At 49.7% G+C, this 134,467-nt stretch overlaps 15 protein-coding genes, 1 long non-coding RNA gene, 1 other non-coding gene and 1 pseudogene across 43 annotated transcripts in view; 7 read left to right on the top strand and 11 right to left on the bottom strand.

Annotated features, from left to right (window-relative positions):
* The window catches only part of gmeb1 (glucocorticoid modulatory element binding protein 1), a 6,170-nt gene extending 866 nt beyond the window's left edge, over positions 1–5,304 (bottom strand). The window contains exons 1-11 of one of the 6 annotated variants that reach the window (XM_029844936.1): positions 5,115–5,304; positions 4,249–4,367; positions 2,659–2,845; positions 2,515–2,567; positions 2,331–2,446; positions 2,148–2,251; positions 1,795–1,943; positions 1,600–1,719; positions 1,390–1,527; positions 1,128–1,265; positions 1–1,053 (exon numbers count right to left, since the gene is read on the bottom strand). The exon at positions 1–1,053 is cut by the window's left edge and continues 866 nt beyond it. In XM_029844936.1, coding sequence (XP_029700796.1) covers positions 206–1,053; positions 1,128–1,265; positions 1,390–1,527; positions 1,600–1,719; positions 1,795–1,943; positions 2,148–2,251; positions 2,331–2,446; positions 2,515–2,567; positions 2,659–2,786 — 1,794 coding nt within the window. In that variant the 5' untranslated portion in view covers positions 2,787–2,845; positions 4,249–4,367; positions 5,115–5,304 and the 3' untranslated portion in view covers positions 1–205. The other 5 variants (XM_029844934.1, XM_029844935.1, XM_029844937.1 and 2 more) reach the window with 5 other exon arrangements.
* kdf1b (keratinocyte differentiation factor 1b) lies at positions 3,846–9,103 on the top strand. Its single transcript, XM_029844939.1, has 4 exons — positions 3,846–3,968; positions 5,974–6,923; positions 7,001–7,087; positions 7,738–9,103. Exons 2-4 carry the CDS (start codon positions 5,993–5,995, stop codon positions 7,830–7,832), a joined length of 1,113 nt encoding a protein of 370 aa, XP_029700799.1. The 5' UTR covers positions 3,846–3,968; positions 5,974–5,992; the 3' UTR covers positions 7,833–9,103.
* On the bottom strand, positions 4,581–4,714 carry LOC115251875 (U11 spliceosomal RNA). Its single transcript, XR_003890389.1, has one exon. It is a non-coding gene; the product is annotated as a U11 spliceosomal RNA (small nuclear RNA).
* Positions 9,104–10,112: 1,009 nt separating the features above from the next.
* LOC101061424 (nuclear receptor subfamily 0 group B member 2-like) lies at positions 10,113–11,283 on the bottom strand (annotated as a pseudogene).
* An 882-nt stretch (positions 11,284–12,165) lies between these two features.
* nudc (nudC nuclear distribution protein) lies at positions 12,166–15,250 on the top strand. Its single transcript, XM_003969075.3, has 9 exons — positions 12,166–12,324; positions 12,766–12,843; positions 12,920–13,129; positions 13,205–13,285; positions 13,353–13,466; positions 13,747–13,935; positions 14,008–14,091; positions 14,180–14,298; positions 15,084–15,250. Exons 1-9 carry the CDS (start codon positions 12,250–12,252, stop codon positions 15,133–15,135), a joined length of 1,002 nt encoding a protein of 333 aa, XP_003969124.1. The 5' UTR covers positions 12,166–12,249; the 3' UTR covers positions 15,136–15,250.
* A 3,531-nt stretch (positions 15,251–18,781) lies between these two features.
* Positions 18,782–21,257, bottom strand: tbxta (T-box transcription factor Ta). Its single transcript, XM_003969076.2, has 8 exons — positions 20,922–21,257; positions 20,517–20,781; positions 20,274–20,408; positions 20,142–20,203; positions 20,011–20,072; positions 19,761–19,934; positions 19,557–19,680; positions 18,782–19,480 (listed from the first exon to the last, which is right to left on the bottom strand). Exons 1-8 carry the CDS (start codon positions 21,104–21,106, stop codon positions 19,222–19,224), a joined length of 1,266 nt encoding a protein of 421 aa, XP_003969125.1. The 5' UTR covers positions 21,107–21,257; the 3' UTR covers positions 18,782–19,221.
* Positions 21,258–43,334: 22,077 nt separating this feature from the next.
* On the top strand, positions 43,335–76,243 carry arid1ab (AT-rich interactive domain 1Ab). Its single transcript, XM_029845341.1, has 20 exons — positions 43,335–44,655; positions 55,154–55,375; positions 56,536–57,177; positions 57,449–57,565; positions 66,339–66,579; positions 66,674–66,763; positions 66,888–67,067; positions 67,487–67,787; positions 68,281–68,426; positions 68,508–68,605; positions 68,683–68,892; positions 69,101–69,305; positions 70,635–70,767; positions 70,855–71,030; positions 71,107–71,236; positions 71,322–71,441; positions 71,526–71,622; positions 71,724–72,543; positions 72,635–72,765; positions 72,841–76,243. The coding sequence occupies exons 1-20, from the start codon at positions 43,756–43,758 to the stop codon at positions 74,737–74,739; spliced, it is 6,858 nt and encodes a 2,285-aa protein (XP_029701201.1). The 5' UTR covers positions 43,335–43,755; the 3' UTR covers positions 74,740–76,243.
* On the bottom strand, positions 52,361–53,279 carry LOC115251775 (uncharacterized). The gene is made up of 3 exons (XR_003890305.1): positions 53,163–53,279; positions 52,574–52,702; positions 52,361–52,471 (listed from the first exon to the last, which is right to left on the bottom strand). It is a non-coding gene; the product is annotated as an uncharacterized lncRNA (long non-coding RNA).
* A 653-nt stretch (positions 76,244–76,896) lies between the features above and the next one.
* On the bottom strand, positions 76,897–78,169 carry LOC101071895 (basic salivary proline-rich protein 2-like). The gene is made up of 4 exons (XM_003969077.3): positions 78,016–78,169; positions 77,892–77,950; positions 77,607–77,821; positions 76,897–77,536 (listed from the first exon to the last, which is right to left on the bottom strand). Exons 1-4 carry the CDS (start codon positions 78,036–78,038, stop codon positions 76,958–76,960), a joined length of 876 nt encoding a protein of 291 aa, XP_003969126.2. The 5' UTR covers positions 78,039–78,169; the 3' UTR covers positions 76,897–76,957.
* Positions 78,170–82,829: 4,660 nt separating this feature from the next.
* On the bottom strand, positions 82,830–85,997 carry tpbg1b (trophoblast glycoprotein 1b). The gene is made up of 2 exons (XM_003977194.2): positions 85,612–85,997; positions 82,830–85,534 (listed from the first exon to the last, which is right to left on the bottom strand). The coding sequence occupies exons 1-2, from the start codon at positions 85,851–85,853 to the stop codon at positions 84,688–84,690; spliced, it is 1,089 nt and encodes a 362-aa protein (XP_003977243.1). The 5' UTR covers positions 85,854–85,997; the 3' UTR covers positions 82,830–84,687.
* Positions 85,998–86,685: 688 nt separating this feature from the next.
* tmem222b (transmembrane protein 222b) lies at positions 86,686–90,466 on the bottom strand. Its single transcript, XM_011618333.2, has 6 exons — positions 90,288–90,466; positions 89,600–89,684; positions 89,065–89,096; positions 88,890–88,986; positions 88,686–88,816; positions 86,686–88,447 (listed from the first exon to the last, which is right to left on the bottom strand). Exons 1-6 carry the CDS (start codon positions 90,404–90,406, stop codon positions 88,360–88,362), a joined length of 552 nt encoding a protein of 183 aa, XP_011616635.1. The 5' UTR covers positions 90,407–90,466; the 3' UTR covers positions 86,686–88,359.
* Positions 90,467–92,430: 1,964 nt separating this feature from the next.
* LOC101061380 (membrane progestin receptor alpha-B-like) lies at positions 92,431–94,778 on the bottom strand. Of its 2 annotated transcripts, none has more exons than XM_029845342.1 (2): positions 94,046–94,778; positions 92,431–93,832 (listed from the first exon to the last, which is right to left on the bottom strand). In XM_029845342.1, the coding sequence occupies exon 2, from the start codon at positions 93,791–93,793 to the stop codon at positions 92,729–92,731; it is 1,065 nt and encodes a 354-aa protein (XP_029701202.1). In that variant the 5' UTR covers positions 93,794–93,832; positions 94,046–94,778; the 3' UTR covers positions 92,431–92,728. The 2 variants fall into 2 exon arrangements, with proteins under 2 accessions (XP_029701202.1, XP_003977245.2); XM_003977196.3 differs by having other exon boundaries at positions 92,431–93,819.
* Positions 93,719–97,519, top strand: LOC101061650 (membrane progestin receptor alpha-B-like). Of its 6 annotated transcripts, XM_029845349.1 has the most exons (4): positions 93,808–94,168; positions 95,670–95,814; positions 96,035–96,120; positions 96,211–97,519. In XM_029845349.1, the coding sequence occupies exon 4, from the start codon at positions 96,241–96,243 to the stop codon at positions 97,300–97,302; it is 1,062 nt and encodes a 353-aa protein (XP_029701209.1). In that variant the 5' UTR covers positions 93,808–94,168; positions 95,670–95,814; positions 96,035–96,120; positions 96,211–96,240; the 3' UTR covers positions 97,303–97,519. The 6 variants fall into 6 exon arrangements, with proteins under 6 accessions (XP_029701205.1, XP_029701209.1, XP_029701207.1 ...); XM_029845345.1 differs by having other exon boundaries at positions 93,719–93,812; positions 94,056–94,168; positions 95,670–97,519; XM_029845347.1 differs by lacking the exon at positions 96,035–96,120.
* A 2,941-nt stretch (positions 97,520–100,460) lies between these two features.
* LOC101072121 (homeobox-containing protein 1) lies at positions 100,461–108,152 on the bottom strand. Of its 13 annotated transcripts, none has more exons than XR_003890226.1 (11): positions 106,930–107,821; positions 105,544–105,970; positions 105,291–105,376; positions 105,009–105,119; positions 104,101–104,307; positions 103,753–103,909; positions 103,241–103,323; positions 103,034–103,132; positions 102,799–102,917; positions 101,665–102,342; positions 100,461–100,845 (listed from the first exon to the last, which is right to left on the bottom strand). XR_003890226.1 is itself a non-coding variant. In XM_011609180.2 (11 exons), the coding sequence occupies exons 2-11, from the start codon at positions 106,997–106,999 to the stop codon at positions 102,196–102,198; spliced, it is 1,506 nt and encodes a 501-aa protein (XP_011607482.2). In that variant the 5' UTR covers positions 107,000–107,036; positions 107,837–108,140; the 3' UTR covers positions 100,461–102,195. The 13 variants fall into 13 exon arrangements, 12 of the variants coding, with proteins under 12 accessions (XP_011607482.2, XP_011607480.2, XP_011607486.2 ...); XM_011609180.2 differs by adding an exon at positions 107,837–108,140 and having other exon boundaries at positions 100,461–102,342; positions 106,930–107,036; XM_011609178.2 differs by adding an exon at positions 107,837–108,137 and having other exon boundaries at positions 100,461–102,342; positions 106,930–107,067.
* Positions 108,153–108,704: 552 nt separating this feature from the next.
* Positions 108,705–109,863, top strand: LOC101061873 (gap junction beta-4 protein-like). The gene is made up of 2 exons (XM_003969116.3): positions 108,705–109,358; positions 109,445–109,863. The coding sequence occupies exons 1-2, from the start codon at positions 108,823–108,825 to the stop codon at positions 109,743–109,745; spliced, it is 837 nt and encodes a 278-aa protein (XP_003969165.2). The 5' UTR covers positions 108,705–108,822; the 3' UTR covers positions 109,746–109,863.
* Positions 109,864–110,917: 1,054 nt separating this feature from the next.
* On the top strand, positions 110,918–111,658 carry LOC101062102 (gap junction beta-3 protein-like). Its single transcript, XM_003969117.3, has one exon. The coding sequence runs from the start codon at positions 110,918–110,920 to the stop codon at positions 111,656–111,658; it is 741 nt and encodes a 246-aa protein (XP_003969166.1).
* Positions 111,659–112,369: 711 nt separating this feature from the next.
* Positions 112,370–116,028, top strand: LOC101062327 (keratinocyte-associated protein 3-like). Of its 3 annotated transcripts, none has more exons than XM_011609186.2 (6): positions 112,370–112,510; positions 112,863–113,059; positions 113,287–113,346; positions 113,901–114,092; positions 114,720–114,866; positions 114,948–116,028. In XM_011609186.2, the coding sequence occupies exons 1-6, from the start codon at positions 112,498–112,500 to the stop codon at positions 115,305–115,307; spliced, it is 969 nt and encodes a 322-aa protein (XP_011607488.2). In that variant the 5' UTR covers positions 112,370–112,497; the 3' UTR covers positions 115,308–116,028. The 3 variants fall into 3 exon arrangements, with proteins under 3 accessions (XP_011607488.2, XP_011607487.2, XP_011607489.2); XM_011609185.2 differs by having other exon boundaries at positions 114,720–114,875; XM_011609187.2 differs by having other exon boundaries at positions 114,720–114,875; positions 114,927–115,000.
* A 128-nt stretch (positions 116,029–116,156) lies between these two features.
* On the bottom strand, positions 116,157–134,195 carry LOC101072338 (hippocalcin-like protein 1). 2 transcript variants are annotated; one of them, XM_003969079.3, is made up of 5 exons: positions 133,898–134,195; positions 120,863–121,035; positions 120,134–120,415; positions 118,718–118,823; positions 116,157–118,636 (listed from the first exon to the last, which is right to left on the bottom strand). In XM_003969079.3, exons 2-5 carry the CDS (start codon positions 120,956–120,958, stop codon positions 118,539–118,541), a joined length of 582 nt encoding a protein of 193 aa, XP_003969128.1. In that variant the 5' UTR covers positions 120,959–121,035; positions 133,898–134,195; the 3' UTR covers positions 116,157–118,538. The 2 variants fall into 2 exon arrangements, with proteins under 2 accessions (XP_003969128.1, XP_029701266.1); XM_029845406.1 differs by lacking the exon at positions 133,898–134,195 and adding an exon at positions 122,059–122,168.
* Positions 134,196–134,467: the final 272 nt, after the last annotated feature.

Below are 134,467 nucleotides of genomic sequence, written 5' to 3'. Positions count from 1 at the left end.
CTGGGTTGAACTCCAGCCTGTTGTCACGAACTGCCATTATTATAGATGCGAAAAGAAGCAGGGGCCGCTGGCACTGTGTCGCCACGCCTCGTGGTTACCTTAAAAAGCCTTTGCACGTGCGCTCTCGTGCTCGGTGTTGGCCGAGGCCGTGTGTGTGTGGAGCCAGAGTCTGTGTGTATGTACAGTCAGAAGTGCCCGTGAGGCCTCACTGCGTCTCTTTTGCTCTGTTTTCTTCCTGAGAATTTTCTCCTAAAACAACAATCTGTACAGTGGACAGCTGTCCGCTGGCGTCCAGCTGCAGCCCCTGGACCTCCTCCGCTTGCCCCTGCATGTCCCCGCCCCCTGCCGCCACGGCCACCTCTACGCCGCCCTGGACCACCACGGCGGACTGTTCTGTGGCCGACTCCTCGTTCAGCCGCAGCTCCATCACGCCCACCCCCTGCTCCATCGGAGCCGGGTTGATCTCAATGACCGTGTGCTCCTGGCCGCCGTCCACCTCCGCCTGCATCACTTCCTGTTGCACCAGCATGGCGCCGTCGACCACCTGGCCTTCTATGGGCACCACCTCGGCCCCGCCGGCCTGCTGGCTCAGCTGCACCAGCTCCAGGGGGCTCACCATTGTGCTCAGGTGGCTTGAGTCCTGCACGGCGGCGGTACCGACCAGCGTCAGGCCCGAGGACGGGTGCAAGGTGAACGTGTCTGACTTCCCGTCTCCCGTGACCATGTAGCGTGTGAAGACCTGAGACCCGGCGGGGAGCAACGTGACGGCGTTGGGGGTCTGAGCCAGCGTGGCGATGGGCAGGCCGGCCACAGAGAAGGGCTGGCCGATGGAAGACAGAGAGATGGGGGAGAGGACGGTGAACTGCTGGGGCTGGAGAGAGGCCTGCTGGCCGACGGGGGAGGTCAGGAGGGTGGTGGTGGAGGCGGGTCTCTGGAGGCGGGGGCGCTTGGTCGGCCGCTTGGTGGGAGTTTTGCTTTTGGCGGGCTGGGGGCAGGACGGGGCGACCCGCACCTGTTGCTGCTTCTTCTGTTCTTCTAACTGCACCTCCAGATCTACAGAGAAGACAGAGACCAAGTTAGCGGCCGATTCCCCGGGTGGGGGGGGGGCTGTCTCCGTCTGTACCCACTGGTCAGCGTGCTCAGCATCTGCTGCTGGCTGGGGTCCGTCTGCTGCTTCCTCCTCTCCACGATCTTCTTCACCGAGTCCAGGAGGCCAAAAACCTGAGCGAGGTTACTGAGCACCGCCACCTCTACCAGACAGGAATCTGAGGTCAGTGCGACAATCACTCACAAGGTCATGGAGAGGTCACAGTTTCTGCCCCAGGCAGCAGCCTGGGAGGCACCTCACACACCAAGACATAGAAGTGGAGCGTCAGCCCTGCTGCCTACCTGTGTCCTGTAGGGCGGCGGTCTCCTGGCGCTGCTGCACGCCGTTCAGCATCTCCAGCAGCTCGCTGCTGATGTTGGTCACCACTTCGCCCAGCAGACCCACGTCGGCGATGCCCTTCCAGAAGGTGAGCGTGTCCTCTGCGGGCAGAGACAAATCATTTTCTACCGCGTTAGCGTGGCCTCAGAGGGTCGTCCGCGTCCCTCTCTAACCTGAGATCTCGCTGGACTCCTTCTTGTCCGCAGACTCCGGTGAGCTCCAGTCCAGCTTCCCACTCAGAATGTCTGCCTTGTCCTCCACCGCCGCGCCGCCGTTCCCCTGGACCACCTGAGCTGCGGGTCACAGAGATCACCGTTTCTAACGCCGCCGGCGGTCACACGACCCGCGCGTGCGTCCCCGGCACTCACCTTGAGACGATGTGGGCGTGGCCAGGCCCGTGCCGTCCGGAGGGAAGCGCGTGTTGTTGATGAGAAGGTCGAACTTGGTGCTGCGGCACGTGTTGGTGCAGAGCGTGCTGTGCTGGTAGAAGTCCAGCTGACCCGAATCCATCATTTTCCTGGAGGTCGGAGTTGAGAGGATGAGAGAAAATAACTGGGTTTAAACTGCTCTTCACATCTAGAAATCCACATTTCGGCCCATTTTCATTTCATTTAATAACGGTTTAAACTCAATTTAATGTTTTAATTTGGACACTGCGCTAACTTTGCTTGGAAGATCGTAGCAATGCTTCTCTTTTTTAGTGTTTTGATTGGCGGCTGACCTCAGCATGACTCCGCCCATCCGGATGGCTCTCTTCCAGTCCTTCAGAGTGGCTTTCCCAGAAATGTGAACAAACTGCTTTGGGCTGATCAGCTGGTCTTCGTACTGATGATTAGACAGTTAAAAAAACCTCATCGATACTTTGTCGTGGTATCGCGCCGCTGCTTTGGGGATCGCTACCGACCTTCACACATTTGACGTTGATTCCCGGACACACGAACTTCTTCATGAGCAGCAGAGCCTTGCAGTCGCCGCAGGTGATGGGGCAGCCGATCTCCACGTCGTCTCTGTCCGCCTGACCTGGAAGGTTCCAGAGGCGTCAGAGCACCGGGATGAACTTTGACCTTTGGCTTTTTCTGACCTCTTACCTGCGCTTTCTTCCACGGCAATGATGGCTGCGTCGGTCTCAGTAGATTCATCTCTGGGGAGAAAGGACTGCGTCACGTTTCTGTCGCCTCGTCGAAGGCCGAGGAACAAGTGACTTTTGAAGATCTGATCAGGCGATTACGAACCCAGTGGTGATCGGCTGGAGTTGGAGTATGACCTGCGTCTTACTGGGGTCGTCAGGGTCTCCTTCGCCTTCAGACTTCACCATCACCACCTCCCCCACAGGCACCGCGACCTCCTCGGTGGACGCCATGGGACTCAGAGCTGGAGGGGGGGCGCGTTTGGGTCACAGCCACGCAGGAGCCTGTTCATCTGGCCAAGCAACACTTCCTTTCAGGAATGAATCATGTTAACATTTGAGTTTAGTCACCTCATCAAATCTATCAGTTATCTGGGACTGAAAAAAGAGAAAAAATTGATTGTAATGTTCATTTTGCTTTAATGAGGTAACTCATATTTGACCTTTATCAGCTTTGCGTCATGATATATCAACATGTCTCTTTTTCAACTCAATTCTGATTCATTTAAGATCATTTTCTATTTCCAAAACAAGTAAAATCCGATATAAACATTGATCTGTGTTAAAAGGCTGCATTTGAGCATTACAACCTGTCATTTAATCCACATAACATTGTTCTTTTTATAGTTTATTAACAGGATTGTGCAGCTTTATGCTACATTTGTTAACACAAACATATATGAGAATGTGGCCTGAAAATATTGGGTTATTTAAACAGCCAGGCCAAAATATTTGTTCTAATCAAAGAATTATTCAGCCACTTTAAATGTATCAACTTAAATGATTAAAGCACCTTAAAAGTTTAGCATGCTGAAGTCATGCCACTACTACATTTATAAATATAGATACTTTCATTATTTGACCAATAGTAAAAGAATGCCATTCGTAATAACTAATCCAGACACAAATTAATGGGTTAAACTAGAGTCTCAGGGTAGTTTTGGTGGCTATTTCAACTTTGTGCACAGATGCTGCACTTTAGCATCAGGAAGCTTCATCTAAAGCAGCATCCCGATGAAGCCCCACTGAGCTAACAGGCTAACGTCCCGATGGTCTCTAGATCGAACACCTAAACGCAAAACTGGACGTTTATCGTGTAACTCCACGCAAAAGCAGAGTTAGCGTTAGCACGGCCGTTAGCTCCCACGGCGCGGGGCAAGAGCCCCCGCTCACGGGTGCGGGGACTAAACCCTGATTCTAAAGTATGCCGTTCTGCGGTGTGTTCGCGACCCGATTCGTGCAGCTCTCAACATTCGCAGCTCCGCACACTTGTGCTCGGCGGAAGCCATTACAGCTAACGCCAGGGCGTGCGGTTGACGCGGGGGCAACCTGGACAATATCGCCGACGACGCTGCCGGAGACGGCTGAAGCCTCGCGTTTACAGTGTGACGGCTGCGCGCCGCTTGTCTCTGAACCGTACGTCCTTTCGTAACTCTGCATTTTAACTCTCCGCTCCCCCTCAAAATGACGTCTCCCTGTGCGGCGGCACGTACGGCTAACAACGGCGCGGCGACGGCGTTGCCCCTCCATTCTGTGCGAATCGCTCGGCTGAACCCCCCCTCCTCCTCCTCCCTTTACCCGAGCCGCCCTGCCGGAACCACCGTCGTAGAAGCGGCACAAACTGGTGGTTCTAAATAAGAAGGTTTTTTTTTAAAATAAAAAAAAACACAAACCATAAAATACAGCGCGCACTTACCGTTTAATGGAGAGAAACGCGGCGCTAGCGCGCGAGCAGCTACAGCGCATGCGCACTTCCGTCCATATGGCCTGACTTCCTGCTGAGCGGCGCTCGCGGAGCCGCGGGCTGAAAATGGTCTGGATGTTGTTATAAAAACAGTTTTTTATTATACAGACGACATTATACTGCATTATTATACAGTCCGGTCACTTTTGGACTTTCAGACGGAGTGTAACTAGATTAAGTAACTGGAATAGGATGCGTACTGAAGCTCACGCACAGCGCTCCAGCACTATGAGGAGACCTTGAATTTTAAGGGTTTTAATGATGTTATATTGAACATGAAGGTTCGGGACGCCGGGACGTGTGATCACCGGCAGTCCCAGTTATAAAAATTGTGCTTCCGAAATCTCTTGATGGCGATTCCGCAGGCGGCGTGATAATCACCACTCCGCCTGTGCTAAGCACAGCAGAAGCCCTTTTTACTGAAGCACCTGAACCTCTCACGGTCTGGCCGAAAACAACATCCTCCTCAGTCAGGGTTTTAAATAATCGCGCTGAATTTCTTCAGCACTGCGATATGTTGCTATTTTCCGTTACAGGAGAGGCGATTATTGCTGATAACAATGGGCGCTACTGCGCGTTTGAACACATTTTATCGACTGTTTGAATAGAGAAGTGCCTGACGGGTAACTTGGGGGCGGAGTAAATGACGACTGTAACCAATCAAAGTCGAATTCCAAAACAGACACACAGTTGAACTTCGAATATTACAGATTTTATTGCCTGTCTATAAAGTGTCTTTGTGTTTATAGTATGCCGTCACCCCTGGTAACATTACCCGCTTTGAAAAAATAAAAGTAAAGATTACAATAGAGGCTCACTTTAATGTTGCTGTCGTGACCGGAAGTCCAACCTGTTGTCGCAGCCACCTGATGCATTTCCTCCACCTTGACGTCCAGGTAGACGGATTTGCTGTGAAACTTTAGTTCAACCAACTTGCAATGTTAAAATGGTTTAAAACGCTAAACCCTGTCGCGTCATTGAGAAAACGAGTGTGATTGAGGAGCCGCCTGGCAGCGTGAGTAGATATTTGTCGAGAAGTGTCTATTAATGGAGGGAAGAATCGCGATGACAAGCCATCAAATACACGTATCCACAAAGGATCAACGCGCATTGTTTGATAAACGTTAATGTTTCGTCGAAACGTTCGGAGGAGCGAACCTGCTGTTGTCCTGCCGTTTGTTTATTCATTAGCTAACTGGGTTATACCAAGTGACGTATTGTAAACACCTGCAAAACCGACACGCTTTTTCTTGGTTTGACTATTTAAAAGTTTATAAGGTTTTAGGTCGATGCTTTTCAGTGTTTGCCTAAGATTATTCGTCTGTTTTGTGTTGGGGGGAGGGTATTTTTGACGCGTGCAGGTTTGTTACCAACGCTGCTTTTTTGAAGCGGACGAAACCATTTCTGACTGAATTCGGAGTCTAATTGTGGTGTTTTGAGACATATTCGTCGCATCGAAATGGTTTTGCCTTGATTCTTCCTGGCGATGCACTTCAGCACCGCCGTGTTTCGTTTCCGATAGGTTTCTGTTCATCTTTTGACCTTTGAACTCTCCCTGTCCAGTAAACCTGTCCTCATATGTCTCGTCCGTGACTGTTTTACAATAATCCTGCTCACGTGTCATATTCCCATTTCCTCTCTCTTGTCCACGATGAATCTTGTCCAACGCCCCTGCAGACCTTGGAGAGAGAACGCCATGTCTGCTGGCAGCTCTGGCGCCCTGAGACGCAGCTCGGGATCCGGCGCCTACAGGCATGGACCCAGCGGGAGCAGCAGCGTGAGGTCGTCCTACGAGGAGCGCTGCGTGGACCCGGTAGAAGACCAGCGCCCAGCCCAGCAGCCCATAACGGTCCATAAACACAAAGCCCAGCTGAAGAACGCAAATGGAAAGGAGGCGGAGACAACTGGCTTCATTCCCGGTCCAAGCGAACCCACCTCGACGCAAACCTGCAACCCCTGCGCCTCGCGGAGGAGCTGCAGGACCTTCGTGTGCAGCGTGCTCACCTGTGGCCTCTATAAGGTCTGCCAAAATTCCATCCTCAGGCCGTGCTTGGCGCCGAACGAGAGTTCCCCGGACGAGCCGGAGAAGATAAGCCTCCAAGGAGTGAGTCCACACGACGACCAAGAGGAGGATGCAGCGGACTGGCTGGGGGACGTCTGCATCGCCGGGGTGAAAGTGGAGAGCCCCAGAGAGTACCTGGACGTAGAAACCCGGCCCCCATCACACGTGCGCCCTCTGAGCCACGCGGCACAGCCCAGCCACCCGTCTCTGCACGAGTCCCTGCAGTTCGAAGACTGGGAGGACAACGAGGAGAACGTGGACTCCCTGATCACCAAAAAGCTGCTGGAGCTCTACTCCGAGTACCAGATCGAGGAGCTGGCCCGGTGCACCTCGGACTCCGTGTTCCTCAACAAGAGCGAGGACATCAACCACCTCATCAACTCGCTGGTGGAGGAGCACAAAATGGGCGAGCAGGAGGCCGAGTGTCGGCTGGTGCGCGGCATCATCCGCATCAGCACGCGGAAGAGCACGAGGAAGAAGCCGGCCGTCAGGAGGGAGAGGACGCTGTCGGACAGCGGCAACGACACCATGAGGGACAGCGACATGGTGTCGTTCAGTAACAACAGTGAGTTTTACCCTTACGGCCATTTACACGTTTCTGTGTGACGATCTGGCATCTTTGCTTCTCTTTGTGTCTTTCAGACGACTCCAAATCAAACCCAAACATCCAAATATCTGAACTGACCTCCTTGGACAAGTGTGCCAGAGAGCTGTGGCGGAACAATGCAGGTATTGGCTCCTATTATCGCTAGTTGACCGATGCTTAATTGTTGGGCCGCGTGTTAGCGGTCGGTGCGCTGCATAATTCCCTGGCGTGGACGCGCAGTCATAACATTTTTGTATCTACAAAATGTTATGACTGCAACATTTGTCTGTTATTCATTGACTTTGAGTCTGGGAGGGACTGATTGAAACACCCGTGTCCTGTTTGCTGAGGTACCGAGAGCAGTTGGGTGTGTGTTCATCAGAAACAGGCTGGAAACACTGGTTTAGCCTTTAGCATACTTCTGCAGTTTGCTTGGAGGAAACAAATTTTCCTTGTTGAAATGTTCCTTTTTAAGCTGTTGGGCACACGACAACACCTGATCAGAGGTGGGACAGTCCAGGGTGGGGGTATGATAAACCTGAGCCCTGATATTCACCATCTCAGAAACAGGCCTATAACTGGGGTCCTTTGTGCGTCTTGCTGCAGTTTCTCTGTATCCCCTGGTGCTTTGCTGCCCCCTGCAGCACGGCGCAGGTACTTTATTAGCTCACCTGTGCACTTCTTCAGACGCCGTTAACAATTGACCTTCAAACTTCTGGAAATAATCAAAACTTCGACCTTTGATCTGCCTTTAATTGCCTTAAACCTTTACTCTTTTTGATTTTTCTTCCAGGCCGTACTTCCAGCTCCCCGACCTCCTACTCACCCTCTCACACAGAGACTAATTCCTCAGGTGTCCCACTGATCCGCAACTCTGTGCGGACATGATCGCCGCTGCACGGCGCCGAAAGGCCAATTCTGTGCAGGAATCTTCCTCTTTCTGCTTCTTTAAATGTGAAAATTCACATTGTCTGAAGGACTCGGGATCTCAGGGCTCTCTGTGTAATAAACAGATAAACGTGCACCTATTTGAAGAATTGATTATTGATAGCTCCCTCTCTGCCAGCAGATATAGCTGGCAGCTCTTAAGATATTTTATCACTAATAACCGTCCTTGAAGTAATTAGCTGCGCTTATGAAACCTGACCTGATCAGATTATTCTGCTCCTTTTATGTAATGGACCAAGCTTTAAATAATTGTGACTCGGTGGTATTTAGTGCTTTTATATATGTAGTTTTTACATGAATGATTCAAGCTTGACTATCCAAAACTGTTCTGATTTACTGTAAAGTTGTTTTCATAGTAGCAAAAAGTAGCATCTGTGCCTTTTAACTCATCTATAAGACTGCTAAATTAAATATTCAAGCTTGCCCAGACGTGGTTTGAGGTTTTTTTTTAAAAATGCTTTTTTGCCGCCCATTTGATTAGCCTAGCATGTGGAACCAGGAGAGACTCGCCCCGGTTCCATCCAAACGCAGTGAAGTGTGTTGGGCAACAGGAAATTGTAGAAATTGAAGAAATTGTAAGATTTTGTCCAGGCTTTTCAGAGGTTTGTGAGAAACCGAATTAGCGCGTAATTATCCAGCTTTAAAGCTTGTGTACTGCTTTGCTTTTAGCAGCTAACGGCCTCCAGATTTGGTGCTAAGCTAAGGGGATGTTAGCAGTAGCGTAATGAATAGGCTTGAAGGTGCAGAATGATTTATTTTAGAACGTTTGCAGGCGATGATGTTTTATTACTGCATTGTGAAATTAAGCTCTTCTGGCGACGAAGGTTGAACCTCTCGTTGGATGATTTGATGTGGCCTCGGATTTAAACGTGTTTCTCTGCAGCTACGATATTAGCTTCCTCATTCTTAATGAATCTAATTTATGAGCAACATTATCCTAAGCTGACTCGCTAAATTCAACACACATTTTAGGATGTTTCGGTGTCCCGGTTTATCTCGTATCACCTCTCTGCCACTTTAGCCACGACCTCAGGGCGCTGATAATGCTTCGGTTTTGATCAGAAAGATAAACTTGACGATTTTAGAAGTGATTAATGTTCTACATGACTTCTTTGTCCATCAGTTGTGTACATTTTGTTGATGAAACCGGTTAAATCGGTCTTGTTTTGTTATACTGATGCCTTAAAGGAGTAAAATAAAATAAATGAAGTGAAATTAAGGGCTTGGTTTTTTGTCTCTTTGCCACATGAGTGAAGCGATAATGAAAAGTTCTATTTGATACATCCAGACTAACCTAACCTGACGCACGCAGCTGTTAAACTTTTCCTCTCCACGTATGAAATGACGTTACTTTGTGGGTGAAAAGCTTGGACTGGTCGTTCTTTTTGAGCTGCAAATAGATCAAAGAGACGACATGAAGACAACAAAGCTGCTGGCTGCCATCAAAGCTGACGCTGCTAAAAGTACACAAAGAGCCGATACTAACGTTTATTCTCTTCTAACAAATTCTACAAAACCGTCATATTCGGTTTGGGGGTTCGGAGCTACAATCGTCAAACCAGCTGTGTCGGCTGAACAGATGCTCACGTCCCCACCTGTGCCGACGTGCGCGTGCACGTGCATCCTGATCAACTGCAACCCCGAGTAACCAGCCGTTGGAAAGTCTTCTAACCCCACATGTGTGGCGTCAGGAGGCCGTCATGTTAAACCTGAGGGACCCCGACAGCTGCAGCATCATGAGCTATTACCCTGCTTTCCAGGACATGGTGGGAAATTAGGGTTAGTTTGAGCAGAAACAGAATTTCACCATATTCCACCTGAAGGAGATCAGGCCGATGCTCCAGCCGGAACCTTTTTGATGTGTTAAACCCATTCCTCAGCATCCCCACCGCGTTCCTCTACCTGAAGACCTAAAGATGGATAATGTGACGTTGGTGAATCACAAGCAGCTGCCTGGTTATTGGTTTGGCCCTGGAGGTATCTCCATGATCTCAACAAGGTAAGCTTTCCAAAACCCATCTCCAGAGGACCCATCTCCAGAGGACCTGTCTCCAGAGGACCCGTCTCCAGAGGACCCGTCTCCAGAGAACCCGTCTCTGTCTCTACACGTGAGAACAGGCTGTCCTTTGTCCTCGCAGGCCCTGGTTGGTTCTTCTTTGCTTTGATCTTTTTCCCCCAACATTTACAGAACATAATTAAAGAGTTGAGTTCCTGTAATCCACTGTTGGCATTTTAGTTTATAGGTTCACAATTTAACAAAACATCCATAAATGGAAGGTTTCTCACTGTAGAAACATCTCTGTTAATAAATATAAAATGTGTCGTGAAGAACTGGCTTGAGGAGCAGCTGCGAAACCAGCTGGTGGCTGACGCTCTGGACGGACGAGGCTGCCAGGAGGACGCGGCTGAAGCGGGAGGCGTCTCCAGGGTGCAGAAGGTGCACCACCTCCCTGAGGGCCCCCTGAGCTTCCTTTTGGAGGCCTCTGATGACCGTTGATGCTCTCAGCCCTGGAACAGCTGGAACAGAGATGAGGTTCTCATGAACAGGAGGAGCGTTTTCATTCTAATCTCCAGTCTAAAACTTCCCCACCACATTTTTTGTGCAGTTCCAGGCATGACGTGCTAGCTATGTTTTGATTTTATGATGCCGTTCCAGATTCAAAAGAGATTAAATCAGATGTTGATAAGATCATTGAGTTGGTTTCAGCTACCTCGGGGGTCCATGGGCTTCACATTGATCCAGGATCTAGTATGAACTAATGCTTTCTTTTCACACTTTATACATCAGACAAGTAGCATTAATGTCTCCAGCCTGGTTCCAGGTCCTTTCTCACAGTACAAGGAGACTCTTACCGGGATTAAACAACAGAGCCCCCTTCAGGTAAGCGTATTCCTTAGGACCAAGCCCCAGGGTCCACAGGTGATTCATGACGGTCCTCAGTCTGTGGACTTCTGCCAGAGTCGGGCGGTGGTGATCCTGCTCCGTGAGTCCCGGACCGAGCAGGATCTGCCTGAGGATGCTTGAGTCAGGTGCTTCGGTCACCTCCAAAGCTATCCTTTGCTGGGCGAGTCCCAGAACAAATAAATGGACCCAGCAGTGTCGCAGCAGCAATGCCTGGTCTTCAGACGGAAGCTGACAGAAGGATGGTAAACCCTGGATGAAGCAGAAGGTCTGGACCATCAGGCTGGAGGCCACCTGGTAAGTGACCTTTGGGTCCTTGAGACCAACTGTCCTCGTCCCCTCACAGTGGCAGTTGTGCCGCCGTGAGCGGTCCGGTTTTCCGTCCAGGTATCCGCTGTTCCTCCCGCTCAGAATGCTGTATAGGATACTGTTGGGATGTCGTTCCCGGGAACCCGAGCCCACGTCGGCTGCGATCTCCAGAGACAACATTGCGATGCTGGAGAAGACTGAGCGAATAACCAAACAGTCCAGTCTTTATCAGGGCGTCACCTGCTCCACAGGGGTGCGGCCTTGACCCCTGGCGTTTCCCATTGGTGGTGGGAACCGGGGCCGTGGACTTCAGGTTCAGAGATAAAACCAGCTGAACGCAGCAGCCGCACAGGTGGGCGAATTACAGAAGCTGGCGGGGTGAATGACCTTTATGGAGATTACCGAAGCCATTAACCGTCTGCAGGGGTCACTGAAGGACTGCTGGGTTCAATGTTCTGGTTTCAGGATGACCCGTGTCCCAGTTACACCGTCCAACACAGGAAACATACTGATTTTTCTTTAAATCTCACTTTGGATTTGTAACTGAACAAGATTCGCTGCTATTGACATTTTTAGGTTTTTTTAATAAAATGTTTAAATCTGTCAGGACGGGAAATATGAGGTCATGTTTGATCTGGATCAACGACGGAGCTGTGAACTCTCCCCTGGTTAACACTCTCACAGTCGTAATGTTTTTGCTCGCAGACCGAATTAATCATCAGTGAAGACCTTTATCATATTAATACTTGAATCGTTATGCACTTTTATTTATTTGTGATGTGATATGTAAGATTACAACAGTAAGGGCTTTACGCCAACAACAAAAATGGATCTCAGAGAACACCAAGTAATTTAGTATTTAATTTAAGTGGGAAATACAATCATTCCATTAACTATCACTGTAGGAACTACAGTATGCTTATAATTAAATTTTATATTATGAATCTGAACTCTCCAGAATATTCTTCCACACTCTCTTCCGCTTCCGCTCTCGATTTAAATCCGCTCTTACAATTGGTCAAAGCAGCGGGGGCGGGGCCTGTTTCCAGGAAGTGAGCGACGGGCCACAACACACGGGAAGTGTAAAGATATTTCCTCTCATCTCGTCTTTTTTTGTGTTTATTCACGCGTCCGTAATCAGCCATAATGAGTGAGGACGAAGAGAAGTTTGACGGCATGTTGTTGGTTATGGCGCAACAGCACGAAGGAGGAGTTCAAGAGGTATGTTAATGTCAAGTAGCCATCGGCTACGTGCTAACGTGGCTAGCTCCTAAGCTAGTAGGGCCATGCTCACTGTATACATGTGAGTATTTAATAAAACAATTATAAGTAATTACATAACTGGACTGAAATCCGATCATTTCAATAGGAGGGAGCTTGGGCTGCAACCTCATATTTGAGGTTGATAGTTTGATCTGGTTCTTTTAGCAAAGAACTTCTAAAATTAGCTTCATATTGCCTAACGGTACTCGTTAACTGGATAGTATTAATAGTTTCTTATGAATCAAAATAGAAAAGCATAGTGATGCTATGCTATCACTGGTTTATAGTAATCTTGACACATTGGAATCTGTTAAATGATTCAAAATGATGTCCATTTGTTTAGTTTTGCTATCAGTTATGTACCTTTTGCTTAAATTCATCCTCACTTTGTCTCAACAGCTAGTCAACACATTTTTCAGTTTTCTTCGGCGCAAAACCGATTTCTTCGTCGGCGGAGACTCCGGTGCTGCAGACAAGGTGAAGAGAAGGCCAATGCGGTTCACCCCATCAGACTGTGACCCTCCCCGCTCAGTTTTCCTCATCTCTCTTTCAGCTTGTCAAAGACGCGTTCGATCACCACAATAAGCTGGCGCAAAAAGCTCACAGAGAAAAGCAGCTGAAACTGGAGCGGGAAAAGAAGGAGAAAACGGAAAGAGCGGCAAAGCTAGCAGAGGAAGAGAGGAAGAAGGAAAGCGATGACGGTCCCAGAATCCAGGAACTGACTGATGAAGAAGCAGAGAAGCTTCAGCTGGAACTTGACAAGGTAACCCTCGAATTAGGGATGGTCTGATCCCAAACCGCTTCATTACATCACTGTTGTTTATTCATTTACCCGCAGAAAAAGAATGAAGAGGATAAAACTGCTGATGCGCCAACAAACGCAGAAAAGCCATTAGATGATTCGGAGAAGGCGAAGGGGGTGAGTCAACCTGCCTGGAGCCGACGAGGAGTCTGGATCTGGGTTAAACTTCCTCCTTTTTTTTTAGTCTGACTCCGAAGGAGAGGACGACGAGAAGGACAAAGATAAACTGAAGCCCAATGCCGGAAATGGAGCCGACCTGCCAACTCACAAGTGGACACAGACTCTGTCTGAAGTAGATGTAAGTTTTTGTTCACCACTGAAGCTTTCAGAGACAAAAGTTTCTGTCTGTGATGGAGGTTCTCGAAGCTTCATCTGTGCAGTCTCCACCCTGACAGACAGGGGGCGCCTTTAGTGCCGTCATTGCTGCATTAATAGCTGCTTAGTCTTATTTTCGGGTCAAACAGCTCCACCGTGTGGCAGCGAAAGGGAATTAAACCTGCCGAGACTCATTTTTTTATTCTCTTACGAAATGACCCGTTGCCATGGAGACACCACCTCTGACTGACTTTCTTCTGCAGCTGTCTGTGCCTTTCAACATCCGCATTAAGGGGAGGGACGTGGTGGTGGACATCCAGCGGCGCTCAATCAAAGTGGGTCTGAAGGGTCACCCGCCGGTCGTCGAAGGTCAACTTTATGGAGAGATCAAAGTCGAGGAAAGTTCCTGGCTCATCGACGACGGCAAGGTCGTCACGGTCCACTTGGAGAAAGTAAGAAGCAGCGCCCCGATAAAACCACTGAAGGCTCAGAAGGCTGCTGCTAAAGCTGCTGTTTACTCTCAGATCAACAAGATGGAGTGGTGGAACAAGGTCGTCACCACAGATCCAGAAATCAACACCAAGAAGATCTGCCCCGAGAACTCCAAGGTAAAGTTTCACATGTTCTGAACGTGCACAGTCACGACCGCCAGCCTCCTCTTTGCCTCATTGGTGCCCCCCCCCCTCCCCCGAGCAGCTGTCGGACCTGGACGGAGAGACGCGCGGGATGGTGGAGAAGATGATGTACGACCAGAGGCAGAAGTCCATGGGCCTGCCCACGTCTGAGGAGCAGAAGAAACAAGACATCCTCAAGAAGTGAGTCTGAGTGGTGGAGCTGTCTCAGGCGGCGCGGCCTTTGATCTGCTTCTCCTCCTTTGATGTTTCCTCTGAACTACCGGCTGTTTCAATAAACAGTGAAGGTGCAGAAGACGTAGAACCATGTAGAAATTGTCCAGGTGTTCTAATTCTCTTAAACTGGGTGTGTCCAGCCCAGACACACCTGTCCAGGACACAAAACCCACGAGGACCAGGTGTGGACGCCTCGTCTGAAACCTTAATAATCGTCAAAATGGCCGAGTTGGTGCAATCAAGTTGTAAACATGAGCCAGAATGCTAAAGAACAGTAGCCTCCTCGGGGTTGGGGGTTAATTATTTCCCAGAAGCTCGTCTGATAAGACGTGTGAGGAGGGCTTGAAGGACGCCGCTGAGTAAAAGTCCACATTTGTTCCTGGAAACGTGTCTGGGTGACGTGCGCTGCATTTCCAACCACCGTCCGGTAGAGGGCGCTGTGGAGACCGACAACATCATGACACCTTAACGTAGCCTCAAAGTCCAGAAACATGAAGAATTTGTCCCCACGCGGATCGTTTACTCCAATATCTTAGAGGTAAAGCACCAAATCCACTAATGTGTGTTTTTATTCCACTGCTTTTACAAAAAAAAAGCAGTGTTCTGTCACATCAGCACAAGTTTAGCATTAAAAACACTAATAAAAAACTGTTTGTACGGGAAAGGTACGTTAAAAAGTCGTGGAAGTCACAAACACAAGATCTTTCCTTCGTACGAGCGAGTTGAAACATCTGATTTGTTCCACCACTCAGGTTCATGGCTCAGCACCCGGAGATGGACTTCTCTAAAGCCAAGTTCAGCTGAAGCTCTCCAGAAGAACACGGAGCCAAGCTGATGCAGATCCCGCTCCGCTCTGTGAGGTTCCTTCGTATTTAAGCCTGCATCTGAAATGTTTTCTAAATAAATGGTTGTAAAATCAGATGGTGACGTGCTTTTACTGGCAGCTCTGAGGCCTCTGACGTTCATTATAATCAGAATATTCCAGGAAGTGTGGGGGGAAAACATGGATGAAGCCACTGGAGGTGGTGCAGAGGGTCCCCAGAGCTGCTGTCCTTCATCGAAGCCGCTGAAAAAGGCCAAAATGAACCTTTATCGTGTCGTTTAATGCTGTTACGAGCGTGTTCACATGCCCCGCCACCAGGGGGCAGCGCTTCCCTTCACTGTCGGAACTTCCGCCCCTGTTTACTGCTTCTATGACACATTTGAGCCAATGAGGAGGCCAAAGTCTGACATTCTGGAAACTGTTAATAAATATTAAGATTTTTCCTGGTTTTTGTTTGGGATAATCACGAATTTCTGTTGTTTTATATTATTACCTTGACCTAAACCTGTTTTATAACGAGTTGAGCCTGATTAGAATCGTAAATGCATCCGTTCAGCTTTAAAGGGCTGTTCCTGATTTTACGCCTCCTACAGTCGGAAGGTTGCCGGTTCTATTCCCGACTCCGGATGCTCCCTTTGACCCCGACAGGTGGCAGACAACAGAACCTACGGATGGAAGCCGTCCTGCCCAGATTTAACACTCCTGCAGGTGTTATTACACGTGTTATAGACACAGAAACTCAAACTCTTCCTGAGGCGAGGGCACCGACCCCGGGGGGTTGATGAGTGAGGGACACGCGTTCTGGTGCACCTCTGTCAGCTGTGACTTGGGTCAGGACCAGTTTGCTGACAAGACTTTTCCTTTTCGCGTGACCGTCCACACCGACCGGACGGGCCTGTCAGGATGGTGAGAGGCTGTCGCCATTGCCGTGGCGACCGTGGGGAACATACAGTCGCTCCCGCTGGACGGCCAGTCCTTCTAATGTGTGAAATTGCTCACGAGGGCCCGTTTTAGCACCACACGCTAAAGTGTCCCGGACTGTGAGTCAGTGCCAAAATGCTAAAAACTCGTGTTTTGCAGGACGGCGCTTCAGTTTTACAGCAGCGTTTCTCACGGTGTTGCGACCGTGGTGCTCGGACTGTTAGCTGCGCAGGCTAATTAGCGCCGAAAGGTTTTAGGAAGCTGCTCTCTAGTCAATAATAATTGGATAAAACCCCTTTGAAGTCAACGGGACAGCGTTGGGAAGGGTTTCCAAAGGTCAGAGGAGCAAAGTCGTGCTTGTCCATGCTAGTGTCCAAACAATGCTAAACATTTCCATGCTGGAAACCAAGTCTGGTCCAAAACACATCACCCCCTCCTGTCACAGGCTAGCGCCTAGCAACAAGATGCTAGCTAAGCAACTGAGTCATTTTGTGCTGCAACCCTGTTTTCTATTTTAATCCTGTTTTTTGTGCAGTTTAAACTCACTTTGCTCTGGTGTTGCGTTCTTTTCTCACGCTGTTACGTCACTCTTCTTTTGTAGCGGCTAAGCTAGCATTAGCCACCCTGCTGGTATTCATGCTTCCACAGGAAATAAACCAGGTTTAATATCTAGCAGCAGTGAATGTAGCATCCGTGACAGCAGCAAATCGATTGCTTCACCTCTAATTTTAATGTTGATTTCAAAACTTTAAGGGTTTTCTGAGGCGTCTTGTGCTTTTTTACTGGTTCCAGTTAGCGGCCGCCAGAGGCCTGATGGGATCGCGTTTGGGTGGGGCGGCTGTTCGGGGTCTGAGGGCAGTGAGGAGGCAGAGTCTGCTCAGCTGAAAGCAATGTCTCACCCAGGTACCAGAATTTCTTCATTAACGAAGACACACAGACATCAGAGGGACGAGGTCGGGGTTTCTGGGTGGACGAGGGGGCGGTCTGCAAACACTCCTCCCCACCGCCGTGCTGAGTTGCCGCTCCAGACTTGACAGCTTGTTTTTTTGGCCTCATAAATCAGCCGGTGGGGCCGCGGCGACGTGACTCACCGTCACGATGGTGGAGCTCAGTGGCTCCTTCCAGGAAGAGAAACCGCTCGGTTTTGAGGCGTGTTGCCTTCAGGAACCATCAGAAAGCCCAGAAACGTCGTTGAGTGCTGCAGGGGTCCCTGGAGTCCCACCCAGATCCTTCTCGAGACCACTCTGGAGCTGCTGCCGCTCCGACCGAGGCCACATCAGCCCAACATCTGCCCGGGGCCGGGGCCTCGCTCCTCCACACCTGGGTGCTGGACACACTCTCTAAAGCGTATTTGGAACACACACTTCCGGGGGCGGGGACCAGGCCGCTGTGCAAAGTTAAACTCCGGCCGGCAATTAGCGAAGGCGAACACAGACCGCGGGCCTCGGCGTGCGGAGCGGATTAGCCGCTGCGGAGGACAAAAGACTTGTGTCAACTGTGGGCCTCAGATCAACACACAAAAACACACACGAGAAGGACGTGACGGCCCCCCCAGACTGAGCAAAGAGCATCGGCAAACATCCTGAGCTCTGCTCATAAACAGATGAAACACTCACAACTCCCCTAATTCCTGTTTCCTGACCGTCCGGCTCCATCCCAGCAGTCCTGTTGTGATGTGAGGCAACGCTGTTGTCGATCGCCCGGCGGGTCGCCTACGAAAATGCGACCGAGGCAACACGATCCACGGGCGAGATGTTCTACAGGCTATTCAGCTTGTGCTAATAATGAGCTAACAGCTCCCGCAGGCTCATGCCCTTTAGCATTAGCCTTTTCCTCAGCGTTCAACACGATCAGCAGAGCACCTGCTAACCAGCATCTTTGCTAGCAGGCTTGGGTCAAAGCATGGGCGCGGTAATGCTACAATCATCGGAACAACGTTTACTGGCTAATTGTTGGGCCCGTATCCAAGGAGACCAGCGAGCGGCGGCTTCACCTTTTGCTCCTGACGGCTGCAGGGTCACATTGCTGCTTCATTACTGTTTGCCCGTGGCCCCGTGACCCCTCCGGGCTTCATTTGCACCTCGGTGAGGACCCCTCCATCACCGCCGGGGGGGGCGGAGCCTCTGACCCCTCCATCACCGCCAGGGGGGGCGGAGCCTCTGACGCACACATCACACCTCTGACATCACGCTGCTCAAACCAGTTCATGTTTCCACAGCGCTTCGTTTTTAACCGTTCCTGCCGGACGCTAATTCACATCGGAAGCGCTAAAATTGATAAAAAAAATTTTATTAATGTGAACATTTTCTTTAGGTTTGACTTCAGAATTTTCTTTTGAAGTTGAATGTTTGCTCCGACATCAGTCAATATTTTAACAGTTAACATTTTAGGTATATTTGTTAAAAGGTATATTGAAGGGGATTTTTATATTTCTGAGCAGGTGACGCTTGAGTTTTAATATTAATATATATTTAATATAGTCTTTTAATATTCCTTTGATCTTCTTCCTTTTGCTCTGATGTTCGTTAGCTGTAGCAGTGAGAAGAAGCAGCAGATTCTGGATCACCAGTTAGAATTGGCCGTTTCCACGTGGATAACGATGCTACGCTAGCCAAACAAGCTGTGTTGCGTTAGCATGTTTAGCCCAGATTCTGATTCTCTAATCGGGATATCAAAGGCCAAGCAGGTCAAACATCCAAGAGACCATTTTTGAGAAAACAAACACCTTTAATTTATTATTAAATGACATAAATAAGGCTCAGCCTGAGCCGAAATACAAATTGATCTGTACAGAAGGCACGTGGCTCCGTCCTCCGGCCAGGGACAGTTTATTACTGCGACGGGGAAAAGGCACATTGGGAAAAACCATCAACGTTAATTTATTCTATTTACACACATGTACAATGTTAGCGTAGTCTTTTTTTGGGTTGAACAGAATTTAAAACACTGGAAAGTCGGCGTGTCTTCGCGGAGCTCCGGTTGTCCGGCGTGATATCGACGGTTGCGAAGAGCGAAGATCTGTGAGCAGGAAGCTAACCTACAGCTTCGGATTGTCCCAGATTCCGTCCGCGCCCGGATTATCTCCGGGACGATCCCAGAATCTCCTCCAGGGTCCGTTTTTAGTCCTTGTGAGCGGCTCCAGCTGCTCAGTAGCTCTGAGCGACAGGTGTCCAGGAAGCGGTCAGCCGGGCGATGGAGCTCTCGAACTGGGCGTCCCCGACGCCGACGTCGCCCAGGCTGGGGTCGTACATGGAGGACTGCGAGGACACCGGCAGCGAGGAGGTCAGGCCCGTGTAGGAGGAGCCCCTCAGGAACTGGGAAGTCAGACCTCCGGGGATGGACCCTGAGGCCGACCCCGAGGGGGTGAGGGTGGTGCCCGCCACCGACCACAGGTTGGGGTACTGACTGTGGGCGAGAGCGGCAGGCGGTTAGTGGCGTGAGGCGACCGCGGAGCCGCGTGGCGCCGGCGGGTCGTTCCTACCTGGAGTTGGAGGTGGAGTTGGTGCTGTGGGTCAGGGAGCCCATCCCGCTGGAGTTGGGGATCTGGAGCGCGGACCAGCCGTCGTGAGCTGGAAGAGTCCCCGAGCTGTTGTCCATGTAGTTACCTAGGGAACGATGGGAGCGTTAGCGCCAGTTCTCCCGGTCTGACCGGGTTCACGTGCACAGGAGGGGGGGGGGGTCTTACTGGTGCTGGAGGAGCGGTGGGGGTAGTGGCTGGGGTACGGGGACGCCCGGTGGCTCCTCAGGCCGGAGTAGCGCTCGCAGTAGGAGCCCGAGGAGTGGCCCCCGGTGCTGCTGAACTGGGGGGGGCTGTTGCTGGGGCAGACGGGGGTCTGACCCGGGAGGAACCAGCCGCCCACTGAGGAGAGCGGGAAAAAAACAGCGTTCAGAACAGAAAGGCTCCGGTTACCTGGCGGGGAAACGGCGAGACTCACGCTGGGAGTAGCCGGGCTGCTGGCTCTCGGCGCCGTGGTCGGGGACGTCCTTGTGGTCGCTCCTGTGGACAGAGACGCCGTCAGCGGCCGCGCTAGAGGTCAAAGTTCAGACGGCGAGAGAGGGCTCGTACCTTTCTTTAGCGTCCAGGAAGGCTTTGGCGAAGGGGTTGTGCTTGATCTTCAGGGCGGTGATCTGTGGGAAACAGCTGAGGTTAGCTGGGTTCATAAAAGCCCCTCGGACCAGGACCAGGACCAGGACCCACCTCCTCGTTCTGGTAGGCGGTGACGGCGATGAACTGGGTCTCCGGGAACGACTGGCTGGTGATCATTTTCTGGATGCCTCCGACCTTCACGATGTGTATCCTCGGCTCGTATTTGTGCAGAGAGTTCAGCATAATCTGCAAAATGAGGTGTTTTCATTCTATTCTGCTTTTAAAGACACTAACAGCGACCCAGGACGGACCCGTTAGGGACCCGAACCTTCCGGCTAATACCGGAACCCTCACCTGTCCGCCCCCGTTCAGCTTATTGGAAAGCTTCACTTTGCTGAAGGAGATCGGCGCCTTCATCCAGTGGGCCCCGAAGTTGGGGGAGTCCGGGTGGATGTAGACGCAGCTGGGGCTCTGGGGCTCCGGCTTCCCGCCCGGGACCCACTCCCCGTTCACGTACTTCCACCGGTTGTTGTCGGCGGCCACGAAGTCCAGCAGCACCGAGTACATGGCGTTCGGGTCGAGGCCGGTGACGCTGGTCCTCAGGACCGGAAACATCCTCCTGGGGAGAAAATCAAAGCTTGTTAAGGGCTTCTGGGAGCGCGTGCGTGCCTGTGCGTGCGACCTCTGGGAGAGAATCGCTGTTTAACCGGGATCGTGACGGCGGGTTGTGCGTAAAAGCGCAAGAGGCGCGCGACCTACCTCCCGGTTTTAGTGACGATCATCTCGTTGGTGAGCTCCTTAAACTTGATCCACAGGTCCACGTCCTCCAGGCTCAGTTTAATATTCCTCTCGGACGCGTCTCCCTTCTCGCTGCCCTTCTGGAACTCACTCTCCACGGCGCTGAGGAGGTGCTCCAGGCGCTGGTCGGGGGTGCTGGAAGTCATAGTTCCCGGCGGCGGATCGGAATTCCAGAGGATCTTTAAAGGGGGGCTCGTTGATCCCGATGGGAAGCCCGAATGATTCTGGTCCCGCAGCGCGCAGGGCTCGTCATTTAAGGGCCCGCGGGGACCTCATGGGGGCGCGGGGCGTGGCCTGCGCGCACAGGTCTCGCCTCCCGGCCCGGGATGTCCCGACGCCAACCCCCACCCACCCGGCACGCAGCTATAACCGCTTTAAAAGGTGACTTTTATACAAGTTTAGTCGTTTTAAAAGCCGAATTCAAAGCTCCTGAAAGCAGACGCGACGCGCGCCGGGTCCCAGCGGCGTCCCGACGCCCTCCGCGCGGCCCCGTCTCCGCGTTTCCTCCATCTGCGCCTCCAGACAAAAGAAGGGAAGCAGATTTGCCTTTGAACTCGCGTGTGTATTTGCAGATAGTGCTCATCTTTTGTTGGGCTCCTGGGAGAGGGCCCGTGTTTACCGAGCGCGGCCCCATTAGGACCGAGCGCATCCCTGCGGTTCCTAAAGTGTGGACGGCCCGCAAGTGAGGCCCGCATTTGCATAATGGGTCTGGGGGGGTCCTGTCAGGGGCCGCGGCGGGAGCAGGAGCACTTGTTGCACAAAACTCGATGATTTTAGAAGCGTCTCACCGTTTGAAATATGTGTTAAAAATCGGTACAAAACTACCTTCAGGGCTTTAAAACTAATTCTGCTCCTTTGGACCTCGGCTCTTCTGGGTATTTGGGGGCAGAAATCGCCCTTTTACTGACCTTTTTACTGATTTCTGTCGGGTGTCAGGTATGAAGAGATGAACGCTGATGTCTGAATGGGCCACTTGTTCGTTATTTATGCACTTAAATGTCAGGAAAAGCATTTTAAAAGGCTTTTTTTCTTCTTGGGCCTCATTTACGTCGCTAAACGTGTGTCAGATGTGTGTGGGTGCAGATTTAAAGCTTAGCTAGCTAACAACGTGGCATTTTGCACCTGTGGATCCCTCCTGTTTCACGCCGTTGCTCACCTGACTACAGTGACCCCCGTCTGTGTGTCCGTCTGTGTGTCCGTGTGTGTGTCTGTCTGTGTGTAGCGGACTTGATATTGAGCCGGTGCTGCAGAGCGTGACTTCACTTTACTGCTTCACTTCCTCCAGTTTCACAGAGGCCGTAAATGTAAAGGGGCTCTCACACCTTTCCCCTGTGTGTGTGTGTGTGCGTGTGTGTGTGTGTGTGAGAGAGAGAGAGAGAGACGAATCAACTATCTTTCTGATTACATCGCTTCATCTTAAACTAGGCTAACTCTGCACTTTTAGCAGTTTCCCCCTCTGCTAGGCTAACATTAGCATTTTGTTCCTCCCTCATCAACCTTCTCGGGCTAACATTAAGGCTATAATAGCTCTTCCAACATGCTAACAACAACATGTCCCCTTCCACAGGCTTCCACTAAAAACAGCCACAGCTTTGACGGGTTGACGTTAGCATTAGCTACTCTGCGGCTCTAATGTTGACATTAATTGTTCAACATTTAATCGACCACTGTTAGCTTCTACCAATAACTGGCTTTTTATTGCTTAACTAATACTGAATGTTAACTTTCTAATTCTTATTTGTGGTGATTAAACGGTGTTCAACGCAGGCTAACTTTGTTCCTAGCACACGCGATGCGACTTTGATCTCTTTCAGCTCTTTTTCTGTCTTCAGTTCATTTATTCCAGACTTTAAATCAGAGAATTTGCGGATTGGTGGGAAGAAAAATGCCAAAAACAAACGTGAGGATGGGCTGAGTTGGCCGCCCGGCCAGCCGAGGGTTAAACGCCCGCCGCGGCGTCAGCACACACACACCCAGGTGTGAAATATTGCAGAGGCCTGGTGCTTCACAAAGGGACGGTTATAAGCAGGTTATAACCACACATATTTTCCAGAAGAACTTTTCTGGGCTGGATCAGTAAACAGGGACGAGCTGGGACGAAGGAACCGAAACAATAACGAGGACAGATTTAACTTCTGGTTTCTGATCTGATCCACAGGTGAAACACACAGAAATGATGTTTCAGTCCAACAAACTGGAAGAAAAGACAATTTTCTGTTTAAATTAACATAAAAGTCCAATTATCTTAATGAGATACAATAAAAAAGTGTTTGTAAAGTTTTTTCTATCATAAATGTGTTTTTAAAGGCTCAAATTTGGCATTAAAGCAGTAAAGTTTGTAGGAATTTTAATAAAGTTTAATTTTCATTAAGCTTCACTCAGTTTAGTATCTGAAGATAAAGATGATTGAAACATTCAAATAAAAATAATTTTAAAATACAGCAAAACATTAAAATGAAACCATAAATATTCCAGACAAAATTTTTTTAACTGTGGAGTCACACACACACACACATACACACACACACACACCCTCAAACACCCTCACACACACTCACACACATACACACACCCTCACACACAGACACACACCCTCACCCAAACACACCCACACACACACACACACACACACCCTCACACACAGACACACACACACACACACACCCTCCCAGATGTGGATTCCTCGTCTGACACTGTTGTGTTTCCACTTCAAGTTCAGGAAATCTAAACTTTCCTCTTCTAATCACCGTCACTTTCAAAGGGATAAAAAGAATTAGTGGGGACGGTAATTGCCCCCCCACCCCCGCGGGGCCCATCTAGGTGCCCCACGGTGGACTTTGGGATGCTAATGAGGTCAGAAGCTTCTGAGGAGCTTTCTGAATTTAAGTTTGGGGTTTTTGGGCGATGATCTGATTTCTTTTGAGGCTAAAGGTGCTAAAATAAGCAGAGGTGGTCTGAACATGCTTCATCTTTATTTAATCATCTCGCTTTAACACTTTTACCCTTTTTATCTGTCTTTTACGCAAAATCCTGACTGAAACTCCAGAAAATTGATTTGCTTTTCTTTTGAGGCTGGTTTTTCAATTCCAACATTAACATTTTATTTGCTTATTTCCAAAATTTCTAAATTTGGAATCATTTATTCAAGGACCTTGTTTATTCGAACACCAGTGATTTCTGCTATTATTTCATTTTAAACACCTTTAAATTCAAACAAGTGTCAGCGTTTAATACATTTTACTCCATTTTAATAAAATTCTGAATTTTTAAAACCTACTTTTGGCCATCATGAGCTTCCGTACCACTTTTATTTGTGCTTTTTTTTCCATCCGTCCACTGTTAAAACAACCAAAAACTCCCTGAAACTGAAAATTAAAAGTAAAACACCGGCTCTAAAATGGGGCTCCAGCACAGTTTCACCAGCTTTATTTAGCGTTAGTTTGTGTAGCATCGTTAGTTTCACCAGCTTCATCGGCTCTTTTAGCGTTAGCTTGTGTAGCATCGTTAGCAGCAGCCACCAAAACACTAAAACTCCGACTGCTGGTATCTTTTTCACAGCGACGTTTTGGTTTGTTTTCTTCCCTAAAATGTTCCCTCCTGATGTAAATATGAGCAGCTGAGGTCAGCAGACACCAGTGTGTGAGAAAACACAGTTAACCACACACACACACACACACACACACACACACACACACACATAAATCTGACGTCACACCTCCAGGGTCCACCTCCGCTGATAGAATCATTAATATTAGCAGACGTGCTAACACCTTTTTTACCTTTATTTCCTCCTCTTCTTCCTCCATCCTGCCTGGATGACTCCATCCTTCTCTGGAGGGGGGCTGGAGGAGTGTGTGTGTGTGTGTGTGGGGGGGGGGGGGGTAGATCAAAAGGAGCGAGGCCAGTGTCCACAGACTAAAGTGTCAAAGGCCGGATTAATGATAGCGGCAGCCAGCGCCGTTGTTTACCCTGAGTGACGGACGTGTGACCCGTCAGCCTCTCCCTGCGGCGCCACTTCCTGTCTCTGTAAATGCACAATTAAAACGAGACGTTCGGGCAGCACGTGTGATCGATCAGACGCCAGCGTTCGCTCGCTCGCTCATCACCACGGCGACATGAAAAGCTAACGCTGGGCCGCGTCTTTGATGTCTTTGACCGGCCCCCGTTTGCTTCGGGATCCAGAAAAATGTCGAAACAGGAAGTTGAAGGGCTGCTAGCTCGGACGTCGCCGTGGTGGACAGAAGGGGGCAGCCTGCAGGGTTGGTGGGGGGGGGGGGGGGGGGGGGGGGGGTTACGATGAGAAGGGCGTCATCTATTGTGTTTTAATGAGCTCCTTTGATGTCCCCCCACTGTTTGCTGTTTGTACACCTGGGTCGCTGCTGCTGGCCTCTGATTGGCCGTCTGCCGCGGCTGCTGGTGGTACTGGTGGGGTTGGTGGTGGTGGTGGTCGGGGGAGGGGGGGTTAGCATATTCCAGGTAACACGTTCCAGTCAGCTGCTGCTGCCTGGCGTGGGAAGGCAGTAAAACAAGCGGAGCCCCCTTTGTTTACCCCCCCTGGTTTACGGTGCATCTCCGTCCTCCCTTCAGCCCCGCTGGGCCCCCCAGAACCCTCCAGGTGATGGCCGCCGCTCTGGGGCCTCGGATCACCTGCAGAGGTGTCGGCAGCGAGGTAGCGCGGCCGATAACCAAAGGTCGTCCTGGCGTTTGGAACGTAAACGCAAGAGGGTGTGTTTTAGTTCGTTTCAATGCTGCAGTCCGGCTAGATTAGGCCACGCCCCCACGCCGCGTCGGCAGTCATGACCGGTGGCTTGGTGTGTTATTTTGAAGGGAAACTCCGGGCCGCCAGACGCGAGCTGTCCTGGGAACAGCCGACCTGGACGGGCAGACAGCCGCAGCTTTGATGGCGAGGCCCCTTTGTAGTCGTCCTGGAGATGGCCTGTTAGTCAGTAAAAGTCGGGGCTAAATGGCTCCCTAACAGGAAGCAGTTTACACGGTGACGCTCAACCTGCCTCTGCCTCCCATTGTCCCCAGCCCCATGTCCCACTTCATTACCATTTCCATAAGAAAGGAGCAGTAATTGCCCCTTTTCTTCTGCTGCCCCTTCATCTTCAAGTGGCTCTTTTTTCTTCACCCCCTTCCTTCTCCTCCTGCTCGATCCCTCGTTCTCTGGAAAACCTGTCACACCTTCGAAACGGCCAATTTTTTAAAGTCTTCTTTCGCTTGTGAGGCGTCATCCGTCCTCTTTATCCGACGTTCGGAGAGAGGACGCGGCACTCTCGCGACCTTTGACCCCACCTGACACAGGCGATTCAGCAAGAAAAACAGGAAGTTAAAGGGGAAAAGCTCCATACGGTCAGAAAGACGTGGCGAAACGGCAGCGAGCAGCCGACACGGGCTCATTTAAGCTGCGCGGGAAAGGTGCTCGGAATCAACGTGGCTTTCACGCCGTCGCAGCTCCGCCAGCCTCACTTTGAACTTCCGAGGGCCGTGGGGGTGGGGGGGGATACTGGGCCGGGTCTATGCGGAGGGAACGACCGCTCACCTCTGCGCGTCGCTAATCCGCATCCGTACGCGTCAGCTGCAGCCCGGGATGCAAACGTGTTGGCTCACGCGTGCGCCCGGCGGGACGTTCCGCTGATCCCGCCCCCGCCGCTGCTTCCTTTGACGTCAGCTTACGTGGATTTGTGCCAGGCGGAGGTGTTCAGAGCCCGCATTGGGTTCCTGTCTCACCGGTTTCCTGAGGCCCTCCATGGGAAGGCAGCAGGTAGAGGAGCGGGGGGGGGGGGTCCTGCTGCCCCCCCCCCCCCCCACCGTGAGCCTGGGCCTGTTTAATCATGGCCCCATGTGGACCCCCGACAAAAGACCCAGGCCAGAATCACCGTCTGCCCCTTTGTTGCTGGGAGCCAGCGGGTGGCGAGGTGCCTGCAGGTTCGGCCGCCACAGCAGCTTTATTTGCTTTGGAGACGCTTTATCCCAGGTGACCACGAGGGAAGCGTGTTCCTCACATGATCAACTACACGACATCCGCACACGCAGTCAGTCCATGGATGACCAGCCGTCAGAGGGGGCGGAGCCTGTTTCTGTGAATAAAGCGCGCGTGCTAGCTTGTTTCTCTGTATTAAATGTAGCTGCAAAAACAAACCTCCGTGCTTGAAGTGATCGTGGATCCAAAAACGATTTCAGTCTCACGTGGATCATGAAGGTTTCACACTCGCCAACATCTTCTGCCAACGTCGCGATGCGTTCACGGGTTCAGAACCGAGCCACCTGATAGAAAAAGCAATGTGTTGCCATGGCGACACATCCAACAGGACTGGATGGTGGAGTAACTGATGAGTATTGAGCACCTTCATCCATGAGCCCCGCCCCCTTTATTTGATCATTTCTGACGAAAGGTCAAACGCTGTTTCTGATTTTTGAGGAAAATTAGATTTCCAAAAGACACCAAATAAACCAAATTATATGAACAAATATGACATGAACAAAAATACAATTTCCAATGATTGTGTTCAAGACTTTTATGCATCGTTTAGTAATGTGGATTTAATTGACATAATTAAAATGACCGTGTTGGAGTCACTGTCGAGTCTTTAAACGAGGCGCGGTCGCCCCCTGGTGGTTACTGTGGGTATGGCATCAACGTGTGAGACGGGGATAGAACCAATAAACCCTCTGACTGAGAATCCCAAACACAGAATAACACAGAATAAAGCAGGATTCCTGGGGAGGGACGACAGGAGCAGCGTTTGTGGCCTGGGTTTTATGCCCTGACTCAGACTGTCCACCTGGTGGATTTAAGGCTGCATGCAGTGAAAACGTGATGTTTTATTCAGGAGGAACTGGGCCAACAATAAAGCTGCAGTCGGGCTTCTGCCGATCAGTAAACACATCGTGTGCAACAGCTTCCTGTAAACCGGGTTTAATCCGAGCGCTGGTGCCCGTTTTCACTTGCTTCTCATCACACTTGGTGGAAGTCATGTGTTCGCATCCCTGCTGGCGCCCCTCCTCTCTCTCCCCTTCCAACATTGGCTCGCCTGCCAGACCAGATGCCTCGTGAGTTACCGGGGTTTCCTGCGTCAGAGGTAATTGAATTGGGCCCCAGCGAGCGGCGGAGGGGATCTGCCACACATCCCGGCCCAGTTGGCTCCTCTGTGGCATGAAAAGCCATTTTCTCGCCAGCGCTGAATGCCAAGGGGTCCGCTCCTCGCAGCCTTTCCCATCCACCGCACGGCCTCAGCAGGGCCGCTTCAGTGGGGCCGCTCCTCAGGGGCCCCCGGCACTGATGGGGAAATGAGCAACTGCCCCCTGACCCAGTCTGGACGCCCTATGTGGGGCAGATCTGCCGTATCACACAGGAAATGCTAACGTTAGCATTGCTTTAGTGTTACTAATGTTGCTGTGTCATGGAGTCCTCCCACACAGGTGCCTGTGGCTAACAGCAGTTAGCATTAGCGGCTAACTTGACTGTTGTGTGTTGGATCAGCAGATCTTTCATCCAATGTGCCGGTAAAAACAATATTTTTTCCCCGAACCGTGGCTCTGGCTGTCCTCCTTGGCCCACTGCACTTATTTATTTTTAGCCCCGGCCTCAATGAGGCCGATTAAACTTCCAGGATTGACAATTTTATGCTGCCAAATTAAAAGAACTCTCTAAATTAGCAAGATAATTGCACGCAATCTCCCTTTAATGGGCCTGTCAGTGATTACAGGGAGGCTGGCGGCGGCCTGGGGGGAGGGGGGGCAGCAGAAATGAAACGTCAATCATAAATGAGTAAATTAGAGCGAGGGGCTTATTGTCAGAGAGGATCAGTTCCGAAGCTGCAGCCTCTCTGACAATGAGAAAGAGAAAGTGATGAAGAGCAGATTATGAACTGGTGACGAGCGCCAAGAATTTCTGTCCATTTCTCAGTATTCGAGGCAGAATTCTCTGTAGATTTATAGCAACTTTTGCTTTAAATTCACTCGCAGATCCCAGTTAGAGCATTAAAATTAAGGTCTTTTGCTTCTGAGACCCAAATTTAGTAGCAATTTGTCCAAAAACTGTCCAAAACGTCTGAGTTTTGGCCTTAACTGGTCATTTCTTGAGTTGTCCTCGTCAGTATTGCTGAACCTAAGCAGGGAACTAATATTTATCAATCCCACAATGCAACACAGGCCAAGTTAGAGGTACACTTAGCTAAATTTGGTATCGTGTTTGCAAGTCTGTTCGGTAGCTTCGTAGCTGGAGCTAGCTAATAATTAACAAGTTACCATTAACTTTAATAATGAAATTACAATTTCTTGATGAGCATCTTTGCATTCGAGTTTGAGCTGCTAACTGGTGCTCAGTGGATCCAGCCAAAACAACACACACACTTGTGTGAATCAAGTCAGAGTTCCTTCAGTCGGACAATTCATTTGTCTGCTAGCTTGTTAGCCAGGAGGGAGGCGGAGATGGATCACGTGTCAATAAATCATCAGAGGCCCGGCTCTACATGCCTGCAGCAATGAGTTAAACAAGGAGAGCGGTCCTTGAGGCAATTTCCTAAGTGGCACTTCATCCCCGTCCCCTTCTACACCTCCTTCCTCCTCCTTCTCCACCTCCTTCAGGAGGCTTCTGATTGTGAAGAGGCAGAAAGACGATCTGGCGACAGAGGGAGGACGGTCGGAGACACCCGCCGCTGTCGCTCAGCTAAAATTATCCCATGAGGCAGAGATCTGGAGGACTTCATTTCCTTGTTCATAATTAAACTCCTCAACCTTAATCTGACCCAGTCCTTCTCCTGCTGCAGCTCTTTATTGAGCCAGACTTATTAGAGGATCAGAATCCGTCTTTCACTCCAGCAGCCAAGTGCAGGTCGCCCCCGTTATTACTATCATCATTAGTTTTGCAATATAGCATGTGGAGACGATCATGTGTAGGAGCGGTCTGTGATTTCACGCAGGGTTCAGGAGAAGATACGGAGAAGGGACCAACTGTTTGGGGTCAAGTCCCCCTGGCTCAGAATGCTCAGGTCATTCCTGCTCAGGTTTAGCATATCCTGGCTTAAAGCACCTTCTAAAAGTGCCCACTTCATTGTGGGTGAGCGTGACCAGGCCCTGATCTGGGCTACAATAACATGCAAATCTTTTCTGATGGTTTTGTGTACAGCAGACGTGAGTAGTAGCAGGATGCAAATAAAGAACAATCATTCAAATATGAGGCGTTCTGGTTTCAGCTCTGCCGGGTGATGAACTGTTATTTTTCCTCTACAGGATTCTTGTATAAATCATATTTTGGAGTAAAAATAAATGACTTCAGAGCTACAGGAGAACTTCTGACCTGCACTGGTTCCTCGGCAGGTCACAGGGAACGCTGGAGGACCTGGCGAAAACCCATACGGGACCTGGGAGAACATGTGAACCAGTTGGTGGGTCATTTTGGCACCATCACCATCTGCGCCGTCTCAACGCCGACGTGCCCCCCCCCCCCCCCCCCCCCTTCCCCAGAGAAGGTGCTGATAAAACCAAACAAAAGCCTTTTGCGCTTATCACCCTGCAATGCGGCTGTCCTAACGCTAGGTGGCGGCCTGAACCAGCCCTCTTCTCGTCCTCCTTCCGCCTTTTTTTCCCACACTCTTCCACCCACTGCTGATTTAATTGCTGGCATGAGAGAGGGATCTATTTGTTCTCTGCTCTCCTGGTGGACTGAGAGGGATGCACTCTTGTTTTGCTGTCAAAGCGCTTTCAATCATCAAAAATAGCCCAAAGAGGGAAATGCTAAAATGGTCTGAAGGCGTCGTCACCGAGGCAGAGGCCTGGCCTGGGGAGATGGGAATGAAAGGGGCAGAGAGGTAATCGGGCACTTTCAAAGAAACCCTGGAAGAACTCCTAGATTTGTCCACATCTGACTCTTTTTCCTTCGCTTGAACGTTCTAAAATTGCAGCAATCCTGCGAGTTTTTGTTCACCTCGATCTAGCCAAGGAGAAAGGTTCCCACCCTATTAAAAACAACAGGGCTAATCATGGCTGAGTGTGAGCCTTGCCCTCAGAGTCCTACAATCATCAAATGTGCGCACCTAAATCTGGGGCACCTGTCAGGGTGACGCTCCGGGATTGTTGGCAGCCTCTTTATTTTCCCACAGAATGCAAATAAGTCGCCTTTCTCTCAGAGCGAAGTCGCGTCAAGACGTCGTGATCGCGGTGTAAAATCAAGCACATGCGACAGTTTCGAGATGTTGCTAATGCGACCCAGCCGACCAGTAGTTATGCTATTCTGTTCACATCTAACTACCAGGACCAGGTACCCTTGGTATTGTCAGGATGAGGGTTAGCTGGCAGGCATCGCCGAGAAAAACAAAAGTTGGCGGGTCCTTTATCCCGCCGAACATTTAGCGCAGCCACGCCCCTTATCCGGCTGATTTAGTGTGAGCCCGGGCGTGTGTCTTGGGCCGGGCTACATGGCTTTAGCCAGGATGGAGAATGGGATACAAGCTTGGCTCCATACAAAAGCCCCCTGCGCTGGGGTCGCCGTGGCGATCTTCTGACCTCTCTGTCTCAATGGGCATTGTGTCGCCTCGTGGACCGCAGGGTAAAACAATAAATATAGGTTTAACAGGCGTGAACGGGATGGAGGAAGCTGAAGGGGAGCACAAGAAAGCGAGGCTGCAGTCTGAGCCAAGAGGCCTTGGCCCCCGCGTGCCAGGGGTCAAGGACAGCAGGGGTTAGAGGTCAGTGACGTGTCAAGACCCACTCACCTGAATGCCGTTTTTGGCCTTGGCCTGAAGCTTAATCCTCTGATTTCCCTGGCTGGTTTAGCTTAGCTGAATTGTCTAAAGTCTTTTGGTTGGACTTGAATATTGAGGCATGTCCGGCATTCAAGGGGATTAGTACACTTTGACCTGCTTTAGAGTCACAGCAAACAATAGCATCCGCTTTGTCGTCCAGTTGTCATCTTAATGTTTTAAGCATCCACCTTTGTTGAGGTTTTTCTTTGAAGATCTGAGCGGGCGACGTTGACCCGCCGTTGGGTGACCCCGTTCTTCAATGCAGTCTACTTTTTTTCTCTGTGATTCCAGGTCACAATAAAAAAATCTTCCGCTGGATTCCGGGATTAGTCTCTCTTTGTTAAATTAATTCACCTTCGCCGTGGATGCAGAACAGATGGCTGCCTCGTCCGTGACTCAACTTTAGCGTCGCTGCCCGGCCGTCTCCCTTCAAATCAAACCAAAGACCGTGAAGCGGCACTTGGAGACGCGTCGGAATCTGGTTTGAGCGACGACACCACCAGATCCTGCTCAGTAATTAATACGTGGTTAAATGTTTCAACACCAACTTACAGTTTAAATGTCAGTTGAGGGAAACGCTGACTGCATGAATAAATTAAACCTGATATTTGGATCACAAGGCTAAGTCTAAGTTTTTGTGGTTATGTGGTTATTTTCTGATAGGGGTATATTTCAGCATTCTAACACACACGAGCAGTTATTCTGTTGTGTTGATGGCTGTGCTGAGCACAGGCAGGAAACTTAATGTGAGCTTTCTAATGGAACATGAACTCCAGCGGTTGCTGAGGGACTGCTTGTTTTATAGGGCTTTTCCACTCTCTCTCTCCACTCTCTCTCTATGTCTCTCTGCCTCTCGCGCTCATCAAGTCAAGGCGGGAGTTTACAGGAACAGCAGGCAGGCAGGGCCTTGTCACACCGCGGAGCAACACAGGAATGTATTGTATGCGTTAGAAAGACAGGACAGCTGGGGCGAAATAGTGCGCCAACTTCCCCAAACCTGTCTTTGATGCGCGGAAAGGCACGGTATTCACTCTCCCGTGAGAAAAGGGTAACAATTTTGTGTTACACTTTGATTTAGGCGACGCGCCGCGGCGCGTCAGGCGTGGTTTGCTGCTGTAAAACAAGAGTCACACACACGCACACACAAGTGAGCCGCGGAGGAATCCTTAAGGTTGCCAGTAAGTGCCGCGGCACTGAAAGCACACACAGTAAATTGAGGCTTCGGCTTTGGAGAAAACCCGGAATGGATTTTGATTTTAATCTCAGGCAAAAGCACATTTTAAAAAGATTAGAAACGAATTCGTTTGAAAATCCATGATTGACATAATCTATTTACCTATTTCGTAGTCTGGGATGGCTCACATTTAAAGTTTAATAGCTGTTTTTAGCCTCTGTTTGCTCATGAAGTGTGCATGGATTGGAGGGAGCGGTTGCTGTACTATGACCTCTATCTAGACTTGACTATCTGTGGCAAAACCGTGACAGACACCAGCAACACAGACAGGGAGGGGAACTGGTTGTACTGGTGGTCTGTAACATGGGACACTCTTATGGCCTACTCAAGGTCAGCAAGCAGTCCTCAAAATGCACTCTGAGCATTCAGCACGCAGCACCAGGGTGGACATTTTGAAATGTCGCAAGGAAAGCTTAGCTTGGCTTTAGCATTCATCAAGTCTATAAAGTTTATTCCTACTTAAAAGCATCAATTTGCTGTGGTGTGATAAAGCATTTTCTAGGCACAGATGCGTCCTTTAAAATCAGTTAAAATATTTAATTGTGACACGACTGACGATCAAAGTTTATAGGAAATAGATTTTTAAAGGGTCACAATTCAAAAGCGAAATGTTTAAGAGTATAAAGATATAATATATAATATACAGTCATATTTTAAATCAGCTGTAATATTCTCAACATGGTTGTTGTGTTTTTGTTCACTTTTTGTGTGTTGTATTTACATTCCTCATGTTAACAGAGTGAAAAGACAAAATTCCAAAACTTATTTTTAATATGTTTATCACTCAACGCATGAAATGCCTATGCAGACCCAAAAAGGTCCACGGAACAATCCTTGTCATCAATTCTTGCCATTTGCATTCAAAACACTAGATGTCGCCAAATCTAACATGCTGTCCATTTAAGGTGCTTTTTAAAGATAATAAACGCACAAATCTTTGTCTTTGCGTGCTCTAGAAAAGTTCTTTAAGGCTTTGATTGGTGAGTTTGCTCGAAATAATCAGCTTTACCTGCAGCGCCAGCTACACAATTTGTTGAACAATGTTGAAGGGCAGAGCTATGCAACCACACGCATGTTTAGATCTACTGTATCTAGACTGTGGCCCTCATCCTGTGCAATCTCTCCAGTCTGTCTGCCCTGGAATGCTGCCACTGACAGCGATTTTTCCCTGGAACAACGGGGAATTATTTGGAAAAGGGTGGCAAAATCAACACGCCGTCTGTTGATTATCCCCCCGCTACTCTGGGTCCTTTGGATCCGCCGTGTGTTCAATGCATCAAAGACCCGTCAGAGACTGTCGGCCTAAAGGGAGGCGATGCTCGGTTTAATCAAACATTTGGGCGCCTCTGTGTTCAGGGTCAGGAGCCACCGTCTCAAAGAAATCACCTATAGAGAAAAACAGTGGGGGAACATTTCCCATTTTGGTGCGACCACGTTTCAGATCTGCGCTACATCAGGGTTGCGAGAGGACGTTTGGGTCCGCTTTAAAGCACGGATGAGGCCGCACCTGACTTTTGTGATCACATGTAGTGTGCAACACACGTGACGTCTGATGGATCAGGAGGAAATGTCTCTGCCGTGGCCTCTGAGCACATTTCTCCCCAATAATACCCCTTTTCCACCCAGGCCCTTTCTTAACTGTCACGTCTGGTTGACACAAAGTGCTGCCACACAGATGGGGGGGTTCACCCATCCCCTGAAAAGCCCAGCTGTCAGCAGTTACATAATAGCAGAGCCTTGTCGGGTTTGCCGGACTGCTTTGTGAGCCTGTCACCGAATGTGATTGCGGCTGAGATTAAGCGGCGGCTGAGAAGCCACGGTTAAAGGGGTTCCTACCTGGTCTCCAGCAGACACAGAAGAACAAACACAGCCTGAGGTTTTGGAGGACCCTTTAATGTGGCTCGGCACGAACTCGCTCCCTTTTTCATGCCGTGTTTTGGGTTTGATGCGCAGGGTGTTTTATTCCACGTGTGAGAAAAAAGGCAGCTCGGCGGGCCGCTGTCGACCGCAGCCGCGATCAATAAGTGCTTATGAAATATCATCTAGCATAATGAATTCACCCAAAAGAAAAAAATCCCAGTATGGGACCATGAAATAGTGGATTTGGAGGGGGGGGGGGGGGGGGGGGGGGGTAAACAGGTTTGAGGTGGGGTGGCCAGTTTGTTGTGGGCCTGATTTCCCCAGGGCTTGAGTTATTCATTCAGTATATTATAGCGGCGTGTATCTAAAGAAAGGCAGAATTTGCTTCAGTCATTCCCTGAGACCATATGGTTCATCCCAGGACCGGCTAACGTGCGTTCCTTTTAGGAATCTCTTGTTGGCGCCTGTTATGTGACATGCTTGTCCTGGTACCACAGTTGTGACGAAGCTTAAAGCATCAAAGACGTGTGAATTCGACTGAGTTTGGGTTCAGGCCACAGTTTAGCATTTTATTGATTGTTTTTTTTTTTGTCCTGGTTTTTGGCCCCAAAATTCAAACGATCGCACTGTGAAATTGGTCTTTAGGGGCCGTCTTTATGACTCCGCTCCCTCCTCTCCTGATCTCCGTCTCCCTCTTCCTGCCGGTCCAGACCAGCTTTTTCCTCCCTCCGCTGCTTATACGAGAGGCAAGCCTTACATTAAATCTGTGTTTCTGCATAACCGGCCTTGTATGTTTTTTTCCTCCCTGCAGTCTGCTGGGCCTTCTTCTGCCTCGCTCATCTTTCCCTGCAGTTGAATAGCGCGAGGTGAGCCCACCGCTGCCTCGCTATCAGCACTTTGTGTGTGCGGCTCGCATTCTTCCAGCACAAAACAGCAAATAAACAGTGTGGCAACGAGAAGAGGGGGATGGGGGGGGGGTGATGTGTTCACCCCAACAGAGCCATTTTAAAACTGTGGCTATGGAAACCCCTCTGTCTTTTACCCCCTTAATATGTGTTTACGTTGCTGGGTTTGACGGACAGATAAAGGCTCACTTGGGGAAGAGGCTCTTTTAAAATGCATTGTCTTCCGCACCTCCTCCCTCCTTTTTTATTTCTCTCAAAATAGGCCTTTCTGGCAGGTTAAGATGAGGCAGAATAAATTACTTTGGCTATATTCTGCCCCCTCTTTCCCCACCGTCTTGAGCCATACAGTTCCAGGATAGAAATTGCTCTCCTTGGTGCCTGAAATTAAATGTTGCCAATAGTCCCTGACTGTGTTCCTGGAGGCCTTTTTATTGGAACCGTCTCGGTGAGCATACGTGGCGCCTGAGCCCATCAAGTGGGGGCATCGGAAATCTCTTCATTTTGGCTAAAATCCTTCAGAGGGAACCTTTAGAGCTCGTCCAGTTGTGCTTTCGGTATAAAAGTGAATGAGCCGTAAGTCCAGAGTTGTTCATTGATGTGACTAATCCATACGCTAAAAACTGCCGCTATTGATTTTTGCTATTAAAAGTCAACCATAGGAGCGACGGCGCGGACTGCGGTCGCAGTATTCTGTACTTTGGCTGTGGGTCTCTCGATTCCCGAACCCCTCGTCTCACGGAAAGGCTTTTTAATGAATCACTTTCGGTTTGTTTCTGCAACCTAATGCTAAATTGCGTTCGGGCCAGTTGTCTGGAGGAGGCAAGCCATACTACGGAGACACATGCCAAACAAAACCCTTGGTTGGCACTATGATGTGGGCACGGTGCCTTTGCCAGCCTTCGCTCTGCAGCGCCCGTGCCAGCCTTTTATAAATGCCCTATTTGGCAAGAGCCTTGCCCAGCAGTGTCTCTTAAGGTTCTGGTTCAAATACCCCCTTCAAATGTGAACCCCATCCAAATCCTAAACGGTCCAAATTACGCGTTCCAAATTGTAAGCTCTCATATCATATTCAGAGAAAACCGTGGATTATGTTTTATCAACTCGACTGGCGGCAGATGGAGGGAACTGAAAAGTCGTATGCGCAGCCTCGTTTTTCTTGATTGTGGCGCGTTCGGGTAGGTTTTTGTTCGTTAATCTCCCGCTTGCTCTTCCTGCAGGAATGTAAAAGGTGGCATCTGTGGCACATCCTCTGACACAGCTGAATGTTCTCTCATTCAATGCAAAGATCCAACCCTCCCCCCTTCCACAACTCCACCCTCTGGCCCGGTATCATCCCTATCCCCTAAGTTGCCTTGCAGCCATCATCAGCACCTGAAGAACACACACAAACCTCAGGGTCTCCTTATCTTACAGACTTCCCACAGAGCCAAGATAAAGTTTTGTTTTCACAGTATAACACCCCCCCCCCCTAGCAAAAGGTTGATCCTGAAGGGTGCTGCCCCACGTGGAGACAATTCCCATCAAAACAGAGGGGCCTGTGTCGTTGGTGGTGCCTTACCTCGGAGCCTGGCCGCCCCACCGAACTGACAGCTGTCATATTCCCGTTAACATGCAACACAACCAGTCCGAGTTTTCCTGAAGCTCCAAAGTTTACGTGGCAAAGCTTATTTGGAATCCTCGGACGGCCGCTGATTTCATTTACCTCCCTCAACAAGGACTCCGCCACCAATTTCAAACCGAACCGCTAACGCAAATGCAAATACATCCCGGCCCCCCCTTTCATCCCTTTTTTTCTTCTTTCAATTTCATTTTAGCATTGCCCTTTGTAAGTTAAGGCACTCATGCTTGAAACAGCGTAAACATCAGCTCCCATAAGAGTGGAGAGTTCAGGCGCAACAAAAGGCGCATCTGTAAACAGCCAGCTAAAAGAGTGGGACAAGAAAATGATTCAGCTGGTAACAGCTGAAATACATCCAATTTCAATACGCCAGAAGATTGGTCTCTTGAGCGTCTGAGTGTCCCGGGGAGTGAATCACATCAGCCGTTTTTCAATATAATGCTTTGTATCAACATATGATATTGCGCACAGATGATGGGTTCTCCATAAAAATGCTCCTCTGGTTTCTGCACGGACTCCATTTTCTGCTCGGAATCACTAGAGCCGTAATTTATTTATTAATTTTGCCCACATCCATTCGTTCACGTCAAATTAATCTTTCCCGGCTGCCGTAGTTCATATTGACGTCTGCTCTCCTACAGGTAGCCTGTTCAGTAGGACTTCTACGTGTCGATCAGTGCCGTCTCTCCGCCCAGCAGCTCTCCGTATCTGCATCACTGTTGGTGCATTTCAAAATAAAAGCAGGGTGTTTCAAAAGGGTATTAATAAATCAGCATTTTAGGGTCGATTTGCACATGCAGGATCGTGAATCTCCTTTTAAAGAGGGCATTTTAGCTCCCGCTTTTATTTTGAAATGTTCATGTAGTCACTGATGACTAGCTCATGATCATCTGTGTAGGAAAATGACACTTTAGTCGTTATTAAATCATCATAAAGGACACAAGGGTTGTTGTACTGAGTAGCTCCATTTTCATGAGCTTGGCATTGCTAGCCTCGGAGAGAACACATCCAACCAGAAAGGAGATTTTGGCATATTTGTGCAGTGATTTTTTTGAGTTCATAAGCTCTTTTATAGATTAAAAATCATATGTTGATTTGTCCCACTCAATCATTTGCAACCAGCTAACTTCCTAAAATGACTTGAATTAGGTCCCAGAAAGCTCTCCCCATTTCTCATTGTGCTCACTCTTTATTGTGTTGTATGATACGCAATCATAAGATCAGGAAAAACACATGAAATGACTCCTTTGTATGGGGGCTACCAATTTTCTAGCTTGCTGGTTAACTCTTAGCTTATCATGCGTAAATTTCCGGTGCGGTTATGTGCAATTGTTGGCCTATTGTAGGAGTGGTGTATGATTTAGAGATCTTTATTTCAGCTGAGAGGTTATTTTCAAAGACGAGGGTGCTAACACACTTAGCTTCATGACATGACTGAGCTGCTTCCAGTATGCCGGTACACTCACGAGGGCTCTCTTACCATCGAGACGATTCTCTACACGATTCCTTTTGTATCTCCTCTGAAAGAACCAGCAGTTTTTCTGTCCTTGCTGCGTGGACACTGTAATTTTGAAAGCTCTTAACCTTCATAGCTTTGTTGAGATCAGGGGTCCGTCCTTTACTTCAACATCAGAAAATTGAGTGTTTACAATTCAACGCTGCTGCTTGCCGCATTTTTTCTTCTCTGAACTCGGCAGCAGATTATCACACAAAAGAATAGATACAGGTGTCCTGGAGGTGCCTGGATGTGTCCAGTTGGTTTTGTTTGAATGGCCGTCCTGAAGCTTGAGACGAGGACACGAGGAACAACTGAGAGAACCTTAGCTCTCACGTTGAGGGGGGATTGTGGAATCTTGTAATTTTTGACTTTTAGAGGAAACCACAGGCATCATTTTAGTGCACGTTCCTTATTACGGAGGTGCTTGTGAAGCTGCGTGTGTGTGTGTGTGGGTCAGGTGTACATTTAAACAGCAGGTTTGACGCTCTAGCACGCACGCACGCATCGTCTGGGAATAAGCCGGATGCCCGCTGCACTCCGCAAAGTGGCACTTCCTTCCTCTACACACTCCAGACTATGTTTGGAACTACTGCCTGGCAACCATTTGGACAGGGCCCAACAGTGTGTGTGTTGTTATTTGTGTGTGGCCTGGACTACGTGGGATTATGGCTGATATTTGTCCCAGGTATGCAATAATGATGGACTCCCCACGGCCATACATTCTCAGCGTGTACATTACCTCGCCACGCAGGTGGGCGTGTACGGTGCATCTGCATGAGTGCATCTGCATCCCAGAATCGAGCTCCATTCTCGTTAGGAAATTCCACGCCGCGTTACTGGGTCGTCTTGGTGACTGTGTGGCTCCATTCCCAGACTAGATCCCGAGGGATTAAAGTAATAGAAAAATCTAATGAGCGATCAGTCATCGGTTAACGAGACCGACGCCTTCAACTGTTCAAAGCTGAGATTAACCAAAGAAAATCCAAACCTTACACAAATTAATATTACATATTGTAGCTTTTATGCTAGTTTTATATGCTCGAGCAAGTTTATCCAACTTTTCGCTTTAGCTTTTATTAGTTATTTCCATAAATAAACACGTGAGATCAGTTTGATCGTGATTACTCGAACAAAAAGAGGCGGCTGGAGGAAATCCAAGCTGCTGCCTTGGTGATGGCCAGGGAAGGTGACGGTGATGTATCACGGTCATCCTCGTGGTGAGGCGGTGGCGGGTGGGGGGCACAAGTAAACACTCTTAAATCATGGTCCTGAGACAGATCGGAGGTGTGTGTGTGTGTTTGTGTGTGTGTGTAGGGGGGTCCAGATACCCCTCTGCCTATCCAGAGCCAGGGTAACGGAGTCCGGGCCAGGCTCCAACAACTCCTGGTTATTTTGTGAATCACTTTTTAATTTTAAAGATATAATTGGTCTGGTAGCTCACCATGTCATTACGTCCTGAAAGTTCTGGTTCTTTTTCGAGCTAGCTGCTAGCTGCTTTAAATGTGAAGACTTTATGGTGCTGTTCAGCAACCTCATTTGGGTTGTTGCTCAGAGGCGAAACAAGTCAAGCAACTAGTTACACCTTAGAACTGTTTGGACGGGGGTGGGGTGGTGGGGTTACAGAAGGATAATGCCCCTGTCATACCTGTGTGAGACCTTCTTTGTTTGCAGGTGGAATGCTAACAGTTTACTTCAAATCAAAAGTTCTGATTTTAAGCTTCTTCAAACCTGGGTCAAGCTCTGCTGCTCATTTTATTCTGCGTGAAGAAGGTTTTTTGGTACTTGGTGCTGAGCTTGTCCAGACAGGCGGAGATACATTTTAGAGCACACCGCATCCTTGTAAAACAAGTCGCATAAATAAATGCATGGCACTTAGCTGCACAGGAGGTCTTTAGCATCATGTTGTTGCTCTCCCACTGAGATTTACCATATGATCTCTGTGTTTTGACTCACTTTGCAGGTTGCAATGAAGCCACAGAGGCGGCTGAATGGCAGATAAATGTTTTTCAAGGTGAGAGCTGAAAATACAGCACAGTTTTGAAGCCCGCTTCTAAAATAAGAGCAGAGGAAACAGAGCATAGAAAGCAGGTTGCTGCCTTTTTAACACAGAGAATAAAGACTGCACCCCATACTAATAAACAGCAAGTTTATGCTAAAAAGAAAAAGCAGCTCCCTCCCTCCCCCCTCAAAGCCTGCTATACTCACACACACACACACACGCACACGCACCTCCCTTAGCCTATATAAGCAGACGGCAGCTGAGCTGACCCCCTCCACCCTGCATATACTCCCCTTTATTAAACACACAAAAGCTGTATTTGCCGTCCCAAAATACACGTGGACAGTTTTGTTGGTTAAACTTCAAGTAAATGGGGATCTCTTTTTTTTCTCCACAACGGCAGACTGAGCAATGGAGGGAAAAAAAAGCCCCGCATTGTGGAGAGAAAGGGCTGAGCAGAGCTGCTGCTGCTCCCATCCCCCACATCCACATAGCAAAGTTCTACTGCTTTTGCAAGCGGCGCTGCTGCGTTCACGGACCCCAACGAAAGCTCGCTCACGAACCATGTCGCATCGTTGAGAGCGCTTTCTGGGCGAAGAAGGCGCTCTTTTACCCCGTTACATACCTTTATTTTCTCAACGGCCTTTTGGCGTGATTTGCGTGCCCCACGGACTTTGTTTAAGAAATTTACGACCATGTTTAATACGTTATTAGCCAATAAACATGAGTCAAAACACCCTTTAAGAGCTATGTTGGTGATTCTGTTTCCTCCACTTTCATAACACGTTTTCAGTTGACAACAGAGCTCTGCACACTGCATTTATTTGCCCTTTATTAAACTGACGCTCGTGATAATGTTAAACAAATCAACTATATCTATAGATACACAGCTCATAAATTACCCCCTCTTACTTTTGATTTGTTTACATAGCGTTGGCACAAAGTTAGTGGCACTAAAGCAACAAATATCCTCCTCTTTCTTCTTATTTTGCGCGGTAAGCTAAGAGGTTCTGGCGGCGATTTTAAAAATTCCGACATTCCGTAAAGGTAGCATGAAAGCTGCTGCTAAGAGAGCGAAAAGCAGAGAGCACGAGAAAGGGGGTGGGGAGAGAGAGAGTGGTAGAGAGACATAGAGTGTCTCTTGCCGTTAATTGCACAGGGCAACTTTAGACTCTCGCCAAATCTCTTCTCGTTCTCGAGCGTGATGCCGTGAGATTTTGAATTTTTCAGACAGATGCCGCGCGAGGCGCTAAAATTTCAGCAGCCCCTAATTGTCACTTTTTCTGACTGTTTAAGATTGTGGCTGTTTCTCCTTTTGTATCTTCACTTCCTGTTCTGTGGTTGGCTCAGTCCATCCCCCAACCTTCCTTCTTTTTCTGTCCTCTCTCCCTTTCTTTCTGTCTCGATGACTCTCGCACACACAGGCTATGATTTCATGCAATCATCTATACTCTCCTCCTCTGAACTCACCTTGCTCATTTGCTGTTTTGGACACAGCATTAGCCTTATGGAGTCACTCACCTACATCCATTTGTCCACTCTGCTAGCAGAAATCTCTTTTGTTCCAGTCCTTTAATGAGCTAATAAGATAAATGCACACATGAAAGCAACAAAGAGCAACACAGGCTTGTGCATAAAGCAATTTCTGTCATCAGAATGGTTGAATAGTTATGGTTGACTTCAAGAGACCGTAATATGGTAATTGGAGGGGCATTTTAATTGTTTAATGCCATAAAATTGTGGACACAATGTCTGCAGTTTAGCAGCGTAAGAGGGCAGCTTTGTATATCAGTTATATTTGAAACCTGTTTGATGTAAAATAAGTTCATTGTTAAGGCCAGTGATGTGCAGCCATTCAAACTGAGATGTATCAATTAGCATTTTATGGTAACTTCAATCAGGATACACACTAGTAAAGTGTCTGCAAATAAAATAAAGTAAACAAATAAAGAAAATGGATGCTGAATGTTTTATTAGTGAGGATATTTGACATAGATTTACATTTCTAATAAGTAGAACATATGGTGGCATAGCTGTCAGAATGTTCGAAACTGTTACACGTAAATGCATGTAAAGAAACACTTCGCTAGAGCGCACGTTACTAATGCATACGACTGACATGTTTTTCTTATATATCTTTTTTTAACATTAGTGTCTGTCAGTCAAGCCTGTTAATGACAATGGTCCAAAGTGGATTAGTGCTTAAAGACTAGTTGATATCCACAGAACTGCGCGTCATATTTGCATCAATGTACATTTATATGCGCCTAAAGAAAGTAAAACACATCCAGTAGCCTCAAAATGTTTTTCGCAAAACATTTCCTACCTTTAGCCAACAACTAATTAGCAACACAATTAGCTAACACACTAACACTTGAACATGTCGACATGTGAAGTTTGAAAAAAATAAAAATTAAATGTAAAATGAGGCAGTTTTGGGGTGGCATAAACAACGTTGGTGTAGTCGAGTGAGCGCTCCGGATCCAGTTTTCACGGCGGAGTCCAGTCCGTGTTTTGATTTTCTCGCGACAGGTCGGTAAGATGGCTGTGTCTCGCGGAGCCTCGTGCTGGTTTGGTTGATTTCTAGCTCGCGCTCTCGTTCTGTAACAGAACCCCCCCTCTCAAACACATACACACGCACACATACACACACTCACATTTGTGTCGGAGAAATACATTTTTCCGGCTCTGTATTTATATATTTTTCTTCCGCAAACTTTCCTCTCTCCGTTTTAACTTTAAACGGAGTCGCGGTGGATTACCGGATACCGGTCCGGGCGGAGGGCAAAGGGGGAATGAACCGGAACAACGGGTACGTTCTTCTAATAAATATAATTGTATTTATATTCAATGTTTTTTCGGAGTTTGACCGTGAGTGAGTCGCCGTGCTGAGAGAGAGAGGTACAGAGAGAGTGGGGGAGAGAGAGAGGGATATCATGGCCGCTCAAGTCGCTAGCGTCGCCACTCTCAACACTAGCCCGCCATCCGAACTCAAAAAGCCGGACCGGGACTCGCAGGAGGAGTCGGTACCGGGAGAGAAACAGCATGAAAATAAGGAACCGGGACCTGACGGCGGATCTCCGGGCCAGAAAGAGCTGCAGGACGGGACCGATGCTGGAAATGCTGGGGGAGGAGGGGATCCTGATATGAAGAACGGCAACGGGAATTTGTCCAGGGTAAATAATAATAGCAGTATTCAGAATGATTCAGGCGGGCCCGAAGGGAATAACCATCCCGGTATGGGACACCACCACCCGGGCCCCTTTCCTCCACCTCCTTACGGTTACAACCAGCACTACAACCGGGCCCCTTTTCATCAACATGGCGGACAACAAAGCCCTGGCATGGCAGCTGCATCGGGGCCGGGCATGATGGACCCTTACCCCCCTAATTCACACGAACACGGCTACCCCAACCATTACAACAACTACAGCCCGTACCCGAACAGGACTTCTTACCAGGGCCAAGGTTACGGGGCCATGAATTCCCCGCGTAACAACCAGCCTCCGGCGGCTGGGGGGCAGCCAGGCAAGCAACAGCCAGCAGGAGGAACCACGGCTATGGCTGCCTCTTACAATAATCAGAGGTTTAATATGGGAACCCAACAACCTACGTCTACGCCAACTTTGAATCAGCTTTTGACATCACCCAGCTCTGCCAGGAGCTACCCGAATTACCCCCAAGGAGACTATAACAATCAGGAAGGGGCCAATAAGGGAGCAGGAGACATGGGCAGCAGTCAGTATGGTGGGGTCCATCCGGGTTGGCAACAAAGGACCCACCATCCGCCTCCTATGAGCCCGGGAAACACTGGACAGCCTCCCAACAGAAACCAGGTAAACTTCATTTACTTCTCGGACACACTTTGATTGAGTTTAAGTCACTCGGCGGCTCCTCGGAGCCACCGTGGAGTTGTATTTTGCATTGGCCCAGCCATTGTCTATGTAGCAAGAGCTCTAAAATGGCTGCCTCTGTTTCTCCCAACACCACCCCCTGCATTAGTGTTTAGACAGAGAAACGAGCCGCGCATTCTGCTGGAAACTACTTCGCGAGCCGCCGCCGATGGCGTGCGTCCCCGCCGGGTGCGGGGCGGGAGTTTGGCTGAGTAGAGCCCGAGTTTGCGGGGGACAAAAGTGCGGGTGCTCGCAGAGGGAGATAAGGTCACATTTCCTTGCACTGCCTCCGCGTCCCCGTCGCAGATCTGCCCGCCGCCGCCTGCTCCGGCTCCTGCCGGCGAGCCGCGCCGCTCCCGGCGGCCGCTGCGCCGCCGTTACCCGCTATCGGAGTTTGCGTGAACGGCTGTCAGCGCTGCGAAGGCGATGCAAATGACGGAGAGCCGTTAAAGGACATTTGCATAATCAGGAAAAGCCCCCCCACCCCCGTTTGTTAAAAATAAATAAATCAAAAAAACCCAGCGAGGAGCGAGGTTAGCGTCTCCACACCCCGCAAAGTGCGCGAAATCGGGCCCGCAAAAAGTGTTCTGGCGCGACGAACGCTGATTGATTCTGCTGCGGTTCGGTTCGATCCGACGGGGTTTTTTTTCTCCTTTTTTTTTTTTTTGAACCTCTCCCCCCCTCCCCACTCGCTCCCCGCTTCTTCCCGCATGTGCCGATCCGCAAACGCGGCTCCGCCGGTCGGAGTTGGCAAAGTGCGGATTTGCCTTTGCTTTGGGATTTGAATTATGGAGGTAAAATGCTGCTGTCAGAGCCAGGAGACAGTTGGTCTTAGGTTGACATGCGAGCAGGGATCTGATTGGCTGCGCGGCCCTCCGCTCTCGGCCATTTATAATTGCATCTAATGGAAGGCTGCAGGAAAACAGCCCCCCCTGCATGCTCAGAGCCACCACGGCGTGCAGATGTGACAGCCAGGCTGCATTTCATTTCATCCATCTAGAATAAAATAAAAATCTTAAAATAGCTGCGTGCATTTCTTTTTTTTCTCTCTTTTTTTTTCTTTGCAGCGTCGCCTGTGACGTAAACAGAATAATGTTGCATTTATTTTTTTTTTGGTTCGTCTTTTCTTTGCATCCATTTGCATGAAGACTTCTGGTTTGTTTGTGTATTTTAAGCTCTCCCCTGACTTTTGCTTCTTCTTCTTTAGCGCGCGAGCGCTCGCCGTGCCGGGTGTTAGCCCAGCTTGGGGTTATGGTACAGCAGAATAGGTGTGGTCGCGCGGCGTCCATGTGTCGGTTTGTTGTGTTTACAACTCAAGGTGTCAGCCAAGTGTCACCACAGGATTTATGTTTTCCTCCAGGTTTACAGGAGCGTGAGAGTAATTTGTGTCACGCTGGCAGCAGAACTGCATGAACGACGTTAGCTTTCATCTCCGCTGATAACTGCAACAGAGCTTATGCTACAGCTAACGCTGGGCCTGATTGTTATCTGGGGGTTGCTGTGTAGGTTTGGAGCTGATGTTTCAAAAAGCCGAGGGAGGCTGTGGGAAACTTTTGCGCGCATCGACTTCATTTTAGCTGCAGCGTTTTGTCATTAGCATGTGTAGATAGCATCCCAGCTAGTGTGTGTCTGTCGTTTGTTTGGGCTGTTTGACATAAATGGCGGCAGAGTTCAGCGGCAATAAGTTAGAAATGACCAGAGGTGGGCTAATTCACAAAATAGCATCATCTTGGCCGTGTACATTTTGCAGAGTAGACTATTTCTCTCAAATAAAGTAGCTAGCTAGCTCACAGAGATGAGACATAAACGGCGGCGTTTTGCTATGATGAAAGTTTTCAGCGTTCTGCGGTAAACATCCCAAAAACCGAAGATTGATGGACGTTTGTGGTCGTAGCATTGAAGGTGCAGGCAGGGAAACTTGTGTGCTAGTTTGCCGGCGTGGAGCTAAAGTGGCTAGCAGTGTTCAGCTGGTACTTTTGTGACTTAAACGCTGACACGGGTCACGTGCGCGCTATGCATCAGCGTTATTTTGAGGGGAGACGTCACATTCGAACTGTTTATGTGGGAAATTCTGGATTTGGCCTTTTCGTCTTCTCTTCCTGTTCGACGTCCAGTTTTTAAGCACCTTTCACTGCCTCCGTTACTGACATTTGTGACCACCTCGGAGCGGTTGAGGTCAGATTCCTACGGGTTAAGATGCACCTAAACGCACCATGGTGACTGGCAGAGGTGAGAAAAGGCCTCTGTCTACAGTTCCGTTTAGTTCCTGCAGGGATCCAAATGTGTCCCCACTCTGGGATTAAAGTGGTGACCTTGAAACAGCTGATTAAGTTTATTTATTTTACTGTTTTTAAGTGTCTAATAGAGCAGTGGGAAGGAATCACTGCTGCTGTGGAATTTATGGGATAGAAGCTGCTGCAGGTGAGGATTCATAATCCAGGTGAGGCTGTGCTGAAGAGCACACAGACCTCAGGTCAGTAGGCTCAGGAGAGCCACCTCCGTGCTAACCGTTAGCCAGCGCAGCCTGCTAGCCGCCTTCGTGTTTATGCTAAAATTGGTACCTTATTGTGAGTATTCGTGTGGTTTTAAACTCCGGAGTGCGTTTTTAACCATGAAATCGCCTGTTAGCTGGAGGACATCAGTGGCTAAATGAACATTTATCACCGTGTTGATTTCCTCCCCCCCAACAGAGGCATAATTATCTTATTATCACATGGCTGTGATCAGTGGATGAGGTCGATTTAGCTTTTTCCAGATGAAAATTTATGGGTCTTTAATTTTGAGTCTCACAAGTTCTTGGGAGTTTTAGTATGCGTCAGTTCAAAGGTGGTGGGGATGAACTCACCATTCTGGGCCTGACGTACAGCTTTGGTGCTGCTGATTTATTACAGGAAGGTATAATATTGACGCTCGTTTTAACATATAGAAGGCTGAAACTGTGGCAGGTCGTTGGAGCCGGGGCCGGAAACCATTTCAGATTAAAAACAGATTCCAAATTAGTCATTTTTAGCTGCTTTATTCTGATATAAATCAAAGAAATCCGACACTTTTATCAAAACATTAGAGTGTGATTTTTTTGGGGGGGGGGGGGTATAAATGGAAGGCACGCAGCAGTAATTTACAACTGTTGTGATTAATAATCGCAGCCATGATGGTGGTTAAACTTCCTGCAGGAGAGTTCATCCATCACATTTGGACACTTTTGTTGTTTACCTTTACAAGACGGAGTAAACAGGCAGATTAATCCACAAAGTGCTGCTGCAGGACTATTTAAGTCTGGAATCTTGTTTTTAAGGTCCACTGAATGAAAAGCAGCTTCTACTTTATGGTCATTTTAAGACAACAACCTCAGGTTTTGTTGCTTTTATGGGATTGAAGAGTCTTTTCAAACCACTTAAATATGACCCCCCCCCCCACTTTCTTGTAGTTTTAAGCTGTTTTTCAACAGTGAGAGTCATTTCTAAGAAAACGTACAGAATCACAACCAGCTACTGGTGGGTCTGTGGTTGGGGGGGGGGGGGAGGGGGCTGATAGGAGGAAGTTCAGTCGGGCTCTGGAGTCTGCAGTGCTGAGTAATGATTCTCCCCAGGCCACATGGACGGCCTGTGTGAGTAGATGGAGAGTGTGCACGTGAGGGAGAAACGGTGTCAGCGGGACCCGGGGGAGTGGTGGTGGTGGTGGTGGGGGTGGGGGGTGTTTTGTGAATGATCTTCGTCTGCCTCTGACAGCTGTGTGTATGTGTGTGAGTGCATCGTCGGGAGTCGCTCTGACCTCCTCTTTCTCCACCTGTCATTGACATCCCGCCTTTTGGAAGGCTACGGGCTAGCATGGGCTAGCTAATACTGCAGCCTGCAGTCACCTCAGACACATTTGAAGCAAAATCGTGTAAATGTGATTGAGTTTTTGTCTGGATTGTTGTCTTTCAGGACCTCCGAGGATCTTGTTTGATTCCATCTTGTTTGATTATTGCAGATTTGTTCCAGATTAAAGTCAATATTCTGGATTCTCTATATATAAGCTATACATTCTCGCCACTCTTTCACTGCTGCCCCAGCCCACTTTGGAATGTAAAGCTAATTCATTTCCTTTGACATTTACCTCCCAAAATGTTCTAGATTAGCATAGTAATGTGGTTCCGCGACGCCGCAGACTTGATTTAAATGACGTATGATGTGTGTGTTTACGGGATAAACTGGCCTCAATTTTGCATTGGAGGTGTTGTTGGTGCTTCAGTTTGGGGGCAGAATTAATCGACGCGCAGGAGAATAAATGTGTCCTCCTGTCAGAGGTCAACGCACATATTACCCGATAATTTTTAAGCGTTCTGTTATTTCTAGCTTGACTCAGGAAATAGATGTTAGCCATTTTTATTGTTGGCTAACCCGCTTTATTTGTTTTTGTTGTGTATTCACATGGACCAGCGCCATCGGAGGCCTGTCTGGGGCACCGTTAGCAGACGCATTGTTTTGTTTTGATTTGATCAGCTTATGGTTAAAATAATATAAATAGAGCATCTGTCGGTCAGCAAAGTCACGCAGGCAAAAGCCGCAGCAGAAAGGCCCTTTAATGTTGTTTTGTCTGGGTGCTGCTGCTCTGTGGTAGCTGTTGTGCACATCAGTGCAGTCTGGTGCACGATGCTGCTAATGGCTCTGGTGAATTTGGGAATTTCAAACAATCCCGCGACGCTAACGAGCATGCTAGCACCACTAGATGTGACGCAGTCAGAGTATGCTACTACCATGCTACTATTCTTTAAAATGAAACCTTTTTTTAATTTAAGTGTGAACCGGACTGAACTCCGGCCGAGCGTGTTTAAATCCGACGGTGTGTTTTCTGACGTCACCGTGGGAGTAGCGTCTCCAACCGTGAGAAGGCCGGTGTCCCGGCCAGGTTCTTAAGTGGCTTTGCCTCCTTCCTCAGTCTGGGTATTTTTGGAATCGTAGTGAGTAACACTCATCGTAAAGGCTCCTCCAGGATGCCAGCGGCCCTCCGGACTAACAACCCTCCTCGGTACCGCGGTAAAATGGTGTAACCGATACTGCCGTGTTTCCCGCCCAATGTCGGCCGGGAATGCTCTTCCACCGCCGCGTCAGGTGGCTCATCTCGGAGCGGCTCGGCCCCAATGATGGCTTGTGTAACCCGAGCGCCGCTGCCATTCTTGGGCTTTAAATAAGTCCGGCTGCCATTCATCACGCCGTGTCAGTGGTGCGTGACGGTAAACACTCCAGAGGTGAATTGCTGCGTCCGTGAGCTGTCGGCGTGGAGCAAAAATCAAGAGTTTCCCATCAGGCCAAGAGGTGGCGCATGCTCAGCGATGGCTGCCAGTGTGAGATGGTCAAGCGTTAGCTGCTGGAAAGGATCCTGATGTGGTGAGAGAGCGCGTGGCCTTATAAAGAAGCGTTTTCACCCCCCCTTAGTGCCCCCTCTAAAGAGCAAAAGTGAGCCAGGGGTCTGCTCTCTCCTGCTCTCTTTCTCCAGCTCCTGTTGGAGTTGAAGGACGTGTAGGGTGCTTGCTATCTTGCTAGTAATCTGAAAGGCTGCTACGTGTTTTTTGGTGGACTTCCTGATGTGTGTGTGGAGGTCATTGTATCTTGTCTGCCCCCAGTGGCCGGCTGCAGTCTCAAGAATGGGCGATTTTGCCCCAGACTCGACACAGATCTCCTTATTTTGGTGTTTTCCGAGGGTGCCGCAGCACGCGCTGGTGTTAGAAATCACATAATTAAGGGTGTCAACAGTTTATTCCTGTGGTTGCTTCCTTCCGCCTCACTTGTAGTGTGAACGTAAATCCAGAATAACGGCCGCCGGATTCATCACCTTCACCGTTATGGTGATAAACATCTGGTCGGTCTTGTAGCGTTTCACGCGGCGGCCGCTAGCCTCGCTCATTTCATTCAGCCGCCGTCACCTGGAAATATAAGTCTGTCCTGACAGGTTGACAGCAGGTGGTCAGGGAGGATGTTCGCTCTCTTATAACTCCAACCTCATCAGGCTGACAGGCCTGGCAGCAGACGGCAAACCCTCCATTTTTATCAAACCAATAACCCCACAGGCTCAGGAAACCATTTCTTTTATAGCGAGCACATCGCTGGGAACCAGTTTATTCTGGCAGCTGAGTTCTGATGCACCAGTCGGAAGCGTCTCCTCTCATATTATTTCTGTTTGATGCTATTGACCTTACTGTCTTTAGGTAAACAGCTTCAGATAATGACATGTTTGTTTACTAGTGCGGGATGGTGCCTTCAGGTCGCCTCGGTACAGTCGGCACAGTTTTATTCTCGGTGGATTTATAAATAAATTTGCACCGCCATTTGTGAGCTAATATTGACGAGGAGGCGATGTTGCTATCACATCTGCCTCTGATGGCCAATATCAGTTAGCATTTTAGCCAGGATGCGTGCTAATAAATAGTAAATAGACCCATGTTGCAGCTTATACATGTAAACACAGTATATGATGATCATAACAGCATTTAATGGTTTATTTCTGCATTATGCTAGCTGTGAGTCGTCCCCTCGGCCAGGTACGGAGTGACCCGACACATCCTAAATAACCGTTGCTTTAACATATCACGCTACAGCGGCGCGTTGTCCTTTCACCGTCTGCCATGTGAGCCGTGTGACTCCGCCAGTCTCGCCGTGGCCTCCGCCGGGGTGCGTTAGCGCTGGCGCGTTGCGTGTCGAAGGGCTTTAAAGTGGAACAATAGCGCGCGCCGGGCCGAGGCCGTGTGGCCGCGTGGCGGATTAAATTAGCAGCAGTTGTTTATCGTCTGTCCCCCGGGTCCATCTGCTCCGTTCGGCCCCATAGGCTCAGGCACCACTCCAGACCCCTCAGTCGCGCCCTCCCCTACCCCTCGCAAATCTCTGCCCCCCCCACACACGCACACACACATGCACAGTTTTGAATAGTTGTAATGCCCACCAGCAGTCATGACACAGTATACTCAGGGCAGCCTCTTCTGCCAAGAGCGCTCTGCTTTTGCTCTATGCAGATTAGCCATGTGCTAATTGTGGCTATTTTTTTATTTATTTTTTTATGGAAGAGAGAGAGAGAGAGAGAGAAGGGAGGGGTGGATGACTGAGCAGCAGAATGAAACACAGCGGCGTCAACCATCCTGTGTTCTGAGAAAGGTTTGACAACTTTTAGCTTTGAACTGGTGCCAATGGTGAGTGTCGTCAGTCTTAACGTCAGCATTGAGGATGTTTTCCACACGTGTTTGCTGTATATTAGGCTAAAACGAGCAGTTTTCGAGCCTCTCTCGCACCGTTGCCTCTGCAGCCGCGCTGGTTTCAGAAACGAACGCGTGGGTTGCTGCAACCCCTCACCACGTGATCTGCGGTCGTGTCTGGTGGGGAATTCCCCCGACACTTTAATTCAAATTAATTTTCCAATAATGCACAAAATGTTTAAACACCATCCTGTGAATTACAAAACCTGACAGGCTAACGCGCACTCGAGTAAATAACCATGGATGAAAGGCTTAATATTCATTTTGGGAGCATTTAATGTGACCCTTAAGGTGCCGTTAGACAAAGACAACAGTTTTTATTCGTTAAGTTGACACAGTTGTGGGGTTTTCTCGTGTGAAACGTCGGGAAATCGTCGGTTTGTTTAGTTTAACCAGCTCAACTCCGCCCAGTTTAGGTGTGGCGTCGATCTTAGAAGTCTAATATTTCCTCTTCTAATTCCTGCAACAGTTGGAGTCGGTGCCAGACTCCATGCGACCGTCAGCGTTTCCATGGAGACGTGAAACAATCGCTCACTGTGAACGCAGACAGGGTTCAACCATCCGGGCTAACGAGTAACGGCCGTAACTCTTAACCTGGGGTTAATGTTGAACTCGCTCGCTCGCTCGCCGTGTCACCTTGGAATGGTTTCTGCTGCGACATTCCCATCACAAACGGCACCGAGCAGCGCGCGTTGGGTCGAAACTCGTCATTTTAGCCGCATGCTAATAGACGACCCCACTGTTAACTGACCGCGTCGGTCTGACCTGCGCACATCAAAGAGATTATGAGAACAAGACGACGTTAAAGTTGAGATTTTAGACTTTACACTTGGACCACTTGAGTTTAGTGGGAGGTGAAGCTGAACAGAGGCTTCAGTAGCGATCCCTGATCTCCACACACAACGCACAGCAGTGATGATCACACACACACACGCACACACACACACACAGTCGATGCTTTCTGGGATGTTGCAGGATGTGTAATGGTGTGTCAGATGTGAACAACTTAAGCAGTGTGAGGAAAATACTGGTAAACAGATCAATAAATCCCAGAGCCCCAGCTCCCTCCCAGTGCTCAGACATGATTGAATTAGGTCGAGGAGTTTAAAAAAGGAGGCGCAACGCCCCGAGTTTCCCGTGGTTCCGTCCACGCCCGCCTCACTTGTAACCTGTTTGAGTTCTGGATATTCGTGGTTTGTTTTGATCTGTTTAGAGCTTTCGTTACCTTTGGTCCTGATGTCGGCGGCGATTGTTTACATCCGTCAGGTGCAAGTCTGATTGCAGGTCGTTGCTCTCCTGACCTTTCACCCCAGTCTTGAAGGGAGAGCGAGGATGCAACGCCGCGTTAAAATAGCCTCAGCGGCGGCTAATCATTGATTAGGAAGGATGGAAAAGGAGCTCTTTGTTTTGTCTGATGGCTGAAGAGTGGATCTTGATGACGGATATACCTTTATTCTGTAGTTGCAGTTAGCTTTTAAGCTAGTTGGCTTGTTTTTAGCTCATGTATTTTTCATTGTTTGACCCCTTTAAGTAAAAGCGAGACTGTTTGTCATCCTCTCCTCTAAGGTATGATGTCATGTTGTGTCAGCTGGGTACTGGGGGGGGCACGGACCAGGGGTTAAAAGGCTATTAGAGGTCATAGGAGGGTCCCTATCGGCCCCATCACCTTTTACCCCCAGTGCGTGGTTGGTAATGACCCTAGAGACTGTAGTAACACTCTGCTACCCTTTAGCTTTTCTCTTTCCCACACACACAAACACACACACTTGTGAACCTGTACTTCAGGAGTCCTGGGGAGGCGAGAAGGAAAACCTGGAATGGAATCCTTTATCTAGGATAATGATCGTGACCCTCCCGACAGCCTGTTGATCCCACCGCCAATACCTACAGGAACACACACACATCCAGACACACTGCAGCCTCCTGCTGAGACCCTGGACCCCCCCTTCCACCCCTTCTCTGCACGCTGTCATTCATGGAGTGCCAAAGCCCGCTGCTTTATTAAAGCCCAGGAAGAGCTCGGCCTGGCCCGGGTTCAAACAGCAGTGCAGCTGGGACCTGTTACATTTTCGGCAGACTGCCCTCTCCGTCTCGCTGGCTATAAATAGCCCCTGCGGTTGTCTCCTTTTACCAAGGAAAGGAGTTTCTTTTTGGGTCAGGAAAAACACACAGATTAATAACCGTGGGAAGCAACGAGAGCTTTGTGTCTGCCGCTCAAGGTCAGCGGGCCAGTAGGTGCTGCTGCCTGAAAGCCCTTTTTGTGGCCCCCAGACGCCAGGGCCGCCACGGCAACGTGCAAGGGCGACACCAAGAGCCGGGCGCTCCGTTCTTGGAGCTGCCTGGACTGTTTATTTTTGTTGCTGCTGGTGTGTTTTTGTTGTCACGAGGGAGGGTTTGAGGGATTCCACGTGTTCATCTCTTGTGTACACACTGAATATCTGACACTTTATGACCTCGGCTCCAGCTGTTGACAGACGAGGCCAGCTTATTACCCCCCCCCCCCCCCCCCCCCCCCGTCCCCCCCGCTCCCTCCTCAGATCTGCTGCCAGTACGTCCTCCTGACCCAGTAACATCATCTGGTCCAGGTCACGCCGGTCTTAACGATCCCACCACAGCCAAAGTTTGCCCCCCCCCGCCGCCGCCGCCGCTCCGACCTCCGTTGTGACGTGGCTCCAGCTGACTCTTGGGCTCGGCTCCAGCCACCGCAGACGTTTCCTCACACACGTTTTTCATAGGAACCCCCCCCCCAACCAACATCTAGGATGTAACAGTATCCACCCACTGGCACAATGATCTCCTGGGCAGGAAAACGCTCCTGGCACATATAGTGGGCTCATTCATTCATTCATGGCCAATTTTTTCCCTTTCTAGTAGGAAAGTAAATCCACTCCGTTCCCCCCTCCCCTCCTCCTGCGTTTTGTTCTATATTTGCTTGATTACGCCGTGACTGATTTATGGGTAGATGCCTGCATCATCTTTTTTGTGTCCCCACTGGTTTCTAACGGATCCACCCCTTCCGGGGAATTCCGCACGAGTTTGGGATCCGAGTCTGAGTTTTTGACCAACTTCGACGATGGTTTTGGTTTTGGTGGAGTCGTGCCGCGTCAAATTAAAGAAGCCTCGAGCAGCGCAAGTGTTGATTGCATTTTTTACTACGCTGTCCGGTCGACAGTGAACGCACCATCACTACCAACGTTTTCCTCGTTTGTTCTGCAGCCTCCGAGCCCAATGGACCAGGTAGGGAAGATGCGCGGGCAGCCGTACGGAGGACCCAACCCTTATTCCCAGCAGCAGCAGGGGCCTCCCGCAGGGCCCGGACCCCAGCAGGGAGGCTCCTACCCTGGTCAAGGCTACGGTCCTCCAGGTCCTCAGAGGTATCCAATGGGGATGCAGAGTCGGACCCCTGGGGGTATGGGCAGCATGCAGTACGGACAGCAGGTGGGTGACATGTACACCTTCGTCAAACATCCAGGGTGGTGCCTCCCCCCAGAGAATTGGGAACTGGCTGTGTGAGATGACACCGTGGTGTTTTGTCCATATTTGTTGGTTACTTACTTCAGATTTTTGAGCACAGTGGCAAAGATGGCCGATAGATCGACAGAACCAAAATTTAGGCCACAACATTGGCAGAACCCGAGACAGGAAGTGTTACTCTGGTGTTTAAAGTGGAGCTCGCGAGGACTAAACCATCTAGACTGTAATACATGCTTGGCTACAAATCAGAAGACCCTTCTTGGAACTCTTGGAGCGAATCCTATTGTGCTCTTGTACTTATTATGTTGTGTTGTTATCTCCTAACAGCCTGCCTGAAATCTTGAGTCTGGACCTGATGAATGTGCTTCAGATGCAGTATATAGGTCCTTCACCATGTTTTAGATGAGTGGCCACTCTTATTTTCATCAAATTCTTCAGTAATTGAAGCTTGTAGAATCAGAGTCTGTATATAAACTGGAGCAGGTTGGCGGGTGGTGCACGAGTACAAAGCTTTAATTCTCCTTTTTCTCTTCTCCGCTGTGTTTCCTCATAAGGTCAGAGTTTTCTCCTTTCATGCTCCTTCAGGGTAATGAAAAGAAAAGGCATTATTGAAAGGCTTTTCTGTGCACAAGATTGGATGGAATATGAAAGGCCTCATATCGAAGTTCAAGGAGATGAAGTCAAAAGTCAATTTTTATTTTCGCGGCTGTAATTTAAAGCGATACTCGTCTGAATTCTTACTCTTGAATGATTTTTGTTCCTCACTTCAAATGATCAGTTGGCTGTGCGGATCGTGCTCGTCTCTCTCGCGGCTGCACGGAACGGTTGTCTTTTCCTCATCTGAAAGTAAGATGAAGAGATGCTTTGATTACTCCACCGAGGATGAATGATAAAAATCTATGACTGGATTTTTTGGCTCTTTTCATTTAATTTTTTGTGAGGGCTCTGCTGTAAGAATCGTGTAATGATGTAGACTAGTGAGGTAGTGATATTCCAGGGAAGCAGCCTGTCGCTAAGCTACGTTATGGCTAAGCTACGTTATGGCTAAGCTACGTTATGGCTAAGCTAGCTTTTCTCGCATTTTTCACGGTGAGTAATGTTTCCTCCCCATTTATCTCATCTAGATGTCAGCCTACGGACAGCAAGGCCCAGGAGGCTACGGCCAGCAGAGTCAAGCCTACTACGGTCAGCACGGCCCCCCTCCCCTCCCCGGTCAGCAGCAGCAGCAGCAGCCGTCGTACCCTGGCCAGCCCCAGGGCAGTTCTGGAACTCCCTACTCCCAGCCGGGCCATCCTTCACAGCCACCGGGACAACACGGACAGTCAGGATCCCCTTACCAACAGTCCCAAGGCCCCCACGGCCCCGCTCCAGGTCAGCCTCCTTATAGCCAGCCCCCACATTCCCAGCAAGGACAGCCTCCCTACGTCCCTCCCCAGCAGCAGCAACAGCAGCCTCAGCAGCAGCAGCAAGGGCCGGGTCCTCAAAGTCAGCAGGGTCCTCAAGGTCAGTCCGGTTACCCGCAGCCTCCAGGACCGGGGCAGCCGCCGCAGCAGCCCCCACCTCCGCAGCAGCAGCAGGGCCCCCCACAGCCACAGCAGCAGCAGCAGCAGCAGCAGCCCCAACAGCAGCCAGGCGGTCCAACTCCACAAGCCCAGCCACCTCCCGGTCATGGCCAGCAGGGTCAACCCTCACCATACTCCCAGACACCCCCCCTACCCCAGCAGCAGCAACAGTCACCCTATCAGAGGTTCCCCCCTCCTCCACAGGTAACAACACCTCAACCTCAACGTTTCCTTACACAGTTTGCAGTCATTTGCAGACTTTTCTGTTAATACAGTTAAATATGTCCCAAATGTGGGGTGAATATCTGGAGGGGGGGGGCTTTAATGACCAAGTCAGTGTAAACTATTGGGGATTAAATGAACGTTTTGTTCAAATTTAAAAGGCTTATAATGAAAGAGCATCATTTAAAGACAGTATGTTCAATTCATGGTCTGTTTGCAATGATGCTTGATCCGACGTTTTCCATACGACCAGGAACTTTCCCAGGATTCCTTTAGCTCCCAGTCCAACGCTTCTGCTTCCAACCAGGCCATGGCCTCCAGCAAGAGCAGTCAGGAAGACAGCATGCAGACCCGACCGTCCAGCCTGCCGGTAAGCCCTGTGCCTCTTCTTGCTCAAACTCCGGCTTTGTGATCAGTGAAGGCGGTTTCCATGGAACCCGGGCCGCGTCCTGAACCCGCAGACTAATTTACCGGTCGATATCCCGACAACCAGTATGAGACGGACGTGGATAATACGGCTTTGACTGGTGTTTTATTGATCTGCTCATTAATACGGTGTTTACTATAGACGTGCCCACGCAGACTCGTTTTATTGGAGATCCTTGTATTACTACCGTCAAAACACATTAAATATCGGATAAATGTCCGAATTGTGGCCAAATAGCACAACCGTATGCCACCCCGGGCTTGAAAATAGAAATTTCCTGCCTTTCAGAGCCAAATCAACTGTGGATAATTGTGTGTTTTACTAGCGTAAGTTCAATATCAGAACTTTGGACTGCTGACACTGGTGATTCCCGCTGGTTGGTTCACTGCTAGATCACACGTCTGCCTTATTCCCAAGCCTCGGATTGGAATAGGAAGCTTTATTATACGGAACCTTTTTTTTTTCCTTTGCTGGCATGCAGCTGTTGTACTTCATGATTGAGGGTCAACATCTTAAAGTAAAATTGAATTTTTTATTTTTTTTACACAGTATCTTCCCTCCTTTGCTGTCTTTTTGAAAATTAAACTGTCACCTCTGAATTCCACTCTTGACAAATACATCCCAAAAAAAGCAGATGCAGGGAGAGCGAAAATTTTCAAGTAAAATACCAAACAGCCTCAAAAGAGCCAATTTCCCTTCAGCAAAGTGCAGCCTGATAGGTGTCGCTGTGAAAGAAGGTGGCTCCGGCTAACAGGTTTGAGTCTCCATGGCGGTGTTTATAGGTCAGACGGTGGAGCTAACCTCGTTCTGGGCCTCAGGGAAGGAGAGTGAGAAATGAGATCATTAATGACAGAGAATGAAAGTGAGAGAGCGAAGTCGCCAGCGTGGGAAGGGGGGGGAGTCAAAGCAAATAACTCCAAATAGTGTGAGCGATTGGTTGGAATGGGGATGCTGGGTGGGGAGGGATGTGATGCAGCACTGTCTATGCCAGGAGGGGATGCCCTCAGGATGTGTTTCCCTCCTCTTTTATTTATTTCTCTTATTTATTTATACGCGTCTCAGCAGGCTCAGCCATTGGCCGGGCCGTGGCTATTTTTATTTATTTCCTCCCTGACTTCCAGGGGATTCCCTGTTGGTGTGCTGTGATTGGCTGCAAGGGCCATTAATCTGGCTAAGGTAGAGATGAACGGATCTCCCACCTCTGCTCCCTGCAGAGATCACGTGGTGGCGTGCACGGCCGGTCACGCTGCTGAATTTACTCCCACAGGTGTTGGATGTGGTGCTTTATAAAGCCTTGAATTTGCTTCTGGAGCAGCTATGAAAGCTCTGATAAACTGGCAGGACGCGAGAAGATATCAAGGAACATTTTATGATCCAGCAAGACTGGCAGCATTTTCCAGTTTTCAGGTCCTGATTTTAGATTAAAGTCATTTGTTGTGCTCTGTTGCTGGATAACAGAAACATCAACCACCTATTTAGGGACAAGCCGGCTCAATAATTTGAGAAATTGGCTCTGAATGTCCATGCTAAATGTGGCACCAGCTAAATTTGAGGATAAATTCTACATCCTGGCTAACCCGTCAGGCCAACACCCGCCTGACGGCCTCTCACCAAGCATCACCGTGTTGTTGAATTGACTGTTTATTCCCCAATGACCTGCAGTGATTTTTGTGCAGGCACATTTGTTTTAATCTGCCTCAGACTGTGACCGAATCCTGATCCAGCAGCGGCTCAGGGGTAAGCACCATTTAGCTACTTTAGTCGCTCTCGCTCCGAGCCAGCCAGACATCACCTCATCCAGAGCGCAGATGGGCCCCCGTTTGAAACAGGTGCTAAACACCTACCGTCTGGAGCCCCGACCCCTGCTGCAAAGTACAGGTACAGAAGCAACAGTCGGCCTCGGGAAACGGCTCCAGATTAGAGGAGGAGGGTGGGGTGGAAGGGGAACAGGCGTAAAGCGTGGAACTAGCTGAGCAGGTTGAGCTGGTTTGTGGCTCCGGGATGCACACGAACAGTTTAACCACACTGCTGATTCACTGGAACTATCGTTCGTCTTCATGGAAACAGCTTTCACGGTCATGAATGTGGAGGGAAATCTGAAACAAACTTGCAGCCTGTAGTTGTTCAGCGCACAAGTGGAAAGTCCATCCAGCCTTGAAATGTTCCTTAGAATAAAACGGGAGCTAAAAAGGGCCTTTAGCTGTTGTCCATATTTGTCCTCAATACCGTCCAAAAAGGGACAGATATTTGAGCTTTACAGTGCCGAGGCTGTGCCACAGAGCATTGTTTCATTAATCACATGACTGGTCGACTGGTATTTCTCTGCAGATGCCAGTCAGAGAGGGAACAGCCCACCTATTTCCCATTTTCAGAAATAAAGCAGGCCTGCATCTGTACGGACTCCCTGGAAGTCGTACTTCCTCTCCGAGTCAACTCGTGGAAATGAGCAGAACATCCAGACCTCCGCCTGCGTCCCTCCCACCTCACTTCTTGTTTTCTTTTCTTTTTTAATCCCCCTGTCCTCTCTCATGTCTTTTGTACACCCTTTTCCCCACTGCGGGGCTAATCCCACCAGGATCCGCCCTCCGGGTTGTGATGCTCCTCTTTTTCTGATCTTTCTGAATGTGCTCCAGACTCGAGGGGAAGGTCACGTGTTGGTCACACACTCCAGCCGGAGGTTTGCAAATGGGCGACTTTTGTAGGGGAGCGCTTGTGAGGAGAGAGTCAAGGGTTGGTGGAATAATCTCGGAAGATCCCTGGCTTCATATTGGGTGCTCACTGCGGCCCCACCCCTCTCTCAGGCGGTGCGTTTGGGAGCGCGAGGCGACACCAAACCCTCTGCGGCGTGCTAGAAACATCCTGGTTTCGGACTTGAGCGATCTCCCGCTGCCATTAAACTCTTCTGAGTCTCACTTCTGCAATCCCGCTCAGCCCAGCCCAGCCCAGCGCCGCTCTGCTCCTGCAGCTAAGCTTGTTTTTGCGACATAGCTCTGAAGCAATCAGCCTGACAAGGCCAGCCCACTTTTTTTTCCCTCCTCTCTCCTCTCCAACCCAGCCCAACCCCCCGCTCCTTTTCACTATTACACTCCATTACACTATTACTTTTTTGCTGCATTATTTGGTTTTTATTTTTTTTCCGGCCACGCCGCTTTCGTGCCGCTCCTTCCTCCGCCTGGCCGTCTCTTCTCCTCTTCCCCGTCTTGTTTTCTCTCGCTCTGTCTTTAAAGCAGCTTTCGTAACGCCGTGCAGCGCAGCCTTGTTTTGCGAGGCTCTGGCTTATGTTGGTATTCAGAGTCCGGGGCCAGTTTCCTGTTGCTATTCTGGGGCTTTTGCTTCCTGTGTGTGATTGTCTTATTCAGATTCCAGGGCGCCTCTGGTTGGCTCTCACCCCTCCCTCCCTCCCTCCCTCCCTCCCTCCCTCCCTCCCTCCCTCCTCCCATCTTTCTGTTTCTCTCCCTTGCTCCCGCTCTGTCTCACCCCCCTTTTTCTCTTTCCTCTGTGATTTTTAATTAATGTATTTGGGAAAATTCCGTCTGCTGACAAAGTGATGTTGTTTTGCTTTTGCTTCAGCGAATCGTCTCTAAGCTTTGCCAGAACCCAGACCCTGTTTCTGCTGGTTTGCGCTCGCTCTCTCACACACACGCACACATGCATGGAAACTCACACAAACACACAGAGCACTCTCCCTCTCCCTTTTTTTCGCTCTCTGGGCTGATCACACTCTTCCCTGCCCCTCCCCTCTGCCTCCATTTCTGCTGGGCTGAGCTAGTTTTGCAGCACAAAGACTGTGGCTGACTGCAGCACTGTCTGTGCTCCATCTACTGCCCTCGCTGAACGAGCCGCTGAGCCTCCACGGGTGAAACCTGCCTCACAATCAAATTAGCCCGCGATGAAATAACCTCTATATCATCCCCCCCACCCCCAGTTAATTTACTGTCGGTGTTGGTTGCCTCGCTAGTCACAGGGTGTGCGATTCTGTATGAGAAGAGGCTGCAGAGCAGGAAATCTGGGGATCTGGACACCCCCTCCTTCCTAACCCAGCTCACCCAGCAGGCCCTTCAGCCCCTTTAGCTCTCCCTAACCCAGCACCCCTCACCTCGGGCTGGGCAGCTGCCTGCCTCACTTGGGCATCTGTGCACTGCCCTGGGACTCCCTGCTACTATTGTGATCTCTACAAAAGGCCCCCCACGCACACACCATCTCCCCATTATTCACAGCAATCAGCCCACCCCCCCCTCTCACACACCCCCTCCCCCCTTTCCTCACCGCCTCCCTTCATCTACTCCGTGGTAGCGACACACAGGCTGGTGCAGTGTTTGTGTGCGGCGCACACCCCCTTTTTGTTACCCCCACAGAGGAGCTCAATTAGGCAAATGTGGAGCATTTATAAAAAGAACTCCTTTCTCATTGATTAAGATTCATAGTTGGCCTTTTTCTTTATTTCAAACCGTTAGAATTAGATGGATGGATCATATTCTTCTGTGCCTTTTCTGTGCTGGTTCACTCTTCTATCTTGGATTTTGTTTTTTGTTTTGTTGTTGTTATCCTGCCCACGTGGCGACTGGTGATGAGGTAGTAGCATAATGGTGATCTCTGGGGAGCTGGAGGAAGCCTGTCTGAAGACCATTGTGCTTGTGGCAGCGATACTGGAGATTGACCAGATATTTAATCCCAGCGGTGCTGCCGAGTGTTGCCCAAATGGCGGTTTGTGTTTGTTGAGATATGAAATAACAGGCCCGAGACACAATTGTTTAATCGACATTATGTTTTGGGGTTTTTTTTTGTTTTTGTTTTAATCCCATTGGGCACGTTGGGTAAAGGTTGAATGGCTCGCGGTTACATTTTCTCCCAGTTTATGTGCAGAGTTTGTCAGCATGTGATGTATGTGGATCCCTGTAATGGCTGCTGCTGCTTCGGCTGTATGAGACGCAGGCCTGGCTTCTCCTCCTTTCTCCAGTTCTTCACACATTGTGGGATGGGAGTGCCCCCTCATGGTTGAGCGTAGCTCTGCAAACCTTGAGTTGGGGCTGTAGCTGCCTCTTTCCAAACTGTCCCCGGCCTTTCAGGAGGTCCTCAGAGACCTGGACAGAGCCTGGAGGGGAGTGGGACCCCCACGGTGGTGTCGGCACTCGCCCGTCCGTCTTTTTCAACAACTCAGCTAACCCCCTCTGTTGCCCAGACTGCCACTATCAGCCAATACAGGTGGTTTCAAGAAATAGGCAGGTTTAATTTAATTTTGCCTGAGCAAATGTGATTTATGCTAAGCTACAGCAGTAATCTGGAGATCTTGAGGCTGCAGCCACGCCGGTGTTTCCCAGCTGCTGCCCAAGTTGTGAGGGGAGGGGGGGGAAAAAAAGCTTTAGAGAATGAGCGGAAGAATTTTTACATCATCTTATGCTTAAAAGGCAAGAGATGACTTTTCCCATGACCCTCTTGGAATATCAAGAATACCCTCTTTGCCCTGAATGAAGTGTCAAAAGCACAGCACCGCCGCGCTTCTGCCGACGAGGTTGTTGCTTCCGCACAAACATCGGGACGTCAAGGTTTTCTGCTGTTCTTGTGTGCGCGCGTACGAAATAAAAGGCCTGGCGGAGGCTGTAATTAAAGCGGTGGTGGAACTGGAGCAGCGGGGGTGGGGGAGCACAGCTTCTCCGTGTCTGCGTTTCCTGTAACAATGACGGGCTGCTTCTTTTGTAGTAGCTGACTGCACCGTGACCCTGCCTGGCACGCAGGGAGGCCGCAAAGAGAGAGAGCGGGGTGGCCGCAACAGGGGGGGAGGGACTGTGCCTGCTCTAATGTGTCAACCACGTGGATCCTGGTAACCATGGTAACCAGGAGTTGGAACCGTATCTGGGAAATAAAAAAGAACTTCTGTTTTCCTCCAGTATTGCCTCACCGCAGAGGATGCGCCAGCGCGTTTTTCCTTTAATCCCTCGCGGCGTGTTGCGTTCGAGAGTGAGGGAGCCTGCCAGCGAACAACAGGAGTGTAGGTCAGGAAGAATGTGTGTGACTGAGGGATGAACTCTGCCTCCTTCCCCCACCCCCTCGCCGCCATCACCAGATCTAGTTACAAACTACCAGCCGGGGTTACACAATCCAGAGATGTTTCGTCACCACGAGGGCGGCTGTGCTACTTTCCTTCTCCCGCTGCGTGTTTGTCATAGCCTCCAAAAAAAGAAAGGGGGGAAGAAATTGGCCCGCTCGGCAGACTAATGGCTCTTGCTGGGCTTGATTGATTCAGTGAAGTAATCTGCAAATGGAAAACATTAGGACGGCAGCAAGCAGAGGCAGCAGAAACACTTAGACTAGTTTCTCCCCGTTTGAACCTCCTATATACGCGCAAACATCGTTAAATGTCGCAGCATCTCAAAATGCAGTCTGTGGTTTTTTTTTCTTTCCCATCCCATTTTTTTGTAAAAATCCAACTGAAACTGTCCAGTTTTAGCGGCTCTTTAATCAGCTCGGATGCGGAAGACTGCAGCTCTGAAGTTCCATGTTAGGCAGTACTGGGAAAAACACAAAATGGCTGCCATAGATGGAGCTTGAAGCTCCCACAGAAAGAGCTGCAGCCCTCTCCGTCTCTCTCGCAGATCCAAGACAGCTTTCCCCTCTTTTTCCCTCGTTCAGAAAACAGCACGGACTTGAATATTTTAACCTCATCAGCTGCCATTAATGCCATAAATTAGATTTGATGCTGTAACCTTCTCTGAGCTGCGACCCCCATAGTGAGATGCCCCGGTGTCACTCACACGCGTCACACGCCCAGTTTCTATCATTTCTACCCTGTGCATTTTTTAAAATAAAGACCGTGCTGAAGAGTGGAGCCACAGCGGCAGCAGCATCGGTATCATACCCCCACCCATCCACCCACCCACCCCCTCTCTGTCCAGCTTGTGCAGTCAGCAGAACAGGCTGGTGCTGTGCAGTATTGAGTCGGGAAAAATCAATGACTGCAGAGTGGGAGTAGGTAGGAGCCTGTGTGTGTGTGTGTGTGTGTGTGTGTGTGTGTGTGTGTGTCTTTCTGCCTGTCCAGGCTGATGTATCAGTGCTGTCAGATATTTACCAGTGAGCTCACATTTCTGCATGTGCAAAGCTGGCTCGTGGGTTTGCCACGGCCCTGCTGTGTATTTGCATATTCAATATGGCTAATAGAGTGTAATTTGAGGAATATTTTGTAATTAACACCATGTCAATTACCATCTCATTAATGCCCTATGATATTAAAACCTTACGCATGTACATATCAAATGTGCAAGAAGAAGACAATGATAAAACACGGCAGTTTGGCTAGTGTTTCATCCTTGTTCCATCTCCAACATCGAATGGCTCAATTTCTAACCAATTAAATGCAAAATAAATGACTTTGGGCACAAAATGTGGAAGAAATGTGAAGTTTATACAAAGAAAATGCTAAAATCTGACATGCAACAGTAATTTGTCATCTTCAACCTCTGCTTTATTATGATCCTGATAAATAAATTCTAAATTTAAATGTACTCATTCCAAAAACTCTTGTCTATTGTTATTCTGTGCAGCCTCCTTGCCCCCACCTCAGGTGAATCCTGCCTTGTTAATGCACCCCTGTCACTCTTGTGACTGAAGCTGTCCACCAGGAGTGTAACTGGACTTGACCTCTGACCTGCCTGATGGGGGGGGTGGTAATGATCTTTGACTGCTACTGAGGTGGTCATCTCAGCGGCTGGACCCGGGTGTCTGTCAGATGACTGGTCTTGTGATGTCTGGGGTTGGGAAGAATGGGGAATGTAGGTCAGCTGACGGTAATGGCTTTTGGGTGGGGGGGGATCTTGCCACGGTTGTTTTAGCAAGGAATGTCATGCTATTTGATCTCTGCCTCTCCCCCAGGGTACTTAGCGCCCCGCCGCTCCAAGTCGTCCGTGCCGTCCGGCCACGTTGGGGAATCGTGTGCTGTCAAACCCTCCCCAGGAGTCTCATGTTAACGCGCCACGTGTTTTTGCTTTTTGTTGTGGCCACGTCCCCTCCGTCGGGTCAGAGAGCCCTGGGTTAGTGTACTCGCTGAAATGGGAGGAAGAGGAGGGAGGGGAAGGGGTGGGGTGTGGAGGGGGTGGATTCTGAATCAGCGTTCTGCTCCTGTCACTCCCTCTGGGGTTTCTCCATCAGGTCATGTCCCAAAAATAGCAACGGGCGCCGTTTCAAGTGCAAAACCGCCGGCTTCGGGGCTGCAGCCAGTCTGCGAGTGTGAGATTTCTATGGGAGTATTTGGCCACCTTCCAATACGTGTTTCCCCCCCCCCTCCTCCTCCTCCTCCTCCTGCCTCCTCTCATTTTTTCGCCCCCTCTTCCAATGTAACTGGCAGATGAGCTTGCATTTCTGAGCTGAGCACATGGGCTCCACGTGAGTGGCCAGTGTGTAAACATTCACCTTCCCACAAACATAATCATCGCCGGCTGCCTTCCTACCTCGCTTCTCGTCTCTGTGTCACAGCCAGCGAGGCTCAATAACAACACCACATGGCACTGGAGTCGGTGCCCAGCACCAATTATTTTGACTGCCTCCTGAGATGACTTGTTTCAGACATTATTTCCCCCTGTTTTCCCTTTACAAGCCACTCAAACTGAGCTGTTTGCCTGGGTAAAGCATTGTCACTGCTATGGTGGGGTGGTCAAAAAGGAACTTGCTTTACTTCTTAGCTGCTTCCGCTTAGATCAACTCACCGGTGTTGCCCATCTTGTTACAGGACCTGTCGGGGTCTATTGATGACCTGCCCACTGGTACAGAAGGGGCCCTGAGCCCCGGCGTCAGCACATCCGGAGTTTCCAGCAGTCAGGGCGAGCAGAGCAACCCTGCCCAGTCGCCCTTCTCTCCACACACTTCTCCTCACCTGCCAGGTATCCGTGGGCCCTCGCCATCACCCGTGGGTTCTCCGGCCAGTGTCACCCCGTCACGCACCGGCCCGCTGTCCCCCGCTGCTGTACCAGGTAAGAGAATATCAGGTTCTAAAAGATGAGAACAAAGTATTCTTGACAAAAAAGGTCTAAAATTGTTTCCTTTCCCCAACATCCCACGTTGCAGGTAACCAAATGCCTCCTCGGCCACCCAGCGTCCAGTCTGACAGCATCATGCACTCTTCCATGAACCAGTCAGCCATGGGCCAAGACAGGGGTGAGTGTTGACACGTGTACAACCACCTCACCCTCTCTGCTCAGTCACGGGAAGATCCATCACCTCACCAGTCGACCTGACCCGAAAATATTTTGCTAAAGGTTTATCTGTTCTTCTTCCCCAGTATACATGCGTAACCCTCAGATGCCCCCTTACGGGTCTCCTGGTCACCCTGGACAACCTGGTTCTGCCTTATCTCCACGCCAGTCTTCTGGAGGCCAGATGCATAGTGGAATGGGACCGTATCCCCAGAACAACTCCATGGGAAACTATGGTCCTCAGAGCGGGCAGTACGGCCCACAAGGTGGGGCTTAAGAAACCACTCACACTAATGTTTTTGGATGCTTCTCAGTGCCGTCGTGCACATCCAAAAGATATCCTGAATGAGTTTGCGCTTGTTGGCTCGAGACCGCTGCAGTTTCAGAGACGGAAGTAGATTAAAAAAAGAAAACTTTGAAGTTTCCTCTCGCTTCTCATATTTATGAAATTAAAACACTTTTGAAGTCTCCGATGGTTTCTGTGGCCTTTGATGAAGTTGTGAAATGAGTCATAGTGGCGGGCGGTGAAGGGCCAGATGAGGCCTGCTTCATCAGGCTGCCTGTCAGAACAGGAAATAAATTTAGACCCGGGCTGTTCGGTGTTCTCATCTCCGCAAGAATGGATTAGTTTCGCTTACCTGTCTCAGGGTGACAATCTTAATATCTGTCCCTCTGACACCTGTAGGTTACCCCAGGCAGCCTGGCTACACAGGAATGCCCAATGCCAACTACCCCAGTGGCCCTGGGATGGGCGGGACCATGAACCCAATGCCCAGTCAGGGCAGTGGGGGGCCATATGGGAGCATCCCACCTGGCAGACTGGGCCCAGGGCAGATGGGTGCTCGGCCCTACGGCCCCGGGATGGGCACAAACATGGGTGGCATGCATCCTCAGGTGGGCTCCGGCATGTGTCCTCCTCCGGGCATGAACAGGAAGGACGGGGGCCCCTCGATGCACCATGGACCCACAAACTCCATACACAACAGGTAGGTACTCGCAGCTCCGGGCTGCAGCGGTGTCGACGTGATTCTGACGAGGGCTCTTGTCTCGTGTGTCCTTGCCCACATGACCGTGAAAAATGGTCGGTGCTTCCCACGTGTGAGGCAGTCTGCTGTGACTTTATTCTTATGTGAATGTGCGACAGTCCGTGGCAGGAAAAACCCAGCACTTGTGTACAAAAGGAAAGTAAAGAGAGAAGAGAGCAGGAGATGTTCCCTGACATTGAATTCAGTTTTTATCCTTCAAGCATGCCAACCAGCTCAGCCTACAGAGAGGCACTGGTGGGCTGGAATTGCTGGATTATGACGTAAATGGATCTTTTTATGCAGAACAAACACAGCAGAATTGTTAGTGCAGCAGCTGAACAAGGAGAAGATAAAATGAGAATCACTCTCCCTGAACCTTTTGGTTTGTTTGAGAGGTCTGCTTGGTGTAATTGTAAAACCTCGGCTAGTATTAAACAAGCTCCTTTCTCTTTAGGCCACCTGGCTACCCTAACATGTCCCAGGGCATGATGGGAGCAGGCTCCCCTTACGGCCCTGGCATGAACAGCATGCACGGAATGATGAACCAGGGGGGCCCAGGACCGTACCCGATGGGCACAAATATGGCCAACAACACCCCTGGTCAGTAAAGCCCCACTGCCTTTCTCACTGGTTACTCCGACTTGTTTTACCGATGATTTTTTTTTTTCCCCAAACACACAGGGATGCCTCCAAATTCAGAGTTTGGGATGGAAAAAATGAACCCTGCCCAGAAGATAAACAACAAGGTCGAAGGCACGCCCAAGACTGAATCCAAAAAGGTAGCTGAAATGCATCCAGGTACAAAATTGAGACTTTTGTCCATCCGGCTCACCAATTCCCCATTTTTCTCCCGTAGAAGTCGAGCTCCTCCACCATCACCAGTGAGAAGATCACCCGTCTGTACGATCTGGGCCAAGAGCCCGAGCGGAAGATGTGGGTGGATCAGTACCTGGCGTTTGCTGAGGAGAAGGCCATGGGCATGAGCAACCTGCCGGCCGTGGGACGCAAACCTCTGGATCTCTTCAGACTCTACGTGTCTGTCAAACAGATCGGGGGTCTCACACAGGTACGACTGGTCCTCATCAGCAGGTTTTAGGCACTCGCGTGTCCAATCTGAACTGTCCGGGGAACAGAATTCTGTGATTACTCCAGTAATTCTTCGAGGCTGCGCTGGTGTCCGTGTGAAGAATTGATATTTATAGATGAATCCCTACAAGACTGTTGCGTTCGGCTTCCTGAGTCGCCTCCTCCATCTTTCCTCTGTCGCCCACCAGGTCAACAAGAACAAAAAGTGGAGGGAGCTGGCCACCAACCTGAACGTGGGCACATCGAGCAGCGCAGCCAGCTCGCTCAAGAAGCAGTATATCCAGTGTTTGTACGCCTTCGAGTGCAAGATCGAGCGTGGCGAGGACCCGCCCCCGGACTTCTTCAACACGGACACCAAAAAGAGTCAGCCGAAGATCCAGCCTCCCAGCCCAGGTGAGCGCCGGCACCTCGGCCGTCCTCTATATGGTGACCTTCGGGTCTTTGCAACTCAGAAACCGCATTATTTCTCCCCCTAAAACAGTCTTCAGAGTCCTGTGAGGACATTACACTGTAGTGTTGCAGAGCAGGGTGGTTCCATGCTGTTTATCACATCCTGCTGGAGCAGAATCCCTTTAATGGCCTCGTTTAAAAACTGATCTGGGACCATCTTCCACACCTGTCATCTCTCATAAATCACACATTTTTGGGGCGTATTGCGCGAGTTGTAATTCACAGAAGTTTCAGTGGATACTTCCACAAATAAATGTCTTCTGGAGAACAGTTGGCATTTGCAGAGGAGGACAATGTCCTTGCTGCCCCCCCCTTGAGAAATGAACAGCAAAGCTCACCAGCGCGCCCATCGTTACATGAACTCTGAATATCGGCGTGTGAAGTGGCAGCCAGGTTGCGATGGGATGCGTTTCGGGACAGTGGATGGCGTTTTGGTCTGCACTAACAGCGTTCCCCCCCCTCGCCATCGTATTGATAAATTGTCCTTGGTGAATCGCGGTGATGGTGTTACTCTAACAGAATTTAAACTGTTTCCACTGTCAAACTTTTTTTCCTCCTGCTCCGTTATTTGGGTGAAAGCAATAAGTCTGACTCTGCTTCCATTGTGCTTTTTTTTTTTCCATCTTCAAGAGGTCCCCCCATCCCCCCCATCCCCCCCTCCTCTTTTCCCCTTCATCTTTAGTAGAGGGAAATCCCTCGCCCAGAGGGAGGAGGCGGATGGGGGAGGGGAGGCAGTTTAAAGCATGTGTGCGTACGTGTGAGAGCCTGAGAGGCGAGAGGATGATGTGAGAAAATGTGGAGAAAAAAAAAAGAAGTGTGGCCTGCCGGTGACCCCACTGATGTGTGTGTGTGTGCCAGTTTAATGAATGGGAACCTGTGACTCATCAGAGTGGCGTGCTAATAGTCCTGAGCTGAAGGAAAGGATGAGCGGCCCTCACCACATCAACAGACGCCGCGTTCCCCGGTCAGGCGGGAACCTGTCCTGGTTCCCAGCGGTGCCAGCTCGACACCAACAGGAATTTCTTAACGGGCTTTGGGTTCACCCCAAAGGTGGCGCCTTCCTGAAAGCTCTCCGAGGCGCTCGGCCAGATCGGAACCATCCGCCTCGGCTGACTTTGAAATTTCTGGAATCAAACAAAAATAGATTCTGTAAAATGGGGAGGTTTTGATGTGGTTTCCCGTCGCAGAGCAGAAAAAAACCTAGCCCAAGACAGATTAAATTTTAGTTATTTTGGGGCTCTTTTTTTCATTCTCCGTGTCTTTGTTTTGCAGCTGGTTCTGGATCCCTCCAAGGACCCCAGACTCCTCAGTCCACCAGTAGTTCAATGGCAGAGGGGGGAGACCTGAAGCCCCCCACCCCGGCCTCCACACCACACACACAAATGCCTCCGATGCCTGGCGCCAGGTACAAATCAGAACCCACAATAACGTGTTTCCTTAAAAATCTAGAAACGCGTTTCCTGATAACGAACTGATTCTCCTCCTCTTACAGGAGTAGCGTTAATCTACAGGATCCATTTGCTGATGGCGGCGATCCAGCGTTTTCAAGAAGGAACGCCATGACTCCCAACTCTCAGGGCTACCAGCCAAGCATGGGTGGCCCAGAGATGATGGGCCGGATGGGTCCGTACGAGTCCAACAAGGACCCCTTCGGTGGCATGAGGAAAGGTGGGTGACGGTCCTGGGTCGGATGCTGAAGGAGTTCCGGCATGAAGGTGAACCTAAATGATTCTTCTGATTCCAGCTGGAGAACAGTTCATGCAGCCAGGGCCCAACAGTGGGATGGGAGAACAATACAACAGAGGCCCGCCCGGGCCGATGGCTAACATGCAGATGGGTCAGAGGCAACAGTATCCGTATGGATATGACCGAAGGTAAGCACCAAGCTTGTCCTCTTCTGTCAGGGGAGGGGGGCCAGTTTTCGTTTTGCTCACACGTGTGTGTGGGGGGGGTCCACAGGCAGGAGTCGGGGATGGGCCCTGACGGCAGTATGGGACCAGGGGCTCCTCAGCCAAACATGATGCCTTCTGGAGCTGACACAGGGATGTACTCACCCAGCCGCCCTCCGCCACAGCAACGGTCCGTACCCTTTTTTTTTGTTGTCTTTGAACTACAGGTTTGTCAGACATCTGTAATGTAAATGTGTTTTTTAATTGCGTTTAGGCATGACTCCTATAGCAATCAGTTCCCTGGACAAGGAGCTCCCCCTGGTGGCCCGTATCCAAACCAACAACCAGGAATGTATCCTCAGCAGCAACCGGTACGAACATTCTACAGATGGTGTTTTTTTTGTTGTTTTTCTTTACTACTGTGGTTCTGTTTTTTCATGCCACTCATTACAACAATGAAATTTGTCTTCAGAACTACAAGCGACCTGTGGATGGAGGGTACGGACCTCCGGCGAAGCGTCACGAGGGTGAAATGTACAATGTGCCCTACAGTGGTCAGCAGCAGCCAGGACCTCAGTCTTCGGGGCCTCAGGGCCAACAGGACATGTATAACCAGTACAATGCATACCCTGGTGGGGACCGCAGACCACCGGGCCCACAGAATCAGTTCCCCTTCCCCTTTGGTCGTGAGCGAGGACCATCGTCCGGAGGCCCCAACTCTCAGTCTCCAATGCCTCCCCAAATGATGGCGAGCTCCATGCCTTCAGGTCCCGATGGGCCTCAAGGCCCAATGTGGCAGAGCCGCAATGAAATGGGCTACCCCAACTATCCGAACCGACAGGGGCCTCCTGTACCGGGCCAGGGCCCTGGGTACCACGGCATGAACCGCTCAGAGGAGATGATGTCCTCAGACCAACGCATGAACCATGAAGGTCAGTGGCCCAGCCACGTCAACCAGCGACAGCCACCGTTCGGCCCTGGTGGGTCCGGACCTCCCATGACCCGACCCCTGCCATCCACCTACCAGACCTCCCAGAACCACATTCCTCAGGTGTCCAGCCCAGCACCCATGCCCCGGCCAATGGAAAGCAGGACGTCGCCCAGCAAGTCCCCCTACATGCACCCGGGGATCAAAGTGCAGAAAGCTGGACCCCCAGTACCGGCCTCCCACATCGGCCAGGCGCCCGTGCAGCAGCCCATGATCCGACGAGATGTGGCCTTCCCTCCTGGCTCCGTGGAGGCCTCACAACCTCACCTCAAGCCCCGCCGGCGGCTCACCATGAAAGACATCGGTAACAGAACCTTTTTGTGTTTACCTGAGCAGAACTGACTCGGAATCACGACTGCAAAGACGAATTCTGTCGTGTTTTTTTTTTTTAACAGGAACTCCAGAGGCCTGGAGAGTGATGATGTCCCTGAAGTCGGGCTTGCTGGCTGAAAGCACCTGGGCCTTGGACACCATCAACATTTTACTGTACGACGACAATAGCATTTCTACTTTCAACCTGTGCCAGGTGAGCCACGTCCAGCACCGGTACGTCCCTGCTAGCCACAGAACCCTTTTCCTGACTATCTTCCTCTCATTCCAGCTACCTGGATTCCTGGAGCTGGTGGTGGAGTACTTCAGACGCTGCCTCATAGAGATATTTGGCATCTTGAAGGAGTATGAAGTGGGAGATCCTGGACAGCGTACCCTCATAGACCCCAATGCTGCTGAGGACTCTGACAATGACCTTCCCCTGCCAGAGGGCGATGGGATGGACTTGGTGGAGGACGACGAAGAGGACGAGGAGGTGGAGGAATCAAAGGCCAATGCTGACGCCTCACTGGTCCGCGTGAAGCAGGAAGAGGAGAGTTCGCAGAAACACAAGTGTTCAGAGGACGAGGAAGAGGACAGCGAAAGGGAGTCTTTGATAAAGGAACCTAACACCTCTACCTCAGGGTCGTCCCAAGACCCCGGCCTCCATTCAGAGAGGCCCCGACAGGCTAGTAAATTTGATAAACTACCCCTCAAGGTAGTGAGGAAGAAGAATCCCTTCCTGGTGAACCACTCGTCCAAGCTTGGCCAGAGGCAGAACTTTGACAGCGGCCTGATACACTGGAGCATCGGTGGCGGCGACACTACCGACCACATCCAGACCCACTTCGAGAGCCGGGCGGACCATCTCAAGCAGCGAAAACGCAAACCTGCTGCCACGGAGAGTCGCAAGAAGGCCCAGGTGACGGAGGCCGTGACGGAAAACTCGGAGAAATCCAACTCCGGCCTGGAGGAGAAGCCTCAGCGACAGCCTCAATCCTCCGGACCTCAGAAGTCTCCCTCAGAGAAGGCCCCTCCTCCTCTCATCGCCACCATCGACGACGTCCTGTCCGCCCGCCCGGGGTCGATCACAGAGGAAGCGGTCCGCGGCGGTGCCGAGGAACAGAAGGAGAACGGCAAGTACCTGTTCAGCATCAACCCAGAGCTCCAGAGCAGACGCAACGTCAAGATCCTGGAAGACGAGCCTCACAGCAAGGACGAGACGCCGCTGAGCACGCTATCGGACTGGCAGGACTCGCTGGCCCGCCGCTGCATCTGCGTCTCCAACATCGTGCGCAGCCTCTCCTTCGTCCCCGGCAACGACCTGGAGATGTCCAAACACCCCGGGCTGCTGCTGCTGCTGGGCCGCCTGGTCCTGCTCCACCACAGGCACCCCGAACGCAAGCAGGCACCGGTCACCTACGAGAAGGAGGAGGAGGAAGACGAAGGCGTGAGCTGCGAAAGAGACGAGTGGTGGTGGGACTGCCTGGAGGTGCTGCGGGAGAACTGCCTGGTCACGCTGGCCAACATCTCGGGCCAGCTGGACCTCTCCATCTACTCGGAGAGCATATGCCTGCCGCTGCTGGACGGCCTCCTCCACTGGGCCGTGTGCCCCTCGGCGGAGGCCTTGGACCCCTTCCCCACTCTGGGGCCGCACGGCTCGCTCTCCCCCCACAGACTGGTCCTGGAGACCCTCAGCAAGCTCAGCATCCAGGACAACAACGTTGACCTCATTCTGGCCACGCCGCCGTTCAGCCGCCTGGAGAAGCTGTACGGCTCGCTGGTGCGCCTGGTCGGCGAGCGCAAGGTGGCCGTTTGCCGGGAAATGGCGGTCGTGCTGCTGGCTAACCTGGCGCAGGGCGACAGCCTGGCCGCACGGGCGATCGCCGTGCAGAAAGGCAGCGTGGGCAACCTGCTGGGCTTCTTAGAGGACAGCCTAGCGGCTACGCAGTACCAGCAGAGCCAGAGCTCCCTGCTACAGATGCAGGGCGGGCCTCAGTTCGAGCCCACCAGCGTGGACATGATGCGGCGTGCGGCGCGGGCTCTGCACGCCCTGGCGAAGGTGGAGGAGAACCACTCGGAGTTCACGTTGTACGAGTCGCGGCTACTGGACATCTCCGTGTCCCCACTAATGAACTCTCTGGTGTCCCAGGTGATCTGTGACGTACTGTTTCTGATCGGCCAGTCATGACAGCTGTGGGAGAGGTTTCCGCTATGCCTCTCTCACCCCCCGCCCTCGCTCCCCTAACTCTTTTTGTGCGTATGTGTGCGTCCGTTGCGTGTGAGTGAGAAGAGCAAAGTTTTTTTTTTTAATTTATGCAAAATCACCTCGGATTCCTCTGTCTTTTTACCCCCCCCCCCCGCTTCACTAAAGGAAGGAATATCATGAAGTAGCTGTGGATTTTAAACGTATGGATAACGATACTGACATAGAAGAGCAGATCGGGACCCGGGCGTAGGACGGAGTCCACTGCCCACCCCCACCCCCCACCCCCCCTGCGGAAAGTACTTGTTTTTTAATGAAAAAATAAAAAACCTTCAGAAAAAAAAAAGAAGAAGAAACTGTAACCAAAGTTGCTGTCTCGTTTACAGTGAGTTTGGGGGATTCGTGCGCTCGTGTCCTCCCTCTCTGGGGGGGGGGGGGGAGTCAGGGTGGGGGATCAAGCAGGGGGACGGGGGCACGGACTAAGTGCAACGGTTCACGCTGGGAGGCTACGTAGACCCGGACGGTGTGGTATATTTGCTGTAACTTTGGACGCTCTATACTCGGCCCCGCAGGAACCACGTGATGGGCTGTGAACGGACGACTGTCATGGGAGGCCTGTGCAGTAGATTGTAGGACTTTTTCTGTACTGTACACCTTAAAAACTGTAAACATACTGTAATAATACTGTTTCACACTGAGATACGCTGGCTTGGCAGCAAACTGTAGTTTTTAAAAACAGTTTTAGTTGATGTTGACGGAGAGAAAAAAACGACGGCTTTCCCCCCAAAGTAATGGTGAACCTACAACACCCCGACCTCTTTGTCCCTTGATTGTATGACTTGACCCTTATATAAAGAAGTCACCTCTTTAGGACTGGTCCTCGACTCTAGATGCAGTCCGAGCTGCAGTGTATATATGATGTTGTACATTACACTTCTATCTCTTTCTCCACTTCTTTTGCTCTTCACTGTTTTAAAAAAAAATAAAAAAAAATCCCTTGACGATTTCCAAAATCCTCCTCCCCCCCGCCTCCCCGCGTCAAGCACGCCATGTGATGAGACGACGCTCTTTCCGTCATCGAGGCGCCGGCTCGCGTGGCGCCCCGGGGGGAGTTTTAGCTGCTGTCCGAACCCCCCCCTCCCCCACCACCACCACCACCAACAACAACAACAACAGCAAACGTCAAGTTTCAGTTTGTCTGCGGTCTGTAAAGGAATATAAGAGACGTGTCTGCGGTTCCATTCGAGCTCCTCTATAAATGACAAACTAGACCTGGATGAAGAAACCGTTTTAATTTTATTTTGTTTATTTTTTTCCAGTGATGCGGATTCTGCATATTTGTATTTCAGATGATGTAGCTAAAAACTTGATGTAAATTCCTCTTTTTTTCCTTTTTTTTTTTGGCTTAATGAATATCATTTATTCAGTATGAAATCTTTATACTATATGTTCCACGTGTTAAAAATAAATGTACATTAAATCTTCGTAAGACGTTTGTTGTGAATTTATTCTGTCACAAACATTCTGTCCCAGGATTTGGGACACTTTCATCCATGTTTGGACACTTCAGGATCAAAAATGGGAAATTCTTGACGTTATTTCTGACAGAGGCACAAAAGCCTCAGCGATGCTGGGCGGAGCTAGAAACTGGGCGTGGCCAGACCCTCAGCTCCGTAATGATTGGTGGGACAGACCGGAAGCGCCGCCCTAATCTGGTCTCAATGGGCGTGCTTGAGAAACGTGTTGTCAATTATGCTTCTGGTTCCCCAGCTGTGGACCCGCTCCACCGGGCTGTACCCGAGCCTGACCCGGACCAAGAGCTGTGGCAGCCGACCTGCTTTTATATTCCTGTCTCCCTCTCGTGGAGGGAAGGAGCGGCGTTACTTCCCTGACATTTCCGTCTTTGAGGTGACCAGAATCTGATGGTCCACTCGCACCAACTGAACTTTAGTCCCGCTGCCTCGTGTTGAAATGAATCGGGACCATCTAATCTGGCGTCAGGCAGCTTTAATCATCGGATTTGAGCAGACAAGTCGTCCCTCGTTAGTCGCGAGACCAGCTGGTTAATTAACGGACACCTTCGGGCGTGCAGTACCGCTTGTAAACACCAGAGGGCGGCAATGCACCACAGGACAAAACCACTTTAGTTTTAACACTTTTATTTGAAAAACAGCGACTCGCAGCTGCAGGACATCAGAACCACCTAATTCCACTTCGTCAGGCTGCTCCCTGGACGACCGCCCCGATGCATTCTGGGAGACAGCCTTTCCTGCAAATGCACGGCCTGCTGCGGTTTCCTCTTGCCAGGCTTTGTCAGGCGTCTGATGGCGAAGCCTCCCAAGTGATCCGGGATTTCCAAGACCCTGGTCGGGGCGTACTGGACGCTGGGGTTTCCGGAGGGCCTCTTCTTGGAGGCACCGGGGTTCTGGGCTCCCTTCCCGCCGCTGGGTGCCGGGACAGCGTTTGTGCTTTTGAAGAACTTACTGTTCCGGCTCATCGTGCCGGAGTGGAGGTCCCGCGGCGACTCGCTGTCCCCCGATATGGACTTGTAGCGTCCCTGGAGCCACCGACCCTGGGTCGACATGAAGCGCTGCGGTTTGCCGGCGCTCACCTTCCTGCCACGGCCTTTAGCCGACGTTTGCATCTGGACGTACTCGCCGTCAATGAACAGGGCCGAAGACGTCAGCGGGGACGAGGGCCTCTTCCTGGGGGTTTGGGGGGAGGCCTGTCTGCTGGAGTCCGCTGGTTTCTGTCCGGTTCTGGTGGAAGGGTACATCCCAGCCTGCCGGACACTCACGTCAGGACACGGTTCTACCTACGACTTTCCGCGTTGCCATCGAACGCCTCGTTACCTGCCAGCTGAAGCCCGGTGGCGGCGGCGGCCTGCTCTGCACCACTGGTTTTAAAGGGCGGCCATTTTGAGGCACCTGGGGGAGAGCTCGCCTGTAGCCGCCTCCGGTCCGACTCGGGCCGCCGACGGGTCGCACCACCTGTCTGAGTTGATTCTGGGGCTGCGGCGCCCCCTGCGGTCCTCCGGCGCCGCCATCCTGCCTCGGGAAGAGCTTAGCTGCAGCAGAGAGCAGAGGGTGAGTGCCCCCCCCAGACCGCCACCGCCCCCCCGCCGTGGTCACGCTCACCTTGCGTTCCCAACAGACAGCTCACAGACGCGGCGTGAATCAAACAAACGAGCAAAAACCTGCGGGGAGAAGAAGCGGATCAGAAAACGACCACGGAACCGGAAGCACGGCGGCGAGAACTCACCCCAAATGAACTCCACAAGCCATCCTGGGCCGGCACCAGCAGACACCTGCTCACCGGCGCCGCCCACGCGCCTTTTCTAGCCACCTGCGTCCAATCAGAGCTGAACGAGCTGACGGGCCTCAGGTGTGAGGCGCTGCTGTCACCTGCTTCCTGCCAGCATGATTCCACTTCCTGTTCCTGCTGAGAGCAACAGGTCACAACTGTTCCTGGTGAACTCTGATGAACCAGCAGAGGATTGTGGGTAAGAGTCTAAAAATAGACGCAATATTTCATTAACAGGAAGATGTCTGTGATCATTCCTGTCCTGTCTCTCTCTCCCCTCTATCTGTCTATCTGTCTGTTTGTCTGTCTCTCTCTATCTATCTGTCTGTCTGTCTCTCTCTATTTATCTGTCTGTCTCTATATTTATCTGTCTGTCTGTCTCTCTATCTGTCTGTCTCTCTCTATTTATCTGTCTGTCTCTCTCTATTTATCTGTCTGTCTGTCTCTCTATCTGTCTGTCTCTCTCTATTTATCTGTCTGTCTGTCTCTCTATCTGTCTGTCTCTCTCTATCTGTCTCTCTCTCTATGTCTGTCTCTCTCTATTTATCTGTCTGTCTGTCTCTCTATCTGTCTGTCTCTCTCTATTTATCTGTCTGTCTCTCTCTATTTATCTGTCTGTCTGTCTCTCTATCTGTCTGTCTCTCTCTATCTGTCTCTCTCTCTATGTCTGTTTCTCTCTATTTATCTGTCTGTCTCTCTCTCTATATCTGTCTCTCTCTCTATTTGTCTGTCTGTTTCTCTCTATTTATCTGTCTGTCTCTCTCTATTTATCTGTCTGTCTCTCTCTATTTATCTGTCTCTCTCTCTATTTATCTGTCTGTCTCTCTCTATTTATCTGTCTCTCTCTCTATTTATCTGTCTATTTCTCTCTCTATATCTGTCTGTGTCTGTCTCTGTCTGTCTCTCTATATTTATCTGTCTCTCTCTCTATTTATCTGTCTGTCTGTCTGTCTCTGTCTGTCTCTCTATATTTATCTGTCTATTTCTCTCCTATCTGTCTCTCTCTCTCTCTATCTGTCTCTCTCTCTATTTATCTGTCTGTTTCTCTCTTTATCTGTCTGTCTCTCTCTCTATTTATCTGTCTCTCTCTCTATCTCTCTATTTATCTGTCTGTTTCTCTCTATTTATCTGTCTCTCTCTCTATCTCTATTTATCTGTCTCTCTCTCTATCTCTATTTATCTGTCTGTTTCTCTCTATTTATCTGTCTCTCTCTCTATCTCTCTATTTATCTGTCTGTTTCTCTCTATTTATCTGTCTATTTCTCTCTCTCTATCTGTCTGTCTCTCTCTCTATATCTGTCTCTCTCTATATATTTATCTGCCTGTCTCTCTCTATATCTGTCTCTCTCTCTATTTATCTGTCTGTCTCTCTCTATATCTGTCTCTCTCTATTTATCTGTCTGTTTCTCTCTATTTATCTGTCTCTCTCTCTATCTCTCTATTTATCTCTCTGTTTCTCTCTATTTATCTGTCTCTCTCTCTATCTCTCTATTTATCTCTCTGTTTCTCTCTATTTATCTGTCTATTTCTCTCTCTCTATCTGTCTGTCTCTCTCTCTATATCTGTCTCTCTCTATATATTTATCTGCCTGTCTCTCTCTATATCTGTCTCTCTCTCTATTTATCTGTCTGTCTCTCTCTGGCTGGGCTAAAGCTAAAATGCTAACCTTGGATCGCCATGAATTATATCAATATGATCTTTGATCTTCAGAAATGTTCCTTCTGCTGAGCTTTGATGTGAGGCCGGCGCTGCAATCGAACCATCAACCAGTGAGTCGGCGCTCCGCTAGCAGAATCTGGGGGACGGTTCTGCTCATGGGTCGTCACGGCTCCTTGTTAGTCTCCGTCACCTTTCATCATCTTTCGCCGCCGTCGGCCAGAATTAGAATTTACAGTCTTATTTTTCATGCTCTTCTCGGAGACGTCGCCTCACATGCGACAGCCAGATGATGGCGGCGTCGGCGCTAACATCAAAGGCACAATTTCCTGTGAGAGGACACGTTGGTGAGGAATTCTCTCCGGAGCAGTTTTCCAGATCCCTTCCATCCCGCTTATCTGCGCAGACACACGGAAATGAGCAAAAGCCTCGTTGAAATCAGTGGAATCAGGACAGGACGCGTTTCCAGCGCTAGCAACGCGACGTTAAGGCGACTTTTGAGCGTTGAAATGATCCCGAACGATCCCGCCACGATGACCTGGATAAACACGCGTTAATGAGGAATGATGAGGCCCCGTTAGTCGGGCTAAATGCTCGCCGGGCGCTCGTCTTCATATTTCTCCTGAATCTAGCATGCTAGCTTCCTCGGCTAACGTGCTTCCGTGGTGGTTTGCTGTAGCATTTGGACAATTAGCCTCGTTTCATGTTCCGACTGTGTTTGACAGCCAGATCCTTCATGTTCACAATCAGCTAGCAATGTTTAGCTAGGTGGCGATAGCCTGGTAGCGGAGCAGCTACGCTTGTGTCGCCGTCTCCATCCAGACTCGGAGCAGATGGTGTCTCATCTCCGGGAGAATCTCCCCTTTGGCCCCCAAACTGTTCTTCCCTCCTTCCCACCAATCTGCTTCCCGGGTCCCTGATGGGAGCACTGCCCCCCCCCCCGCCCCCCCAGCATCTGCTCCCGCGTTTGAAATAACCAAAGTCCTCCTGATGAACTTGAGGCTCCGCCCCCCAGGAGGGCGAGGGGTCAAACGACCTGCGGAGAGGTCACGGCGACACGTTCCAGCTGAATTTTTCACATTTCGCTGCTTCGTCTTTTGGGTTCGGAATTTCCGGATGTAAACGAAGATGTTGTTGCTGCTGATGAGGCAGGAAACGGAATCTCGCTCTGGAATTTAAAGCGACGTTCCCACTAGAATTCAGGATGTCTGCGACTTCGTGTCACTTGTTCTGTTCAGATGGTTAAAAAAATCCTGGTCTGGATTCTGTCTGGATCCGGTTTGGAGCCTGATTCAGCCAAACAGGAACCTCAACAGCCTCAACAGGAACCAATCAAATAAGGCAAAATCTGACATGTACGTGGTCCCTGAACGCATCGCCGCTGAGGAATCAATCCCAGTTTTCCTCTCGTGTCTGCGCTTAAATAGCATCCAGGGTGTGTTCGGGAAAATTAGACGACGGAAAAGCAACTAGCACTAGCACTTTAACTTTAGCACTATGCTAGTTAAAGTAGCATAGTAGCACTATGCTAGTAAAAGTGGTGCTTTTTCCCACTTCCCATTTAGGAAGTGGCATATGGAGACTAAAGACCTGCTAGGAGACCTCTTTCTTCTGCCTCTTAAGAGAGATGATAAATTACCACGACGACGGGGGCGTTCCCACCTTTGAACGCCATTTTTCAAGTAATAGTTGGACGTGTTTCCAATTTTCTCGGGATCTCCAGACAAAAAGGAAAATGAGAATAACGTTGAGATAACGTTGTGTTAAAGGAGCTGTTGGCACCTTTTTCCTGTGCGTATGAGGGTTAAAACCACACGCTCGCTAATGCTAATTAGGAATTAGTGACAATAAAAGGATTGATGGAGCATTTCTGGATAAATTGAAGCTAATCTTTCTTATCTTCCGTATGACTGTTTGTCTAATTTAGCTGTTCTCTGCTGCGCTCAGCCAGGTTTAATCCCGAGCGTCTCGGAATGCCGGACTATTGTTCCGAGTCGGCTCACCGACGCCGGATGATGAAGTAGCGCCAGAGCTGCCGGTATCTCATTCTTTCTTCAAAACGGGTCAAGGCCATTTATAATCAGCGGCACCGCGGGCCTCATTTTGTTTCTCGGAGAGCGGAGGGTCTATAATGAGACGCGGCACATCGTTCGTCTTCATCCGCCGTCGCTCTCCGAAGAACAAACCAGGAATCTTCAGCTCTTCCCAGCGTTCCCAAACAGAGACGTGTGTTTAATTGAAAAGTCCCCCCATAAACAACCAGCAGAACAACAAAGCAGAACTTCTGACAGGCCACATGGATCCAGGCTGGGCCAGCTGGGTGAGGAGGCCCAGAGGGGGGGGTCCGGGTCGGGGGGTGGGGGGGGGTCTCCGTTTACAGTTGTCATCAATTCTGAGATCAATGGCGGGCGAATCGCTGGGCTTCAGAGGGAAGCTGCATTGTTGTGGTGGCTGATTTACACCAGTCTGTCTTCCAGGCCGGTCGGGACTTTGTTCGGAACATTTGTTTCTCGTTTTCCAAGATTCCGGGGGCCCGTCGTGGTCACGCATCGGGGCCTTTTGTTTCAGTGTCAAGAGCTGGAAGAATTCAATTCAGACACGTTGCATAAACAGAAAAAGACGAGACTCAGCAATGAAACGCAACGTCTGAAAAGAGTTTAAGAGGCTGAAAAAAGTCAAGCTAAACTACGTGCGTTGCTCAAATAAATGCTAGCATGTAGCATGTAGTTTATATCACCTGGAGTGGCTCAGTGAGTGATATATCTACTGCTGATGCTAATTAATTGGAGGAATATGATGCTAACTGTCGTACGAGCGGCATAAGCGCTGTCTTTTTCAGTGCGGCTTATGTTTTACATCAGACTCGTTGGTTAGTTTTTAGTTTTTACTTCTATACGTGGGAGCTAGCAAATGAAAGCTAAATGTTATGTGCTGCCATTTCTTACATCTACTAAGAAGAGTTATGATAAATTGTCACGTTGACGGGTGCATTCCCACCTTGGAACGCCATTTTTCACATTATAGTTAGCAACACAGGCTAAGTCATATCAAATTAGCTAATATTAGTGCTGACACTCACTAATTTCTTTGTAATCCAGAGAGAAATGATAAAACATGAAGCTAGCTGTTATGAATTCACACCACACGAGTTAGTCAAGACAAGATGCTAAAACAAACCTCTTTTATTCGTTTTTATTGTTTATAGTTGGGCAGAATTGTTCCATCACATCGTGCGTTTTCACAAAAACGTGCGCTAACACTTTAGCATCCACGGGTTTCAGCGCTCGTCACCTCCCACCTCTGTGAAAGTGATGAATGGGGGCGTAGCTAGCTTTAATGGCGAGGGGGGAGCTAACATGTTTAGCCACATTGATAAAGTGAGCAGCAGAACAATGGCTGGTTCCCCACTGGAACCACTTCTGAAGCTTTATTCAGCTGCTCTGACTGGGCCGACTGGGCGTGATTGATCGGGGGAGGGTGATGGGGGGGGTGGGGGTGGGGGGCACCGGGAGCCTGGTAAATTATTTCATTGATTCATGTCGTTAAAGAAGGAAAAAACAACCTTATTTAACCGGAGCCGAATGGAAATCAGAGCGTATCTGATGACTGTTAGCGAAGGCTAGTGTGAATAACGACGCGTGTTCTTCGTTCTGACGTGTGTCACAGGTACGGTCGGAAGTGGGGGGGTCGGAGGTGGCGGGGGGGTCGGAGGTGGGGGGGTCGGAGGAGAAGGAAAAAGGAGAAGTTTAGAAAAAGGGTTCCTCGCCAGAATCAAGAGGCGGACGTCTGAGACGGGAGGAGCGCTGTAATTGGAGCCCCTTTTTCTGCCTTTAACGAGCCCCTCTGCCGCCCCGGCGGTAATGAGGACCGTCTGGTCCCGTCTGAGGGGCTCCGCTCCTCGCCGCCGTCCTGCCGGGACCGGCTTCTGGCGAGCAGACGGACACGGGAAGGGCCGGCCCACTAATCGACGCTTTAATAAGTAAAAATGGCGTTCAGATGCCGATCCTTCCTCCGGCTGACCCGTGGGTGGTGACACATGGCGGGGGGGGGGGGTCTCCGGGTGGTCCCGGTAATTAGGAGTGATGACCCGGGCGGCGGGCGGATCGGAGCGACCGTGTCATCGTGGCGGCCATTACGGATGGCGGGGGCAGAATGGAGGTGACGGCGAGACGCCACATGAGCGGAGACGTCGGGAACGTTTCAGGATCTATTGTGTCACCGAGGAAGTGTTTGGTTCCCGGTGGGGGGGGGGCAGGGGGGGCAGCAATCAAGCAGTAAACACTTCTGAGCAACTTTCTCACCTCCCACATCAAAGCACCCGTTGCTTTCAGACAAACCAAGAGGTCAGAGGTCACTGTGGGGCTAACGCGTTAGCCACTCTGATGCTAAGGGGCAACTTGAAACCCCCCCTGAGATGAAGCATCAAAGGCCAATCAAAAGGACGAGGCTGGATCATCTGTATCTTATCACGGGGGGGGTGAAGCCCCCTAAACAGAAAAACATGGACTCTCCCTTCAAAGAGCGGCTGAAGACAGGGGGGTGGGTGGGGGGCTGGGGAGGGGGGGTCCTCTCGGGGGCTGGTTCTCATCACGCTGACAATAAAACCCCAACAGCTAAAACAAAGCTATGCCCCCCCCCCCCCCCCCTCCAGTCCAACCGCTGGTGGTTTTTAAAGAACTTTGTGGGTTTTATTTCCTCTCTGTACCCTGAGGGGCTAAAGAACGAGGGGGGGGGGGGCACAGATAAGACAGAGTGAAGAGTCCAGCAGCTAGAGGAGGGTCCTGGGGGGGGCACAGATAAGACAGAGTGAAGAGTCCAGCAGCTAGAGGAGGGTCCTGGGGGGGGCACAGATAAGACAGAGTGAAGAGTCCAGCAGCTAGAGGAGGGTCCTGGGGGGGGGGGGTCCACAGGGTATTTACAGCAAAATCTGTACAATATTTACACCAGCTCAGCGCTGACAGAAGCGTCCGCCCGTCACACGTCGCCCGCGGCCCCCTGGGACGGGCGGGGGCCCGGGTCGGCCTCGAAGCGGTAGTGGTACCCCTCCCACACCTCCCTGCAGGTGTCCCGCAGCTCGTAGACCCGCTTCTTGATGCCCTTGCGGTTCAGGTACAGCACCAGCAGGAAGACCAGGCCCACGAAGCCCAGGACGATCCCCAGGAACACGTAGGAGGTCTGCAGGGCCAGGTCGGCCCCCCCGCCCCCCTGGTGGCAGCCCAGGGCCAGGGCCCCCACGGCCAGCAGGGACGTGTTCCTCATGCTGGCCGGGAAGGCGCAGGCCAGCCCCCCCGCGTCCCCCACGCGGCCCTGGGACCTGTTGAGCCACAGCGCCAGGGCTTCGATCCCGCACCTGCACACGAACGGGTTCTTCCTCAGCAGCAGGACGGCGCCGGGGACGGAGTCCAGCTCCCTCAGACCCTCCTCCGGAACCGTCTTCAGGGCGTTGAGGGTCAGGTCCAGCTCCTCCAGCCGCTCCAGGCCCGACAGGGTGGCGTTGTGGAGCGCCACCAGGGAGTTGTTGGCCAGCTGGAGGCGCCGCAGGCCGCCCAGGTGGGAGAAGATCCGGGGCGGGAGGAAGACCAGCCCGTTGTTGGACAGGTCCAGTCCTCTCAGGGTCCCCAGGGAGCTCCAGCGGAGGGAGGTGGCCAGGTCCATCACCGAGGAGTGGTTGTAGAGGGCCCGGCTCAGGTTGAGCTCCTGCAGGGACTGGTTCTGGACGGTGAAGGCCTCGGGGTGGATGAGCGCCAGCTGGTTGCTGCTCAGGTCCAGAGAGCGGAGACGGGGGAGCCCGGAGAAGGCGCGCGAGTCCAGCGCCGAGATCCTGCGAGCGGGGGGAGTCCGGAACGCGTTTTACAGGATGAAAGGGGTTAAATATTCAAGTTGGATCAGAACCTTTACCTGTTGTTGCTCAGAGACAGGTTGGTCACGTTCTCCAGGCCCCGGAAAGACTCGGAGCTGATCCGGATCAGCTGATTCCCAGTTATGAACAGATTCCTGGTGTATCCCGGGATCCCGCTCGGGATGTCCCGCAGCTCCCTGGACACGCATTTGACGGTGTGAGCCGCCTCGGAGCACTCGCACCGCGGCGGGCACGACGCGCACGCGGAGGCGAGCAGCGCGCACAGGAGGACGCGCAGCATGTTCGGATCGGGTCCAGGATCGGCTCGACTACAGGCGGATCCTCCGGGACATCGTCCTCGTCCGCGGTCCCGGCTGGGAATGAGCCTCAACTTTGCAGCTCCGCGGAGGAAAGTGCGCGCGGGGGGGGGCGGATTTCCATGAGAACAGAGGGGGGGGGGGGGGGGTGCGTTTGATCCTGAGCGGGGCGTCGCTTCTCCCGCAACAATGAAGTTAAAGACGACCACCGCCTCGCGAGGGGATGTGCGGGGAGGGGATGTGCGGGGAGGGGCTTCGCTCCTGCGGGGTCCCCCCCCCCCCCCATAGGTTTAACATTTAACACGCGCTGAAATCCAAAATACGAGACGAAACTTTATTTCCCGGACTTTTAAACTATGATGCGTTTCAGTATCGACGTCATTTTCGTCGTTTTAAGGTATAAAAGCTGATTTTAAGCTCGTTAAAGTGTCTTTTCCAACACTTCTTCAGGCGCCTTCTCACCCACCCAGGTGGTGCTGGGGGGGGGGGGCGCTTTGATCGTCCTCCTCTGAAGGCGACGCTCAGCAGGACGGAGGTCCGAGGTGTGACCCCTGCGGCCCCCCGGACCACTTTCCTTATTCCGACTAACAGGAGTCTGACAGGAATCGGGTCTAAAGCGGCTCCAGAACCCGAGGGGGCGGGGCTTACACTCGGACAGGGGCGTTCATAACAGCACCACGGGTCTCCGCATTCCTGGACCGGCTCTTGGATACCAGACATCCCAGCAGGCGACAGGTGACGTCGGGTTCGAGGACGTTAGCATGGCTAGCGAGCTAGCGTGGCTACATCACAAACCGACCAGAACCAGAACCAGACTCAGAACAAGGGCTCCTTTATTCAACCAACAGTCTTATTTACAGTTTGATTCGTCTCCGCTCCCAGTTCCGGTGACCTGGGAGCGGAGTTACAGGATGCAACCTTAAACCGCTGATCCTCCTGGAAGTTTAAAGGTTCGCCTCCGTACCCGTGTGAGAGAGACCTGGAGAGGAAGATCTGGATGACGGAGAAGCGGCGGCGGGGGCGGCGTGGACGAGTTGTCGACGGTGATTGGACCAAGACTAGTTATTGCCATAAACCACTTCCTGTATCAGCCAACAGGAAGCTCCAAACCAGGAAGTTGGTGGATCATTTCAGACCGGATTAAGCGATCTTTGCCGATGGGATGGTCACGTATTGCACGGGAAGGAAGGGGGCGCTCGCGCACGCTCCCCTCCGCTGCCACGTTAGCGACGCGGTCGGGCACCGAGCTGATATGGAAAATGAATCACCTGGTTTGAGCATCGACAGGCAACGTGTGTGACCTCCGGATTTTAATTCCCCGGGATTACTGAGCTGCTGGGGGAGCAGCGGGAGCGACGCTGGAGGCGGGGCCTATCCAGCGGGAGCGACGCTGGAGGCGGGGCCTATCCAGCGGGAGCCGGTGAGCGTGAAAGTCCCGAGGACGGCGGCTACCTGCTGCTTCTGGCAGCGGCGCAGACAAAGAGGCGGCTCAGTGCCTCCAACAATGAGGGGATTTGAAGTTGCTCGCTGAAACCGTGGCAACGGATTTAGCGAGCCGAACGCCGGCGGGCCCTTTAGGTTAAAACTCTGGTGGGTAACGTGCTCGGGAACGCACCGCTGCTTATTGATCAGAGGTCCAGTGGGATACGGCGCCACCTAGTGGCGGGAATTTAGAAGCCAAGCACCGAATGACGTTCGCTAACGAGGCAGATTATGTAAAAGCCTGTTTAGCTAGCACCCGCGGAGGGGGACCCGCCTGTTGTTTAAGGTTAAATTGACGCACCGGCCCTTTAATTTAGCGTGGCGACACTGACCCGACGTTCATGTTTCCCCAACATTCATGCACGTGAAGGCAACACGCTGCTGGATACAGCTGAGTGACACAGTTTGAGATGGTCTCCTGCATTTGGCACCAGTTTAACATTCATTCGCTACAGTCTGTCGTTCTCAGAGGTATGAGCACATTTATGAGGCGCTACGTGCGCGTGTGTGCACGTCTGTGGATAAAAAATAGTTGTTTCTGGCAAACAGGACGCGTGTAGAAAACCGCTACTCGCTGCTGTGCTGCAGCTCGCACGAGGAGCTGCGTTAGTTCAAGCGTGAAATGGAGGAAATTCCCCAGAAAGGCAGCTAATCGACTTAGCATGTCCGCGCTCCGCGCTATCAAAACGGCGCTCTGGAAGCACAGACACATGGGATTACAGCAAAGTAAGGCGTGGAAGCGTTGCCATGGCGAGGTCGAGGTGGGTTCCGACCAATCCGGTGCGTTCCGATGATTCTGGTAGCTATGCTAGTGCGGGTTTGTAGTCAGTTTTCTCAAAAATATCAACTCATCATACTTTTCTGCTCCAGGCTCCGCCTCCAAAGCGGCGAGAGCAGCGAGCGCGGCGCTCTCCAGATGCGTGGCCGCGCACGTCTCCGAGAGGAAGAAAAAAAAGTCCGTCATCGACAGGTCGAAGGCGTGTCCGACCCCCGGGGGTCCCCAGCGGGTCACCGCAGGTTGATGGCGAGGGCCGCGGTGAGGACGGCGCCCAGTAGCATCAGGAAAGGCAGCCAGGTCTTCAGAAACCCTGCACAGCTGGGAGTGGGGAAGGGCTGAGGTTATTGTCCAGTAACCGCGGCAACGGCCCATTGGCAACACACCATTTGTCAATGTTGAATTTCAAAGAGGCCACGTGGTGCGTTCAGGTTCATCCGAGATCTGAACCAGCTGGTTCCTGCTGTTGTGGCAATAATTACTCATTTAATCGGGTTCATTTCTCGGCCTCACGCTCGATGCTATTATTAGCATCTCGGCGTCAAACTGGGCTCCTCACCTGACGTGTTTCCCGTGGATCAGGGCCAGCAGGCAGAGGTTGACCATGTTCCACGAGGTGCTGTTCTCGTACCGCATCAGGTTCAGCGCCATGGCAACATGAGAGTGACAGTTATCGCAGCAGAGGTTGTGCTGTTGGGGACAGACGGAGGCGATTAGCTTCACGTAGGGGGCGTAACGTCACGTCAGTGGGAGCATCACGCACCATCCTGTGCTTGTACTCCTCAGAGGCGTCGTGAACGGCCGTATCCCAGGCGTTGGAGCCGCTGGCGTAGACTTTGCTAACGTCGAGCATCCAGTACCTGCCATCAGAGAGGCAAACTCAAGCTCTGAGCCCGAAAACATGTGACCACAACGACACCAACTCATCCGCCACTCACTTGGTGGGTCTTCCGAAAGCCATGTTGTCTTCCTGAAAGAGAGAAAAGCATCACAGCAGAGTCAGCAGTCGCTTCGCTGCGAGGATCTTTGACTGCCGATGCTAAATATTAGTGCAGGAAATCAAAAACAAGCCATCGATGAATTCAAAGGTGCATATTTCTGCAGTCGTCATTGGAAACGGAGGACGCAGGGGGTGTGCTTGCATGGTGTTTGTAGGCCTTAATCATCACGATGCTCTGCATATTCAGTAATTATCCTCAGTAGCTTTGATGGGGAAATGCTAAATAATGCACAACAAAGCGCAGCGTGTGCTCTCCTATAACCACACTATCTGTCAGCCCTGTTCTATCACACAACCAGCTTCTGTGGATCTTCGGGGAGTTCTGTCAGGCCGAGTTTCTGTCCAATTAGATGTGAGGCATGTGCGGTAAAGTCTGCCCATTTGGGTTTGCGTTGACTGGGTTGGGAGAACCAGGTTCAGTTCTGCGTCCTGGTCCGTTCAGAAAACAGCCAGGCCGCTTCAGCATCGCTCACCGAGACAAAGTAGGGCCCGGCGAAGTCCCGGATGATGCCGGTGGAAGTGCAGATTCCCATGTGGCCGATGAAAGGGAAGAGCCATCTGAGGAAGAGTTTAGAAGAGTTTTAGCAATGACATACAAACATTTGGGCTTGTTAAACACTGGTCGTCATCTCGTAACCCTACTGGGAAGCTCTGCTGGGAGGTTTGACCATGTCAACAAGCTGTTTGGTTTACAAAACCCGATAAATGACTTGATCTAAGACATTAATAATCGATGTCAAAATAGGGAAACTACACAGTAGCATCATAAAATTAAGAAAAGTTGCAAGGCGCTACCTCACATTTCTTTCCAAACACATTAACATTTGATATGAATTCTACGAGCTTCATAAGCTTTAATGGCGAACTTTCCCCTCGATGCTCCAGTTTGTAGCTGTTGCGCTTGTTTGTGCTATTTTAATGTCCAACCGACATATTTGCAACACTTTTGAGTCACAACCAAAAGTAAAAGCTGTGGCATTTATGCTTCTGACACGAACTGTAAAATAAATAAATAAATAAAGCCGAACGGGGCTTTTTATTGGGATAAAGCCGTGATCGGGACGTCTCTGCTAGCTTGCTAAGCTAATAAAGATGTCACTTCGGCTCATCTTCCGGGTTTATGTTCGAACGCCGACGGGCACATCGGCGGTGAAAACTCACGATAACACGGGGATAGGTGTCCACACAATGCAGTACGGATACCGACTGGCCCCTGGGTTAATTTTCTCAGACGCTATGCTGTAATTCTTCATACTGTCTTTGTCAACAACATCCGCCATCACCAGCTGCGGAAATTGGACTTCATTTGTCTCTACTTTTAGCTGCGTCAAGTTAGCAGAGACGCGCCGGCAAGGGACCGGAAGTAAGTTCCATTTCAAAATAAAACCAAACGCGACTGATACAACTAGATAAATATGTCTCTCCCGATTATTTACTGAATATTAAGTTATAAGGTTTTATTAGATTGTTAACAATTGACCGCTTATATCATGCATAATTGAAGATATAACACGTAATATATTGTTTTAAAATTGTTTTGAAATGCACTTCATTTACTACTTCCTTTGGCGAAACTGCCTTAATTCAAGTGCGTTTATGCTATATTTTATGTCACATTTACGTTTCTTTTAACAGCAACAACTACCGGGATCTGTTTGAATTAATATTAACAACATACTATAACCATTTTTTTAACGCTGTTAAAAATGTGTCTATAATAATTACGAGCACCTTTATCTGATGTTTATTTTGTTTTATTTTTTACTGTTTTTCAAAAGCGCTCATTCTTTAAGATACTTATCAATATCTATTCGATACGATTTTTTTTCTTTTTGGCCTTTTTGATGACAAATGACCTCTGATTAATTCCAGTCAATTTAGGAAAAGCATGAAATCAAGTCAAAATAAGAATCTTATTTGTGTATGTATACAGCTTTATTATATTCGGCTTAAAAATAATAATAAAAGCATTGATGGCATCTCTCCGAGTTCATTTATTTCAATCTGTGGAAACAGGAAGTCGTTTGTGTGTCCAACCACAACGGCTTTAATGTTTCTCACCCAGTTCCCAGCTAAAATCCTCCGTTCGCTTCAGCAAACTGCGGCGGAACCACCGAACTGGTGGAAACGGACAGAAAGACAAACCCCCGGGACACGCCGGGGCCCCTGTGGGACACATTTGGGGCCCCATTAGATGTGACAGGTGATATATTGTGCAAAGAGCAAAAACAAACCACTCAGCAGAAACCGATGGGCGTTGATAAACGGCCTCGCAGTGGGCTCATCATCCGGGAGCTGAGGGAATCCTCCGGCAAAAGGCCACCTCCATACCTCCCCAAGCCATCCCGGCCAATTAGGCCCAGAGACGCGCCGCTTTATGGGATGTAAGCCGGCGACCCGTCGTCCTCTCGGGTCGAGGGTTTGGAAATCAAAATGTCAAATTTCGATTTGTTTTCAAGTTGGCGGCGAGAGACACAAAGGACACGTTCGATGATTTAAAGTTTGTGAGAAAGAGTGACAACAGGAGAAAGTTGGGATAGTTACGGGTTAAAAAAGAAGATCCAGGTTTCAAAGACGTGTGGAAAAACAACCTCCTCATTGTAAAAGATCCCCGAGTGGGGAAAATGTCATTAAAGTCGATTTTAAAAAGTTAAAATCACTCTGTCCACAGACTCAGGATTATTTGTAGGTGATTTTCCAACCTGCGTCTGGAACATCTGGGTGAGCCAAATCTGACGCTTCTGATCGGAAACGTTATCGATCCTGTTCAGCACTAAACACACATTAATGTTTTGGACGAGCACAAACGCTCCTAAATGGCTTTTTGGTCATTTCTGTGTTGATTAACATCGTTAATGCTGTAAAACTGAACCAGCAAAACTCTAATCTAATCTTAAATTTGTCCTTTTGTTGGTCTCCTGATAGAAGACAAGGTTTAGGCTGGTCAGTGGTGATGTTATGGGCTTCCCACCTCCAGCTCCCTCTCTGGCACCACCAGATGTCCTGGATGGCACCTTGTCATCACCAACACTGCCCCAGATGCCCCAGATGGCTGGACACCGTTGAGAACAACCCTGATCTGATCCTACCTCAGGATCTTTGGTAAAGCGACTCCAGATCTGCACCACGCATGAACCATAGTTTTCATTTTGGTTTGTGCAATTCTGGATTTTAAATCACAGTTATTTGTCGGTGCGAGAGGTCGGGTCGTAGGTTCTGAAGATGAGGTCCAGGTGGGTCCAACTCCAGCAGACCCTTCCTCCACAAACCTGCAGCGTGTCCTTGTCTCATAGAAACACAAATATTTCACAATCGACCCTCCTCCTGTTTTTACTGTATTATCGACCATCTGTGAGGGCATTTGTTTGTCTTTTATACCCACAATGACCCACCCCACCCTTTGCCCCGGTTCTATACCCCAGCACAGCAAATATTAACACAGATGCAGGAAGAAAATGGTTTTCAGACAGCAGAGCAGCAGGAAGGCCTCTGAGGCCACACATTTTACACAAATCAGTGTAAAATCTCTCATTTTTGGGATCTTTAGACCCTGCTGCTGCATCGCTTCAGCCTCTGTGTGTCCTCACCCAGTTCAGACCTTTTTAGTTGTGTTTGTTTTTTGCGTCGAGAGTTTGCTGAATTCTCCTCAGCATGAAGGCCATGACGAGCGTGCACGCCAACAACGTGAACACGTACAGGCCCAAAAACAGCGCGGCCTCATAGCTCCCGTGAAGAGGTCCGTAGAGGTCCCGGCGACCCACAAAGTCCAGGTAGGTGGCGTGGATCTGACTCAGGGTGCAGCAGGAGATCAGAACATGGAACAGCTGGTGGCTCTGACCCAGGAAGTCGCAGCGCCCGGGAAAGCAGCGCTCCGGCAGAGGACAGGTGAAGAAGAACCCGCTGCTGAGGAAGAACACCACCTGGCCTATGTGATATAACATGGCGGGGTCTTCTCTGGCCGAAGTCCACGACCAAAGCCTCAAAAAGACGGGGCTGCTGTCCCAGACGTAGGCCAGCGCCGAGGGCGTCACCTGGGCCACGTTCCGCACCCAGCTGGGCTGGCTGTGGGTGCAGTAGTTGCCACAGCAACTTCCCAGGCACGAGAGGACGCAGAGAAGAGCGGCCAGAGGCATGAAGACCCCCTGAACCTGTCTGTGCAGGTCCTCGTCCACAGAGTAGTAGAAGTGAACCACAGCGCTGCCGAACTGGTACTGGGCCACCCCGACGTAGTCCAGGAAGTAGAAGGTGTAGTGGCACAGCTTGGACTTTCCCGCCAGTAGATGAGCGGCGACGCTGCACGCCGTGTAGGTCAAAGAGGACACAAGGAGGACCAGCAAGGGCCACGAGTGAGGGTCTCTGACAAAGTCCACCTCGGCTGACAGCTGGAGCAGCTTAAACAGGAAGATGAATAAGGCCAGCAGGTGAGTCCAGATGTTGATGGTCTCATTGTGTCGCTGGAATATTGACAGGAAGTAGTAGCGCCAGTGCTGGTGGAGAGGACGGTAGCCGGTGAAGACGAAGCTCTGCCTGAAGTAGTGAGGAACCTCGGTGTCTCTCACAGTGCCGGGCATGGAGGGCGCGGCCTGGGTCAGCATCCGGGGAAACTCCTGGATCTGCTGCAGGCTGATGAACAGACGGCCGGTTCTCTCCAGGACAACGGACGCCATGACGGATGCTGCACGCTGGGTAATTCCTGCAGGGAAGAGCTGATGAATGTTACAGGGATTTCAATGCCTGCTGCTAAGTGATCCCGACGATCCCACCAGGATCTTAGTTTTTCAAAAATGTCTTAATTTGTGTTGCGTTTCAGTGAAAAATCAGTTTGAAAAGATGTTGAAGTTTGTGCAGATGAATGCGGGGCTCTGTGCTCCTGCCGGTCCTTGACTGGTGTTGCTGGTTCGTAAACATGGTGCTCCTACCTTCGGCCAGATCCAGCTCTTCTCCCTCGTCTCCAGTCAGCCGCAGTGACGGGATCTTCTCCTTACATGGATCACCAGATGAGCTGTCACCACGTGGACCTTGGCGTTTTGCTCCGTGTAAAGGTCGATGTGTTCTGTCCCCTGGTGTTTGATTTGAGCGGCAGATGAGAACATGACATTAGCATGTAGCTTTAATGTTGGTGCAGCTGAGCCAGTGCAAATATGAGCATCGCTTCAGTTGTTTGGACTTTGTTTCGTTGCACTTTCACATCAAACAGCATCTAAATCAGAGGTGTCAAACTCAAATACCCAGTGGGCCAAAATTCAAAACTGTGATAAAGTCACGGGCCAACATTGATATTTATTGAAAAAAAATCTTCCTCCAGTTACAACACGGAACCTTTTGGTATGGACCCAAACTAGTTTTGCTTAACAACTGAACATTGAACAAGCAAAGCTTAACACAATACAATATATAATTTATTATTGCACACATGCAAAATCGAAAATTCAAATAAAAAACACATCACTGGCATTCATTTCTTTTAAATTTCAACAGTAATCTTTTGCCATTGTAAGTTATTGTAATGTAAATGTAATGGCTTTTCATCTCTTCTACTTTCTGGCATTGCGTTTTATAGCGTCATCTGTTGTAGTTCTCCTTGTAATGCCCATTGGCTCCACATACAAGACAGACAGGTCTCTCTTTTACATATCTAAACAGATATTCTGCCTCCTACCTGTTCAGAAAGGTTTTATTTTCTGCCTTTCTTTTTACCATTTTTCAGAAGGGTAGTGCGGTGCCAGAATTAGCATTAGCATATAAGGTCGCTATGACTGCTTCCTCTTTCTTGGTGGTTGGCAAGCCACATATTGGTGCATTACAACCACCAACTGATGTGGAGTGTGGATTTTCACACCAAAACACCAGCAGAGCATTCTGGCATTTGCAGTATTAGCACATGCGCTTTAAGCGATAATACCGGCGGGCCAGTTCTAATAGTCAATTGGAATGGCTTCGCGGGCCAAATACAATTAATTTGCGGGCCAAATTTGATGATTAAACATGATGATTGTGTGGATCTTTGATAGATGGTCAAAGTATGACAAAGATAAAAGGAATGTGGGGAGAACATCGAAGACACTAAAGTATTAGTTCCTTAAAACAAATTTTGAACAATTGGAAACATTTTATCCCTTTGAATGCACAGTAGGGATTTTAATGCTGCCATTGAGTACTATTACACACCAGAATTACTATAGAAAATGATCCCTTATAGCTGGGATGTCAGGATTAAGTCCTCCGGGTCCGAAGTCCAACCAGGTTTTCTGTTCTACTGAGTGGAAAACTTTTAAAATTGGCCTCTAAAAAAAAGCTGTTTTCCACCTAGGAGGACAGAAAACCTGGTTGGACTTGGGACCCGGATTCAAGCACCTTTGCCGCCAAAACGTGACAGCACGATGGATCAATTCAAAGAGAAAGAAGATAGAAATCAAACGGATTAAAGAGGGTTAAAGACTGTTGTTGAACAAGAGACAGTTTCCTTCCTGGTGTCTCTGCAGTTGATTTAGACTTTCTGTGCATTTATTCGTTTCTTTTGTGCATCCTGACGTGTTCCGACAGGCTCCGAGCTGCCTTCCTCCCGGTGGGTGTCTTCCTGAGAAAACCTGAGCTACCGGTTCTTTATCTGCAGTGCAAACATCCACTTGCACAGAAAATGTGCATTTTTCTTATTCAAGGCATCTGAAGTTCAGGTGGAACGTCTGCGGTGAGACTTTACTTCGATTCTAGAAGCAGAGGTGGAGTTGGGAATACCATCATTTTTCTACTGTAGAGAAATGTTCATTCAGACTGTTTATTAACCTCTTTTGGTCTTTGAGTCATTTTTCTGTTTCCTTTTTATTCATTTGGATTCATTGTTATTTCACTAAAAACCTCATTTCTGCTGTCAGACTGTTCTCACAGTTTAAAGTTGTGTCCTACTACAGATTTTGGGACTTGGAAGCTAATTAATGCAGCTGTGGTCATTAACTGGCCCCCACCCCACAGGTTGCAGGTCACCGGCAACATAACAGTTTTGTTATTCTCTTGAATACATGAACAAACATATTTAAAGACATTTAAAGATGACATTCAAAGTGAAGCTAACTCTTCTCCTTTGCAGGGATCCTCCCTGGTGGGTGTAACGGGTATCATGGCGTCCGTTGTCCTGGAGAGAACCGGCCGTCTGTTCATCAGCCTGCAGCAGATCCAGGAGTTTCCCCGGATGCTGACCCAGGCCGCGCCCTCCATGCCCGGCACTGTGAGAGACACCGAGGTTCCTCACTACTTCAGGCAGAGCTTCGTCTTCACCGGCTACCGTCCTCTCCACCAGCACTGGCGCTACTACTTCCTGTCAATATTCCAGCGACACAATGAGACCATCAACATCTGGACTCACCTGCTGGCCTTATTCATCTTCCTGTTTAAGCTGCTCCAGCTGTCAGCCGAGGTGGACTTTGTCAGAGACCCTCACTCGTGGCCCTTGCTGGTCCTCCTCGTGTCCTCTTTGACCTACACGGCGTGCAGCGTCGCCGCTCATCTACTGGCGGGAAAGTCCGAGCTGTGCCACTACACCTTCTACTTCCTGGACTACGTCGGGGTGGCCCAGTACCAGTTCGGCAGCGCTGTGGTTCACTTCTACTACGCCGTGGACGAGGACCTGCACAGACAGGTTCAGGGGATCTTCATGCCTGTAGCCATGGTGTTCAGCTGTCTATCATGCCTGGGTTGTTGCTATGGCAAATACTGCAACCACGACCAGCCCACTTTGTTGCATAAGGCGGGCCAGCTGATTCCATCAGTCCTGGCTTTTCTCTGGGACATCAGTCCCATCGCCAAAAGACTGATGTTCCCCGCAGACAGCCAGGACCCCGCTGCCATCTATCACCTCAGCCAGGTGGTGCTGTCCCTCAGCACCACCTTCTTCTTCACGGTTCCAATGCTGGAGAGCTGCTTTCCAGGGTGGTGCGATTTTATGGGGCAGAGCCATCAGCTCTTTCACGTCTGTATCTCCTGCTTCACGCTGTCTCAGATCCATTCTGCTCACCTGGACTTTATGGGACGCAGGAAACTGTACTCCCGGCTCCACCAGAGCCGTGAGGCGGCGCTCTTTGCTAGGCTATACGTGGCTAACTCTGTTCTGTGTGTCCTGGTGGTCGCCTTCATGCTGAGGAAAGTTAGACAAATGCTTGATCAGAAGAGCAAGTCCAAGTGAAGTCACGTGTTTTTGCAAAACAGTTCAAATGAGGTGAAACGTGTCTGTCACAGAGTGTCTTTCAGTAGTACAGATCATTTAGACCACAGGTGCCAGCCTCTGGCCCGTGGGCCAAATTTGGCCCGCAATGTAATTAGAATTGGCCCGCGAAGTCATACCAATTGACTATTAGAGCTGGCCCGCCGGTATTATAGCTTAAAGCGCATGTGCTAATACTGCAAATACCAGAATGCTCTGCTAGTGTTTTAGTGTGAAAATCCACACTCCACATCAGTTGGTGGTTGTAATGCACCAATATGTGGCTTGCCAACCACCAAGAAAGAGGAAGCAGTCATAGCGACCTTATATGCTAATGCTAATTCTGGCACCACTGAAAAATGTTAAAAAGAAAGGCAGAAAATAAGACCTTTCTGAACAGGTAGGAGGCAGAATATCTGTTTAGATATGTAAAAGACGGACCTGTCTGTCTTGTATGTGGAGCCAATTACTGTTGAAATTTAAAAGAGAAGAACTGAATGCCAGTGATGTGTTTTTTATTTGAATTTCGATTTTGCATGTGTGCATTAATAAATTATATATTGTATTGTGTTAAGATTTGCTTGTTCAATGTTCAGTTGTTGAGCAAAACTAGTTTGGGTCCATACCAAAAGGTTCCGTGTTATAACTGGAGGAAGATTTTTTTTCAATAAATATCAATGTTGGCCCATGACTTTATCACAGTTTTGAATTTTGGCCCACTGGGTATTTGAGTTTGACACCTCTGATTTAGACAGAATAAGCTTTACTGAAGGAGGTGCAGAGAAAGAATATATAGCAGAAGAAGTTTGGTTGTGACTTCCTCCTTCTGGCATCAAATGTTTTAGTTAGTTAACTACTAGCTAGGCTAGTGATGTGCTAGCTTTTTTAAAAGTGGGATTTAAACTAGGTGCTAAGCAGTTGATGCTAAGGTTGAACAGGAAGGTGACCGGTCGTCAATTTAGAATTGTTTTAAACTGTTTTAAATGATTGTGATTAGTCCTCTGAATGTTCGTTAAAGAACTGAATGTGCAACTCTGTTTGCTTCGCTTTGTTTTTCAAATGCTTTCTCATGCTAGGATAATGTTACACTGCAGGATGCTGGTGACCAAAACTGATCATTTCTTGTCGATTCATGTCATCTGTTTTCTGTTCATTTGAGTTTGAATGTTGTGGATCAACATTTATTTTAATACTGTTTGCAAATATATGTTATGACCAGTATTGAAAGTTTTTGTGATCTGATAGTTGCAGTTGGTGCATCCAAGCAAACGCTCTATTACAAAAATGTGTTTTCCACCAATCAGAGCTCCAGCAACACCGTGGGGTTATGGGTACTGTAGTCCTTTCCTACAAAATAAAAGCCTTACTAAAACAATGTCGAAACTTGAAGTTTTTGACTCATTACAGTCCTATACCGTATTGGCCCGAATATAAGACGGTGTTTTTTGCGTTGAAAGAAGACTGAAAAAGTGGGGGTCGTCTTACATTCGCGGTCTAGACATTATACCCATTCACAACGCTAGATGGCGCCATATATATTTAAAGCGAATGCTGAACTAAACGTCCCAGGCCAAAGCGAACCCCTGTCACGAAGAAGAAAAATAAAAATAGCGGTAGCACGAAGAAGAAAAGTAAAAAAATAGCGGTAAGAAAGAAAAGAGAAGAAAATAAGAGAAGAGATAACAGAAAATAGAGAAATGTAGCGACAATCTGGAGAAAAGTGGGTCGAAGATATAATCATTTGTTTCAGATGTACTGTAATTATTTTCTGTATAAAAATTAAATTTGGTGTTCAAAAAGTCTTTTTTCAAACTTGAGTCTTGAAAAAGAGGGGGTCGTCTTATAATCAGGGTCGTCTTATATTCGGGCCAATACGGTACATGCAGATAATCTATCATAGAAAATAAAATAAAAAAATATTTTAGAAAACATAGCAAGACTCAGTGCTAATAACTCGAGTCGACTCCAGAACTCAAGAGTTTCATAAACTGTATGTCAACACTGAGAAAGAGAATGCAAATTTCAGCTCCAAATTAAACGGAACCTTTGGTTACGAGTAGCTGGACGGAAATAAAAATGTTATTGAAACATTTGTGTGTATTGCTCAAATTCTCAAAATACATCATACGTATTTTCAAGGTTATTCTCTAAGATGTATTGGTCATTTTTTGGGTAATTGTTGATAGTTCCGGATTGTCTGCAGCAGCACGGGGACATTAATTACCGCGACATCGTCACGGACGGATGTGACATCAATGTATCGTTTTTATAGCATCCGATAGGAAAAAACGCATAGAATAATGGGAAAATTACTTTACTCCCAAAATGTATGAAAAGTTTTAGGTCTCTAAATATAGAAACATAAAAAATAGGACTGAAATCTGCGATCATATAAGAATATATCAGCGAACAAGTCAAATACAAACGAAAAGCAGAAACGCGTTTAAAACGCATCAATGCTGCCACCTGCTGTTCAGAAACTAGTGAAACTAGTTTTATTTTCACGATTTTCCCGTAAAGAACTGGGGAAAATGTGAGTAAATTAAAACATAATTAAAGGGTTTATTCTTCAAGCTTGTTTTTTGTTATCTTCCTTTTCTAGATAAGTAAAACCACTCATTAAAGTGTCGAGTATATCTACATTTTATTATGCAGATAGGAGGGTTTTATTTAAGTACAAAACAAACCTGAAGTTATTACCCTGGATCTTTTTTCTACATTATAATTTTTATTATTGTTGTATATTGAAATGTGTTGAAACTACAGGTTCAAAAAATGGAAGACTGCTGGTTGCACTATATGATGACGCATTAAGTCAAACAGAACGTTATTTAAAATAAATTAGCGATCATCTGAAATTAAGAGAAGTCTTTGCGACACCTTAGCATCATGGGTAATGTAGTTCTCAGCTCAGCTTGTAAATAAGTTCTTTTAAGATCTTGCTTACAGTAGACATACGTTTTTGTCCCCACGGACCCTCACCTAAGTTTTATGTTAAAAGTACCATAATGTGACACATTAAGTGGAAAATAATCTACTGAAACACACAGAGAAGCACAAGTAAACCTTTAGGTGTTACATGAAAATATCTAAACAAATCATTTGTAGTTGTCATAAGACAATAAGAGAGACATCACAGCCACTGTTAACATTTTATTGTCGTTTCCTCGTCGGATAAAAGCAGATAAAGCATAATAATCAGAAACACCGCGCAGCTTTTGAAGCTGTCAGAGGTGTTAGAGGTGAGTATAAGTACAGTAAATTACGGCGCGAACGCCGCTGTCGTGAACGCATCACGACGGTCACGAGGGCTGCCGTCGGTCCGACAAGTTAGCCTGTGTTAATCTGAGGTAATCCACGTCTGCCAGGTGAAGTACTGACCAACTAAACGTCTGTGCTGAACATGTTGTGACCGTCAGCTCGTCGCTACCGTGGCATAACTTTGGCATGAGGAGGTAACGTGGTCGAGCCCTGCTGGGGGGCATTGGACGAGTCTGTCCAGGGATCAGCTCCCGAGGCCTTTGGCTGGAAAATATGCAGGATTAGATGATGCAAACTTTATTCCATTGAGTGCTAATTTGATTGAACTGAAAGCACCCGCGTACACGCCGGTACGCTCCTTCCATTAGAGTGAGGATCCACTTTGAATTGCAGCTTTAAAGCCATTCAAACTTAGAGGAGGCTAAACTCATGCTAATTGCTCATTTATGCTCGTGGTTAGATAGGAAAAAAGAGGGCGGGGCTTTGGGGTAATACTCTATAACCGCCCTTGTGTTGCAGTACCCATGGAAACCCAATAGGGGCAACAACAAAGTCACCAAATTTCACACATTCAGATTAGGACAAAGGGACCGAGGATAGGCGCGGCTACAGGTGCATTCCCTTTTTACGTGTAAAGAGTAACAGAGGACGTGATTATGCTAGACATTAGTGTTATTTCAGGACTCTGGTGGTCCGTAACTATCAAACCGGAGCATAATTGAGCCTCTGTAACGATTGCACAGGTCAGGAGGTGCTTGCAGCACATACAACAAACGCGTTTTGATTTTTAGAAATCACATTGGTTTTAGCGTTCTTTCAAACGATAACAAAACAATTCTAAAGTAGCTAGGCTAGCTTCAATGGCTGATTTGAGGTGGTTAGAAAAAAAAACAGAAACAGCAGCTTTCCGTATAATAAAGACGACGGATGACATTACCGTAAATACTACAATACACCGTCCCGGGATTGTTCCGCTAATATAAAAAGGTATAAATAACATTCTGTCAGGATGAAGGAACCAACGCAAGTTAAGACAACGCTTCAACGTCGTTATCCATCTTTTTTTGGGGTGGGTGCGATTACCTGAGATTCCAGTTGCCCCTCAGGGATTTACAGGTGTGATGGCTACAGCGTTGGATCGGTGGAGGGTTGGAGTCAACAGATGGAGCCAAAGACGTTCCAGCTATCAGTCTACCTACTTGTCCCCAACACACCTGACCTGCAGGTGCAACACGTCGCCCCCCTCCGCACCTCTGTCCAATCAACAACCGCGCATTTAAAAAAAATAAGAAAGAAAAAGGTGTGTAGCTAAGGACAAGTTGGAACTCAAACTGGGCGAGGTATCCTTTACATAATTCTCCCTCTAAGGAATATTGGCTTTCAATACCATTGTGGAATGCGCTATATACTGATATATTTATATATGCGTGTTATATATTGCCATTAATATATGCAGGATTACTGATGATAAATACAGCCTCGACTGTAACATTAGAGGCTCCGCCAACTTCACCTCCCTTCTGTTTTTTGGGGGCCAGAGGGCCCAAACACTCGGGGAGCAGGAGACCCTTTTCATGGGTCATGTGACTAAAATTGTGACTCCAGCAGCCTGGGTCACTCCTCATCCACAGTTTCCATTTTTGAATCTTCCTCTTTCTGATCCAGGACCAGAGGGGCGGGGCTTGGGAGGGCGGCGACCTCCGCAGTCGTCAGGGGGGAGGGGTCTGGTTGGTCGACATTCCTGAGGGAAGATGTCTCCTCCTGTGAACAGGTCATGTGACGCTAAATACACGAGCAGATTAAGCTGTGTCACATCTACCACATACTGCACAGTCGTTCACCCAGATGTGCTAAGGCTGGATCACATGACCGTTTTGGCTGTTTCCCATTAATACCCGCTTCCTTGGCAGGCTGCCACGCTCTAATTCATGGCGCCACATTCTCACGAAGAGGCAGAAAACATTTTAAAGCTCCTCATAATAACATAAAACGCACGGGGGCCTCAGACAAAACAACCTCAGCCACGGCCCTGCTCGCCGACAGGCCGCCTCCTATAAAGCCGCAACTTTAAAAGTGGAAAATAATGTGGAAAAATGTAGCATCAAATGTTCAGATGTGGCGCAGGCTACATATGGGTGGAGCTAGTGAAGCAGGCTAGGAGATTAGCATGCTAATGCCAACCTTCCTAACCTTTTTAACTATAAACGAACAGCTCACCTGTTCTGAGAAGCGCTGATTAACCTGATCTGAGAACTCCTGCATCTCCGCCTCCTCGCCGTTCGAGTGGCAGCTCGGACTCGCCACCTCAATTCCGTGGCTTTCCAAGATGGCAGCTTCTGGTAAGAAAAACAATGAAGGGAAGCTTCGTTGAGGTTAAAGAGGGAAATTGAAGGTTCTTCCGTGGCCAAGAACCACAGGATCACCAGGATTAGAGACATAAAGAGTTCCTCACCAATATTGGCTCTTCTCTTCATCTCCTTCCGACGGTTTGCAAACCAGTTGTACACCTTCAACGCCGTGACGCGCTCAAACTCAGACAGTTTACAGCCTGCTTGGGGGGAAACGACAACACCTGACCTCCATGGTAGCGACAGTTTGAGATATTAGCTAAAACCCATGACAGCACTGATCAGGTTGGGACCAGGCCTCCAGACAGTACCTGGTTTCTGGATGACGCAGTTGCAGGCGTTGGCGATCTCCTCCCGCTTCGCTTCATCTGGGTACTGGTTCTCCATGAAGAAGCTGCGGAGAGCCACAGAAACACATCAGATCAAAGCACAGCCCAACGTTTCTGATCAGATGGAACAGAGGCATCATGGGGGATCGGTGCCTCCCTGCCCTCCTGTCCATCCCCGTTGCATCCTTGAGTTCACACCAGCTCACGAGGATCAGCACTGCAGAAGAATTGCGTAACCCCGGCGCCCGTGAGCGCAGAGCCGGGGTGGTTATTACTCTGAGTGCTCAGACTGAAGATATTTACAGCAACCGTGTTATAGAAAAATCAATCGCTCAGAGTGGAGGAACGCCGCCGTCTCTGCATGTTAGCCAGCTACTGAGAAGACGCATCACAGAACAGGAGGAACACCAAGGCTTCTGCAGCAGATATGAGACAGGAAATCCCCCAGTTTCACCCAAGCGTTAGCTCCTACGCATGCTAACTGAGCGGCTCACCTCTCCATGATGGACTGGCACTCCTTCCTCCAGGTGAACCTGCTGCCCCGGCGCAGCCTCAGAGGCCCGCTCACCAGCCCGGCTCTGTCCACCGCCATCATGCCCGTCCTCCAGTCCGGTTCCTCCTTCACCAGAGAGCGCATGGACAAGGTGGCTCCTGGGGACGAGAGGGCGCCAAGAGTCGCCTTTAACGTACGTCTGACGCGATTAACTGACGTGGAGGTCAAAGTTTGCTGTCAGAGCGACGCCACCCACACCGACATCTCAACAAACAGGGCGGGCGGGGCGTCGATGTAGGCAGTTGAGGGCAGGAGGACCACTGAGCCCAGTCAGTAGTTGTATACGTACGGTTACCTGGCTGGACCTGGGCGGCGGCGGCGGCGGCAGTGTACCACGGCAGCAAGTGCATCAGCAGCTCTCTCTGCCTGTTCCACACTGGGTTGAGGCTTGTGTTGGGGTTGGGGAGGGTGCCGCTTGCACCCGCTACTGTCCCGTCTCTGTCCCCTCCCCTGGCCCTGGGACTCACGCTGTGCTGGCTTTCACTCCACCTCAGCCCTTCAGTCGGGACAAAACCAACGGTCAGGCAGGCCAGATTAAAGACACCATAAAGGAATCAGACTCTCCTGTAAACCCGCCGGGAAGATTCAGATCCAAAGACTGAAGGAATTGTGATTTATTCCAGCCAATCAGCCGAGGTTAGAGTCAGGATGGGCGGGTCAATAGGAGGCCAAGCCAGAAGCAGAGTTAGTTATCATTAGTATCACTCAGGAAAGAAAACCAGCACCAGAGTTCCTCCAGCAGCAGGGCTGAGAACCACACAGGAGCACCAGCAAAGCTCAGAGAAAAGAAGGGTTTAGATGAAGAGATGTGCTTGAGTCAGCAGGAGTCCATCAGACGCTGTGACACGCTCACGCACTCTGTGATGGTTTAATCGCGCCTGACACCGTCAAACGTCTGAGGACACCACTGAAGATGGCGTCCGCCCGCTAAGGTTTGATTACTGATTATCCTCTCTGCTGATCCCTCTTAACGTCCGTCTTTCTTATGAGTTTACGGATCGGGCTCGTGTCCTCCCACAAACTCACAGCGCTCGAGGACCAGGGTGGAGTTAGCGTCAGGGTTTGGAGGTGTGCGGGTGTACCATGCAGGGCGATGGAGGCGGGGCATTAACAGGCACTCGAAAAGGAAAAGAAAAACGGTCTGTAATGTCAGTCCCGCTCACACTATCTGAAACATGGTTTCCCTCCGTGTCTCACCGGGGTTGTTCCTCTCCAGCAGGTACCAGCGGTAGAAAGCCCTGCGTTTGGAGTCGCTCATCTCCAGACCCTGCTGCAGCAGCCACTGGGAGATGTAGCTCTGGCTGATGCCTGCGGGGACCAAGTTAGCATAGCAAGGTTTGAAAACAGTCATTTCATGGTGCAACAAGAGGCGAGTGGTGGCGGAGGGCTGCAGCTGCTGCTCAGGTTGTGTGAGCTCTAGTGGTGGGAACAGAGGCGACTGCTGTTGGGAGCTAAATAGAACGGGGCAGAGCAGATTACCTGTAACTTGGCCAACGATTGCCTGGGAGATCCTGCGATTGTTGAGGAAGGTTTTGATCTCCTCTTTCACCAGGTTGCTGTCTCTCCTGTAAAGCAACGCAGAACCCGTCACCTTTATAGAACTGTCTGGGTTTTTCCTCCGTTCTCCCTCAACACCTGCCCTTAATTCACTCCGCTAACATCCTGGAGGCTAATCCTGTGCCTCAGGAGGCAGGCGCTGACATCATTCTTTTAGTCTTCCTCGCTCCCTCACCTCATGTACTCCTCCACCTTCTCCTCCAGGTCCCACTCCTCCTCTCCCATGGCGTCGTAGCTGAACGACCTCTGCACGGCCACGCTGGGCGGGTAGATGGGTGGCGGCGAGGCCTCGTAGCTGTTGCTGGGGGACAGAGCGGCACCGTCCAGGCCGGAGGTCTGCGTCGTCGCAGAGGCCAAGGAGAGCGAGGAAGACGTGGAGGAGGACGAAGACGGGGCGGGCGCAGCCGTATTGGGGGCGTTGGCGGGAGTGGAGGGTTGGGAGCTGCAGCGGGACGACCGGTGGTTTGGATCCAGCCTCTCCAGGGTCTCCAGGGCGTGGATGATCTGAGGTTTGGTCATGCCGGAGAGACGCAGGCGCTGCAGGAGGTCGATCTGTTCGATGGTGTAGCGTGGCTCCACCCCGCAACACTCCATCCTGTCATCTGTGCACAATTTAGACCCTTTGATCAGAGTAAACTTGGACTGGATGGAAACGAAAGACCTCACCAGAAGAAGCCAAAAGTCTTGCAACCCTTTCCTGGAAGTCACACATTTAGCAGGACTAAACAAAACAAAACAAGAGGAATTAAGAGTGCAAACAATCAAAATTAGGCCGATTTCTCCCCAGATAAACTGCAGCACTTCCCACTGTTACATTCTGCTATATTTATCTCTACTCGGCATCTTAAATTTAGACAATACACCAGAAACCTCAGCACAACTCTGCAGATTAACACGCCATGAAAGGCTTATTAATAGATGACAACCCAAATGTTAAAAATAAAGGACAGCAAAGCAGGATCCCAACGGCACGCTGCCTTGTCAGTTTATCTGGCGTAGGGCAGCGATTAAAGTGCTGTAGCCAGGCTGCTGGGAACTAACTTTAAATCAGAGCCTTGCTCCAGGAGAAAAGAGCAGGCCGCATTCTCCTCTGAAGAAGCCTTGGGTCATTCCACATCCTGGCACGCGGTCCAGCGCTTGGCACGGACACTTGGGGCTAACCTTGCTCCAGTTGTCCAGGGTGGAATTAAAGTAAAATCACCCCGGCGGACATAACCTAACATCAGGTCACCTCGGTCTCATCTCATCCATCCGTGACACCTGTCCGTCCCCTCCTGGGTCTCCCAGAGGCCGGCCTATTATTGCTTTTTATTCATCAGAGAACACATTCGTATGATCTTTGGCGGTGATTTGACCTTGCAGCTACATGATGTCTGCAGGAGTGTAAATCTGTGGTTTCTCGCACGATCAACACTGGAACTGCGGTTAAAAGTTGCGAACAAGACAAACGACCCTCAAACACTCCACAACTTGTGAAACTGTGACACTGGCGGGTTTGTACTTATTCGTGTTCTGATTCGGCGCCGGGACTGTCAGGCGCTCCCCGCTGAGGTGGAATTACCTGATGGAGGAGGCGACACGGACAGCGGCTCGGTGCGGGGGGTCGCAGCGGGGACGCACCACTGTCGCATGGCTCGGCGGCGGACTTCAGCTCGGGCCGGACCCCTCCTGGGAAACACGGCAGACCCGCTGCAGTTTGCTGCGGTTAAACTGACCCAGTTAGCATGCTGGCAGCCCGACAGACAGCTGTCGGCTCGGTGTATCGGCTAAGCTAACAACGTCAACTCCCGGCTGGCTCCCCCCAGGTGACCAGAGTCCCTGACACCGTGTAGAGTTCCACAACGTGTGGGCGGAAACACCGCCGCGCCACTATCAAAATAAAAGCTTTTCGAAGAAATTAACTCGATAAGACTAGTATCTAATCACTTCACATGGTTATCTTACACATCAGAGCAAGTAATGTATGGGCGATATACATGTATAAAAGATCGCAATGTTTGATGAATAATAACAAAAACATGTATTGATTTATCACTGCTACCATAAACTCCTATTAAAACAGATGCACAGAAACTAACCCGTGCAACCAACCAATCTTAACTAATCTTAAATGCATTTACATCAGTGTGGAAAAATAATATTTGAGCCTAATCAAATGCGAGCTTTCGCCGCATACCTGTCTTTATTTTGAAGATTACCGGAAACGTCCAGTAAAAACAAATGCAGAAACTACGGACAATATTACTTTCACTAGCAGCCAAAAACTTATCTTTTCACCTCACATTAACAATAACATTATTCTAATCGCCTCGTTATTTTAATAAACGCACGCACTCAACGTAAAAGGCATTGTCTTTAAGCGACAGGACGAAAACATCCAAGTAGAAGTTAGCGAGTTAGCTCGCTAGCTGGCTAAGTTAGCCGACAGCTAGCATCGGATTGTCCCACCGCGGACGCCTCTCTCTTACCTCCCGATGATGCGGGGGAGACAGCAGCCGCAGACTGGACGGGCGGGGAAAACAGTCGAGAAAGTGTCGGTCCACTCGGCGGGCGCAACCGCAACACACAGGCGGTGGCTTAACGAGCACGGAGTGGACGGTGCGCGGTCATATTCAGCCGCGCAGTGGGGAAATACAGTATGCAAATATGGGGAGTCTGTTTCAATTTATGACCCCTCATTCGATACCACAGTCAAGCTAGCATGAGTTATAATTAGCGTTTCCGGTTATACTAGAGATTTGTTACCCAGCAGAAAACATCATGTGACGACATTAAAATAAGTCGCAATCCATAAATATGCATCTTATAGCCTTTTATTTTTATTAACTCCAGGAAAATGTGACACTAAATCAGCCTGACTCGATGCAGGGCCACTCAAGCGTGCTGGTGTAAATAACATTCATCTTAATGTCACTTTAATTTTTTATTTTTTTTGTACAATTCAGTTTCTTGAGCCAAGGTGCGTGGCTAAATAGTCAAACTTCAACTCACAGGGGTCGATTTCATTCGATACACATACTGGAAATTTGCAAAAAATAACGGGGATCAGTATTTTTTCGCACAATTGTACAGCGTAAGGATACTGTTTAATGCTATCCGGAGTACAATATACAGGTTGTTATGTTAAAGTGGCTCTTAAATCTCAGCAGGAAAGTGAGAAGTCATTATTTTCTAAAAGTGCAACCTGAGCTGCAGTGGGTTCATGAGTGAATCAGCATCTGGAATGTTCCTCACACGTTCCCTATCGCCCTCCTGCTTATTAATCAAAGTGTTTGATGGATTCCACAGAAGAAGAATGAGCGTTTGCTTCCGTCATTACTCTTCCCTCCCCTCCGACATGCAGCAACCAGTGATAAGTGCTTCACTTTGGGCTCAAACCACCTGCGCTCAGGCTCTCAGGGAGCAGAGGAGCCACCAGGTTTAGGGCGTCCAGGCTCTCATCCGAGGTGAGACTATGAACTGGGCCTTCCTCGAGGGCCTCCTCAGCGGGGTGAACAAGTACTCCACAGCGTTCGGCCGTATCTGGCTCGCCATCGTTTTCATCTTCAGGCTCCTGGTCTTCCTGGTGGCCTGTGAGAAGGTCTGGGGCGACGAGCAGAAGGGCTTTGACTGCAACACCCTGCAGCCCGGGTGTCACAACGTCTGTTACGACTACTACTTCCCCGTCTCTTACACCCGACTCTGGTCCCTGCAGCTGATCTTCGTCACCTGCCCGTCCCTTCTGGTCACGCTTCACGTGTCCTACAGGAAGGATCGTGAACGTAAACATCGGCTGAAGCACGGAGAAAACAGCCCCCCTCTGTATGACAACACAGGGAAGAAGCGAGGAGGTCTTTGGTGGACCTACTTCTTCAGCCTGCTGTTTAAGATAACGGTGGACGTGGTGTTTACTCTCCTGTTGTTCTACATCTACGAGGCCACCTTCTTCCCACCGCTGGTGAAATGCGAGGAAGACCCGTGTCCCAACGTGGTGGACTGCTACATTGCCAGGTGAGAGTATCTTCCTCCAGTCCTTCACTTCCAGAGGGCAAAATCCCGAATCAACCCAGATCGTCTCACTTGTTTCACTCCCTCAGGCCGACGGAGAAGAAAATATTCACCATCTTCATGGTGGTCACCAGCTTCGTGTGCATCTGCCTCACGGTTTGCGAGGTTTTCTACCTGTGCGGGAAGAGGATCTGGGAGTGCAGCAGGGGCGGGTGCCACCCTGACAGAGAGGACTCCTTCCTGGTGAGGGTTCCTCTGGACGCGAGGAACGCTGTGAACAAAGGCTCGGTGGCGGCTGAGGCTGCGGCGCTCGACAGAGACGGAGAAGCCTTCAGTCCCGCCCCAGCGTACGCCATCGCCGTCTCGTCAAGTCTGATGTGTGACGATTGAAGAAACTCTACGCTGCTGTTTGCTTTTCCTGTCTGATCACTTTGGCGGAGCTGAAAATGACACTTTTAAACATCTACGTGAACCAACGTCCAGACTGGAAACATCTGTGATATTCAAATATGGCAAAACCTCGTCGTCACCAGAGTCCAGAGCAGCACCTGAGTGCTCCGGTTCTGTGATTTTATTTCATGATCCAGGTGGCTGCAAGAACAAATGTTGTATTAATAATAAATGGATTAAATTAAGCTGATTGGTATCTAAATGTTGGCCTGAGTCATTCCTTTATTTTGGATCCACTAAACTCGGTCTTGGGACAGACGTCCATCTCAGGCCCGACTTTCTTTCTTGACATGAACTCTGGTCCTGCTCAAGGTTTCTTCCTGGTAACAGGAAGTTATTTCCTTGCCAGGCAGAGACAATCTTGCCTGCATCAGAGGCTACAACCCTCCCAGGATCGCTGGGTTCTTTCCACCGGGACACCTGTTGACGTTGGGATGATAAAAATGGCCGCTCCTACCCGTCAGGGCTGGTTGACGTGGTACATTCCTCCTGAAGGAAGGGTGTACGGCATTAATCAGAGCTGAGTGTGGCACAGGTGATTATCTGATACGGGCTCAGGTGTATTTCTGTGGTTCGAATGTTTCCAGAGTGCTTAAACAAACACACGGGAGGCGTCGGCCTTGCTTCACGGTGATTTATCAAAACGTACAAACAGCCGTATCTCCTTATTCTCATCACCTGGCGCCGATATCGACTCACCCCTGGGTCGACTACAAGTCCCCCTTTGTTTCCACCTTTAAAATCACTCTCTTCAGCAGTTTTTTCCTTCCTTTCTATCGGATCATTAATCACGACCGTGACTTTGTTTTTCTTCTGCTCCCCAGCCTCGCCGCTAAGGTGAAGGTTGCGATTCTGGTTGGATGCTGAAACTAACCCCGCCTCCAGCCCTCGTCCACGGGTCGACTGGCCGCCGGAGAGATGCGACGTTGACGTTGTCCTTTCTCTCTGCAGTCAGGACCCTTCTGACCATGGACTGAGGGAAGGTAAGAAGGCAGGAAGCCTCCACCTGAGGGGCTCTTGTGTTGCTCCACCTGTGACAGCTTTGTCCTGTTGGCTTCACTTTGCTCGGCTCTGAAACACAACTGTAGAAAAGAACCCCCCCCACAGAGCCAATGGATTGGAAGTTTCTTGAGGGTCTCCTCAGCGGAGTCAACAAGTATTCCACTGGCTTCGGACGCATTTGGCTGTCGGTGGTCTTCGTCTTCCGCGTGCTGGTCTTCGTCGTGGCTGCCGAGCGGGTCTGGAGCGACGACCAGGGACACTTTGAGTGCAACACCCGTCAGCCAGGCTGCACCAACATCTGCTATGACTACTTCTTCCCCATCTCCCACATTCGCCTGTGGGCGCTCCAGCTGATCTTCATCACCTGCCCCTCCTTCATGGTGGTGCTGCACGTGGCCTACAGGGAAGAACGGGAACGCAAGTACAAAGCCAAGCACGGCGAGGACGCCCGGCTGTACGACAACCCAGGCCAGAAGCACGGCGGTCTGTGGTGGACGTACTTGCTGAGCCTCTTCACCAAGACCACCTTCGAGATGCTGTTCCTCTACCTGCTCAACTACATCTACGACAGCTTCAAACTGCCCAGGAAAGTCCAGTGTGACGCGAGTCCCTGCCCCAACCTGGTGGACTGCTACATATCCCGGCCCACTGAGAAGACGGTTTTCACCTACTTCATGGTGGGTGCCTCGGTGCTGTGCGTGGTGCTCAACATCTGTGAGATCCTCTATCTGATTGCTGCTCGTGTGGTGAATCGGAAGTATCGGGGAAGCAACCGTGCGTCCTCTAGGAAGGTCCACGCGGCCGCCAGCGCGGGCTGCGATGGTTGCAAGTCCTCTCTTGTGCATGATTAGAGCTGCAGCAGCGCTGACGCTACTAAGAAGCCGCATCCTCCTTATTTTAGGACGTGTTTGCGTCAAAAGTGTTTTGCTGTCTTCGACCAGGTCTCAATAAAAATGATCATTTTTGTGTTATAAACAGCCATGAAATCAATAAAATAGTCATTTTTAGGAAAAAAACACTGATAAGTCAAATGTATGTTGTGACTATTAAAAACACGAAACCTCACCTGTGATCTTGACTCTTCTTCTCTGCCTTTAATTACGTCATTTACCCCCCAGGTGGCAGTTCAGGGATTATCCTTTTAAGGTGCTGCTCACTGAAGCCATATCTAACTACATAAACATCCATATCCCTAAAATAACAGCTTTGACACCAATTCAGGTGTTTTTTAATACCTGGAGAAACGAGGAAGGTCCGCGCGAGCGCACCTGTACCCGCCTCCAATCATTTTAAGCAAAAAGGTCGTGACGTCATAATTCTTTTCAGAATTAAGCGCCAAAATATCGTCCCAATATATGAAACCTGTTGCTCATTTAAACGGTAAAATAAAAGATTTACAGTCAAACAGTTTTTACAGTGAAACAACTTCCGTCCTTCCGTTTAACCTCCTCTGATTGGGCTTTTTTTTTTTAGCATTTATGAAAGAAAAGCTTTGAGAAAAGACTCTAAAAATGCGATCAAACACGCCTTTTCAACAAGGAACGCCTTTTATTCTGAAAGGGTGCAGAGAAACACACACCCAAACACACACCCAAACTCACACCTGAACACACACACGCACCACCTGACAGCAGTTTTGGGAGAAACGCTGATAAAGCCGTGATGTCAGACGCGAGGTGACCTGACAGAGATGGCGGAAACAGGTAGTCCGAACTTTTATTGTCTACATGTTGCACAGCCGCGGTTTTAGCTGCCAAAGTTACAGTTTCAGTCCGCAGCTGCTGGTTCGGGTGTGGTGGCGGCGGGTCCGAGCAGTGCGTCGCTTTAAATCGATTCAAATCATTTACACCCCCCGACAATCATGTTCAACCAATATAAATTAAAAAGCGTCCGTTGAATGCAGGAACATTTAAAAAACTATGAAGCTGGAAAATGGCCAACAGAAACAAACACACATGATCTTTGGATGTTGAGTCCTGTTCCTGCTCAATATAAAAATACACAGTTTACTGGTTATTATTAATAGGATCTTTGTCTGCTTGTCTCCTCCTTCAGGACTTTGCTGCGGCTCCCTGGAGGAACCAAAGACCCTGATGAAGATGGGCCTGAGCATGGTCCTGGTTGGTCACGTCAACTTCATGCTGGGAGCGCTGGTGCACGGCGTGGTGCTGAGACACATCAACCTCCACAAGCAGGCCCGGGCTATGGAGTACGCCGTCTCCAACGTGTTCGCCATCACCTCCGGCCTCGTGGTGAGCCCACAGACCACAACGGTTCGGGCGTTAAAGAGCGACGTTAAAGGGCCATTCCGTGGCTTTGTTTAGCCAGCACATTCTTGCCTTGACACATAGTTAGCACGCTCGCTGTCGCAGCGCTGATTTGGTGTTTGCACGCTCAGCCCCCCCCCCCTTGTTCTCGCTGTTTTAATGTTTTCAAATCTGAGGTGGCACCTCTGACGTCATGTGTCTCGTCTCTGCAGGGGGTCGTGGTCGGCATCCTGGCCATCATCTTGTCGAAGAACAAGAGGAGCAGATGCCTGGTTGGTATCACTCGCGCCGTGTTTCCTGTAAACTGTCGTTAGAGTCTCATCACAGATCCTTCTCGCCGCTTCTGTCAGTGCCTTTTGTTCCCGCCGCTACATGGCTTTGATTCTCTTTGATGTTTTTCTAAAGCCCCCCCCCCCCCCCCCCCCCCGACTTTAACGTCACCTTTGACCAGGCTGACAGCTTTACTCCACTGGTTGCCTGCTGCCTCAGGTGTCGGCTGCACGGCAGAAGCAGTTTGGTCTGTTTGTTCAGTCACCTGGGGTTGAGCAGCGTCAGTAAGTCCAGGTAAACCTGCCGCGGGACGCCACTCCCGTCTCGTTTGTTGGAGCGAGCGAGCGACCGAGGAGGCTCTGGCCTACCGCATGAGTAACCTCTGCACGCCGTTTCTGTCACGTGGCCACACCTTTCAGAAAACTACAGCCCACAAATGAAACTCGCAATCTTGGACTTTTTTTTAGTAGCATTAGCTGATATCGTTAGCTGATATCATTACGACTTTGAGTCCAACAACACAGACTTCATCGGATTCACCCCCTTCCTTTCACAGACGTGGTCGCTGTTCGCCGTCGGCCTGGCTGCCGCTCTCATGGGTGCTGCCTCGGCCGTCGGACTCACCGTATCTGTCATCAGAGCCATCATCCACGGTGGGCGGAGCCTCCTGACTCACTGCCGCTTCCCGGACGCGATTGGGTACTCCAGCATCACCAACGAGTGCCCCTTTGACCCCACACGCATTTACGTGAGTACACAAGCCGCCACAAGAAGGTGCGGCGGCGTCCTTTTGTCACACGGCGCGGGTGGTGGCAGAAATGCTGGCCCGACCTTCATCTTTACCTTCCTCCCAGACCTCACGTGGAATCAGTTAGACAATGTTGTTTACGAGGAAAAGCCACCTCCTTGGTGAGCCTGGTCATGCTAATGTTGGAATAGCAACAGATAAAGTATGTTTTTGACTTATTGTTCTTTGTAACCAAAAATAGCCTCTATGCTAATGCGACAGGTTAGCCTGAGCGTGCCTTCGGGTGTCCAAAGACTGACTCGCATCTTCTAAACGCTGGTTTGGTTCAATTCATGGCCAAAGTGAATCATTTTCCTTTGGGTTTGTATTGAGTTCCTTTGCTGAAGGACAAAACTGCTGTTGGCTCATAATTGCCTATTAACCAGGGACTTCAACATGGCCGCCGGCGGGTGCGCTACATCATTTTTACGTGGTGTGGACATCTGGTGCATTTAATATAAGTAGCCTAGAGGCAAAGGGTTGGTTGTATAACCATCACTTGTCCAGTAAGGTGTTGGTAAACTGGCCACATAATTATCCCCCCCCGGACTCTCATGCGTGCTGCTAACTGCCCCTCCTCTTCCCCAGAGTACCACTCTGATCCTGTGGGTGCCTCTGATTGTGACCTGCATCATTCAGCTGGTGTTTTCGGCCCGGTGTTCCGCGGTGTGCGCTACGTTCTTGGGTCTGCCCTGCTGCCCTAACAGGAAGAGGGGCAAACACTACGACACCGCGGTCAGAACCGTAAGCCTTTCATGCAGATTTTGTGCAAAGTGGTGTTTAATGTTAATGTAGGTGAACTTGTTGTTTGTGTAGATCAGCGTGGTGAGGCCCGTTAAGGACGCCGCTCCCTCTCACTCTTCCGCGCCTCCGAGACGCATCACCGAACCGCCCAGTCGCTCCACCCAACCTCCAAAAGTCATTAGCAAGCCTCTAAACCGCTACGCCGAAGCTCCGAGGCGGTACTCTGAGCCTCCACGGTCGAAGCGACCACCTCCCCCTCCGACTCGATATCCTCTGTCCGTGCATCAGAGCCTTCCTCCCGCGGAGAGGAGGCCTCTTCGCCCCGCGCATGCAGAGGGGCAGCAACCGAGGGCCAGCCGCCAGCAGAGGGTCCCAGAGCAACACCACCTACTGGGGAGAGGGACACTGGAAAGGTCGAGCTTCTGGATTTAGCTAAATCTGGGTTGTCTGAACTTTGACCGAGGCGTGAGCTAAACTGTTAGCTGTGGAGTGTCCCGTCTGTCAGGATAAATGGACGAGCTGAATTCCTTCATCCCTGCTGTCACTCGGATGAGCTCAGTATCTGTCTAAATGTATGTCTTCATTTTGGGAAACAAGCTTTTCTTACCGAAGGTTTATTTTTGAGCTTTAGTTGTTACGTCCAGCAACCACTTGGCTTTCTAATCAATGTTTTGCAATGTTGACTGAAAAACGCATTAGTTCTGGATGACTTAATATCCAATAGTTTGCTACTCTAATCCTTTTGTATTAACCTACTCGCCCTGCTGAAACCTGCTCATTGAATCCCTAATTGTTGCTAATTTGGGAACAACAGGCAGATAAACCAGCAACGGTGCTGTGATGGATTCCAGCCTTTACGCTAGGCTATGCTAAGCTAACCATGTCGTGTTTACAGTCGTGCTCAGACACGAGAGCAATTTCCACCCTCTCGTCTTGCGCTCTGCCAGGATCTAAAAAGTATTTCCTCAACTGTCAGATGGTACGAATGTGTATGGAAGGAGCGATACAAAAATCCCAATTTTTAAGACAAGTAATGCCTTTTGGGTGCGGCTTTACTGAGGATTGGCCTTCGCTGCTGCTTATTTTAAAATGAAGTATGTTTTTTTAAATAATATTTATTGCTTAGGTAAATAAAGTTTTATTCAGCCATGAAGCCATTCATGCATTTTTCTTGCCAGCTACTCGCCCGACAGGTACGACTAGTTTCAGACAAACACGCTGAAAAGCGTGCATGCGCAGAGTGGTGCGTCGCTCGCTGGAAATAAGAGGTCGGACACGGTGCAGTTTGAAACACAGAAGTATATTTTTGCTTTCATGTCCAATAGAACAAACGTGACGTCCTCACGGGAGGTTTTCATGCAACAGAAAAATGGGGGGAGGAAAGAAAGGAGGTGTGTTTATCCACCACAGGGTACCAGTTCAGAGGCAGTGAGAAGAGAAGGTGGGATTCGATCAGAGGGAAGCAGCTGTAGTGACGCCATCCTACCAGCAGGGGGCACTTCTAGATCCCTGCCGCTAACTGAAGCTAAACATTCAGTTGGGAATAAGGGTTAATGGGCTCGGCAAAGACTTTTTAGGACTAAATTCTGAACATAGACCTCCTGCTGTTTCAGATCCAGGACAGAAGGTGGCATTAGTGAGCTGACAGTGAGGGGCGGCTCCGGCACAGCTTCCTCATCAGGGGCCTTGTTTCCATATGCAGACTGGAATTCATTCTGAACCAGCTGAAAACCAGCAGTCTAAGCGGAACACGCCTTCAGCAGTAGCTCAGAGTTACACACACTTGGGTGTTTCCACTTTTGCTGCCCTTATAAATGGAACCATGATCGAGATAACTACTTTAGTTTTGACACAAATATACCTTCCCATTTTTAATGAGGTGAACACATGCCTCCAGAACTTTGGGGACTGAATCTGCATGGGAAAGTCTCAGTCGGGCTTCTACTTCACTCTTTTCTTCTTTGCAAAGTTACTCCATCTCAGTTTGCCCTCTAAGTGTCACTGTTGTGATCTAACGCTCTACAAGGCTTCCAGGACCTGCTGCAGAGAACACAAGTAATGGCAGGTGGTGGGAAGAGCTTCATTCTGGCCTCATTAGTCCAACTTCCAGCTGATCTCAGGTTTTATAAAGTCAGTTGTCTGCAGAGTTGCTTCCATCTCAGACTCCTGAACTCCCTCAGAATAGTCTTGGTGGCCTCCCTAATGAGTCCTTCACTCAGGTTCTGTAAAGGACCACTTTCACTTGTGAATCTCCTTTCTAAATGATGAATGTTACTGAACTCGAGGTGATCCTCAGTGTTTGACAGGTTTTTTCTGGTGAGCAACTGTGGCAGGAGGGCTGAAAACCTGAAGCGGATCCTCCAGATCCTCACGTGTCTCTGCTGCTGCCACTGGACATCTATTCTGGACAAACTTTTGATTTGAATTGGCATTAATGTGAATTATAGAGAATGATCCAATTATGTTGAGCGTGTTTCCATTTATGAAGGCGACAAAACCAAAAGTATCTTGGAACCTGTGCTACGAACACCAACGTTGGAGGAGGAATCCACAACTGCTGCAACCACAGCCGCCGATTCCAGATTATGAAACCCGGACGAGCCTAATCTGCAACATTAATCCAGAGGTTATAAAAGCATTCTTGATGAACGAGCCCTTTGTGAAAGGCAGGGGCGGGGGCGGAGGCAGGGGCAGGGGCGGGGGCAGGGGCAGGGGCGGGGGCCTCCCCAAAACAAGACAAGTGTTTAATAATTCCGGGTGCAGAGCTAACGAGGCCGCCGAGCGACAGAGCCTGTTCGGTGCAGTTTAGGATCATGCAGTTTCGTGACAGGTTACGACCATCAAGTTTACCGCTCGTTGTTTAAGAACTTTTAAATACAAACAAATAATAATAAAAAACAAACAACACAACGTAATACTGTAAAAGTAACCCCGAGAATACAGTGCATATTCACGTGCACACACCCAAAACTCGCACACACACACACACACACACACACACACACACACACATTCACACCAAACTGTGCAGACACACTTTATAAACACATGGTGGCTCAAATGATATGTGCTACTGGTGCATCATGGGATCAGAAATCCAGTCAGTCACAATCTTAACTCGTGTTTTCTCTCTCTCTCCATCGCTGTAAACTGGGCCGCCGTCATCTTTGATACACAAACGATTAAAAGAATAAATAAACCTAGGAAAACAACTGAAAAACAAACCCTAAAAATCAACAAAACAGCCACTAGAGGGCAGTATACGCCTAATGGGAGGCCTCAGTAATCTCAATCAGACCCCGCCCACTTCCACACCAGGAAGCCCAGCTACCTAACACTGCCAGGAATACGTACGTCTGACAGCTACACAGACGTACAGTATATACATGATATACACAAGGAGGGAAAACTCAACCCAAATAAATCCATTTTCAACCATCTTCGTCCAGAGAGAGAGAGACACTCGAGAACATTATAGCAGACCGATCATTAGAAGGGTCCTCGCGTTCCCCGAATATATAAAAACAGTGAAACTCCTCCATCCTCGAACACAACAATCAAAAGAACGAGATGAGAACCATCATGCATTGATTTGTTGAGTGACTGTTTCCATAGCAAGAGAGGGTGAAGAGGAAGAGGAGAGAAGAAAGAAACCAGAGAGCTTCAGAACTGGGAGGCTGAGCTGGGGTCGCACTGGAGTAGCCGCACGATGGACGGGTCGCTTTTGGCACCTTTGATGAACTCCTCCAGCGACAACTTGCCTAAACGGAGACAGGAGACGGTGAGTCGCATGCGGCCGTCAGTCCAAACCTGTTCTCCGTGCTCATCCCTCCCTCGCTCACCGTCGTTATTGAGGTCCATTTGTCTGAAGATCTTATCCGTCCTCTTCTCTGGCGTGGATTCGTCCTCTGGCATCTTCATCACGGACGACACCATCTTGTAGATGGCCTGACAGATGAAGCGAGAGGCGGAGGGAGAGGAAGAGGAAGGAGAGAAACGTGAGTAAGTGCTGGAAAATGAATTCCAGGAAAGGAATGAGAGACGCAGCAGGAGAAAACTGAAACGTGGAATGTAGAGTCGAGTCTTTGGAGCGGCGCCTGGTCCGGTTTCCTGGAGCCTTGCTGACGTTCGTCGCCCTTAAATTAACCTCGCCAGCACATTTTGTTTTTTTGTAAAAAATGCACCGCGAGCGCTTTTTTCTTGTGTAGCGATGTCACGTGACGCCCCCAGAAAACGTCACATGACATTGGAGAGATGGCCAGCAGAGCCATTACTGAGACAAAAATAGTCATAATCGATCCCAAGCAACCGCGCAACGCCAGCATTTCTGGAGGCCTCGACGCAGCGTGGAGGAGATGAACAGGGAGAAATCTTTATTAGGTCACTTTCAGAAACAGGAACGAGACCACGAGCTCTCTCAGGCCGTTGCTACGGGCTACAAGATCCTTTCCCCCCATGATTCTGTGGATCAGTTCTGATGTAATTTATCTGATATAATTTACTGACCCCCCCCCTTAGCTGGACCCCCTCCCCCCAAGTCAATAGTGTGTAACCACAACGACAATGACGATAATCCCACTATTCTGCACACTCAGGGATAAACCCTGGTTAAATTTAACTTGCTAATCCACGAGAACACAGTGATAGCACGCACATACACACACACACACACACACACACACACACGGAGCCCAGCACAGCAAAATAATAATAAAAACAAGGCAGGGAGAAACCCAAACATACGGTGAGTGCTAACTGCCAACTGCTAACTGCCCACAGGTGAGTCTGATGAATTGCACAAGTTAACAAAATAGGAGAAGAAATTGCAAAGGCTGTTTTTGTAGTTTTCCTCCCGTCTTCTTTCAGGGCAACCTGAAAATGTGGACTTAAATGGTGCTTTTCTGTTATGTCATCAGTTTGTCTCTGCAGGAAAATTTCGATTTGGCAAATCTGAGCACAACTGATCTGAAAAAGACAAACTCAACCAAAAGAATAAACCGTCTTATGGGCCCCTGAAGCTACATCCACAATGTTGCCGAGCAACGCAGCATCAGCTCCGTGGTTTTTATCTGGTAAATGGGGGTTACAGATAGACTCTATGGCTAATTTTCTACTGTTTTTACCACATGTGTGAAATTTCATGGGTCCACCGTGGTGAGACCGGTTCAGGGATTCAAACCAAAGACCTCCTGGCTCTTTGCTGGAGTGAGCACGAACCCGCGGGCACGTTTCCCCCCACAGATGTGAAATGCTTCTACCTGCACGATCTCCAGCATCTCCTCCCGGCTGATGTACCCGTTCCCGTCCAGGTCGTACATGCTGAAGGCCCATTTCAGCTTCTGCTCCAGCTTCCCTCGTGATGTCACGCTCAGGGCGATGATGAACTCCCGGAAGTCTATCGTGCCGTCGCCGTTGGTGTCAAACGTTCGGAAGACGTGCTCGGCGAACTTGGACGCGTCGCCGTAGGGGAAGAAATTGGCGTAGATCTTTTTGAACTCCTCCACATTCAGGGTTCCACTCGGGCAGTCCTTCAAGAACCCCTGAGGAGTTGACAGAGAGGGGAACATTTAGAACTTTTAGGAGGGTCCAAAACTTCACCAGACCCAAATAAAAACCTTTCTAATCGCAGATGTGAGACGGACTGAAGCGGTTCTGTAGTTATATAAAAAGTTATAAAGAGTTTCTGATGCTAAAAATGGCTGCAACTTTGTTCACAACGCCACATTTGCTAAAGCGGCGCTGGGTCCCACGAGGAAGTGGAGGTAAAGGTCACGTCATCTCTGCTTTTGTTCAGTACACATGTTCTTTAAAGACCTTTAAGACACGTGGCAGATCCTCGCCATCACGTGGGCGCCATCAGGGCCAACGCCAGTGTGAGGGGGTCACGGCTGACTGAAGGCTGCCCACGATGACACGTCTGTGCGCGTCTCGTGCCAGAGGTCGTGATTCTTCAACCGTTCTCAAAACAAACCCTCCTGTCTTTGTACCTTGTACCACTCCTGCAGCTCGTGGTCGGAAAACTCGGTGTTTTCCCGCAGGTCCTGCAGCATCTCAGGCCGCAGCTTGCTGTTCTGTTTCCCCATGTCAGCAGGACCGGACTCCTTGATTTCCTCCGCGACAGCAGTGACGCTCGCCCGATGGCCAGGCCCACCTTTCACACCTGCCATGCGGGGGAAAGAAAACGGAAGGAAGTCAGCAACCACAAAAGTCACATGACCTCCTGCGACAGACGAGAAGAGAAACGCAGCGGGACACCAGTCGTCCCCGGCAACACGAGGTTCTGGTTCAATGATACAGATGTCAGGCGCAGGTTAAACTGTTGAATTTTTGACTATCTACTCGAAAAGCAACGGACTGAAAATGACATCAAAGCGGCAAAAACCAGGACATCAAAGCCGGTGTCACATCCGAATTCTCTGGGCACGGACTGTTGCGCAACATCACAGGTGTTTACAGCTGCCCAATCGGACAAAATATAAATTAATCCCCTAAATCGTGAGGTCAGGAGCCGACTCAATACAGTTGTGGGGGGGTTTGGCCAGCTGTGTGTGTGCGTGTGTGTGAGTGCTCATAATCTTCATCTCAGAGCTCAACCTGCATTACATGATTGCAGTTGATGTTTCACTGTCATCAAAAGGTTTTAGTGGGACTATCGATCAATTTAAGGTTAATTACATGAAATAAAAGGCAGGAATGTTTGTTAAATGTCTGATATAAATGATCTAAATTTAAAAAACAGCTGCTGCTTTAATACAGACCAGAAAGTGCCTTTAACTAGGAAAGTGAGGACATTCTGAGGAGGCGAGTTACAGTTGTGATGGTATAAAAACACAAGTGTGTGTGTGTGTGTGTGTGTGTGAGAGAGAGAGAGGACCGAGAGGGTGAGCACAGGTCTGCTCGCTCCTATAGATGAAGTGTTTTATGTGCAGGAGTTGATGGAGTTGCAGCTCTTGTTGCTGCCTGTTGCGGCTTCACTCTTCGTCTCCTCGCTTGGCTGATGGAATTAATCTCATTAAGTGCTTCCCCCTGAAGAGTGGACGCTTCTACACGCTGCCAGTTCTCCCGCTAATGGGATGAGACGTCACGCAATCAATTATGACTTTAAGAAACGCTCATATCAGGGACCCGCCGTCAGAAGTCTTGATTGCCGACGTGGTTTTAATGAGTAAAAACTCCGTGAAACCTGTTTTACAGTCGCAGCGCAGCTTTGGTTTCGTCGATCCGTTGATTCCTCTGCCGCGTTGCCACGCGGAAACGGCCACGTGTCTCATTAGTTCTGCACACACGGGTCAATTAATTACTCCTGGAGACGGTTCTGCCGACGAAGAGCGAGTTTTAGCCCAGGAAAGCGGCTCGTCACGGCAAAAACAGGGAGCAGAAGAGGAGAATAAAACGTGGAGAGAGACGTTCGCTGATGCCTCCCAGGAAGGAGACGGGCGCTCTTAGCCGTCATTTTAATTGGCCCCTCTAATAAACAGAGCCGCGTTTCCGCCGCTCTCCAACTAAAGACTAACAGCTCCCTTTGTTATTCATCTTCCACCAGGGACCTGGAGCTGAGGCTGAAAGCTCTCACGCCAGGTTTGAAATATGCATCTGCTAGTACGGCGCCCCGATGTAATAAAGTTAATGGTAATAACGTGCGCTTTATTTTCCGAGCAGTGTTCGAGGCCACACCTAATGAAAAACACAGGAGGAAATTAGCCTCTTTTATTTGGACCCCGTGATGCAAATTAGTGCTCTGTGAAAGAAACCGGCTGTCATCTTGAGTTATTAGCTTCCACTGAGCTAATTCCGCTACATGCGGAAGAATTTCCGCATCATTACATCATGTTCTACGGATGAAGCACCAGACCGGCCGTACCGGCAACACAAGCTTGGCCGGAACACCAAACTGTCAACGTTAACTGTAGAAATTGCTGTGTTTAACCCGGAATGACATCCTTTTATCATCCTTGTCACCACTATAGCAATCAAAGCATCAAAACTCACCAACAGTGCCAGTAAAACACGTCCTCCCCCAATAATTAGACCATTGTCCTGTTCTCTAATCCCTGTTTATCTGCCTGTCTCCACTAACACCCTTTTGACCCCGGTGAGACGTATCGGCTGGTTGTAATCCAGCGATTACGCATTGTCTGTAAAGGAGACGACCATCAGCGCTAACAACATAGGCGGGAGGGAAACGCCTAGCGTGGATCAATCCCTGCCGGGAAGTCTCCACAGGTTTGGGAAACCAAAGCAAGATGGCGGCCACATGAATGACACCGTTAGCAAAATGCTACTGTCCTGCTGCAGGGGTTAGTTAATCCCTCCTTGGCCACCCAAACTCAAAACCTCCTTCCAATCCCTTGGTGCTGTCCCTCCTTCATTCATCCCTCCATCACTGACCCCGAGTCTCTAATCCATCTCTCCGCTCTGCATAGTCAATGCTAGTTGCTGTCTACACACACACACACACACACACACACACACACACACACACACACACACACAGACTCGCCTCTTGAACATCTGTCCCAGCAGCTAAGCGGGTCGTCGACCTCTGAGCTGCTGATCCTTGGTGCAGCAGAAAACGGGGCGAGGACAAAGACACGCAGGGGCCTTTATGTAAGGCTAGGACAAGTATCGGCTAAAGTTCGGCAGCGGAGGCGAGAACCTCAGATCGGATGAGGCGTTTTCTTGGAGAAGCCTGAACTGAGGCTCCAGAGCCAGTTGTGTAAAGTCGTTTCTGTAAGAACTTGAAGGTTTGTCTTCAAGGAAACAAACACGCCGGTTTGAGGTTTCACGCTCATGCGGCAGAAACTGTCCGAAGTTGTCCAAAGTTAAATCCCGTGAGGATTTTCCATGTCGTCTGCCTGTGAATGACCCGGTGTCAGCGCTGAAAATTGATTTATTTCATGTTCTGTGTCCAAAACGTTATCAAAGTAACTCCTTCTTCCTCCTACGTGTTGATAAAATCCTCCGTCTGAGCTGGACTTATTTCCCTCGGCAGTGGAAATATTAAAAACACACAGTGGTCAAGGACGCCTTGCTGCCACCACCGGCCTTCCAGTACCAGCGTTTTAATAACACTGGGACAAATTGGGACAGTGGGCGAAAAGGGGAATGGAGAGAAAAACAAGTCAGGGTGAGTTAAAAAGACAGAAAGTCTGGGTTTACAGGTACAACGGTGTGAGGAGAAAGTGTGGGAGGGAGGAAGGAAAACTAGAGGGATGAAGAGGAGGATGGGAAAAGACACTGAAAACTGTGGAAGAATTAAAAAAAATATGTTGCTCCTGCGTGTTTTGGTTTATCAGCACTGTGCGATCCCCCGACTGACCACCAGGTGGCCTTTTATCGAAAAGAACAATAACATTTTCTCCATCACTATAGTTATTAGGTTATAATGAGACGTGCTAGCGGTAAAGGAAGTTTAAATTAAGCAGGAAATAATCTAATTTCCTAATTACCGACTGACATGTCTCCTGCTTTACAGAATCAGGAACGTTCCCGTAGTTGCCGCAGAATTGAATCCACTGTCGCTGCGTCGCACACAAATGAAATAACAAAATCAGGCTAACAGACAGGAGCTTTATTTGTGCACTGGCATTTAGCTATGGAAGCAACACAGACTGCCATCCCATAATCTGATGTACACTCTCCTACATGTGCTGCTGCTCCTTCTAAGCTGTTGCAGTAAGCGTCTACCCCACGTTAAAAGGCTCCACTTGTAAGTTGCAGCTTCTCTTCCTCGTCCCTTTTAGTCCACCCTGCCCGTCCTCCAGAAGGGCAAATTAGCTCCGGGGCTCAAACGCAGCGGCCGCAACAGCGCCAATGAGGAAAAAGGATCCGGCGCGTGCTGAAAGTTGCCGTCAGCAGTGAAATCAGTGTGTGGCGGTCAAACTCGAAGTTTTTGGCTTTGGTGGAAGTTAAAAACGGACTTCCTGTTGTTAGCAACTGTCGATACGAGCATTTAAGCTCTGCAGCCCTGCTCCTGATATATGCTCACTACAGAACAACCGTTACTGCCCCCTTAGGTGAGATTTAATATGTACATCATGAATTACACAACGATCCCCGAGTGTTGGACTTACTCCTCAACTCTGTCAATATGCTTTTATAATAAGCGTGCAAACGAGTCCCTCGTGGTTGAATGCAGCTGCCTTCCTGGATGCTGATTGCTTCTCTCACCGGGGCGCGATAGCAGTTAGCAAAGAACATTAAAATTGTAATAAAATACAAACTTAAACAACTCTGCCTCGCTGGTCTGCAATTGTTTAGGTCTAAAAATGACAATTTTTGCTAGCGCGGCAACTTAAGCTGTAGGTTCTTTGTAGCATTAGCATGGGCCAATAGTTGGCAAACAGATGCTACATTATTCAACATCATCCATTGCTTCCAGAAACAAAAATTAATTATTCACATTGTTTCTACAATGATCCAATTATCAAATTCCATCTAATTACAACTACCAAATAAACCCCTGCTGAAAAATGCAAATGGGGAAGAACTTTATCTGGCTAACGACCGCGCGATACTGCGATACTAATATAAATGGGCTCTTTAAATGCTTCTGAGCGAGGAGGATGGAAGCAGATGGATCAGTGAAGGAGAGGACATTAGAGGACAATTTAAAATCAGAACCAGGTCTGGTCCTCGGTGTGGCGTTCCCTCACGCTGAGTTTTCAGAGCGTGACCGCGTCCCAATAACGGAGCGGCGGCTGCACGTGGGTTCACACGTGCACGCAGGTGTGGAGCACATCGGGCTAAAAAAGTGTAGATGGAGCAGTGAAGTAACATTGAAGGTCACGTAAGAGGCTTTAAAGGCTTACGGGACATTCATTCAGAGAGGATGAGTGAAAAGAGTGACAGAAATGGAGGGATGAAGGCCGGCGTGACGTAACTGCACCTCGTTTAACGCGTCCAGGAGCTTCTGACCAATCAGGGTCAGAGGAACCTTAAAGAACCCCCACCCCGCTGACGCCAGACGCGCTCCGCCTGCTGGCTGTAGCCGGTACCGCGGCTGTGAAATGGCGCTCTGGTGCCATTTTAAACACGCTTCGGAAGCAGCAGACCTCTCCTGGAGAACATTCCCTCGCCCGTCTGGCGGGAGGAGGAGCTCATTGGGACGGCATCAGCCCAGGATATTGGTACGCTGCTCTTGGTCAGAGCAGAAACAACACCCTCCGGTCGGAGGCAGCAATCATCCTGGTCCGGGTGAAAATGATCATGTCGCCACTTCACGGCCAGCACATAGAGATCAATTTTGTGCGGTGACACGCAGGATGATTAAGGTGACCTTATGCGGATGTTTTCACCCGGATGACGTTTTAATAACATCTTTCAGGCGCTACTAGCTTGTAGCGCCTTTCCTTTCTAGTCACACCTGAGCTCTAATGGTGTCACCCACATCAAAATCCTCTCTGGTTGATCATTTTTAATCACTGGGGGATAAAAAAGTATCAATCGGGCAGCAACAACAACATGTCAGCGTGTACACAAACAGACTTTGACTGCAGGGTGGAGACAAAAACCCGACGCTAACAAAAAAACGCACGCTGACGTGATATTTACATGAAAATTTCAGCGCGAGGGGTTGCGGAAAACCTCTTTGCAGCAATTCCTTATGAAATATTTACAGCGCGAAGCTCATCTTCACAGTGGGAACGCGCTCACTGCAGCGTTCTGGCTGCAGCAGCGTTCCATCTGCAGGCGGAACCCAGCGGATCCAAACGCACAGAACCGTGAGATCGATACATCCTGTGAGAATTTCAGCGCAATTAGCCTGCAGGTGGTAGTATTAGTCACAAACGGAGCGTTAAAATAGGTGAAATTTCAAGGCAGGCATAATTAGTGCCAGAAGCACTAATTATTCATAATTGACAGTTAAAGTTTGCAGAGCATGTAATTTTGTTACAGTAAACTATGACTGACAAACTCAGACTTCCTGTTTCCTGTTACTAACGCCACAAAAATGGCACCATGGGAGCAAAGCGTCAATTGCAAAAGCTAACCTGCATTTAGCATTTAGCAGAGCGTGAACTGTACGTTGGGCTACTAATCAAAATAGCCCATTAGCTTTTGTACAACATTTAATAAGTAGGCCTTTAAACCTGTTGGGTTTGACTTATAAAGTTACCAAATTGCGAATGATTGAAACCTTCTTGGCGTCTTCTTCACAGATTTTTCCCAACACGTGTTGGGAGCTGAAAGTCTTGTCCTCGCCAGCATACGACTCGGGTCGGCGCTGAATCTGCGCTGGACTTGTTGGCACCATGTGTTCGTGTGGGAAGGGCCGCGCTCGCGGGGACGGCGAGCCGAGCGGCGGCACAGTTGGTGCGTTCAGGGGAGCCGAGCGGCGACATTTGTTGATTACACAAGCGCGAGCTGTTATTAGAACAGGCTGCCCTCGGGTCCGGGACGCCGAGATGGAGCCCAACAGAAACGTGGAGGGAAAAATCAACTTTTCCCTTCCTCTGGCTCCCCGTCGGTGACCTTGCGTGTAATTCGAGCCCGTCCTGGTAAAATATGAAAATCCACAGCGGCCTCTGCAGTGACGACAGCAGGCTCAGCTCCCATGTGGGGGAGGTCACCAGTGGGTGGGGGCGGGTCACCAGTTAGCGCTTCTTCCTGGACGAGACAGTTCAGGGGCCACGGTTCTGCTCCTCAAGAGCAGGCAGATATTTTTATACCATCTGACCCGTCTGGGTTGCGAACACGACCCGTTGTCGCTAATAGCAGCAGCGAATCCACAGGAGTAAACTGTGGATGGTTGACAGATTATTAGCTACAGGTGGAACAGGGGCTGTTGCCGGGGGTGTAGCTACCCCCTGGGGTGAGCCCTGTTGTCTGGCGGATGACAGTTGCCCTTTTCAAAGCAGTTCCTCTTCCAGCAGCATGAGGCTGTTGCCTCGTATTAACCGCACAGATTACCTATATTTTCCTTATTTGGGGTAGATTTGCGGATGCACGGAAAACATTTGGTCATCGCTGGGGTGTCGCGTCAAACGCCGCAGCCGTCGTGTCAGAGTGGGCGGACCGGAACAGCTGGAACCTAGCATTAAGCTGTTAGCCTCGGTCTGCTGAGGGGTGCCGACGGACACCATGCCGCAGAAATGGAACTCTTTTATCAGTTTAGCTTTTAATGATGGCGGACGGGTTTTCTTTCATCATGAGATCTGGATGATGGACGAGATCCAGGACTTCGTCGTGCGAAGCCATGAAGTCGTGACCCGATACCGCTCTGCCCATAGAGGCAATTGATCTTCGGACAAACCATCCCGCCTTCCTCCCTGTAATTAGTCTTAACTTTAGGTCTTTGATGTCACTTTGTGGTTCTCTAACATTCTTTGATCTTTAATAAACGCCTTTGGGCCGAGCTCCCCTGGTAACGCTGCTCTAGTTCTTTCTGTCCTGCTCCTGCCAAAAGCAAACAGAACCCGGCCTTCTGGTGCCTTTTCTCCGCCACTAAACTGACCAGAAATCAGTCATCTCAGATCAGGCCGGGATTGGCCAGCGCCACGGCGGCGTCCGGGTTCGCTGGAGTCCAGGCCCAATAATTCGCTCGCTTCCGTTAGCAGTCAGACTGTCTGAAAAACGGCTGCGGCGTAAATGACACCACAAGGACACCGTAAATGGGACACGGAATCAAACGTCTCGCCTTTCACCGCTGACAGTATCGCGTTCCCGGGGAGGTAACATGTCCCGCAGGGTTAGCGTGCCGTTTCGTCCAGGTTGGCGGAGCGTTGAAGGACAAATGTGGGTTTTAGCTCACGTTCTGGGGAAGAACGCATCCCGGAATTCCACACCCGTCTGCTAGCATTACCGTTAGCGCCTTTTCAGCTCTAAGATCTTTGTCGTGAGGTCGGCCAGGAACACTTTTTAATTATTATAATCAGCTACGTGGAGCCTAATCCAACACCTTTAAAAAAGGTGACATAGGGAGGATAAAATCCCCGAAACAGTGAGAAAAACAAGCGTGAAAGCCGTGAGAGTGCAGCGCGCGGGGGGGGGGGGTTGGAGTCGGTGCGCGTAACGGCAGGGAGCACCAGTCTTTTGCAGCTGCTCGCTGTTGACAAGGTTACGTCCCACGTGGCCGCCACCTTTTGTCTCCACCTTGACGCCTCGTTTTCAGGCTTCCTGGATTTCCCTCCATCTTTCACAGATGAAATGTGAAAAACCAACGGTTGAATACTCTACTGGAGCCTGCATTTCACTGGTTTCACTGGTTCCCACAACAACAACAACAACAAACTGCCTGAAAACATCAAAGCAACGCAAAGCTGAAAAGAACTTGGCCGCTTTGGCTGAAACAACAGTCCGGGAGTGGGAGCTGCTCTGCAGACGTCCATGAAATCGCCATGTTGTATCATCTGGAGGCAGCAGAGGACTCTTCAATAACAATATTAACGCTTCGCATCTCGTCCCGACTCTTCGCTTTACATAACAAACTCGGAGATCTGCAAATCACCACATTCGTGGTTCCACAGACTGAGCCTCAGTTCCTGAATCCATCACAGGCCTGGCGCTGGCCGGGGGGGGAAGGGCCGCCGGCCTAAAATTCATCACATTAATATAAGGCAAAGGACATTGCTCTCTAATATACTTACGTAAAGAGGATTTAGTCCCCACTTCTCACAGCTGTAATCTAACGCTGGCTTGGCCTTGCTGGTGCCGTGTAACTTCTCCCTCTCCATCGGTATCTGAAGTGGAAACATCTCAGCCACGCGTTGCTGCTTTGATTCAGTTCAAAGGAATCCTTAGATGCTAACAAATGCGGGGGATCTTTTGTTCCCAACTATACTTTCTGTATATTTCACAGCGAGATGCCGTAGTGCTCCTGCAGGGAACGCAGAGGCTCCGGCTGTAGCTAAGGTTTGATGTGGGAAAAAGATGAAGGGATGATGAGAGAAGAGGCGAAGTGTCTAAAAATAAAAGCACACTTCGGAGAGACTCGGGGCCCAATTTCCACTGAAAGTGTCTGCGGCACGCCGTCGCTCGCTCTACATTCACGGGTGTTAGACGTATCAGACTGGAGGAGACTCATGATGGGGGAGTACGCCATGCTAAAGCTAACCCTCTCCACATATTGTCTCCACATTACACTACTCGCCTACTCATACACAAAGCATATGTTGGTTCGTGTGACGTTTGAGGGAACCGTAAACATGCTAACATGCTCATTTCTGACTGTTTCTGTCTGCTTCGGCACTGTCAGCTAATCAATACTGTCGATGTAAATATACATTCACTGATTTGTCCAAATGAAAAGGGAACATGTGGGAAAAAATTAAGATGAATAAAAGAGCTAAAATTGGAATGTTAGCTCCTTACCTTCTTCAACAAGAAGCTGCTAATGTGGCGCTAGTGGACACGACCTGAGAGCCCCCTGGTATGATACCCATTAATCCTCACAAGCATGCTTCACATAAAGCAGACGGTTTAGCTTGTTGTGGCCAGATAAGGCGATGATGGTTAAATGAAGGATAACATCGGCGTTGCACTGTAAAATCGCAGGATTATGCTAACCTGCCCGGTGCACGACGCCTCTCTGGTTTTCATTCACATCCAACAGCAGGAAAAAGTAGTTCAGACGCTGCAGAATCACACGCGCTCAGTTGGGTTTCTGCTCACCTCGACCCTTCATTACCGAGGCTCCTCACTCCTGGTGCCCCCCTTAGTGACCACAACAAGAACAGTAACGTAAAGGAAGGGCCCAGAGCGCCGTGGCCGCTAACATCATCGGGACATCGCGCCGCACCCCAGGAGGCAGACGGCACCTCTAATTGAGACGGTTTGACAGAACAAGGCTGGTCTACACACACACACACACACACGCACACGCACACACACTGTGATCGCACTGGCAGCTGAGGAAGCGAGTCTGCAGACATTAAGGCCGCTTGTAAATGCAGCCCAGCCAGCCGGCGCCATATTGATTTTTCTATTTCTGATTGGCTGTCCATTACTGCCCGAGAGCCATGCGAGCAGCCGGTTCCGAGGGGGGATGCTGAGCTTAAATGAGTCCGTCACGCCATTGAACAGGCTGTAATTTTTCACCTGGAACGGCCATATTTTTGTAGCCATGTTCGGATCGGAAATGCTGCAGGGTTGATGTTCGCGTCACACTGGACTTTTACCTGAACGCAACCCAGAACCTGACTGAAAGAAGCTACCATCATGTAGCCACTGGCTCAAAGAACCATAAAAAAATGAAAACACCTTAAAACTACACATTTAACGCTAACGTCAGCATCTGCTACCAGCCGAGCGATTCCCTTCAGTCCGGATCTACATTCTCTGGGGACCGAGACGTCAGAAAGTTTTCTAAAATATGGACGACTGAGCAAAAATTAATCGGGCGGGAGAGAAATAATGATGCCGGGAAGAAGAACGTGGAGGGAGACGCATTTCCTGCGGTGACAGAAATGGAGAGGGAGGAGGCAACGGTGGTGATGATGCTGCCAGATATCATCGTAACGGATGCATCAGCTGATTGTGCGGTGAGGGCGCGTTCCCACCGAGCATTAGCGTTTGGGTAACACTTCCCAACCTATTAGCTAACCCACGCTCAGAACTCTAGAAGCTTCCGACGTTTCAGTGCGTATCATTAAAGACTTTTGCGGCCGAGCCGAATTCCGTGTTTTGTGACTGACAACTTCCGCCTGTCAACTGCAACCGCCTCCGACAAACAAACCAACTAGCGTCATTAATGGGCAGATCCAGCAGACGACGGCAATTTCCCCCTGAGCCGTCTATTTCATGTGTGTGTGGGTTTGGCAAGCGCAGCCACTGACAGACACAACATTTGATCTTCTTACGCAATAGCGTGGCTAGCATTAGCCCATCTGGGCTAAATACGCCACATCAGCATAATTTCGGCACGAACCTTTCAAGCCCAGTTATTATAAAAACACTTCTCTTGCACATTTTCACTGAGGTCTGGAAAAATGTCAACATAAACCTTGTCGACAAGGCTGACAGCACTGTAAAAACTGACATTTAGCGGTAGCTCCGCTTCCTCAGAAAAGTCGCATGAAATTTGGATGACATTCTCACAAATTTATTTTAACTGATGTGCAATAAACATGTTATAAAATTGATGTGCAATAGATTTTTAAAAAAATAAATAGAAATCGACTCCCACAGTTTACTGCCTGTACTGATTTACTCAGCTAGCTTAATTAGCCAAGAACACAGCTAGTTTATTTTCATGCTACCTTTGGGACTAAATGCTTCAATTCAAATAAAACAAACGGAATCTGGATTCTTTCCTTTTTAGGCTTGATGCTACGTTTTGCTAGCATGTTGGTGATTCGATTTTTGACTAAAAGCTAATGGATAAAGCGCTGATCATCCATCTGTGGCTTTAGCTGAGGTGCCAAGAACACCGCTACAGGTGAAATTAATGACACCGCGTGATGATGTCACTAAAAGCTGGAACCGGGCTTTGATTGATTGGCCTGGATGCAATCCTGAAACTCGCCTGGGCCGTTTCACCACCGCGCTCCCCCATCTCGTTAACTGAGGAGGTCAGATCCAATGACGGTCACATTAATGTACCCTTCAACATTCTTTTCACTATTAACCAATCAAAATGTCTGGCCGTGGCGGCGTTTGACACTATAATTGCTCCTCATATTCAGGAGTGGACGACGGGGGATTTTATACGCAGCATTTAAGGCCACGTCCGCTCTGATGGAGCCGGGTAAATGTGAAGGGCTGCGTGGAAGGTGTCCGACAGGAGTGAGAACATAAACAAGCATTTAGGTGTTTCACAACAGGAGCTCCAGGAAAAGGAAAGAACCTGAACGCCTCACGTCACAGACATTAATAAAGCTGGCGTGTGGGACACCACCGGGAGCCACCGGGTCCCAGCCTCGTCTTTTATTTATCTGCCCCACAAAACGGGGCGAGACTTGAGCCAAACTGCTTTAGATGCGGATAAAACGCTCAGTTTTAAATGATACATGATCTGCGGCTACAGCAGTGCGTCAGCTAACGGAGACCACAGGTTGTTTTAACCAGGCCGGCAGGTTAATGAGACCGTTTAGAACTCAGCCTTTACAAACGGCAACTCTCATAACGTTCATAATGACCATGCATCAAGGCGTCTTTTATGCCAATTTGGGTTTTACAAACTGTAACACACAGAATTTCCTGTCGAAGCTGTGGAAAAAACATCCTGAAAACATGACCTGACCTGCTGTAAGCTACTGTTAACACGTATTACAAAATAAGTCACGTTGGCAAAATACAGTGCACAGGAAATGGTACAGGAAATGGTAAAAAATTAGCCTAAAAGTTAGAGTTTGCTAATATTGAAATCAATCCAGTAAATTTCAGCTACCTCGAAGAGTTTAGTATTTTAAATGGATTTTTTATGTCACCTGTTTTGGAACCATTAGCGTCTGATATAGTGCACATATTACAGTTCCAACTAAAACAAAAAGTAAGACAAGTGGTGCTGAGGAGAATCGACATTGTCAGCATCCATCCTAAAAAAAAATACGCTATTTGTGACGTCACATGAGGCCAAGGGCGCTAACAGGAAGTGGAGTTCCCGCCCATGCGAGGTCCGCTGTCAATCATCATATTTTACATCATTTTATGTCATTCAATAAACAACCAGTACAATCAAGAGGGATGAAAATTACTTATAAAATGATCAAATCCGTTCTAAACGAAATGTTTAACCTTGTCGCGGCGTTGACACACGTGCAGCAGCGTGTCAGCGACTGTCAGCAATCTGCTCAGGTGTTATTTCATCCTTCACTTCCTGTCTACCTGCTCCAGGGCTGTGAACGCACCACATGGCCCCGGAGCGTCTCATTCATAAAAAATGGCCCCCGCAGCAGCCCGACGGGAGGGAACGAGTTCATCAGGGTTGCGTGAGTGGACCAGAAAAACACGACGCGGTGACAGAAGCCGCGGCGGCTGTGCGGGAATGTTCTCCCCGCGCGCCGCTCGCTGCGCTTCGCTTCCCGCGCACTGACACGCACCTCGAGAGGCCGGAGAGGGACAATGTCGACCCCCGTTCTTACCCGACACAGACGCTGGAGCGGAAGCCCAGGATACCCCCGCTGCTGGACAGCCGGGTAGAGAGGCAGGGATGCTCGGCTCCTTCCTCCGGGTCTCCCGGTGGTTCTGGTCTCCTTTGACTCACGGCTTCTGAACACGCATCCACGCACGGACCGAGCTGCCCTTGGCTACAGCTGCCGAGCCCCGCAAAGCATGTTACCGTGCACGCAGCAGTGCTGATGCTGCTGGAGGAGGAGGCGGGATTACAGGGCGGGAGGACGGCGAGTGTGAGCGGCCAGCGCCGACGCTCTGGATTTAAACGGGGGGATGGTTGCGTCGGGATTACGTGGTGGGGGTTTAATTAGATAGCGCGGCGCCTATTGGAACCCAGGTTGCGCACAACCCTCCACCCCCTCCATCCCTCCTCCATCCCTCCCTCTGTAAATAAGAGCCAGTCCGTGTGTTTTATTTTACTGCGCCACAGTTTTGCTCTCCTTGATCTTTGGGGACAGAAATGTCGAGTTCACGTCTCAGTTCAACAGAGAAAACGCGTCCGAATTTATAGAATCACAATAATCCTTTGATCTCTCTGC

Source organism: Takifugu rubripes, chromosome 12 (genome assembly GCF_901000725.2).
Source record: "Takifugu rubripes chromosome 12, fTakRub1.2, whole genome shotgun sequence".
In the NCBI taxonomy this organism is placed as follows: Eukaryota; Metazoa; Chordata; class Actinopteri; order Tetraodontiformes; family Tetraodontidae; genus Takifugu; species Takifugu rubripes.
Note: the sequence above shows the minus strand (reverse complement) of the source record. Positions and strands in the feature narration are given on the sequence as shown.

What these genes read in the sequence shown, in the direction of transcription:
- tmem222b (XM_011618333.2), bottom strand. Translation starts at nt 90,406, where the DNA reads ATGGCGGATGTTGTTGACAAAGACAGTATGAAGAATTACAGCATAGCG. An exon ending in GCTTTCGGAAGACCCACCAA is followed by an intron (nt 88,987 to 89,064) that starts GTGAGTGGCGGA and finishes CTCTGATGGCAG; the next exon opens with GTACTGGATGCTCGACGTTA. An exon ending in ATCCACGGGAAACACGTCAG is followed by an intron (nt 88,448 to 88,685) that starts GTGAGGAGCCCA and finishes CCCCACTCCCAG; the next exon opens with CTGTGCAGGGTTTCTGAAGA.
- nudc (XM_003969075.3), top strand. Translation starts at nt 12,250, where the DNA reads ATGAGTGAGGACGAAGAGAAGTTTGACGGCATGTTGTTGGTTATGGCG. An exon ending in ACGAAGGAGGAGTTCAAGAG is followed by an intron (nt 12,325 to 12,765) that starts GTATGTTAATGT and finishes TTGTCTCAACAG; the next exon opens with CTAGTCAACACATTTTTCAG. An exon ending in ATTCGGAGAAGGCGAAGGGG is followed by an intron (nt 13,286 to 13,352) that starts GTGAGTCAACCT and finishes CTTTTTTTTTAG; the next exon opens with TCTGACTCCGAAGGAGAGGA.
- tpbg1b (XM_003977194.2), bottom strand. Translation starts at nt 85,853, where the DNA reads ATGCTGCGCGTCCTCCTGTGCGCGCTGCTCGCCTCCGCGTGCGCGTCG. An exon ending in CTGTCTCTGAGCAACAACAG is followed by an intron (nt 85,535 to 85,611) that starts GTAAAGGTTCTG and finishes CCCCGCTCGCAG; the next exon opens with GATCTCGGCGCTGGACTCGC.
- LOC101061380 (XM_029845342.1), bottom strand. Translation starts at nt 93,793, where the DNA reads ATGGCGTCCGTTGTCCTGGAGAGAACCGGCCGTCTGTTCATCAGCCTG.
- tbxta (XM_003969076.2), bottom strand. Translation starts at nt 21,106, where the DNA reads ATGACTTCCAGCACCCCCGACCAGCGCCTGGAGCACCTCCTCAGCGCC. An exon ending in AGCTGAACGGGGGCGGACAG is followed by an intron (nt 20,409 to 20,516) that starts GTGAGGGTTCCG and finishes CTCATTTTGCAG; the next exon opens with ATTATGCTGAACTCTCTGCA. An exon ending in CCGCCTACCAGAACGAGGAG is followed by an intron (nt 20,204 to 20,273) that starts GTGGGTCCTGGT and finishes TGTTTCCCACAG; the next exon opens with ATCACCGCCCTGAAGATCAA.
- LOC101062327 (XM_011609185.2), top strand. An exon ending in CCATCACCTCCGGCCTCGTG is followed by an intron (nt 113,060 to 113,286) that starts GTGAGCCCACAG and finishes TCGTCTCTGCAG; the next exon opens with GGGGTCGTGGTCGGCATCCT. An exon ending in ACAAGAGGAGCAGATGCCTG is followed by an intron (nt 113,347 to 113,900) that starts GTTGGTATCACT and finishes TTCCTTTCACAG; the next exon opens with ACGTGGTCGCTGTTCGCCGT.
- LOC101062102 (XM_003969117.3), top strand. Translation starts at nt 110,918, where the DNA reads ATGGATTGGAAGTTTCTTGAGGGTCTCCTCAGCGGAGTCAACAAGTAT.
- LOC101072338 (XM_029845406.1), bottom strand. Translation starts at nt 122,146, where the DNA reads ATGAGACACGTGGCCGTTTCCGCGTGGCAACGCGGCAGAGGAATCAAC. An exon ending in GCGCTGCGACTGTAAAACAG is followed by an intron (nt 121,036 to 122,058) that starts GTTTCACGGAGT and finishes CCCGCATGGCAG; the next exon opens with GTGTGAAAGGTGGGCCTGGC. An exon ending in AGCTGCAGGAGTGGTACAAG is followed by an intron (nt 120,416 to 120,862) that starts GTACAAAGACAG and finishes TCAACTCCTCAG; the next exon opens with GGGTTCTTGAAGGACTGCCC.
- kdf1b (XM_029844939.1), top strand. Translation starts at nt 5,993, where the DNA reads ATGTCTGCTGGCAGCTCTGGCGCCCTGAGACGCAGCTCGGGATCCGGC. An exon ending in GGTGTCGTTCAGTAACAACA is followed by an intron (nt 6,924 to 7,000) that starts GTGAGTTTTACC and finishes TGTGTCTTTCAG; the next exon opens with ACGACTCCAAATCAAACCCA. An exon ending in GCTGTGGCGGAACAATGCAG is followed by an intron (nt 7,088 to 7,737) that starts GTATTGGCTCCT and finishes TTTTTCTTCCAG; the next exon opens with GCCGTACTTCCAGCTCCCCG.
- LOC101061873 (XM_003969116.3), top strand. Translation starts at nt 108,823, where the DNA reads ATGAACTGGGCCTTCCTCGAGGGCCTCCTCAGCGGGGTGAACAAGTAC. An exon ending in GTGGACTGCTACATTGCCAG is followed by an intron (nt 109,359 to 109,444) that starts GTGAGAGTATCT and finishes TCACTCCCTCAG; the next exon opens with GCCGACGGAGAAGAAAATAT.
- LOC101072121 (XM_011609180.2), bottom strand. Translation starts at nt 106,999, where the DNA reads ATGCGACAGTGGTGCGTCCCCGCTGCGACCCCCCGCACCGAGCCGCTG. An exon ending in CGTGTCGCCTCCTCCATCAG is followed by an intron (nt 105,971 to 106,929) that starts GTAATTCCACCT and finishes AATTGTGCACAG; the next exon opens with ATGACAGGATGGAGTGTTGC. An exon ending in AATCGTTGGCCAAGTTACAG is followed by an intron (nt 105,120 to 105,290) that starts GTAATCTGCTCT and finishes TGGTCCCCGCAG; the next exon opens with GCATCAGCCAGAGCTACATC.
- LOC101061650 (XM_029845345.1), top strand. Translation starts at nt 96,241, where the DNA reads ATGGCGTCCGTTGTCCTGGAGAGAACCGGCCGTCTGTTCATCAGCCTG.
- arid1ab (XM_029845341.1), top strand. Translation starts at nt 43,756, where the DNA reads ATGGCCGCTCAAGTCGCTAGCGTCGCCACTCTCAACACTAGCCCGCCA. An exon ending in CCAAGACTGAATCCAAAAAG is followed by an intron (nt 68,606 to 68,682) that starts GTAGCTGAAATG and finishes TTTCTCCCGTAG; the next exon opens with AAGTCGAGCTCCTCCACCAT. An exon ending in CGCCCTCCGCCACAGCAACG is followed by an intron (nt 71,442 to 71,525) that starts GTCCGTACCCTT and finishes AATTGCGTTTAG; the next exon opens with GCATGACTCCTATAGCAATC.
- LOC101071895 (XM_003969077.3), bottom strand. Translation starts at nt 78,038, where the DNA reads ATGGCTTGTGGAGTTCATTTGGG. An exon ending in GCTTGTGGAGTTCATTTGGG is followed by an intron (nt 77,951 to 78,015) that starts GTGAGTTCTCGC and finishes TTCTCCCCGCAG; the next exon opens with GTTTTTGCTCGTTTGTTTGA. An exon ending in CACCGGGCTTCAGCTGGCAG is followed by an intron (nt 77,537 to 77,606) that starts GTAACGAGGCGT and finishes AGTGTCCGGCAG; the next exon opens with GCTGGGATGTACCCTTCCAC.